The sequence below is a fragment of the Peromyscus leucopus genome, chromosome 8a (genome assembly GCF_004664715.2).
Source record: "Peromyscus leucopus breed LL Stock chromosome 8a, UCI_PerLeu_2.1, whole genome shotgun sequence".
Lineage (NCBI taxonomy): Eukaryota > Metazoa > Chordata > Mammalia > Rodentia > Cricetidae > Peromyscus > Peromyscus leucopus.
This window is the reverse complement of record NC_051085.1, coordinates 498242-642420: the sequence shown is the minus strand read 5'-3', so window position 1 is coordinate 642420 and position 144179 is coordinate 498242. Positions and strand designations below refer to the sequence as shown.

Sequence of the window (144179 nt, the reverse complement as noted above, 5' to 3'; positions counted from 1 at the left end):
GGAGGCCTCTGATTTCTGCTACACTATCTATGTTGGGACTCCTCTTAGATATCCTGTTGTTTCCCTGTGTCATGGAGATCCTGCAGCTTTAGGTCTGCAGGACTCCCCTTCATGTGTTCCCACAGATCACAGATGGTGTGGATGTTGGGGTGGGCCAACTCATAACCTTAGTTCTGGGCCTGGGTAGTTGCAAGGTTGGTCATCCTGCCAACACTCCCCTGTCCTCACAACCAGGGTGAGTTCTCCAGCATTGCCCCAGCTAGATAGATGGTGGGGAGAGTGAGGGAAAGATGTCCTCCCCCATTGCCCTTGCCATCTGTGGTGGGTGAGGGAGCTGACCCTCCCCCTTACCAGCTGCAGCACTCAGGAGAGTGGGCCCTGCACCTCCCCTGGGCAGCACAGCAGAGCTGACCCTGTAGACAGGGGTACGGGGGTGATCTGCCCAGAGAAGGTGAACATGGGAGATCTGGCCCCACACCTCATTTGCCATATGGTGATGTGGGCAGAGGAGAGATGTACTCCCCGTACCACCCCTCACCACCTGTGGTGAGGGGGAGAGATGGCCCCGGAGGTCATAAGACCAGGAGAGCTGTCCCTCACCAGCTGCAACACTCAGGAGAGTGGCCCCTACACCTTGCCTGGGCAACACAGCAGAGATGGCCATGGCGGTCCAGGTTGAGAGAGCCAACCCTGAGCGTGTAAAAGCAGGAGAACTGGCCCCACCACTTGCTCATAACTGCAAGGGGTGAACTAGCTGGGGCCCACAGTGTATCTTGTTTGAAATATTATACCTTAATAAAGTTATCTTTTGAAAAGTAATATAGATAGACATTTACAAATAAATTTCTAAGACTAGCAAGACAATGTTGAAGTTAAGAAACAAATAGCAGTACATACTACAGGAAGATTGGATATTGGAAAATGGGGGGGGGCTTTTTATCATTAGTAGTACCATTATCAGAAACACATCCTGAAATCATTATGCAAATAGAAAAATGTGAACTTCTGTATCAAAAATAAGTGTTATTTACAGGAGCAGAAGAAAATTCCTAAAATAGTCCCAGTGATTCTAAATAATAGAAAATTACTATGGAAATCTCAATGTTTCAGTTCACTAACAAAATCATTTAATGATTATAAACAACTATGAAAACTAACAAAAATGTTATTTTATAGATTTCTGTTTATGTAACTCACATCTGAAATATTTTGTCCATACATAACTAGAATTAAAGGAATACTTGAAAAAGTTGTTACATTTGTAGAAGCATTTATATCATAGGAAGTTTACTTCTGATATGTCCTATCAGGTTTTTCTTAGAAGAAATAACAAAGATATCTTACATGGCCTTTGCTGTAGCAAAAAATCATATGCTGCATGGCCTCTATGATGCACATACAACCAGGAGAGATGTGTTTCAGGTTTAGGATGTGGTTGGTGCACACTCCATGAGTAAGAATATAAGTCGTGATTTTCTCTTCATTAGTCTAAAGTCTATGCAGAATTTCTGTTTCTTCCACTCTAAATTATGTCATTTATTTAACAATTCTATGGGCTTTCTTTGATGGAATAAATTTAAAGCTGAGAAAAAAAATCTTCCCATTCCCATGCGTTAGTAGTCTAAACATGGCATTGCAAAAGTCCCTAATGAGTGGTACAGAGAAGCAATGCACTATGCCATTTTCTGGAACTTGGTCTCTCTTCAAAGTTTGTGAATCTATTGGTAGAATTCACTTCCATGCCATGGCCAGTTCAATCCTGCCTTGATTGAGAATGTAAGCCATACTTTCCCCTTCACATGTCTGAAATCCACACTGAGATCCCTGCTTTCCCAAAGGATGTCACTAGGGTTGCTCTCAATTCCTAGAAGCTGCTTTTGGGGTACATCTCTCTCTCTTGCAAGCCCATGGTTCTGGCTTCCTTGATGTTAGCAGCCTCTCTCCTTCTTCAGGAAGGATCTAGTTCTCCAGTGTCTCTTATATGAACTTTCACTTTTTATTAGTTACTTTTATATCGCTATAACCAAATTTCTGTCCACAGCTACTTAAGGGAGGAAGGAAACATTTAAACTAAGTCAGTCCATCCTGCTAAGAAGGTGTGGCTGGACTGGTTCTGTCAATGGAAGGAACTCTTGCAACAAAGCTGGTTATGTCTTGCTAAGTTGGGAAACAGAGAACTGAAACTGGAGGCAGAAATGGCTGTTATCTTCAAGGCTCGCCACTACCAACCCTACTTATGCTAGTAAAGCTACAGTCCCTAAAGTCCTACAGTCTCCCAAAATAGTACCAGCAGGTGGGAATGAGTGTTCAATCACATGAACTGGAAGGAAGGGCAGGGATCTCACATCCAACCCATTAACACATTTGAATAAAGTGGGCTTACACACGATCACCTGCTTTGTAATAACTCCATCAGTAGGTTTTTATCCTTAATTACATCTGCAAAATCACTTTACTTTTGTCACAATACAATGTGATCACAGGAATGACATCTGTATTAATTATTTTTCTCTCAACATTGTGACAAAACATCTGACCAGATTAACTTAAGGAAAGAAAGGTGTATTTTGGCTTGTGGTTTTCAGACTATTGTGATGGGAAAGGCATGGCAGAGCCCACAGCAGGGTACCATGTGCCAGAGGCTCCTCACATCTTGGCAGATCAGGAGCCAGAGAGATATGGGAAGAAGGAACCAGAGATAATATTTCCTTAACAACCTTCTCTAAGTGACTTACTTCCACTGGCCAGGTCCTACCTCCTAAAGCTTGCATAAGCTTCCAAAACAGCACTGGCAGCTGGGGACCAGATGTTCAGACATATGAGGCTGTAGGGCTTATTTCAAGTTTAAATCACAACAATCACATCATATTCACAGGTCCTTTCCACACTCAAAGGAAGGGAATCATATAAGATATGTGTGCCAGGGGGCAGGAATCTTAGGTGCTTAAAAATCTGCTTGCCATGCCAATAGTATTTTATTTATTTGGTATGAGGAGGAGGGGGCACTCCCAAAAGAGGTTAAATATAACCCTAGATGTATCCACTACAATGTCTGGGAGCTTTGCTTGAAGAAAACTAGAACATGTACAATAAAAAGAACCAATAAATGACAGGAAAAATTGCCTTTGTATGACTATCATACATTAATCCATAAAGCCACTCATACTCACAGATACAGAGAGCCAGCACACAGAACTTAGAATTCCCTTCACTAGAGTGCTCTTCAATTAAGATGAGGTTCATTAAGAGATACTAGCAGAAGTTTCTCTAGCTCCTATTCCATCTCAGACAGAGACATTGCCAATAGATTATGTGGCATTCTTTCTATTTTATTCATGCATTACTAATCCTTCTCAGCACAATTCCTTAGAAGTCCTTAACAATTAGTAAGAGTCACAATATAAAATGAAATTTATTTATCATCTCAAATTAATGTTCTCAGAAAATGCCACTCAAAATCAAACAGCTTATCAGATGTGGTAAATGACTTCAAGGGACTTATATTCTTTTTTTTTAAAATAATTTATTTAACTTTATTTTTTGTGCACTGAGAGTGCCAGGTCCCCTGGAACTGGAGTTATAGACAGTTGTGAGCTGCCATGTGGGTGCTGGGAATTGAACCCAGGTCCTCTGGAAGAGCAGCCAGTGCTCTTAACCTCTGAGCCATTTCTCCAACCCAGGGCTTATATTCTTGTTCTAGAAAAATAATATTCATAGCCCTTGTGGTTTTTCATACAAATGAACATTTATTGACTATCTTGAGGAAATATTTCCTATTATTTAGTGCATTAACTGACTTGACAGACAAAAATAGATGAGGAAAATGATATTGTCTCTTGTTACTAAGAGAGAATTTGAGGCATAGTACCAGGAAGACACATTTATTATCTTCTATACTGGCACCTCTGAATATCCAAAGTGACTTCCTTGGCATGAACCCAATCCTCACAGTAATGTTGCAATATGGGCATTCTTAGACTCTCCTCTTACAGCTGGGAAGCTCAATGTCAAGCAATAAGTGCCATGCCACTTGCCCAAGATTAGTGTTTTCTGCTTAAAATCAGATGCAGTTCCTTGTGGTTAAAGCCACATATACTGTCTGCCATGGAGTCAGACATGAGAAGGTGTTTTAACAGAATTATTCTAGCTGTAAACAGTAGCCAATTCAAACTGGTTTTGAATAATCAAGTATCTGTGTAACAAGCGGTTGTATGTCAATTATATTATCCAAGTCTGAGGTTCTTTCTGTCCATCTGCTTTGCTGTTTTCAGTAACAGTTTCTTTCTAAAATTAGTCTCCTTCGTGATCAAAGGGCAGCTGTCAATAATAAGGTTGTAATTTTTTTTTTCATGAGACAGAAAATCCTTTTTCTATATACATAATAGATTTTTTTCTTTAGTCCTATTGAATTTCTAGGATCACCAGTAGCAGTCACCAGGAAATGTCATGTGAATTGCTAAGTACTCAGGCTCTACTTGCCTGTGTCTGGTATAATATCCCTGTTGTAGTTAGAATGAGAATATCCCCACCCCCATAGGTCCATACGTTTGAATGCTTAGGCCTCAGTTAGTGGAATTGTTTGGAAAGGATTAGGCAGTGCGGCCTAACAGTAAAAGGTGAGTCACTGAGGGTGGGCTTTGAGGTTTCAAAATCCCATGCCAAGCCCAGGGTTTCTTCTGCCTGCTGCCTGTGAATTAGTATGTGAAGCTCTCAGCTATTGCTCCAACCCCATGCCTGTCTGCTTCCAGCTCTGGTGATCTTAACTAACCTGCTAAAACTGTGATCAAGCCCCTAATTAAACACTTTAATTATAAGAAAGCTTTGGTCATGGTGTCTCTTCACAGCAATAGAACAGTAACTAAGACACTTCCACAGCAGACCATCAGATTAGAAGAGGGAAGAACTCAGAATAAAGTAATTTCAACATGGATAAGAGAATGGGAAAACAGGTATCAGGTTGACAATGAAAGTTAACACTTCAGGAGTCTTCAGGAACCTCCACCCAACTCTGCCCCAGTTGCTGGCCAGCAAGGAAAACTCCCTGTGGCCAGGTTCCCACACCAATACCCCTCCATCAGACCCTGCAATCTATAAGACCCAAGTCTTACCCCAATACCCATCTGCCTACAACCCCAATACTCATCTGCCTGCCTGCTACCCCAGTAACTTCCTGAGACAAGGAATCTGCCAACTCCCACTGGACAAAGAATAGCTTCCTGAGACACAGAATTCACCAGCTCTGACTTGACCAAGAGCCCTGATAAGACCAAGAGCAACTCCTTGAGTCACAGAATCAGCTAGCATAGACTGGGCCAAGTGCAGCTCCCTGAGATTCAGAATCTGCTAGCTCCAATTAGACCAAGAGCTAAGATTGGACCCAAAGCAGCCCCCTGAGACACAGACACAACAAGCACAGAGTTGACCAATAGCAGCTTTCTCAGACACAAGCACCTCTTGTACCTATTAGAGGAAGAGATGGGTGGATGTTAATGACAAAATACATACAAGAACATAAAGAGCAATATGGTATCACCAGAACCTAGCCCTTCTGCAACAGTAAGACCTGAACATTACAATGTAGAAGAAGCAGAAGAAAGTGACTTTTAAAATAGCCTCATGAAGATGCCAGAGGCCTTTAAAGAAAAATGAAAAAATTTCCCTTAAAGTAATTGAGGAAAATACAAACAAAAAATTGAAAGATTTCAATAAATCCCTTAAAGAAAGTCAAGAAAACCATGAAAAAGCAATAAAACATGTGAAGGAAACAGTACAAGATCTGAAAATTGAAATATAAACAATGAAGAAGACACAATCAGAGGGAATGCTGGAAAAAGAAAATCTGAGTAAACAAACAGGAAACACAGATGCAAGCATAACCAACAGAATAGAAGAGATGGAAGACAGAATCTCTAGTGTAGAGGATACAATAGAGGAAATAGATTCTTCAGTCAAAGAAAACATCAAAGCCAAAAGAATCATAACACAAAATGCCCAGGAAATCTGGGACACCATGAAAAGGCCAAACCTAAGAATAATAGGGACAGAAGAAGGAGAATACCAACTCATAGGTACAGAAAATATATTCAACAAAATCATGGAAGAAAACTTTCCCAACTTAAAGAAGGAAATACCTATGAAGATACAAGAGGCTTATAAAAAACCAAATAGACTAGGCCCCCCCAAAAAAAGTCCCCTCACCACATAATAATTAAACCAATAAACATACAGAATAAAGAAAGAGTATTAAGAGCAGCTAAGGAAAAAGGCCCAAGTGACCTATAAAGGCATACCCATCAGAATAACACTCAACTTCTCAATGGAGACTTTAAAAGCCAGAAGGTCCTGGACAGATGTAATGCAGACACTAAGAGACCATGGATGCCAGCCTAGACTAACATACCCAGCAAAACTTTCAATCACCATAGATGGAATGAACAAGACATTCCAAGACAAAACTAGATTTAAACAATACCTATCCACAAATCCAGTCCTACAGAAAGCACTAGAAGGAAAATTCCAACCTAAGAAAGTGAGATACACCCATGAAAACACAGGCAATAGATAACCCCACAGCAGTAAATCCCAAAGAAGAGAAATATACACACACTACCACCAAAAGATAAGAGGAATTAACAATCACTGGTCATTAATATCCCTTAATATCAATGGACATAATTCACCTATAAAAAGACACAGGCTAACAGAATGGATATGAAAGCAGGACCCATCTTTCTGCTGCATATAAGAAACATACCTCAACTTCAAAGACAGACACTACCTCAGAGTAAAAGGCTGGGAAAAGTCTTTCCAATCAAATGGACTTAAGAAGGAAGCTGATATAGCTATTCTAATATCTAACAAAATAGACTTCAAACTAAAATCAATCAAGAGAGATGGAGAAGGATATTACATATTCATCAGAGGAAAAATCCACCAAGATGAAGTTTCAATTCTGAACATTTATGCTCCAAATACAAGAGCACCCACATATGTAAAAGAAACATTACTAAAGCTTAAATCACACATCAAACCCCACACACTAATAGGGGGAGACTTCAACACCCCGCTCTTACCAATGGACAGGTCTGCCAGATTGAAACTTAACAGAGAAATAAGGGACCTAACTGATGTTATGACTCAAATGGACTTAATCAATATCTACAGAACATCCCACACTAAGAAGAATATACCTTCTTCTCAGCACCCCATGAAACTTTCTCTAAAATCAACCACATACTCGGTCACAAAGCAAATCTCAACAGATACAAAAAAAAATTGAAATAACTTCCTGTATTCTATCAGACAACCATGGCTTAAAATTAGATTTTAACAACAACAAAAATTCCAGAAAGCCTACAATCTCATGGAAAATGAATAATGCTCAACTGAATCACCAATGGGTCATGAAAGAAATAAAGAGAGAAATTAAAGACTTCCTAGAGATCAATGAAAATGAATGTATTACATACCCAAACTTATGGGACATTATGAAAGCAGTGCTAAGAGGAAAATTCATAGCACTAGATGCCCACATAAAGAAGTTGGAGAAATCTCACACTGGTGACTTAACAGCACACCTGAAAGCTCTAGAACAAGAAGAAACAAAGTCACCCAGGAGGAATAGATGCCAGGAAATAATCAAATGGAGAGCTGAAATCAATAAAATAGAAACAAAGAGAACAATACAAATAATCAATGAAACAAAGAGTTGGTTTTCTGATAAAATCAACAAGATAGACAAGCCCTTATCCAGACTAACCAAAAAGCAGAGAGAAAGCATCCAAATTAACAAAGTCAGAAATGAAAAGGGAGATATAACGACTGACAATGAGGAAATTCAGAGAATCATTAGGTCATACTTCAAAAACCTGTACTCCACAAAATTGGAAAATCTAAAAGAAATGGGCAATTTTCTGGATTGGTACCACATACCAAAGTTAAATCAAGACCAGATAAATAACTTAAATAGACCAATAACCCCTAAGGAAAGAGAAACAGTCATTAAAAGTCTCCCAACCAAAAAAAAAAAAAAAAAAAAAAAAAAAAAAAAAAAAAGCGGGGTCCAGATGATTTCAAGGCAGAATTCTACCAGATTTTCAAAGAAGAGTTAATACCAATACTCTTCAAATTGGTCCACACAATAGAAACAGAAGAGACATTACCAAACTCCTTCTATAAGGCTACATTTACTCTGATTCCCAAGCCACACAAAGATGCAACAAAGAATGAGAACTACAGACCTATCTCCCTCATGAACATTGATGCAAAAATACTCAGTAAAATATTGGCAAACCAACTCCAAGAACACATCAAAAACATTATCCACCATGATCAAGTAGGCTTTATCCCAGAGATGCAAGGATGGTTCAACATACAAAAGTATGTCAATGTAATAACTGAAAGAAAAAAAAAACATGATCATTTCATTAGATGTTGAAAAAGCCTTTGACAAAATCCAAAACCCCTTCATGATAAAGTTCTTGGAGAGATCAGGAATACAGGCAACATACATAAACATAATAAAGGCAATTTACAGCAAGCCAACAGCCAACATCAAAGTAAATGGAGAGAAACTCAAAGCAATTTTACTAAAATCAGGAACAAGACAAGGCTGTCTGCTCTCCCCATATTTATTCAATATAGTACTAGAAGTTCTAGCTAGAGCAATAAGACACAGCAAAAGAAAATCAAGGGGATACAAACTGGAAAGGAAAAAGTCAAACTTTCACTATTTGCAGATGATATGATAGTATACATAAGTGTCCCCAAAAATTCTACCAGGGAACTCCTACAGCTGATAAACATCTTCAGTAATGTGGCAGGATACAAGGTTAACTCAAAAAAAAAAAATCAATAGCCCTCCTACATACAAATGATAAATGGTCTGAGAAAGAAATTAGAGAAACATCATCCCTTACAATAGCCACAAATAATATAAAATAGCTTGGGGTAACTCTAACTAAGCAAGTAAAAGACCTGTGTGATGAGAACTTTAAGTCTCTGAAGAAAGAAATTGAAGAAGATCTCAGAAAATGGAAAGATCTCTCGTGGTCATGGATAGGAAGGATAAACATAGTAAAAATGGCAATCTTACCTAAAGCAATCTAAAGATTCAATACAACCCCCATCAAAATCCCAACATAATTCTTCACAGACCTGGAAAGAACAATACTCAACTTCATTTGGAAAAACAAAAAAAACCCAGAATATCTAAAAGAATCCTGTACAACAAAACCACCTCTGGAGGCATCACCATCCCTGACATCAAGCACTACTATAGAGCTATAGTAATAATAAAAACAGCTTGGTTTTGGCGTAAAAACCAACATGTGGACCAATGGAATCGAATTGAAGACCCTGACATTAACCCACACACCTATGAACCCCTGATTTTGGACAAAGAAGCCAAAACTGTACAATGGAAAAAAAGAAAGCCTCTTCAACAAATGGTGCTGGCATAACAGGATGTCAACATGTAGAAGATTGCAAATAGATCTCTGTCTATCACCACCATACACAAAAGTCAAGTCCAAGTGGATCAAAGACCTCAATATAAAACCAGTTACACTGAACCTGATAGAAGAGAAAGTAGGAAACAGTCTTGAATACATTGGCACAGGAGACTACTTCCTAAATATAATACCAGTAGCACAGACACTGAGAACCACAACTAACAAATGGGACCTCCTGAAACTGAGAAGTTTCTGTAAGGCAAATGACACAGTAAATAAGACAAAATGACAGCCTACAGAATAGGAAAAGATTGACCATCCCCACATCTGACAGAGGGTGGTCTCCAAAATATATAAAGAACTCAAGAAACTAGACATCAAAATAACAAACAATCCAATTGAAAAATGGGCTGTAGAGCTAAACAGAGATTTCTCAAAGGAAGAATTTCAAATGGCCGAAAGATATTTAAGGAATTGTTCAGCATCCTTAATTATCAGGGAGATACAAATCAAAACAACTCTTGAGATACATCTTACACCAGTCAGAATGGCTAAGATCAAAAGCACTGCAGACAGCCTATGTTGGAGAGGATGTGGAGCAAGGGGAACACTCCTCCACTGTTGGTGGGAGTGCAAACTGATACAGTCACTTTGGAAATCAATATGGTGGTTTCTCTGAAAATTGGAAATCAATCTACCTCAAGAACCAGATATACTACTCTTAGGCATATACACAAGGAATACTCAATCATACCACAAGGACACATGCTCAATTATGTTTATAGCAGCATTATTCATAATAGCCAGAACCCAGAAACAACCTAGATGCCCCTCAACTGAAGAATAGATTAAGAAAATGTGATACATATACACAATGGAGTACTACTCAGCAGAGAAAAGCAATGACATCATGAAATTTGCAGGCAAATGGATGAAACTAGAAAATATCATCCTGAGTGAGGTAACCCAGGCCTAAGAAGGACAAACATGGTATGTACCCACTCATAAGTGGATACTAGTTATAAAGCAAAGGGTATTCAGGCAACAAACAACAACTCCAGAGAAGCTAACTAACAAGGAAGACCCAAAGAAGGATGCATGGACCACCCTGGGAAGGGGGAATATATGAGATCTCCATGAGTAAACTGGGGATGAGGGATAGGCAATGGAGGGTAAGGGATAGAGGATGAGAACATAAGGGAACAGAATGGTTGAACTGGAACAGGGAGGGAGGGGAATGCAATGAAAGAGATACCATGATAGACAGACATCATGGGAATAGAGAAAAACCCAGTGGTAGGGAAGTTGCCAAGGATCCCCAAGGAAGACCCTGGCCTGGGATACTAGCAATAGTGGAGAGGGTCCCTGAACTGAACTGGCTTGCCGCATAGAACTAACCGGTGAGTACCCTAACTGTCATCATAGAACTTTTCTCCAATGATTGATGGAAGCAGATGCAGAGATCCACAGCCAAACACCAGACAGAGCTCCAGGAGTCCAATCAAAGAGAGAGAAGAAGGATTCTATAAGCAAGTGCATCAGGATCACGATGGGGAAACATGCAGGGATGACCAAACCAAACTAGAAGGGACTCGTGAAAGTTGGATCAATGGCTGTGGAGCCTACTTGGGACTGGACTAGGCCCTTTGCATGGTGAGACAGTTGTGTAGCTTGATCTGCTTGGGGTGCCCCCTGGCAGTAGGATCAGAATCCATCTCTGGCTCATAAGCAGCCTTTGTGGAGTCCAACACCTATGATGGGACACCTCGTGCAGCCTTGAGGCAGGGTGAAGGGCGTGAACTTGCCTCTACTGAATGTGCCTCCACATGGGAGGCTTTGCCTTCTTGTGGGAGGGAATGAGGGATGGGTTAGGAGGGGAGGCTGGGGGCAAGAGGGGGGGAAGATGGGGATCTTTGGTGTGTAAAATGAGTGAAAAAATTTTCTTAATAAAAAAATAAATACAAAAAAAGAAAGTTAACACTTCAGATAAACACATCTAAATCTATCCTAGTATACATCCAGGGATAGAGCTCCTCTTTACCTAGATCAGGTTGAATCTGTACCCATCAACCTCAAGTACACTGAACCACACAACTTGAAGCAACAACACCAGAAGCTTCCATGAAGGACCCAGATGTTCTAACCACCCTGCCTACAAAATCTGACAACCCCAGAGCCCACAGTACCCCCAAGGCCCCTCGTCGGAGATAGACTCACCTGTTAATTTCTTGTAGCCCTCTGTAAAAAAAAATGACTACAGGTATTTAATTCACAGCTCTTGCCTTAGTTAGGGTTTCTATTGCTGTGAAGAGACACCATGACCATGAAAACTCTTATAAAGGAAAACATTTAATTGGATGGCTCACAGTTTCAGAAGTTTAATCCATTATTATCATGGTGGAATATGGTGGCATGTAGGCAAACATGGTTCTGGAGAAGGAACTGAGAGTTCTATATCTTGATCCACAGGCAAAAGGAAGTAAACTGTCTCACTGGGTTTAACTTGAGCATAGGCAATCTCAAAGCTCACCCTCACAGTGACACATTTTCTCCAACAAGCCCATACCTACTCAAACAATGTCACATACCTCCTAATAGTGCCACTCCTTTTGGGGGCCATTTTCTTTCAAATCATCACAGCTCTGGAAGTCATAAGTCTAAATGAGGGGGCAAGTCCAGGTCAGAGGAGAATCTACCACCTTAGCTTTGCCGGAGACTTCCTGTAGTCCTTGCCTTATAGTTTTTCATTCATTCATTTTGTCACCTTCATTTTTAATCTACTACCCCACCTATTTGTATTATTACCTTTTTATATTAATATGCAAAGTAATAGGTTTCATCATGGCATTCTCATAAATATGTTATTATACTTTGTTCTCACTTGATCTCCTCCCCCACTGCCCTCTCTCCTATGTCCTCTGTTTCTTTTTCTTTCTCTGGTAATTCCAAACATCTACTTTCTTATTCTGTGTATTTGATAATCATCAAAATGTCTCACCTTGCTTTGAGATGTCTTCCTTTCAGTGGCCAGCAGAAGCCTGTGCAGGCTGACCAACCCTGCTGCCATCCTGGCCCAGATCCAGTGCTTTACGCCAGTGCACCCTAAGATCTACTCCACCTATGAGCTGCTAAAGCATGTGGAGGAGCCAGTCCTGTATCCCAGACGTCATCACTGAATAGTGAGAGTTCTAGGTCTGCAGGCCAGCCCCCAGCTAAATGGGTGGGGGCTGGCAGTGGTGCTGCCTGCAGGCTACAAGCACAAAGTTAGAGCCCAGCAAGCTTCAGGGAGGCCAACATCAACAATAGGGATGTATCTGAAACATGGAACCTGTCCCTGAAGGCCCTTCCTAGATGCAAAATCACCCTGACTCTGGTCAACAGCAGGATGTCTGACATGAGTCCCCAGGGTTGTCCAGTATTTATGATATGTCAGAATTCAGAAACTTTTAACGAGACCATTGACTCATTGCATTGAATATTTGCATGTAAAGCTATTTGGGCAATGTGTGTGTGTGTGTGTGTGTGTGTGTGTGTGTGTGTGTGTGTGTGTGTGTAGAGAGAGAGAGAGAGAGAGAGAGAGAGAGAGAGAGAGAGAGGTATATGTGTATACTTTATGACATACTGCAGTTTCCAATGCCACTATGAAGAAGGCTGCAGTGGGTGAGGAAACAAGTCCTTGCTGAGTAGGGCTGACAGAGTGGTGTGCATCACTCTGGAGCTTGTGCAGACTCAGTCCCTGAATACATTTCCCAGCCACATGATCCCCCTGGTTCTGAGCAACAACAAGATGTCAGAAGAACAGTTTATTTTTATTTTCTAGATTGGATCTCCTTTAAAGACTTCTATGGTCTGTGCTGTCCATGAAGGCCACTTTGATGTCTGTGGTCCATTACCACAAGCCCTGTTGAAACATGAGGTTCATGTGGATGTCCATGGTGCATGCTGCTGTCTGAAGCCTTGTTGATGTCTATGGGCCAGGCTGCTGCCATATTGGTATCCTTGACCTGTGTTGCTCCAGAGGCCATGTTGATGTCCTTGGCCTGTGCTGCCACCTAGGACTGTGATGGTCTATGGCCAATGCTGTACCAGAGGGCCCTGTTGATGTGTGTGGTCTGTACTGCCATCAAAGACCATGCTAAGGCTCCTGGCTCATGCATGTTGATGCTGGAAACCATGAGGATGTCCATGATCCATGCTCCCACAAACTGTAAATGGCAAGGAAGCTGTTTTTGCAGTGGCATTGATGTCCACAGTCTCATAGTTGAAAAAGAAGGACATAGAAGGCTTCTGTGACAACTCCTACCCCAATGTCCCCATCCCCCACCTCCCAAAAAGTAACTGCCTAAACAAGAAACCGTGGGAAAGAACTCTGAAAAACTGTGATAAGGATGCTGGAGTACAGCTCTCCACAATTAGGTAAATCAGTTGCATGTGGGATTCTGAGGTTTTGGGGAAAGCCAGATACAAGTTTTGAGCCACAGGGCACAAGCAGCGGGCTGATTCCTACAGATTGTACACTTCTGGAAGAGGAGGTGCCCTGAGCACGGGTGGTGAGTTTCCTAGGCACACCTCTGTTTCCATTCTGTCACTACTTTGTGGCTTCTCCAGCACTCTTCTGCTGGGGTTGGTGATGACATAGCTTTCCCTTGTCCACGTTGACGTGTCTTTTTTCTTGCTTGTGCTTAGGAGGTAACACTGGTAGGATTTTATGGGTATAGCTTCTGATATTCCCAGGAGACACAATTTTACAGCAAACTTCCTGCTCCACTGGCTCTTACAGTCTCCCTGCACCTCCTTTGCAATGATTCCTGAGCCATAGTTTGTATCGTGTATTGTAGATGTATCAGTTAGGACTGGGCTCCACAACTCTGCATTTTGACTGGGTATAGTTTTCTGTAACAGTCTCTGTCTGTTGCAAAAAGAAGTTTTCCTAATAAGGAGTAAAAACTACACTTACCTTTGGGTACAAGGACAAACATTAGAATGTTCCTAGGAATCAAAATAAAAAGAAACCATTATGGGGGTGAGGGAATAGCAGGGCGCAAGTGATCTGGTGGAAAAGATGGGAAAAGAGGAGACTCTAGTTAGTGATGGGGAGGGAAATAATCACAGGAGAGAGGAAGGTAAAATAATAGTAAGACTGTCTCAAAAAGAAATAAGAAATCATACTATTCACTCTTTACCTAAAAATGCCTATAATACTCTTAAGTTGATATATAGATATACATATATGGCTTAAATGAAAAATTTCCATCTGGGATAACAATGCTTCCTCCAATAGCCAAAGACTGTCTAACGAAAACTCCAACATCAGGTATGAAAAGCCCTCCTTTGAGTTTTTGGTCAGGGATATCCAAGAGAGTCCCAAAATATTATAGACAACTGAACTTACCTTCCATTGTTCCACAGAGATAGAAGATTAGTCCCCACTGCTGAAGATGTATTTCAGACACAGGGACCAGAGACCCCTAAGCTGGAATTGACCTAAGTACTAGCTTTCATGGAACCAAAGGAGGGAAGCAACCAAAAGTCCTATCCAGCTATGATGCCTATGAGCTACCATCACCAACATGGCATGATAACCCAAAGGATGTGGTAGTGGCACATATATCCTGTTAGTAACCAAATGTTCTCTAATTAGTCTAAAGACTGGCTCAGCAAGCCTAGCCAATAACCCAGAATTACTGAAATTATTAATTTTTGAGAATCAACAAGTGCCACACTATTAAACCAACATAATCTTTAACTACATGAACCAAGCAAGAACACCACCAATGAATTTTTTAAAAATTAACTGCTTTATGTTTTAGACTAGAACAGTTGTGTACAACACACACACACACACACACACACACACACACACACAAACTCAGAGAGAAAGAGACAAGGTGGCTCTGAAGACTCTAGAAATGTTTAAATACTGTTTAAATGCTCCATGTTTTGTGTGTCTGAAGGAAGGGGATGCATTTTTTTTTTTGTGAGTGCACTTGTACATGTAGATGCATTAGCATATGTGTACTTGTGTGTGTAGAGGCCAGAAGTCATGATTGGGTGTCGATCCTCAGGAGCCATCCACCTTGTTTTTGAGACAAGGTCTCTCACTGGCCTGGAACTCATTGATTAGTCTATGCTAGCTAGCCAAAGAGCCCCAGGGATCTGCCTGTCCCTACCCGCCAGCACCAGATTACAAGTGTCCACCACCATACCTGATTTTGCTTTCTTATAACTGTGAATGTTGACCTTAGCTGCTCCTTGGAAATTTCAAGAACCCCTGGGGTAGGGGTAGGCATTCTTAACCACTTCTATTGACTCCAATGTGCAATCAACATTGAGAGTCCCTGCCTTAGATTGCAGAGGCACTGAAATCCAATGAGAAGAAAATGAGTTCTGTAGTCAGACAAACCAGATCATATTCTTGGCTGCTGTACTTAAATAGAAAAAATCCCCAGTCAGCAACTCTTAAACCATAATAGCTCAGGATCCTGGGAGAATGTTAAAGATACAAAGTCTCAGGCTTCTTCCAGATCTACTGAGTCAGACTTCCAAGACCCAGACCAGCAACTTTCAGGTTTTGAGAAATGTTCCTGGTTACTCTAATGAGAAGAAATTTGAGAATACTCAGCTTACAGTTTTCTTTTCTGAGCCTCACTTGTGGGCTGTTGCATGAATTTTTAAAAGTAATATGTCAAAAGTAGAATATAGTAGGTGATCAACTACTGTCTTTTGACTCAGAGAGTCAAAGTTTTGAAGATATCATAACTTGAAAAATGTAGATGGTTTGGGAGCCCATACTCCAGTGAATGGATTTTAAAAAAACACAATTTTCATTTGATATCTTCAGAAAATACATGTGGTACAGAGAAGTTAGCAAAATATTGTATAATAAAATGTCTTAAACATCTCCTAGATCAGTTTCATAGTGCTTTCCTAGCATGCATGAGACTGGGTTAAATCCCTCACACTAAGGGCAAAAATCCTCCTTTCCTAAATCTATGGCCTCCATATAGGAAGCAAAGCTGACTACTCAGTCCCTGAGTTACCCACATCTGCCATCTATGCTCCTGCCCTGAATCCTTTCTTCTTTCTTTTCACTCTTCACATCTTGAGTACATGCTACCTTTACAGAGTTCTGACCTAGTCTTGTAGAAGTATTTTTCAGTCCTTTTGTACTCCTGCTTGGACAATGAATTTCAATTTAATGAACAAATTCATTATTTTTCTCAATTATGAAGATGAGCAGCATAGTAATATGACTTTAGGTGGTGGAACTCATCAACCTATTCAGATACTTACAGGATATAAGCTTTCCAAAACGCTTACACAATTTTTGAAAAACACAAGCATAATCACATTCTGAACATTGCTGGTTAAGAGCCATGAGCTACAGTGTAAGAGGATGGATCTGTAAAGCAGAAAGAAGTAGGAAAGTACAGTGAGCTGCAGAAACATGCAAATGCACAGCTTCTGTGTTGCCCTGGAGAGTGTCCAGTCCTCAATAAAGGCTGGTTCTTTAATTCTTCTAAAGCTCCTTACCTTCCTCTGGGATCCTAGTAGAACTCCACCACTGAGGTCACAGAACATGTTTTTGTTCCTTGCAACTTGAAAGATAAAATAAACTGATTTTGTGGAGTGAAATTTTTTGGTATTTCTCTGGATTCATTGGCATAATACAGTCATGTCCTCTTTTCACAGAAATGGGTGTTATAGAAATCAAATCTGTCAGTATTGGGGAGACAAGGGTTTAGTTTCCTACAGAACTCTGGTAGCAACTATGGGAAAAGGAGATGAATCTCAAACTAGAAAGAATAACAGGTACTTCTCACTTTCCTTCTCTTCTTCCCTCTGCTTAAATATGTTCTCAGAACAGACTGACACAGTGTTTGCCATAAAGGGACTACTTACAACAAGGTTGTTGTACTAAACTATATACATAGATGCATATAGCAGATTTCTCAGTTCTATTTAGATCACTTTAGATTTTACTTTAAACCACACCAACCACACTATCAAGAATACTGAACTAGGGGGTGTGTATGGCATGCAAGGACCCAAGAATAGATGCCAGGGTCCAGAAGACTTGGAAGGTGAGGATTGATGTCCAATAGTTACAGGTTGAGCATTTCTTTTACAGTGATGCTCACCTTCTGAAATTGTTTCTGGAGGTGAGTCAGCTCTTTTCTGTGAAACCATGTTTAAGATTCCTCTCATTAAGTTTCTGCTCCTAGATGGTGGAAAATCAATAAAAGTTAAAAGATAAATAAAGGCTAAAGTGCTTCTTGTAGCTACAATGTATGTGACTCACATGTATGCTTTTCATCTGTTCCAATGGGTAGTATGTATGTTTGAAGTACATGAAAAATTAATCAGGAAGCAATGAGTCTTACTTTACCAGAAGGAAAACATCACTCTTTATACTGGAACCAGTTTCTGATGTGTAATGTATACATGTTGTTAATTAGGATTTTGTCTAATTGCTAAAAAAAAAAAAAAAAAAAAAAAAAAAAAGAAAAGAAAAAGAAAAAAAAACAAGCAATAACTCTCTTCTCTCTCTCTCTCTCTCTCTCTCTCTCTCTCTCTCTCTCTCTCTCTCTCTCACACACACACACACACACACACACACACACACACACATCACACACCTGCATGTGTTAAGCTTGTGAATGTATTAGTTGCCAACAGTTTTTATTTAAAAGATAGCTGAGTTATCCTGGGACAGGAGCCTTCTGTCACCCTCCACACCTGCATAAAAGTGTTGGGAGAATTTATGAAGCACATGGCCTTGTACTTATTTACTAACACTAACACTATTAACTGTTGAAGCTAGATAAATACCACATGACACAAAGGATAATCAACATTCTGCCAGGGTCTCAGATAAATCCGAGTTTACAAAGATTAAGCAGATACTGAGAAACTCAGCAAGCAAAGACCCTGGGGCCCTAACACTTTCCCAAAAGTCAGAAGTAATGAAAAGTTAAATTAAAAAGCAAGCACAATAGAAATACTTGTAAAACAAAACTTTATAAGTAAGATGTAAATATTTAAAGAATGCATAGCAGTGTTTAATCATCCCTATCTAGATATGGATTTTGTTTCAGAAAATGTAAATTTAAAACCAAACCAGTCTTTAAAATGACATAAAGTTGATTGTTGCAGGTACTGGGTGGGAGGAATAAAATTTAGAAATACTAACCATAAGCTTTGAGAACTAAAAGAAGTCTTTTCAAGTAAAATCAGTTTAAGACCCAAAAACAAAATTTGGAATTCCCTCTTCACAGTTTATGGGAACATCCCCAGCCTGCACTCCCTCCCACCTCTCCACGATCTCCACTCCTAAAAGAAAACTGACACCAACTCAATCCAACTTAGCGTAGTTTTCTTCTCGAATTCATGCAACCAGAAAATCTCAAATAGTACTTTGACCAAAATCTTGTCATGTTTTGATGCATATCAAAGATCTACTTTTAATATCCCAACAATTATTTTTCTAAGAGACTGTTATATGCCAAAACCAGCCCTTGGCGATAGAAACACAAAGACAAAGAGATGCTAAGAACTAGAAAGCCTTCATTAATAGTGTGTTTAATATAGTCTTACTATCTTTACATAGTAACTCACATCATACTAACAAAACTAAATTTTGATCATTCAGCAAAACTGTTGACAAAATTATGCAAATTCAATAGATATTGACATATTATTGAGGAAGTTGATTTTACCTGTAAATAAATACTGCTAAGATGCTTTTTAAAATCTTATTTTTCCACTAATTTACTCTTACACAATTTTGGTCATGCTATCAATGTTTGTTACCTTATAATTTGATAATATCTATTTTTTATAAGATCTATTTTTTAATTCAGTTTCTCTATAAAAGAAACTTCATGTAAATAAAAGTCAAACTCATACATGTTGTTTTTGTACTCTGTTGAATGATACTTATATCTCACCCAGAATGCTTTTATATTTAGTCTTAATTATTAGCTCTGAAGTTGCCTGGGCACATGGAAATATATAGATAACCAGTGCTCCAAATAGAAGATTTTCCTCATAGATCAGAATATAAATATTGACATTCTCAGAGAAATGGAAGAGCCCAAGAGAAAAATGCAAATGAAAGAATTCCAAAGACTTTATGTCTTTAAAATGTTCAGTGCTCTTAATAGCTATGTTAACAGAAATTCTTGTCATATTTTTAGCAGCAGAAAAATATATGCCTGGCTTTAATATTCTTTTATTATTGTATTATTAGAAAACTTTTATTTGTTGGACCATCATTTTACATGAAAACAATTGAGCCATACCAGGGCATTCATTATTTTGCTGGAGGAAAATTCTCCATGGATGCTACCCACATACAAACTGCAATTGCATGTTTAGTTAGCAGGGAAAGCAGAAGAGATGTGATGCTAAGATTTAACTTCCTTTAGAGCCCAAAGAAAGAGGAGGTTTCTGTTGCCTTTATAGCTTGAAAGCAAGTGAAACAAGCTTTTCGCTCTCCAAAGCATTCTTGTTTAAAACACTCTGCAATTTAAATTCACTTCCCAGAATATAAAATCAGATCATTTAAGAGGAGGAAAACGATCCAAGAAAAAAAAGCCATGTGCCATTAATTCAGTTATAAATTATTAGCCAAAAGCAGCTTCTCAGCATTTGTATTTGATGAACAAAAATTGATTGCTTCAAGGGCATTTCAATCCTTTGATGTTCCCATCTTTTAGCTCACCACAAATCTGAATCCTTAACAGAATGATTATAGCATTATAGTAATCCTGAGAGCCAATACTAAAGGATTTGCAAGAGCAATTGAGATCAATAGTTTGAAAAAAGAATGTCTTTTTGAATTGACAGTGCTGTCTCGCCTGATCGTGAACCTGAACAAAATAAACGGAGTCTAAGTACACAAGCAATTGCACAGGCTGAGCTGAGCTGCTACGATGAGCCAGTTTGGAAGCTCTTGAATAGACCTGAGCACTGAATATTTCTAAAGGATTAAACCCAAACTAATGGCAACCCAAAGATATTTTGCAAACAATCAGTCTCCTGCTAAAATAGTTAAGATAATACATTAAGGGTCTTGATTTGGTATTCAAAGGAGTGAGTTCAACCACAGGTTCAAACATTTGCCTTTGCATAGTTTGAGATTATGGAAAATTGGATTAGAGGTAACATTGTCTTAATGGTCATCTTCTTTGGACCACTTTGAAACTGAGAATCCCTACAGCATTCCAGAATGGACTGGAAAGGACCATATCCTTAACATATAACATACTAGAAACCCAATAGCCCAGGAATGTGTAAAGACACAATTGCCCACATCTACAGAATTTCCAAATTGTAACATTATTTGATGCCTCAAAAGACAGAAAAAGACAGCGGATTGTTAAAGACTCCATGAACAATTCAAGGATTAGCATAAAATTATACATGAAGGAGGGTTAGAGAAGCCATACGCTAGCTCACAACAGTGGAGGCATTGTTAGTGAACACAAATGGACTCTAAGAAAGTGTGACGGCATCTTAACATCGCCTAAGGACCTGCATGCTTGAATGTTGATGTATATATTCTCCAGTTCTTTGTTTCCTCAACAAGGGGTCAGCTTCGTCCACTGGAAAAAGAAGTTAGGAGGCTCAGATGGCACACATCTGGAGAACATCCCCTGGAAAAATTGTGAATGGGTAAGTAATCTCTTTCAGAACCAAGACAAGAAGTGGTAATTTATGGTTTAACAGACTGCAAAATCTACCATTAATTCTAACATACAGACTTTAAGCCAAGTGATTGGGAAGAGTTTGCTCTTCAGTAAACAGAAGCAAAACAACAATCGTAAATAACATGAGTTTCACATTGTCATTTGGAGGTGACAGGTTTTTCTATGACAGAACTTGTGTTTCTGGCCACTATACAGGGTACCCTTGCTGGCTTACACTCTGTGAGGGTATAGGTCCCCACATTTCTGGCATCTGAAGAAGTGGTTCAAATTGAAAGTGTTTTAAAGTCAGTCCTTCAGAGCTGAGCTGGACAAACAGGCATTTTATTTGGAGGCTATGCATGAGAACATGGGATCCCTAAAGTTAACCTTTTCCTCAAGCTGTTTAAAATGCTGTGTGGCTGTTCTTGTCTAAATGAATCAAAAGAAGAATAAGCAGGAACTAGCATAAATAATAGCTGCCTTAAAGGGGAGCAGAAAAATTGATAGCTCTACAAATGGTAGCCACCTGTACCAGGAAAACTCAAAGAAAGAGAATAAGGATTTGAAGAGAAAGAATAATTGGAGATGTGACAGCAAAGAATAGAAATCACTCTCCAGAAGGTGCTTAAAAAGCCCTTCTCCTTCATACTTAATCACTGTTCCCTTAAGCCCATAAATTAAAATGCAATGCATATGTTATATGCATTATGAGAACGAGTACTCACATAATCTAAAGCATCTTGACTCTGCCCAGATTGTTTTCATACCAACAGCCTCAATCCTATTAATGATGAAAGAATACCAAACTCTTAAAATGACCTCTTCAGCATCACATTCTACTACTATTGTGTTGAATTGTGGCAATGATGGTCTGGTACCTTCTCATGAGCAAAAGTAATCAATGTCTCACTAAATGTAAAAGAAATTTGTACAAGAATAGAGCATACTTTCGTAACAACTTGGAGACAATTCAGTAATACTTTTATTACACTCAGATAAATGTTTTAAAATATTATATTGTTAGAAGAATAAATATGTAGCTTCCTAGCTAAAATTATTAAAAGAATGAAAAATATAACTCTGACTTTTCCATAATTCAATTATAATCAATATAATTAATAGCAACTTGTCTCTTAGCAAAGGCCAAAGAGAAATAAAGCACTCTAAAAAGCTTGTAAATGTGTTTGGGGTTGTCCATGTGGCTCTTTGCTGTGAGACAATAATATGGTTAGCTCCTCCTCGGATGTAACTTGGAGCTTTGTGGTGATTTGAAAGAAAATGGTCCCCAAAGGGAGTGGCACTATTAGGAGGTGTGGTCTTGTTGGAGGAAGTGTGTCACTGTGGAGGCAGTATTTAAGATCTTATATATGCTCAAGATACTGCTCAGTGTCTCAGATCACTTCTTGTTGCCTTTACAAGATGTAGGCCTCTCAGCTTCTTCTCCAGCACTATGTCTGCCTGCAGGCCACCATGTTGCACCATGGTCATAATATGGACTAAACTTCTGAAAATGTAAGCCATCCCAATTAAATCCTTTTTTCTTTATAAGGGTTGCCATGTTCATAGTGTCTCTTCACAGCAATAGAAACTCTAAGACAAGCTTCTAAAAGCCTTGGAATTTTCTAAATGATGTGGTAGCTTTTGTTACTCATTTTGAGCCTCTTTTGACCATGCCTGAGTTTACACTAATAAGATTACTCCTATGGACCCTAGATGGTCCAAGATAGAGACTGGTCTGGTCACCAGAAAGAGCAAGTCATTAGATGATGGGAAATTTCAAACTCACTTACTACACTCCAGACAGAAGAAGCAGAACTAGAGAGCAAACTCTAAAATCTCTTGGCTCATGAGTAAGATTTGATAAGCAAACACTCTGAGGCACTGGTAATGAAAAGAAAATTTCTCTCATACTTTGCCCTATGCATTTTGTCCATTTGGCTGTTCTTGAGTTCTCTGTTGTAAACTATAGATGTAAATAAAGTATCTTCCTAAGTTCTGTGAGCCACACTAAAAACTGACAGAATTTTAAGCAGAAACTCTCAGAATAGGCAATTGGTCAGAAGTCTGTATATCAGCTTAGTATGTGAAGTGGAAGCAGTCTTGTAAGACTGAGCCCTTTGAGTTGTGTGATTTCATACTAACTCTAGGTAGACCATATCAGCATTGAACTGTACAATACCCTGTTTTTGTCACAGAGAAATGGAGAATGGCTCAGGATAAGAAAACCACACAGATTTTTATCTCAGAAATGATGTGAACAGAAAAACAGTTTTTTCGATGACAGTACAATTATTCCACTGCCATAAACAACAGTAAAAATATTTTAAAATCTGCATATTTCTAAGGCATTTCAACACCATGTACCAGTGAAAGAGCCATACACAAATAGTATGAGAGCAGAGCAAACCTTGGACACCAGAAAATGCCAGCCTTCCCCAGAGACTTCCTTTAAGATAATACACCCACACCATGTTCTATGGGACACTAGCCTAGAAGATGTTCTCCACACACAACACAAAAAAGGTTCTACCATCAATTCTGTTAGAAATAATTATAACCATACACCATTACAAGATCACACTGTGTATTATTGTATAAAGTCTCCACTTAAATGTCTCTTCAATAAGAGAAAGATCTAAATTCTGTTTAAATTGAGTGTTTTACAGCAGATTTGAGTATGAGGCCTCGATATTAATTGGTTAATTTGTTACAGCATTAGTATACTGTAACAAATTCTAAGCAATCCCCCTAGGAAATTTTACTGTGGATGAATTCCTCAGAGATAAAGTGCTAAGACGGACCAAAATAGAGATTCTTTACCTCTCAGGTTCAATTTCAATTTATATCAAAAACATTAAGCACGCTATTTCTCAAGCATGAGTTGGTACAAAGTATTTAAAATATTCAAATAAGCACTGAGACATGAAACAGGCATATTCTAACAATAGGCAGAGAAAGAGAAAAAAAAGGCATCTCTTCATGGAATGGCACCATCCATTCACCCAACAGGGTTGTATCAACAAAAATTTCTGTCTGCTACTTGATCCATTCATTTCTTCCTCTACAGACAAGATTTCTCTACTTTTCTCCATCCATAGTATAATATGGAGGTCTAATGACTCCCAGGTTTACCTGGTTACAAAATACATTTCCAGCCTCAGGCACTATCTTGAGACCTTAGACTCAATGCCAAATTGTTTGGAAAAAGAAAAGTCAGTTGTTTAAAAAAAAAGCCTTGACTGGGGTGGAGTGGGGTGTGTCTCTTCACAGATGTCCACTCAGGTGTAATGGCTGTGATTCAGAAATTTTTCTTCTTCAGAAAACAGGGCAGGCATTACATCCTGTGATGTAGGGGCACTGGCCTTTGCTATTGCTAACACTAATATTGAAAAGTTATGAGCACAATTTTACGGATAGCAAAATTGCAGTGGTCTTTGGGATACTAAGGTGTCACCCAGAGGTGACAGTTACAGTCCCTCACTTTCAGATATCTTTCAGATACTCTTTAACATAATCATAATTGTCAGTTTAAGTTTTTACTAAGTAGCTGGATCCAACAGACCTGGATTCAGTACCCATTTCACTTCCAAGTTACAAATGATGTCAAATGAGGCTTAGAGAAGCAAAGTATACTTTCAAGTACAGCACAGCTAAAAATGGCAAAAACCAGGTTTCAACCAAAGGAAACACATTGGCAGCCATAGTGTGCTCAGTCTGTCTGAACTAGCATTCAGGAAAAAGAGAGAGTGGTGCTGCCTGTTGCCAGATCCTCACATATGGCTGAGAAATTCAAATGAGGTCCATATTTCTTACCTTCCTTGTAAGATAAAGTAAATGTGTTAGACTTTGAAAGTGAAACTTAAGGGGCTGGAGAGATCGCATAGTAAGAAGGCATTCTTGCTCTTTAACCATCAAAGGCCTAGATTTGAATCCTCAGCACCCAGGTGCATGTGCCTATCCCCATAGCACTGGGGGATGGAGACAGGCAGATTCCTAAGGCTGACTGGCCAGCTAAACCTAGCTGAAATGGTGAGCTTTGTTCCAGTGAGAGACCCTGTCTTCAGGCAAAATAGCAGAGAACTAATGAAGAAGATATCCAACATCTTGCTCTAGCCTACACAAACACACACACACACACACACACAAAAAAAAAAAACACACATACACACACATACTTACATAAACACACACACACATAAACACACACATACTTACATAAACACACACACACACACACACACACACACGCACGCACGCACGCACGCACGCGCACACAGACACACAGAGACAGAAGCTATAACTTAATCAGTATGCCAACAAAAGCTACAAAACACAAAATTCAACAATTCAAGGCAAAAAAAGAATGGTCCCTGAAGGCAGCCAAGCACGTGTGCTTTACACCATCTGAGAGACACACTTGATACACAGGTCCTAGGAATTAAATTCTTCTTTGGTTTGTGTAAGTTAAGGAAGAGTTAAAAGAGTTTTTGTCAGAGGAAAAAGCTTTCCAACCAGGTTTTGCTCACTGAAGTTAGGGAACAGTTAATTTTAAAATAAGTGCACTTAAGAACAGCGTTTGATCTGCCAACAAGTAAACCAAGAGTTCAGTAAAATGGAAAAAGTTTTAAAGTCTGGAAGTGATATAAAATTGTCTTGAAAAATCAAACGCTTCAGTTGCGTGATAGTGGCTTAGTTCCAGGTCTGATGTAAGTGCAGGACCAAGAGATTTCCCAAAGTAAGTTTATAAGACATTCTGGTCAGCTCTGATAGGCACCAGCCTTTCAGCATTGAACCATTACCAGTTTCCTCCAGCTTTGGGAGTTTGCATAGTTCCATGATGGTACTAGTGAGCTGCCCTGTGCCTTTCAAAGTCACTGTGGTCATTTCAAGATACACTTCCCCATGACTTGGATGGGGCCTCAAAATGCTCTCAAATCATACATACAGTTTCCAAAGACGTGGTTCTTCTCTTGGATATAGAACCTACTCTATATGGAACTGCAAAGGTCACAAAAGTGTCAAAAATGGGAAACAAGTTCAGAAATTAGGGTAAACTGGAACTGAAAACAAACTCAAAAGAAATCCTGTAGGGCTGAACAGAAGCATTTGGTAGAAGAGAAATCTGAATGTGATTATCATAAGGCTTCCTAAGGGAAGAGGATGCCTGGAATTTGAGGGAGAAGAATGCACAGTGGAAAATCCTAAAATATGTTATTTCTCTCTGAAGTCAGTAAAGGAGCCTTGACATCCTCCTTAGACATCACAACTAACTTTGCCAAAAAGTTCTACTTAGAGATGAGATGAAGAGTGTAAGTCAGAAACCCAAAGTTCATTGAGTAAAAATTATCTATTATTTATTTGTTTATTAGAAATAAAAATGATTAATAGTCCTGACTAACAAAATACTCTGGTTATTATATATGCTGTATGTTACAAGTTTTCAAATATATGAATGAATATTCTTAAACATGAGTTGGCACAAACTGTTTCAAACCTTCACATGCATGCATTATGTGCATTAAATAGACTACATTTTTCTTTCCCTTACTTGTGTGGGAGGCCCCTGAGGATCTCATTCTGTGGCAGGCACAACATCATTTAGCACCATTTATCATTTGGTTGAAGATGTGTGAAATTGCTAGTTAATAGAATTCCCTTTGACAGTCTGTCATATGAAAACCCAGCTTCCATTGTTTGCAATATGTGCTCTCTCTATAAATTAACATATTATGACAGAAGTCCAAACCACAGCTAATATTGCCATTATCATATTATTAGGCAAAGGTCCATTATGTGTTAGGAATTCCATGTGGCAGACCTACACAGATGACACCCACCACACTCCACTTTCTCTCTCTCCCTCCCTCTGTTCCAACAGGTTAAGTTACCTTTAGCACTTTGTCATCTTGCTGCTTTTTAACTTTGCCAGCACTCCTTTTTATGCCTTTCTTATATTCCTATGGCTTGGGGGATATATTTGCTAAGTTAGAATGTGAAAGTAACTCAAGAAAGGAAACTAACAGAATTTGATAGACTAAACATTGTGGAAGAAGGGAGGCTCTAATATCCCATTATCATTCTAAGCAGGCTGTGTAAAACTTTCAAATCGTGAAACTGAACTGGACCTGCCCCTCTCCCCATGCACACACATCCCAAGAGTGCCTCTATCCAGAGGCCTCTACACAGGAAGCTGGCACAGCATCTGGCATTTAATCACCACAGCAGAGAATGTATCTGGACAGGCCTTCTGCTGGCTTCTCCAAATTTTTCTCATGACTGGATGGTTTGATATACATTAACTCATATGGTTTTCTTTGTAGTTGATTTTTGCAGATATTTGGTCTTTTGACACATTTGTGTTACAAAGAAAAACATATGTCCTGGCCAACTATTTCTACAAGTATAGGTTCCAGGGTTTTCGTATCTTTTTGTTTCTAACTTAGCTTTTCTTAAATAAAAATTGGGAAAAAAAACCCTTTTCCTTTTTCCATTTTAAAGATAGTTTTTCTATAAGGGCCATATAACAATCATATTTAAAATTCCCTAAAATCAATGACATTGTGGTAAGTACGTTTTTATTTAGGAAATAAATAATTATTGTCAAGAGAATTAACAAACATTAAGTGTGAAGAAAAAATTCCTATGGAACAACAATGTAGAGGGGTGTGTTTTGTCTATAGAATGGTTATACCTCACCTGGCATTTCTGCCGCTCACGCAGATTCACACAGTCTATCTCTACTACAATGACTGACATCTTTGTATATGGAAGGCCACTTCCTCTGACAACCGGAATTCAGAAAGAAAGGTGAATGATGTGAATGAGCATAATAGAAAAGATAATGCAGATAAATCAAAAAAAACAAATAGGTAACCTGGAAAGGCTGTTTCCAGGCAGAGTTGTCCCAGCCCTTTAGCTTCATCTGATGTGTATTTACATTGTTGTCAGTGATGTAATAATTACCAACTTATCTAAAATATTTTCAGTTATGAAAATTATAGTAGCTGTAACTACTTAATCTCAAGACTTTAAATGACTAAGCTAAAAAGTGACTGAAGCTCACTGCATCCCGTGATTTACTTCTGGAATCCAGTATCATTATTGGTCAAACTCAGTTCCCTGTAGTTACAAAATTAAAGTTCCTGTTTTGATTTCTGGTTTTCAGTATAGTTTCTGTTCACCCCTAAAATCTGCTCTCATTCTTTGGCATGCAGCTCTGCCTAACTTCAAACTAGCTATGAAACACAAAACTTCATCTGTGCTTTGAATCTCTGCCTTCCTCTTCTGGCAGCAGCTAGAGAGAACCCCTGATTTTAAAGGGGTGGTCTGGGTGTGTCCAGACCACTAAACTCTCCATCATGTGAACATCAACTGACTTGTAATTACATCTACAAAATCTCTTTCACAGCAGAATGTGGATTTGTTTGAGTAACTAGTAGATGGAGATTTTAATGTTAGGTCCACATATTCAATTCTGCCTACTGAATGAAGTTTAAAAGCCACCATTTTGTAACACATTAAATCACACCTTGGATCTCTACTCAGGATTTGAAAGTGTTGCTGCCTTGTAAAAGTTGAGACATTTAGTGTTTTTATTAGTAATCCTAAAGTAACTGCTCACACCATTGGTAAAAGGAAAGATATGGTCTCAAAGCTGATTGTATTAGATGAGATTGGAAGCAAACAGTTTTCTGTTTGTTCACCCAAAGACCAGTTCAAATTCTATGAAGAGGTCCACTTTCACAACTCCAGACCTTTCAAAGCAAAACAGGCCTCAGAAATTCCCCAGCACAAACAGATCTACATGAGTACTCAGCCATTTTTTTCCTTCATTTGCTGTTTCTAGTACATATTCCTACTTCCTAAGGTCATCAAACTATTCCATGGAGAGGAAAGCAAAGTGTGAACTAGTTCTCCCTCAGGGATATATGCTTGGTGAGGCTGTGGTTTCCTGCTGTAATAGTCCCTAAGGCCCCTGCGACAATAAGAAGGGTAGAATGCCTGTCTAGATCTTCTAAGGCCTATTGCACAGACCTCATGCTTTCTTACTCCACACCCCTCCTCAAAACACTCCAAAATGAGCCCATTGCTTCTCGCCACCCCTCAACTATATCCCACACATACACTGTGTGAATGATTTTAATTATAAATTTCCAAGCAAATGTAATTAGGCTTTTTCTCCCCAGCACTAAAAATAGAACACTGTTTTTTTTTTTTTTTTTTTTTTTTTTTTGTATACTGAGCAGTTGTTCTACCACTCAACTATATCCCAGCCCTTAGACTTTTAGGGCATGGCCTTGCTGGCCTTGTGGTATTTGCCCTTGTCTTTACCTCTGCCTCCCTAGTGCTGGATTATACATGCGCATCAGCATGCAGAGCAAGATAAATTTTAAAAACAGGAAGCCAGGCAAGATAGAATGCTCTGTCTCATAATACAGGCAAACAATTCATCTTAATTTTTTTATAGAATGTACCATTTACATTATTATATGTCATTGACAAACTCTAGCAGTTCTCTCACACTGAAGTATAGGAGGCAATTTAGAATAGTAGTTTTATACAGATTGGTATGTGGTTATAGGAAGCTTCTGGCCTTGGTTTCTGCAAAATGGTGGTTCAGGTCATCAGCTCTAGAATCTCAACCACATCTCTGACTACTGCAACAATTCAAGCAAGAATCTAGCCTCACATACTTAGTGTGTTTGGTCTGCACAATGCCAGTAACAATGGAACTTAATTCGCAGGCCCATAGTGAGGATCTCAGAACATTGCATGTGAAGCTCCCACCACAGAGTTTTCTACACAGTAAGCATCTGATAATTATTCATCATTTTTATTACATAGAGGGTTAGACTAAAATATCAAAGTGCCTTCCTCCACTAATAGTCTTTGATGAAATTATCATGTCACTATTATTTGTTTCTTAAATCTATTTCAAACATTTAAAAATCTTCAATTTTATTTCAAACATTTTTGTCCAGAGTCTGTAATGTGACTGCCTTTTTGCTATTCTCCAAAGAACAGTCAAATATCTTCTGGATGCTACAACTATTGCTGTCCTTGCTGAGATGCTAAGCAAAACAAAATACCTTGTTCTTGATCCTCTCAGACTGTGAAAGAAAAGAAGAGTGAAAAGGTGTTCATGAGTACTTTTCTGACACCCCTGCTCACTGACAAACCCTGAACTGTAGAGCAGGTAGGTAACACCACAGAGAAAGGAAGACAAGTCACCCTAAGCTGACAGGATAGCAATACAACAATCACCTCAGAAATTCATGCTCATATATACCCTAATTATAGGCACCCCAGTCCCAAATGCCTGGTCTGGCTCCACTTGACAGAGGCTGGGGGGAGCATAATGAGCACCCAGGAGCAAGGAAGGCTGAGTGGCTGCTTCAGTGCCGACTCTGTCCCTTCCCTGAGCCCTAAATGTCAGCAAAACTCCAGCTCACAGGCAAGCTGCAGAGAGGATGTGCTTTCTTGCAGTATAGGATAAATGAATAACTGATGGATGGCAAAAGAGGATATTCAAATGTTCTTGGTCCTTTTTACTTTTCTCAGTTGGTGTTTGCCATGCAAAGGGTGAGAAACTTGTTCTTTTTTTAGTCTGCTGAAGGGTATTAACGTTTTATGGAGAGAAGATGGATTGGTCTTTTTGAAGTGCTTGGTTTGCTATTATTGCTCAAAGAAAGAAATCAGTTCCGCATTAAGCTGAGACTCTCGTGGTATCCTGGGAGGCCAGAGGGATGTCATGTTTCCACTTTCTGAACTCAACACACAGAGAGAGAGAGAGAGAGAGAGAGAGAGAGAGAGAGAGAGAGAGAGAGAGAGAGAGAGAGAGAGAGAGAGAGAGAGAGAGAGAGAGAGAGAGAGAGAGAGACAGAGAGAGACAGAGAGAGAGAGAGAGGCAGACAGAGAGAGAGCGCTAAGAGAAAGTCGTGGGCTTCCTCAGGTCTGCTTAGAGCCACTTGCAAATTAGTTCCTATAATTGGATCAACACTATCCAGCTGTGTTCGTTGCTAAATGGGTAGAGGAAGGAAAGGCCCTTCTGCCCCAGTGGAACTATCAGAGAGTTAGGGGAAACCCTCAATCAGCCTGCGGATTAGACAAATAGTGACATGCTCTCCGAGGCCTCAGAGAGCCTTCAGCTTTTACTTAAGCTTTCCTGGGTGCTGGGTAACGAAAAAATGTGGAGGGCTGCTTCAAACATGCACAGAGACACACAACTTCCACTGGGCTTCCTGGTCATCGTGTCTAAAAACTGGGTGCTTTTTCCTTGCTGTAGCTGAGCAGGCTACCTTCCAACACAACATGTGAACTTTTGAATTTGCCTCATCTATCCCATTCTCTCCCCGAAAGTTCTCTGGCCATCCCCCTAACAGCTCCAGTTTTGATCTTGTCCTTATGGTAGTTTCATGCTTTACATATGCTCCTTGGCCCGCAGTTGTTGTGACAGACAGAATCCCACTGCATTCAGGAAGAAGCCTGCCACTTTATCTATGCCCAGAGCCTTACCCCCCAATTACCTGACATCTTTATTACCCAATGAAAAGTCTGACTCATGACTCAGCCTAATTTTAGTAGTTTACAAGTATTCAAGCTCAGTGTCCCCATCAGTCCAAAAAGGATAGTAACAAGTAGGGGAAGAGCAAATGTTAAAAGTGTCCCACGCCCTGTCCCTTTGTCCATTGAACACTGTGGACTTCATATATGCTGGTAAATTTATCCAGCCAGAATGCTCAGCACAATTAAAGACACTGACCAAATCTTGGCTACCTATTTGGACCTAAACAATCATTAATCCTCCTAAAAGTTCATGGTTTCAGCAAAAGAGACATAAAACAAGTGAAGTTCGAAAATAGTTTAATGACATCATTCTTTCAAATTTCACTCCCTCAAAAAGATTTTATTCACTGGTGACATCTTAGCTAAAACAACAATGTGTCCTTCAGAGGACTCTTGCAGTGAACCTGGAAGAAATAATCTTATACCCCACTGCCATTTTCCCATTTCCCTTTTGTGGGGGTTTGGGTATGAGGCTTCCTCTGGGAAAACAATATATTTCTGTTTCCTCTCTAGGCAACAGAGAAGCATATTTTATAGTGAGCCACAGATGCTAAATTATTTGAATCCTTCTTCAGATCTTGCTAATTTACATTGTCTGTGGCAAATAAAAAGATAAGTACAATCATATTGCAAATCCATCATGCTATGATAAATCTGTAGGCTTCTGTCTCTGTGTCCTCTCCACCTCATGGAATTTATATTGCAGTCATAATAATGTCAGACCTACACTATGAATATCTTCCTGCTAATTATGCCTAGTTTTTAAAACAGTCCCCATTTATGAAGACAGTATTATGGTATTCTTGATTATACCCTAAATAATTCTGCAAGCATAAAACATGCTGAATAATACTGGAATCCCACTAGAGAACTTCAATAAAAATAAAGGTACCACATACATTCCAATGTCATTTTCCTTTTTACAAAAAAAAAAAAAAAAAAAATGCTTCCAATAAAATACAGTGTCCTCCAAACTCTCCTAAACTAACAAACCCACAAATTTCCATTCTTTCAGGGCAACACTAGAAACAGACATTACAGAATTTGGACCAAAGAAAAATGTCAAAATGATATTTCTAATAATTAAAATAGTAGTTACAATAGATGCTGTTTATTGAGTGGTGAGCTTATAGTGTCTCAGGTAATATTCTTCCATTTCTTGATGACATTTTTCATCAACTCTTAAAATAGGTGTACTTTTCCCTATATTAAGGTTGGGGATACTGACTTCAAGAGTTCTAAGTATTTTTGCTGGGCTGGTATGACAAAGTGAATTGAAAAGATCTTGAAATCATATGTACTTAAAGTGTGCAACCTAGTTTCTCAGATACCAAAAGCTTCAAAAACAGAAATGGAAGACAGTCTACCCATCAACTTTCTACTGTACATATGAGCCAGAAAGACCTAATAGGTAAAGTTACATTGGATTTTATAGTCAGAATCCTTATGTTAAGTTCATGATCTAGTCTAGATCAGTTGCTCCGCTCTGAAGAAGCAACAGGAAAGCCACCTGCAAGATCTAATAGAGTTAACCCCAGCCCTTCCTTACCCGGCTCTCAGCCACTAAGGCCACAATATTACTGCTGAAGGGTTTCTTAGAAAGGTAATGGCCCCAAAAAAATTCACCCTCTAAACATAGTCTTTCATGACTAGAGCAACCAATGGGCCACTTTGGTGCCCAAAGTGTTCTTCTGGCATTTTAAAACCTTAATTCAGCTTCCAAAGCTTAACTGACACGCAATTTGACAGAATGTACCACTCTAAAGAACATAGCTGGACCTGTAGCCTATGGAGCATGTGGAATGGAAGATAGGATTGCCACTCCTGTTCAGGACAGTCACCTACAGTAAGACCTGAATATAAATTTTGGCAATCTTATCAGTTGACAGGAATGTCAGTACTGGTATCAAATCAAAGGAAGAGATTCAGTTTTACTCAAGTGAGCCTAAACACATTAAAAATTATGATATACTGCATATGCTAGGGTGTAACTGTTATTTATCATATACTAAAAACAGGAAAATCATATTTCTCTATAATTTAAAATTTTAAATCTGGTGCAGTAAAAAATTGAAAGGCTAATAGCATCATTAAAAACTACATTTAGCCCCACAAAAATAGTCTTAAATCTTACTTGATATAATTAAGTGATCTGGCAACTTCTATATAAAGCAACCTGAAATTGCATGAATAGCCCTTATGTTATCCCACACCCCAGGACATCACCACAAACAAAATCTCACACTTAACAAAAAGAAAATTACTCCATGTGCCTTGGAGGAAATTGGAAACATTAGCACAGATCTGTGCAAATGAATGTTTTTCTGATGAATTATAACTTATTAAATGGGATTTGGTTTGAAATTAATATTACAAGGTTTGGGGTACTCTAATTCTTTAATATTTAAAAGATTTAAATTCATCACAGATTTTATCAGAGAGAAATGAAAGAGAAAATCCAGTCCAACTCATTTCCTCCAATATAGTCCACTTGGACTGGCTGATTTAAAACCACAGATAAAGTCCCCTCTAGTCTCCTCCTCCCTGGAGCCTGAATCCAGAGAGACTCTCTCAATGTATGCTCAGCCACCAGCGACTGCAAGTCACTTAAGTAAACACATGGGCACCTTGGTGAAAGCAATTGCATGGTCTGAATACCATCAACTGACACTTCTAGTCAGTGACCCTCTCAGGTCTCAGAAATGGTCTTTTCAAATTCCGGGTCTTGAGGTATTGATTTCAATCAGCAGCTTTTCCTAAGAGCATCATTTCAAAAATAGCCCTGTCACAATTCTACTATCTCATCTTTGCTTCATCTGGGCTTTGTGTTCCTGTTTGAAACCATTTTGTGAGATGACACCAGAGACTTTTACTGAGGCATTGATTGAGTGTGAATCATACATGAATAATAAAATTTATTCTCCTATATATGAGAAAATGTTCATATTTAAGTTTAGTGGAGGAAGGTTGGAGATTTAACATAGGAAATGTTTTTTTTTTTTTCTCTTACAAAAATACAATGTCAGAATTAGACTACAGTAATAAAACCTGCAAGCTTGCTGCTTACCTGGTGATGGCAAGTCCTGTCAGGTTTATCTCTTTGTGACATATAAATGATGTTTAAGAAGAAAAGCAAAAAAGATGTGTCTGTCTGTCTGTCTGTCTGTCTGTCTTTCTGTCCCTGCCCATGTGCTCTAAGTAAGAAACATAATAATTTCAATATAACTTTTTTCTTATTCGTCATTGTATCTATACCTTTTTCTGAAGCTGTAATTATAAACCACCCAACAAAACTTCATTTGATGACAATGGTGAAAAGCACACTCACAGACTTTTGCCAAGGGATTGCAGAAGTTCAACGTCACCTATTGTCTTACCTATGAAAATTTTTGTATTTCTTTTTTAACAATAATTTTCTGGTAACAGAAAATTCAAACTGTTTTTCTATTTAAAAGAAAGGAGCCAATGTAAATGCTTTCTATATCCTATGAATCTCATAATAAATACTTTATATATTTTCCCTGCTATGTACTGCTTGAAAAGGTAACAATTTACACATAATTAAATGACCTGCTAGTAAAGAACTGAACTTTTTTTTTATTTCCAAGGCAGAGTTTCTCTGTGTATCCCTGACTGTTCAGAAACTCACCCTGTTGACCAGGCTCACCTTGAACCCAGAGATGATTCACCTACTTCCACCTCCCTAGTGCTGGAATTAAAGGCCTGTGCCACTGCCCTAGCTTAACTGTGTAGCTCAAACTGGCCTCTAATTCGTGATCCTCCCACCGCCACCTCCTTCAGCAAATCCTGCCGGTGTGCACCACCACAACTGGCTAAAATGGGTTTTGAACCCAGGTATTTCTTCAGAGCACTAATATAATCACAAATTTAGCATCTACTGTTTCTTGGCATTACCCATGGTGTGAGGCTTTGGTGGCTGAATGATAGGTGTAAGGTTCCTGTCCATATGTCAACAAAAAGAAACTGAGTTACAATGAACAATATAATGGAAAATATAGTTAAGCTTTACGTTGCCAAATGGAGAAATATACATACATATGAATACAAGGAGCTTTGGGCCACAGAGCAAAGATGTTTCAACTTAGGGAAAAAATGTTTCAAATTAAGAAGAAGACACAACTATTCTGAATGCCAAAAGGCATTTCATAAAATTAAGCATTTACCACTAATCTAAAAAAATTTATAATTTGAAAAATATTAAGGAATAAGTTCAAAAATTGTGAAATGAGCACCACTGTTTACAGAAAGAAATCAATAAATGAGTTAAAACTATTAGAAACTATTAGAAATCATAATGCTTTAACAGGTATGATTGGTATAAGTCCATTATGCAAAAAAGAGCACTTTCTGTGTATTATTAGTTCCAAATTAAACAAACAAGCAAACAAACAAAAAACTCGACAGGAAAAGATCTCTGTGATCTTAGTAAATACCTTAGAAGAAATTTAATACTACAGAAACTGGGAAGATGATTTAGCATCTTGTGACTTGATGACTCTGGGTGTTCTTGTCAAGGTCCTGGGTTCAAATCCCAGAACTACATGGCAGCCCATAACCTTCCATAACTCCAGTTCTAGGGGTTCCAACACCCTATTCTGACCTCTGCAAGCATGAGGCTTGTGAGATGCATATGCATACAGCCAGCAAACACTCATACACACAAAATAAAAAAAATTTAAATTTAATTTTAAATACACACACATGAACCAACACAAGAAACCGTATCACCCATCACAAGAGTTTTCTTGAAACTTCCCTCTAAATTCCAATTTATCAGCCCGTAAATCAGTGCAGCTCTCATCCTCCACCAGGGAAGTTTGTGCACTGGATGGTAGTTAACACATATACTCACAACTGGTCCAAGCGCAGAAAACAAGTGCTCAGCTACAAATATGACATCTACATCATACCTCTTCCCAAAGTTCCAGTATCTTAGAAGAGTAGGTAGAAATATTATAAAAGCCAGAGGTCAGAGTCAGACAGTGTCTTTTAAACATGACAGTGCTCTCTGCATTAATGAACTCACAGCAGCTGTGATTACTGGCTACAAAACCTGCACAAAATCAACCCAGTCAGGGAAGGAGCTTATTAGCCTCACCCATAACTAGGGACACCTCTTACCCCTGCTATGGACAGTTGATGGCTTCTAGGGGAAGAAGAGTCACTTTTCTTTAAGGGTGAGAATGACTCCTGGAATGCAGACCACACTCCAGTGGATGTCCTCACACCCAAGAAATGGGATACAATTATATAAAACAGATAAAAGGAATAATGAAACAGTAAGAATTAAATGAGATGAGAGAAGGGAAGGCAGGGTAGAGGAGGGATAGACACTATTAAAGGCTTTTTGAAAAGGACATATGGAAACCTACTACTGTAGAAGCTTCCTAAGATATATATATATATATATATATATATATATATATATATATATATATAGAGAGAGAGAGAGAGAGAGAGAGAGAGATTAAGCTGAGTTACCCTATAACAGGGCAGCAACTCCCCAATAAGATACCACATGGTAGCAAATAAAAACCCCAGTACCACAAATTGGCTACCTCTTCTTGAGTTGTTGATCAATGGTGTCCCATAACCCCAGACATTACAGGCCATTGCTACTGCTCTTGGCTTTCTTCCAGAACTTGGCATTAAAACTCTATTGCTGAAGATACTATGTATTTGAATCATAGAGCCTGGAGATAGGAAGCTTGGGCTGACCTCAATGCTTCATACCTATTTGCTAGATTTTTTGGTGCTGGAAGGTGTTAACAGAAGAGGAAATAATCATCATCTTACTCAGTTATGAACCCTGTGAGCTCCTACAATGACCAGTCTAGCAAAACATGCCCACTGATGCAGCAGTGGCATTAATTAGGAGTACCAACCACTTTCTGATTAGATTTAACTCCTTCTCCATAAGATGGGACTCATACTTGGCACTGTTGTCAATCCAAGAATCTATTGCTACCTAGGTCAGAGGCCCGAGGGGAACCTACTACTATTACTCTACTAAATGGATATTATATTAAACCAACTCCTAATGTCTTATCCTTAAACCTATAGGCACATCTCAATCCTCATTAGAGAAGCTTCCTTTTGAAGTAGATGACAATTAACACACAGACCCAAAACTATTCAACATGCAGAGAATAAGAAAATGGCGATATTTTATTTGTGCTGAAATGTGGTGATATTTATTTGTGCCTTAATAAATAAAGCTTGCCTAGAGATCAGAGGAAATAGCAAGCCATTTTAAATAAACAAAGAAGTTGGGCAATGGTAGCACACGCCTTTAATCCTATCACTTAGCAGGCAGGATCTCTGCATATTCAAGGCCACACTGGAAATAGAGCCAGGTGTGGTGGCACACAACTTAATTTCTACATTAACCATAGACGTCTGGAGGTCTGTACAGACAGACAGAAAGTGACAGAGCTGTGTAGGAAGAGGAAGTAATGCAGCTGGACAGAGAGCAAATCAGACGGCAGAACAGCAAGGCATACAGACGTGGGTAGACAGGAAGTAACTCACATTTGAAAGCTGCGGAGTTGGTGAGGTAAGGTTGGCTGGTGGCTTTCCCTATTTCCCTGATCTCTCTAAGTCTTTCACCCCTATATTTGGCTCTGTGTTTTTTATTTAATAAGACCATTTAGAAATTCATCTACACTGCACAATGCTTACCCCTAAATAGGACATCTATATTATTCTTCCTCCAAAACCCTGGGGAATCGTCTAGGAATATCAGGCAGAAAGATTGTAAAAGTCAGAGGTTATGGCTGACTACAACAAAGTGATGTTTTCTGGACACAGCAGAGCAGTTGCACTCAGTGATGGTGGCACATGTACAAGACCTGAGCAAGCTCAAGTCAGACAAACCCTTAGCATGAAGTGAGGAGTTGGTCACAAATTCCCACCTCTAGCTGAGGAGCTATAGTCAACTGACAGCAGCTAGGAGAGAGAGAAGGGGAGGGGGTTTCCTTGAAAACGTAGCCCCTTGTACTATACATGGCCACTATGCAGTAGGATGACCCCACATCCAAGAGTATGCGAGCAGCACAAATTGGACTTGATTTTTTTAATTAAAGGGGGAGATGGACCTGGAAGAAGTTGGTGAAGGGGTTGAATGGGATCCGAACATACTGTATGAAATTTTCAAAGAAAAAGAAATTATTTAAAAAAAAAAAAAAAAAAAAAAAACATGAAGTGACAGGAGGTAGGAAGGTTCAGGTGGACCTGAAAGGAGTTAGAGGGAGGAATAAGGAAGCATGATCAAAATACATTGAAATTCTCAAATTAGTAATAAAATTTTGAAAGACAGAGTATTTTAAACTATAGAAAATAAAAAAAAGTAATAAAATTAAGGCAACCTATCAAAAAAGAATTTGTCACAGATGGAAAACAATCTATTTGCTAAGATATTTGTTACACACATGTGAAAAATAAAAAGATAAATTAATTAAAAGTGGAAAAAAAGTAGCTACCTAAACAAAATGACTTAATAAATAAGTAAATTATGGCACTTCTACCTTACCAAGCAACTTAAAGAAAACTAAGCAGGGATGTAGAAACAAGAAGCAGTGAAACCCTGATACAACGTTAAATGAAAATAAGAAGGGCTCTAAAATTTGTATACATTCCTTTTTATTTCAATAAAGATATATGTATTATATCACTTTTTATTGTTCTTGTGCCAGGTGGTGGTGGCACATACTTTTAATCCCAGCACTCGGGAGGCAGAGGCAGGCAGATCTCTGTGAGTTCGAGGCCAGCCTGGTCTACAGAGTGAGATCCAGGACAGGCTCCAAAGCTACAGAGAAACCCTGTCTCAAAAATATTTTAAAAAAAATTGTTCTTGCAATTTATCTTGTTTGTTTGTTTTTGCCATGTTGGAGATTAAACTCAGGGTCTTACACATGCTGGGCAAGCACCCTACCCAGCCTGTATCTGTAACCTAAGGTTTTAAGAATCTCACAATTCACAGCATACTTACCAAATATTTTAACAGAAATATGAAATATATATAATATAAAGTCTATGAAACATATAGTGTGACGACTCAAAAGGAAATAGAAAATTTTCTCGGGTTAACTTAGACATTTTTATGGGAACTGTGTGCCTTGCAGACAGCAGAGTTTTCCCTTCAAAGAATGGTCATGAATCATTGCAAACAGGGAATAGACTGTACAAAGATGGGTTTGGCAGATTACAGAGCTCACGTATGGCACAGGGACAGTGTGTCCAGACAGACAAGTGGAGGCAAGTCCAGAGGAGCCTCAAACTAGCAGTGCCTCCATCTCTATGTGTTGAGACAATTAGCATAAGTCACCAACTCTTTTTCATAGCATTTTAAGCAAAATAATTACATAAATTCTTTAGGAAGAGTACCCTGTTAATAGTGTTGGAGATGCCAGGCAGAGTAGGTAATTGGAGGAAGAAAATTAGAGGGAAAAGGAAAGAAAGTGGAATTTGTAGTTTTAGCTGATAAAATTATAGAAATTTGGGAAAATTTGTTTTTAAATTATTTTTAAAAGCTCTATCAAGTAATACACCTTATAGAAATACAGGATGTATATCAAAAATTCTGATGTTTGTGAGAAAAATTACAGAAAAGGGATATCAGATGGGAGAAGAGATGTTCGAATTCACAAAAAGTCAGGCACTGCAAAAATATCACATGCATCATGTCCTTTATTATACAAATAGCAGGTGAAATCATTAACATGGGCTAGTAACAGAATAGCTACTATTTGGGCCTTAAAATCAGAAGGTTGAAAACAGCTCCAACATTCTTCTCACATACACACAATCCATACACACAAATAAAGACATAATGTTGCTTTACACTTCTTGTCTTCCTAAAATAATTTGGTATCACAATATTTTTAAAACAAATTTAAATCCAAGTAGTTTGAGTGTTGTTCTGTATTTGCCTTATTATTATCAACAAAGTTGGTGGTTTTTATATAAGCACATATCTAATAAAATAATGTTTTAAAAAATTGTAGCTTAGAAAATTGAAAGAATGTGTAAAAACATAAATAGAGAATATAATGTGTCATACTAAAACAAACTTTGTTAGTAATAGGAAAGAGTTATAGGATGACAACCAGTCTATTTTGGATATTTTTAAATTTTATAAATAATGAGATGCTAAATTATTTTAGGAAGATAAGAGCTGTAAAGCGTGGAGAATCCTAAGGGAATCATGTTGCTCTTGGAATTTAAAAGGACTGATCAAAGGTTGAATCTAGAAGCTCACCAACGAGCTTCAGTGGCTGAAGACTGACCAGACCAGTCTAGCCAAATTGATGAACTTTTCATGTCATTTGAAACTCTGTCTCAAAAGAACGAAGTGGAGAGCTCCTGAGGAGGAACAAAACCCATAGTTAACTTCTGTCTTACACACACACACACACACACACACACACACACACACACACACAGAGAAAGAGGGAGGGGAGGGGAGGGGAAGGGGGAGGGAGGGAGAAAGAGCTCAAAGAGAAGCACCAGGACTTTATGCCATAAGGAGAACTGTAGCCAGAAGTTTTTCTGTGTCCATTCGGTTCCTGTGGCCTCACGGTCCCGCTGCTGCTCAGACCCAGATGAACACACAGAGGCTTATATTAATTATGAACTGTATGGCCTATTGGCTCAGCTTCTCCCTAGCTAGATCTTACATCTTAAATTAAAAACATTTCTATAAATCTATACTTTACCATGTGGCTTGTGGCTTACAGGTATCTTTACATCTTGCTTCTCCTGGCAGCCGGCTCACAGCATCTGCCTTGTCTCTCCTTTCTCTTTCTGTTTGGATTTCCCACCTGCCTCTAAGCTGCCTTGTCATAGGCCAAACAGCTTTATTTATCAACCAATCAGAGCAACACATATTCACAGCATATAGAAAGACATCCATAGCACTTCTCCTTTTCTTTTGTTTTTAAGAAGATTTTAACTTTAACATAGTAAAATTACATGTAATAGAACAGTTATCAAGCAAGAATCACAGTTACAATCATACCACAAGAGCACTTGCTCAGCTATGTTCATATCAGCATTGTTTGTAATAGCCAAAACCTGGAAACAACCTAGATGCCCTTCAACTGAAGAATGGATAAAGAAATTGTGGCACATATACACAATGGAATACTACTCAGCAGAGAAAAACAATGACATCATACGGTTTGCAGACAAATGGATCGATCTAGAAAAAATCATCCTGAGTGAGGTGACCCAGACTCAGAAAGACAAATATGGTATGTACCCACTCATAGGAAGATACTAGATGTGGAACAAGGATGACTGAACTGCTACTCACATCACCAGTGAGGCTACCTGGAAAACGGGACCCCAAAAAAGACATGGAGAAATGGATGAGATCTACATGAACAGCCTGGTCATGAGTGGGAACAATGAAGAGCGACGGTCGAGGGAAAGAGAGTGGGAGATCCTAGCTGGATCAAGAAAAGAGAGGGAGAACAACGAATAGGAGACCATGGTAAATGAAGACCACATGAGAAGGGAGGAAGCAGAGAGCTAGGGAGGCCCACGGAGATCCACAAAGATACCGCCAGAAAAGACTGCTGGCAATGGACGAGAGACGGCAGGAACTGACCTACCCCGGTGATGGGATGACCAGACACCCTGTTAGTTGTGCCATAAACCCCATCCAAGGAAGGTCTGAGGAATCTGGATGCAGACATCCATGGCTGGGCCCCTGGTGGAGCACTGGGAGTCTAATTAGTGAGAAAGAAGAGGGTTTATATGAGCGAGAATTGTTGAAGCCAGGGTTGGATAAAGCACAGGGACAAATAGCCAAACGAATGGAAGCACAGGATCTATGAACCAAAGGCTGAGGGGCCCCCAACTGCATCAGGCCCCTGAACGGGTGAGACAGTCATTTGGCTTGATCTGTTTGGGAGGCAGCCGTGTGTTGGTGCCGGGTCCTGGGCTTGTTGCATGAGTTGGCTGTTTGAATCCTGGGACATATGCAGGGACACTTGGCTCGGTCTGGGAGGGGGGACTGGTCCTGGCTGGACTGAGTCTACCAGGTCGATCCCGGTCCTCAGGGGAGACCTTGATCTGGAGGAGGTGGGAATGGGGGGTGGGATGGGGGGAGGGGGAGGGGGGCGAGAGTGGGAGAACAGGGGAATCTGTGGCTATTATGTTGAACTAAATGATGTTGTAAAATAAATTTACTTAAAATAAAATAAAAAAAAAAAAAAGAATCACAGTTACAATATGTAGTCTGTTAGTATTTGGCAAAAATTAAATAAAATATTTTATCACCTTATATTTATGAGTTTAAAATTTTATATCTAATTTATCTTTTATCATAACCAAGGAAAATTATAGCTATCTAGTCTTTAACTACATCAAAGACCCCGGAAGGATATAATATTACCTAAGTAAACAGGAAAAGCATTGTAATCAACTTCCAAAAATCTAGAATGACAGAGACAGCTCTCTGCCTGGACAGTCATCCAAAGTTCCTCTGTAGTGTTGGAGCATCCATCTTTAGCCCTTAGGCCTAGTCTCAGTCACTTTTCTGTGTCCTGGAGAATATCTTGCAGTTTCCTCTGAGAAGCAGGAACATGAAGGACCATCTCGTCTCTTTTTTGGGAGGGTGTGGGGTGTGTGTGTGTGTGTGTGTGTGTGTGTGTGTGTGTGTGTGTGTGTGTGTGTGTGTGTGCTGGAGGTGGAACCCAGAACCTTCTGCATGGTAGGCAGGTATTATGTACAGATATCCCCAGTCCTATAAGATCCTAAACAAGGGGTTAGAGAGTTTCATGCTTGATCTGAATGCCCTTTTTTTTTCAGTTGTCCATCAACATATGCATGAATAAATAATGAATGAAATTATGATGTTGTATGGCAGTTTTTTTCAAGGTTAAAAACTTTCATCTTGGAGAAAACTCTTTAAGACATAGGGTAGGAAAAGGGAAGGGAAACAACAGGCTATTTTAGGACAGAATGTTTATCAGAAAGTGAAACAAAGGATGTTCTAAGGGGAGGTGAAACAAAATAGCTTCAGGAAGTCACTGAAACTGACCAGATTCACCAGTCCCTTTCTTCCACAAGAGTGTATGAGCCTAGCTGCCTGGGAGACTCAGAAACTAGCTAAGCTGCCTGGAAGATGTTAAGACCAATTGAGCCACCAGGAAAGGACACTTCAGCCTGCTGAGCTGCCCCCAGGCTGTGCAGTGTGCTACAGGTTTCCAGCTTTGGTAAACTGTCACCCATGTTTTGGGTGTACTTTGGTGATATATCTGTCTTTGAGTCATTTCTGCTCTTGTAAGTAATCCCTCACTCAGATTCCTATAAGTAACCCCAACAAGACTCATTGGTTCACCAAGTTGGACTTTGGTGATATCCATATTTTTGTCTATTGCCAGTTCTGTATCTGTAAACGGTTGTTCAGGTCTCCTCAGGAATAGTGTCACATAGGTACTGACACACAGTGGAGTTTTATTCAGCAATAAAGAGGAACGAATTATTTACAGAAGAATGGATTGCATGTTTTCTTCCACATGCTGAATTTAGAAGGAAAATAAAGTACATAAGAAACCACTTGGGATATGAAAGGCAATAAGGGGGACAGGGAGTAAGATAAAAGTGAATGTTATCAGAGTACATTATATGCATCTATGAAAAAGTCACATTGAAACTTTGTTCAATTAAAATATACTCCAATAAAGATAATTGAAACAGGAAATCAGATTAGGCATAATTCATATTATGGAAAAGACACCAAAAATTATTATGAATTAGATTACAAGTTATTTTTAATTTGGTCAATGTGAGGATAGCATGATGTATGTATGTGTATGTATATACATGGAAAAGAATAAAAAAATGCAGCAATGCAATAAGACACAAAATCTCTAAAGAAGGATAGATAGCCAGAAAGCTATCTAAAGGAATGGGAAGGGGGTGGCAAAATTGTCCAGTATGTAAAGGTACTTGCGACCTAGCCTGATGACCTAATTTCAATGTTCAGAAATCACATAGTGAAAGGAGAGAACTGACTTCTGAAAGTTGTCCTATGACCTCCACATGTGTGCTGTGGTGCATGCATAGACATGCACATGCATAGACATGCACACACACAATAAATAAATAGATAAATAAATAAATGTTAAAGGGGACTTGGGGTATGGATGGAGTAACAGAATTCTTATGACTTTTTTATTTTTCTTTTTTATGATGCCGTCTTATATTTTGCTAACATTTAGCAATATACTAGTAGTATCTATGAAAGGGAAACAAATTCCAAAAGTAAAGTCTACATTTTACTTTAAAAAAAAACATATTTGGAGGTGATATCATAACTAAGTCAGTAAAGTGGTTGCTGAAAAGCAAGAAGACTGGAGTTCATGGATTCCCCAGATTCCATGTAAAAACTATTTGTGGCATAAGGCTCCTGTGACTGTGACCCCAGCAGTTGGCAAGGAAGAGCCTAGAATCCCTGCACTCACAGGCCAGTCAATCTGTGAGCTCCAGGTTTAGTGAGAGACACAGTCTCAAAAATTAAGATGGTTAGCAATCTTGGACATATACCCAAAGGACGCTCAATCATACCACAAGGACACTTGCTCAACTGTGTTCATGGAGGCTTTATTCATAATAGCCAGAACCTGGAAACAACCTAGATGTCCCGCTGAATGTCCTTCAGTCCCCAACAGAAGAATGGATAAAGAAAATGTGGTACATGTACACAATGGAATATTACTCAGCTGTTAAAAACAATGACATCATGAAATCCAAAGGCAAATGGATGGAACTAGAAAAAAAAAACATCCTGAGTGAGGTAACCCAGAACCAGAAAGACAAACAAGGCATGTACTTACTCACTTATAAGTGGATTTTAGCTATACAGTAAAGGATAACCATGCTACAATCCACACCCAGAGAGGCTAGGTAACAAGGAGGGCCCAAGGGGGACACTCTGATCTTCCTGGGAAGGGGAAATAGAAAAGATTTCATTGGTGGACTGGGAGCGAGTAGGGATGGGTTACATGAGTGTTCGGGTGGAGGTTGGGTGGGGATCAGAGTATTCAAAGCCAACTGGAAGAAGGGGGCATTTGGGGGTCAGGTAGAAATCTGGTGCAAAGGAAACTCCCAGGAATCTACAATGATGACCCCAGCTACAACTCCTAGCAATTGCAGATAATGTAGCCTGAGCTGGCCATCTCCTGTGATCATGCAAGACTTCCAGTGAAGGGACTGAAACACCAATCCAGCCACATAACCTTCGTTCTGCCTATGGGATGTACTGGAGTAAGGGTGGTGCAGAGATTGTGGGAGTGGCCAACCAATAACTGGTCCAGCCTGAGACCCATGCCATGAGAGTGAGCCTACCCCTGACACTGCCTGGAGTGCCAAGACCCAGACTGTATGGACCAGTATGCTGTACTCATAGATTGGTGCCTAGCCCAATTGCCATCAGAGAGACTTCATCCAGCAATTAATGGGAACAGATGCAGACCTACAGCCAAACATTAGGCTGAGCTAGAGGAATCCTGCAGAAGAGAGGGAGGAAGGACTGTAGGGGCCAGAGGTGTCAATATCATCACAAGAAAACCCACAGAATCAACTAACCTGGGCTCATAGAGGCTCACAGAGACCGAATTGGCATCCAGGGAGTCTACATGGGACTGATCTAGATCCTCCACATATATGTGACAGTTGTGTAGCTTGGTCTTCTTGTGGGACGCCTAACAGTGGGCACGGGAGCTGTCTCTTACTCCTTTACTGGCTTTTGGGATCTATCTCTCATACTGGTTAGCTTTGTCCAACCTTAATACAAGGCAAGGTGTTTAGTCTTACTGCAACTTGAATGCCATATTTTATGAATATCCATGGGAAGCCTGCACTTTTCTGAATAGAAACAGAGAAGGAGTAGATGGGGAGGGCGGAGGGAAAGTGGGAAGAGGGACTGCTAGGAGATGAGGGAGGGGAAACTGTGGTTGGGATGTAAAATAAACAGATAAAATAAGGTAGACAACAAGTGAAGAAGACGCTCAGTGTCGACTTCTGAACTCCACACACGTATACACATGCACCCATACACACATACAGGAGCATATACACACAAATAATACAAAATAAAGTAAAGAGACAATTTTGATCTATTTTAGTTTAATGTAAGAAAACCATTAATGTTAATTATATAGGAAATGTAGGCATTTAAACAAGGAACAGGTATGATCAGCAGATGTCTGCAAGCAGTATATAAATAAGCCTACTGGAAAAAATCTTTTTTCCTGTCCACCCCCAAAAAAATCTTAGCAATGGGTAATTTTTAACTATATGACAAAATTGCAAGTATATATGAAAAATTGTGCCTCTGACCTTTTAAATTAAAAAAGCAGGTTTTAGCATGGCATCATGAACAAGACCTGTCTAACCTGACTAATGGAGCATGTGATTAACACAGAACAAAAAAATGGAAATTAGAGATGTGGAAAAGCATAGAATAGTAAGCCTTGTAACTGCCTGGATTATTTCTTCTCACATTAGATCCTAATTACCCATTTCCATGTGAACTCTGCTCTTACCCATAAGACTCTTTTGGTTATTTTTTTAAGGATATATACCAAACAAAACTACCAGAATAGTTCTCACCAGAAACCAAGAAGAGATCCTTATTGCTCTGTAGGTACTACCAAGATGCCCTTTAAGGTTTGATAGATGGCATTCAAGCCAGATTCATAGGAATTACTCCCTACACAGGAATCTGGCCTGAGGAGAGCTAAGATAGCAGAGATAATTTACAAACCCTCAAATCAGGGCTATTTTACATATCTTCTACTCTGACACACATTCCATTTGGGAATATAGCACATAAGTTATAACACATAACTATCGAGAAGGCCAAGAAAGAACTATTAGAAGTTTACCATAACAGACTAGATGGACCTGGAAGAGTGCCCAGGTTCTTAACACCACTGGCTGCAATAATTACCACAGCAGCCACAGGCTGATCTCAGCAGATGCTCACCACTGCTCAAAGACACCTTATAGGAACTGTCAGTGCTTGTCGGTCAGCCTTCCTCTAGGCAGCATACAGGCAGTTTCTAGCCCTACTGAGAACATATGTAATGTGATAGCTGCAACAGCCACTGCTGTATCTACAGAATACCCTTAAAGCCAAGTGCCTGGTGCTGGGGGATGGGTCATTTGGAAAACGCTTGTCATATAAGCATGAGGACCTGAATTTGACCCTCAGCATCCACATAAAAGCCAGGAATGCTGGTGTTCATTTGTATGCCCTTCATTTGGGAAGGTGGAGACAGGAGAATCTCTGGAACTTTCTAGTCTGCCTAATGACAAAGCTAAAAAACTAAGAGACCTTGACAAGAATAAGGTGGATGGCTCCTGAAAAATGACTCCCAACATTGTCCTCTGGACAAAAGATGTGCTCACAGACACATAATGAGTGTGTATGTGCACACATACAGAGAGACAGAGATAGAGAGACCTATGAGCAATGCATCTGTTGCACACCTATCCTAGTTCTTGAATTAGTGAGCTTTGGTTAGATTTTTAAAGACTTTTAAAATTATTTTCAATTATACATTTGCATGTGTGTCAGTATTGAGGTTTGGGTACATGAGTGCAAGTGTCTGCGGACTTAGAGGGCATTAGATGCCCTGGAGATGGAGTTGCAAGCAGGTGTGAGCTGTACTGAGGTACCGTGACCTGAATTCAGGTCCTCTACAAGAGAAGCAATTTAAACCAGGAGGTGGTGGCGCATGCCTTTAATCCCAGCACTCGGGAGGCAGAGGCGGAGGCAGGCGGATCTCTGTGAGTTTGAGGGAAGCCTGGGCTACAGAGTGAGATCCAGGAAAGGTGCCAAGCTATACAGAGAAGCAGTTTAACCACTGAGCCATTTCTCTTTTGTTGGATTCTCATCTCAAGAAAAATGAAAGCTTTCCATGAAACAAAGCAGAATCTTTAGTGACTATCATGAAAGGTTATGCTTGAGTTCATAATCTGAAAATGTATATTCCTAATTACTACCTAAATTAATTATATTTTGTTAATTGAAATTATTTCTAAGAACACAGGCAAATACCAGGGACAGGAAATACGGTTCCGTGGCACAGTGCTTGCTGAGCACACACAAAGCTCCACCCAGTATGACGATTTCTTTAAAATTAAATATCATAGGAAACCTGTGTGAACAACTCAACTACAGGCATATTGAACTCCAGATATCAGAGCAGAAAGGTAGAATTGTGTTCAAGGGGACCACGGGGTTAGCCTGGTTCTCTTAAAGCTAGTATTCTTGCATCAGTGAAACTGGAGAACAGCAACTCCAGCATAAAGAAAATGCCAGGGGGGCTGCTGGACTGATTTGTTTTATGCAAGTACCATTTAGACAACACTTTCATTCCCTGTCTGTAGTATTATGATTATTATTATATAAGGAAAGCAAAACAAATCAAGGTAATGTTCTAAACCAAATGTGGGAGGTTCAAATTTCATCTCTACCCTCTCTTTGTGACTGAACAACTTAAGGATTCTGAATCTCAGTCCTTCAATTCTAAAATGGGGAGCACAGGAAACTACCTCTCTGGTAGGAAGTAATCTCTAATTCTTTTATAATGATCTGAGTTTGGTTTATGACTGACACATGATGGCTCTTTTTAAAGAGAGTTTTATTTGGAATGAAAATATAGAGTCATCTCTTCCTCTTCCTCTGGAGAGGGGGCAAAGGGTAGGGGGGAGATGTTTACTTAAAATACACAAGAGCTTGCCTTGCTGTGAAAACCTTCCTTGGTAACAATGACAAAAGCTAGATGGTAGTTCCAATCTAGACCCTAGGATAGGGCGGGAAATATTCCATTTTATGATTATTTAAAGAATTTGTATCTTCTTCAAAGCACATGAGGTCTAACATGGGGTCTAACAAAACAGAGCCCTTGTGGAGTAATTTCTGCATGTGCACAAACTTCTGCTCTTGGGTCTCTGTGCATGATGTGTTTGTAGAGAGTTGAGCAACATAACTCAATCAAGAGCTAAAATGGCTGTCTGTAGAGCGCCAGCCTGGCTGACAAATGTGCTTTGTCCGGTAAACATTCTTCTTTGAATGAATGATTCAGACTCAAACTGCATGTTGGTAACTATATTTTAAACCAAAAATTCCTCACATAATAAATACATTTTATGGACATTAACTTCAATTTTACTTCAGAAAGCTATTTACAATATAAATAATTATAAATGGAAACACTTTGCAAGATATCATTGACATAGCTATTATTTTCTACTTTACATTCCAAAGTAAAAGTTCAAATTACAAGTTTATACTACAATGTCACTAAAAACTATACATTGCAAGAGGGTATTTTGAACCAGTATCTTCTCTCACAAATATAATCCTTTTTATAGCATGTCAGTCAAAAAACAAGCATAAAATATTTTATCTTTCTTGAAGTGCCTCTTGTTTCTTTTCTTTTTTTTGAAATCTATTCCTTTGAAAAGAAGTTACAATTATTGGAAAAATTTGTGCATGCCAATTTCATTTCTTTTGAAATATAAACACATCTTAATTATTGGGTAGAAATTTAATATGATCTGGTGTGTCTAAGATTATCATACCTCTTTCCTTGTTTATGAAGGCAAAGTTTACACAGCAAATCCCAGTAAATAAAACTACAATGATTAGCTTAAAATTATGAATTAGAATTTCTTGTATGAATCATCATACATTCACATTGGAGATAGCACATTTATAAATTCTCAAAGTAATATAAAAGTCATTGTGTGTGTGTGTGTGTGTGTGTGTGTGTGTGTGTGTGTGTGTGTGGTATTTTCTGCACAGTGCACAGTCTTAGAGAAGGAACGCTGAACAAATGTCTATATGGAATTGAGTGTCATCTTACCTTTTGAATGTAAGCACTACCCGTACAACCTTTGTGCACAAGAAATAAACACTACTCAAAACTTTCCCCCAAGAACATTTCCTATTTATGATACACTTGCATGTATCCACAGCTGTTCTGTCACTCAATTAAAATGTAGAATGTCTTATCCACCATATATTTTCACAGTAAGAGCTAGCCAACAGATTTTTACCTACAGTGAAATCCTTACTCACAAAAACCTGACATTTACATGAATGCTCAGTTACTAATTTGGAGGACTTACGTTCTTTGTTAAGTCATTCAGAAAATTGGATATGTGTCTACATCTATCATTTGAGTGAACTAAGAAGCCAAAGCCAGACATTCGATTTTTTTTTTTAAACAAGAAGGACTGTACCACAGTGTAAGCTATTCCAGGCAAGATAAGTGATTCCCAGTCAAGTCTTCAGCTTTCACTCTGTCACTCTCAATTACTGCTAGCACTAATACATCATATAAATAGCTTAGTGATTAACTGGTTCTGAGAGAGAGAGAAACAGACAGAGAGATACTGAGCAAAAGACAGAGTTATGAAACAGCAAGTCTGTATTCAGAGTGTTTCCAGCTATATTATCATGTGATCTAGATCTTGTGGGGGGCTTTCATTTTATTTAAAAATATCTATTCATACTTTCCAAATAATCTCATATTAGAATTAAAGTCCACATAAAAAAGAAATGGAAATGGAACATATTATCCTTTTAAGGAGATATCATTCAAGCTTATTTTAAGTGGGATTCTCTGCCCAAAGGCAGCATGTGGCAGCAGGGTGCAGACGTTAAGAATAGTATTTGCTGGGAATACTCCAGCCCTATAAACTAGAATCAGAAAATAATAAGTAGTTTTCTGTATGAACACTGAAGAAATTGTTTATTACATCCTGTCTGGTTTTGAATGTCCTATCAGTTTTGACATAGTGTCTTATACAGGCAAGTACAATTTAGAAATGCTGTCACATTAGATTTTGCATGTGATGTCAAAAGATTTGTGGAGCCAGAGCATACATAAATGTCTGATCTACATTGTCTCTGACCTTAAAAATACATCCAAAAAGAATATATCAACCTTATGTTCTCAATAATAATTTTAACAGAATTTTCACAAGGAAGATTGGGGAAATAGATATTTCATTGGTCATACACAGTTTTAAATTTTATCTTGGTAAAAAAAGTAAATGGGCATCAGAGATAGTCTTACTATTTCCAGATAAATTTGGCTTTTTAGAAACTGATGAATTGTGCATGTTGTAGTGATATAAATGGATGTAACATTTTTATGAATTCCCAAAGTGATAGAAGGGAACAAGCTTCTCAGGCTTTCAATTTTTTAGCAAAGATGGGAAAAATCAAGGATTAAAAATAAAACTAATTTAAGTTTAATTTTAATTGCTTGTTACTGGGAATGTGTTTATTTTACATCCCATATTTTTAAGACAGATAATAATTCTTTATGAGCAAATATGTTCCTGGAGAGAACAAAATAATGTAAATTACAAATACATTTTATGTATCTATATGAACAGTAAGAAGTCACCTAGTTGTAAAAGGTCAAATAATTTTGAGTCATTTAAATAATCATGCCATTCTGCAAAACAATGTAAGATATATATATTGTGAGTCTATGAGGCATTATATGCAATATTATAAAATTGCCACTGCAAAATTGACATTTGTTTAATTAAATAAATGGCTAATGTATTTTAAATGGGTCAATCTACCAAGTTTGTTAACCAAAATATAATTTAGAAGATTCTGTCTTTTTTTGAAAAATATTTGTTCTGGCATTCTGGGGAGCATTGCTCTTCCTTATGAGGCTTTGTCTGTGGAGTCCACAATTTATTTTTGTATGTTATCCTCCACATCAAAAACTCCACTGGAATTCCTTTAGTGACAATCTTCTCTTTAGTGTTAGTTCAAATTCCTAGGTTCTTCTTTCTATTTGTTACAGAAGGTACCTCTGATACCCACCAATAGAACTTACTTGTATAAATTTTCTGCCCAAAATACATATTTATCAAATATTTGTGTCTTGTCTACAGAATTCTGCAAAACCATCACCACTCTGAAAACATTTCTCATGTTGAAATTTTATCCAAATCATCTGTCCTGTGTGTTTCTCAGAAATAATTTTCTCAAAATTACTGAATATTTCTCTTATGGAGTTCAAATTTTAGTTTTCATTGTCCTTTCAGCATTTTTGAAAGTATATTTAAGTACATACGCTATTTTCTCACTGACTTGCACCTGTCTTCATTTTCATTGATAATATTATTCTGTTATACTGCAGTAGTTAATTTTTTGTAGCCTCATGTACAAACAACCCAATATTCAACTCTAAGTTTCCTGTCATACAGACTGTCACCAAATGACTGTGTTGAGTGATGAAAATACAGTATGAATCCCTGAGTGTCCAATACCATGTAATGTTTTCATACTCATCAAGTCCTTCCAGTACATTCTCCCCCTTAAATATGGCAAAAGTAACAGGCATGGGAATCCCGAAAAAATATTATGCATGTAACTTTTCTAACCAAACATGTCATTTTTCTTTGAATAGTAGAGAATAGTGCATTAAGTAAATCTTACTTTTTTTTCTTCCACTTCATAAATTTCTGCCATCTACATTTGGCTGTATCTAAGAGAGAATTGACTATAACTCCTCCTGCCTGAAAGAGACCACACATTGCCTAAGTAACAAAGTATCTAGACCTCTGAATGTATGGAAAATCCAGAACTACCAGTCTTAAAAACTCATAGCAGAGTTTTAACTGTTTACAAGTTTACTTCCATTGCACCAATGAATCACAGAACCATAGACAAGAGCTGCCTTTCAGACCAGAAAACTGGGATGCAGGGACTGTGAGTGATGTATCTATGATCCCAAAATTAAGTGACAGGAAAGAGCATAATGGAAACCCAGAGATCTTAGCATCTAGTTTACTGAACTATTTACATGGACATAGGAGCAAGTATGTTGTTTTCAGTGTCTACAAACAGCAAAGAAAGTCAACATTTTTCATGTGAATTTCCCATGCACCTTTGGAAGCACTTGTCTATCTGCCTAAGCTTTTATCTTAGACTCTCTCTCAAGAGGCTTTTCACATATGACACACTGTCATATCTGTGTTTTCAAAAGTTTTTAAACACTTATCCTGTTGTCTTGTAGTACTTTACAGAGCTTCCTTAGTTACTTTTGCACTTATCAGCATTTTGTCTGGGTAAACTGGTTTAAATTTCTTATTTAAGTGTTTTTGTACACTAGCCCCCAAAATGTTGTTTACCTGTTTCAGTCTCAAAAGTTATTTGAGATTTAGTATCATTCTACACTGCTTTGCCCTTTCCTTCACTAAACCACTTACAATTGAGTAGGCTATGTTTTTTACATGTCTCCCAACATTTCAATGCTGTGGCTTAGAAAGATCCTTACTGTTGTGTCAATCCAATCCTGGTCCATGTCTAACTCAAAAATAAGGTGGAAAATTACTGCTTCCTGATTGCTTGTAATGGATACCAGGTGAAAACACACTTGTGTACTGTAACTAGCACCATTTCTCTAATGAACCAAATGGGTGGAGTAGTTTAAAACCATGAAGAAGAAGAAACAAGTTTACAAGACATACCCTTCTCTTCTTTAGTTATTTTGAGAACTGGTGTTTCCTTAAGAAGCTTTATGTGACAGGTAAGGAAAAGTACCCATTTTGTGTATTTATGCATGTGAAGTATACATAGCAGTTTGTAAGTAGCATAAGGTCTATGTGTATGAATTCTATTAGATTGTCACGACACAATGTTTTCATTCATCAGCCCTTCCAAGTAGCATATATGCTTAATTTGTATTAGTATTTCTCAATTCAAATATATCTATTATGGTTCTGCTATAATATGTGGGCAATTTCTATATTCATTTTAGCTCAATTATCTGTGTATAACCCTGAATGTTGGTACTGTTTTTGTTTTGTATCCCCCCACCCCCACCACAGGAACTCATGTCAAATAGCCAGAAACTTTAATTTAGACTTTCTAACAATCCGTGGTATAGTAAATGCTGCTAATGGGGTATTAAACTATAAATGTGTTTCAGAGACCCTTGAAAAAACAAAATATCTTAGAAAAACATCAGCTTCCATTGGTTATTATAACAGATGTTCCCTTGTGTCCTTGTGCTGGGTCTGGTTGCATCCTCAGGTGGGAAGTTACATCAAAGTGTGAGCCATTGCAGCCCAAGGAATAGTTTCTAATAGTTTCACTGTCATATAAATGCTCCAGGGCATATCCAGTTAATGTATAGGCATGCTTATCAAAATACTGCCGGTGGGAGCCAAAGCAGTTTGGAGAAATGGCAGGATGCTCTCCTGTTGTCTGATGAGGAGACATATCTGAATGTAGGTAGTCTTTAGCCAAGATCAAACTGGACTTTGTAATGCGATCAGAACTGGGACTACTTATCCGAGACAGTGCAGTGGGGCTGTTGTCATAGTCATTGTCATGAGGGCTGAGCATCTTTCCCTCTCTCTGCTGGACATGGTCACATGGTGAAGTGCTGGCAAGAGCAGAGCTGTGGCAGACTTCCCCTGCTGGTGGGGCCTGTTGATAGTTTGCAAAACAGATGGAGTGTTTTTTCCCAGCTCCATTAATGGACACCAGTTGGTCTGGAGGAGCTTTCCTTAGCTGTAATCTATTCTCCTCCTCTTTAATCATCTGCTGCGTGGCTCTTATGAGAGTTTCAATTTTGCTAGGTTCATGTGGGCTGTTTTGATACTGTTCGGTGCGGTATCGGTCACCTGATTCACTGGCTGACCCAGGGTCTGGAGAGCTGACCACGCTATCTTCATCCCAGTGACCTCGACCTACATCATAAAAATTAAAAAGTAGATAATGTCAAAGTTCACACACACACAAGTGCATTTCTTTCCTAGAAAAAAAAAACTTACATCTTTCATTTTAATGCAATATTGGAAATAAAAACAGGCCTATATGACAGAATATTGACATTTGTACAAGAATTCAGATATATGTTGGATTCATATGTAATCAATGGGTTTCAATTGCAGATAACATTTATAAAATGCTTCTTAGAAGATAAACTTCATTCATGAGTTGTGAATGTCAATTAGTAAAACAGCAAAGTACATTCATATTTCCCTATGCATGTATGTTATTGGACATACACATCTACAAATAATATGAGGAAGGTGAATACAATTTGTTTTTATTATTAGAATGTTTTCAGTTGCATTTAAAGAAGACAATTGTACAAGCTGAACTATTATATTTTTTAAAAAGTCATTGAAAATTTTTAATAATTCTTGGTTTATTTTAAATGAGATTACACTAAAGCTCTAATGTTAGCTTTTTTAAAAAATTGGGAGTTGGTACAAATGCTTGTATATGGGTGTGTGGATGGATAGATGATATAGCTATAGAGATATGTTGTCATAACTAAAAGTATAAATACTTTGTTACCAACAGTAGGGTAAACATATTAGCTTCGGATGTAACAATGGAAACTTTGGTTATTTCTAAAACAGAACTCCTATTATTATTGAAACAAAGTCTTGAATAAATAAATATTGACATTTTTAATAACAACTTGTTCTTAACCAAGGTGGCAGATCTAACACCGAAGAGTAATGTATTCAAAATATATTTCAGAAACTGAATTATTCTCGGTCTGAAAAAATACAAAGTGTAAAACTAAAAGAAAGCAGAGACATAGGAACCATGGAAACTGCTTAATTTTGCAGAAGAGTCCTATATCACACAGACCGTTGCTCCTTTCCTCTTTTCTTGTTTTATTTCTAACATTTTCTTCCAGCCATATAGGTTAAGCCATATAGGTTTGCTTCTCACCTTTATCTAGCAAAAAATTACCATTACCAGACTACCAAAATGTTCCTTGTTTCTTAACAGGTTGTTTACTCAAAAGAAAAGCAGAAAAATAAAATGCAACAATGGAAAGAAGTTAAAATTGCTCATGGAAGTGTCTGCCAGGGGACATCGTGATGAGGACATGATCTAGCACATTTCTCACGCTAAGAGCAGGGAGAAAATTAACAGGGCCTTTATAATGTCACTGACTTTTAATAAAATAGGGAAATTATCAAAGACATGCCTAGAGCTATACTTAGAATGATCAGGATAGACTCCTAACTCATTTTTTAAGAAGTAATTACTAAACTAATTTACTTTGTAATATACAGAATAATTTAGTTTGAAGAAAGTATTACCCATTATCAAAGTTTTAACACTAGTCCATTTCTCTGGGCTGGTAAAGCTGTGTAACTATCCCAAGGTGAAAATCCAGATGGTTTCTCCTTTTTTTTTTTGTTTTGTTTTGTTTTGTTTTGTTTTTTCGAGACAGGATTTTTCTGTGTAACAGCCCTGGCTGTCCTGGAACTTGCTCCATAGACCAGGCTGGCCTCAAACTCACAGAGATCTGCCTGCCTCTGCCTCCCCAGTGCTAGAATTAAAGGCGTGCACCACCACTGCCCTCTCCACCTTTTTAAAGGTAGTATTTTGCTTGTCATGGTGATGGGAGGCAGTACTGGGACTTGATTCCCAGAGAAGCTATACACGTCTGCACAAAGCCATAGTCCACTAAGCAAAGACTGCCCTGTCCAACACAGCAACAATGCCCTTGCTGATAGACAGCTGCTGAGAGGATACCTAGGAGAAGACACTGAAAACTCTAAATACAGCTGCAAATTCAACAGATTTATAAACTGTTGATGTTTAATTTCTATTCTTTATGGTTTTTAAAATGAGAAATTTTTTTCTCATCTGTCATAAATATGCTAACACTACCAAAATAAATACACTTAAGCTGCATGGACTTAGTTCTTAAAATGCCACTGGTGTGGGTTTCTGTAAATCAAAGGCAGAAAATCACTGGGGTCAGTCTCTCCAGTGCACAGCCTCCTGCTGGGGACCTGGTACCCCTCAAGCTCTTACCATGGATTCTGTGGACAGAGGTGATGTGCGGCATGCTGTTCTCATAGGTTTCTCTGCTCTCCGGGGAAACCTTGGTAAGCGGCAAGGCTGCTCGAGAGCCCCACCAGGGATCTCTCCCAGTTGGTGGTGCTCCTAAGAAGTACCTGCCTGCCTCGCAGCGGCCCCCCTCACAGGCTTGAGTGTGGAAGTGCCTGTCATCCACCAGCCTGGAGTGGTCCAGGGCAAAGCCATAGCAGAGAGAGCTGCGATCTGGGAACTGCCTGTAAGCACATGACACTTCGTGCTGAGAAACAGGCCTCTCTGCGTCCAGGAGCTGTGGGGAGGCAGTATCAGTCAGGGGACTTCCACCCCACTGGCTGTCATGGTCAGACTCCGATCTTTCAGTGTGGAATCCCGAATACTGAAACCAAAGGGGACAATATCAATAATAAATAGATTACATTTTTTTAAACCTTTATCCTGCAATTATTGAAGGTCACGTAGGCCTGAGGCAGTCAAAGACTCACTGTATCACTAAGGTACCCATTAACTTTGAACAATTTAATTAGCTAATACCCATACAGAAAATACTCCTGGCTGTTGAAAGAGATAAAAAATAATAGCAAACATCGAAGTCCTAGGCACTAAATGGAGTGAATTACCCCAGCTAGTTCTAATAACCCTTCAATGTAATATCAATGTCCTCAGTGATGTCGATAAGGATGGCAAGGCACAGAGTAAAATAATTGGCCAAGACCACAAGGGAGGACTGAATAACAAAACCAAGACTCAAAGCCAAATTCTTAACCACCACCCAAATGAACTTCCCTAAATAAGAGTCCAAGAAATTTTCTTATCTTATATCAGTTTGCTTTTCATGTTTTTTTTAATAAGATTAAAAACTACAGCTTAAGGTACCAAGGTCCTGAGCTTTAATCATTTTGTTAAATTCTATTTGTTTAATTATTTATTTTTTATTGTGTATGGGGGGATGTGTGAGTATATGGATGTGAGTGTGAGTGCCCACATAGGCCAGAGGCTTTGAATCCCCTGCAACTGGAATTACAGGTGGTTGTTAGCCATCTAACATGGGTATTGGAGATGAAACTTCAGTCAGCAAGAGTAATATCAGCTCTTGACCAATGAGCCCTCTCTCCACCCTGAACAATTTTGCTAAACCATTAACTCTGTGAAAGTTGTGCCATATACATTGTGAGTATATAACAGAATAGCTACCAAATGCTTTCCTAACTCAAATGTAACTTTCAAAGTCTTGCTCCCATGTAAACCTTGTTCATAGATAGGCTTCTGAAGTTCAGTTACACACAGGATCACATGGGAGGAACACAGGTCATCTATCTTTGTTGGAATTCTGCTGCTCATCTTCTCCAAACTATATCATTGGATATTGAAACAAAATGTAAAACTCGAGCCAGCAGGATGACTCAGTGAGTAAAATCATTTGCTGCCTAGAACTGAATTCAGTCCCCAAATTTCATAGCAGAAAAAGAAAGACAACTCCCACGTGTTATCCTTCTAACCTCCACATGTTCATGGTGGTACACATACAGTGTAGCTAATGCACATCCACATTCACACATGCGTATTACACCTATACACATAAGTGCACAAAAACATGCGTGCAACAATAAAAATTTGAATGTAAAAAATAAATAATATAAAATGTTTCACAACCTCCCAAGGAATGTGCTCAGTATCAGAGTCCCCCTAAGCCACTAAAATTGGTACAAGAAGGTACTCTGAATACCACCAGAAGAGAAAGTTAATCATCTACCCACATCAGCCACAACTCCTGGAACATACAACAGTGACCTGCATACAAGATAGGCTGGTACAATAGTAGTACAAAAGTGTTACAAAAGTTGTAGGAGTAACCAACCACTCTTTGATTGAATTTAAGGCCCATTCTATGAGCTGGAACCCAGACCTGACACTGATGGGGTAGTTAAGAACTTGAGACTGCATAGGCCCAGGTCAAAGGGAAAACCAAGAACTATGATTTTGCAACCATAACAAGAAACACAATAAGAAAGTGATTCCTGATGACATTCTGCTATATCCATAGATCAATGTCACACTCAGCCATCATCAAAGAAGCTTCTTTCAGTAGATGGGAACTAACACAGAGACACAGAACTGGACAATGTGTAGAGAGTAAGAGACTTTGGAGCACTCAATCCAAAATGGGATGTCTTTATTAAACCATTCCCCTCAAGGATCAGGTGTCTATGACTGGACTGCTACTCACATCACCAGGGAGGCTACCTGGAAAACAGGACCCCAAGAAAGACACGAGGATCGGCCAATGACGGAGAAATGGCTGAGATCTACATGAACAACTTGGGCATGAGTGGGAGTAATGAAGGGCGAGGGTCGAGGGAAAGAGAGCCTGTGGGAGCGGGAGATCCCAGCTGGATCAAGAACAGAAAGGGAGAACAAGGAATAGGAGACCATGGTAAATGAAGACCACATGAGAAAAGGAAGAAACAAAGTGCTAGAGAGGCCCACAGAAATCCACAAAGATACCCCCACAGTAGACTGCTGGCAATGGTCGAGAGACAGCCGGAACTGACATACTCTGGTGATGGGATGGCCAAACACCCTAATAGTTGTGCCAGAAACCCCATCCAACGACTGACGGATCTGGATGCAGAGATCCACGGCTAGACCCCAGGTGGAGCTCTGGGAGTCTAATTAGTGAGAAAGAGGAGGGTTTATATGAGCGAGAATTGTTGAAGCCAAGGTTGGATAAAGCACAGGGACAAATAGCCAAATGAATGGAAACACATGAACTATGAACCAAAGGCTGAGGGGCCCCCAACTGGATCAGGCCCTCTGACTAGGTGAGACAGTTGATTGGCTTGATCTGTTTGGGAGGCATCTAGGCAGTGGTACCAGGTCCTGGGCTCATTGCATGAGTTGGCTGTTTGAAACCTGGGACTTATGCAGGAACGCTTGGCTCAGTCTGGGAGGAGGGGACTGGACCTGCCTGGACTGAGTCTACCAGGTTGATCTCAGTCCTCAGGGGAGGCTTTACCCTGGAGAAAGTGGGAATGGGGGATAGGTTGGGGGAAAGGGGAGGAGGCAGGAGGGGGAGAACAAGGGAATCTATGGCTAATATGTAGAACTGAATGGTATTGTAAAATAAAATAAAAGGAAAAGAAAAGAAAGGAGAGAGCTAGGGAGATGGCTCAGTAGATAAAGTGCTTGTCATACAAGGATGAGGACCTGAGCTAGGATTCTCCAGAACTCATGTAACTAGACATGCAGCCGTATGTATCTGATATCTCAACACACAGAAGCAAACACAACTCTGTCTCAAACATGGTAGGTGCAATGTGTGACCCAACAGCCAAGACTGTCCCCTTAACCTACATGTATATCTGCACATACACCTAACCACACACACATGCACACACACACACACACACACATACACACACACACACACACACACACACACACACACACACACACCATACACAAACAAAAGGAGAATAGAAAGAGATAAGAGAAAACACAAACCAATGTTGAAAGCAAGTCCACGACACGTTTTCTCTCTTAGCCTACCTACTACATGACGGGGTAGGGAATCTGGGCTCTACTACCTTTGTCACTAGTTGGTTGAACAAATCACATGTGCTGGGCCTTTCACAGAACAAAGCAAAGACTCGACCTTCTACCAGGCCTACCCTGAGCTTGACTCTTCCCACTTGAATACAAGTAGGCAACTCTACCCATGGTGCTTGGGAAGAGAGATGAGGCACCCAGGTTCTTATCAAGCAACCAAAAACTATGTTAATAGATGTCACACTCAGGACAAACCTAAATGCAAATTCCAGGTTCAAAATTCTTCCCATGACCATTCTTAAATTATTATTTCAATTATTTTCCAAATACACATAAGAGCTATCCACATTTTCCATTAACAACAACAGAAAAAAAGTCCAACTTAATCTCCTTGCAGGACTGTAGATGGAAGACACCAAAGTACCCCCAGTTCTAATTCCTACATCACAACTGCCACCTGCCACAAGCCTTTTCTCCTAGTCATGCCAGCCTCTTTCCACAAGACAGCAAGTTCTCTTTCAGCAAAGCAAGTTTAACACATCCTGGTCTAGCTGAGTGGGGAACTGAATTTGTGTTTTCTTCAGCAATGCTTGCCTCAGAGAAGCTCAGCTATCTGTACTGTTCCAAGCAGGGAGTTGTCCATGCATCACTTGTTTTTAAAAAAGTATAAACTAGAACTATTTTTGAAGTGCTCCAGTCAAGATTTCTGAGCCCTGTTGAGTGGAAGAGGCTTTCCCTGAGTGTATATTGGAAAGTAATATCACAGCAGAGAATAGTCTATGAATTGCTCATGAAGAGAATCCAACAGGAGGCAACCTGGGCATACATGAGGTACATATTTCAATAGCACTGGAAAAGAATCTGAAGGAAGCCTCTTGTCAATAGCCTGGAAACCAAAACAATAAAGACACTACCCTGAGACATTGAATCAGGCAGAGGAGGGTGGCTGATCACTCAGACTATGAACTTAAACAGTTTTGACACTACAGATGGAGTCTAGATATAAATGTTTGCTTTTTAAGGAAAATGTGTGAACTTATACCAGCACACAAAAATAAAGCTCTGATCCATAGTTACTCCTCTTCTTTTTTCTGGTTTAGGTTAGCTTTTATGTGTGTATGTGCTGTTTTGTTTTGCTTTGCTTTGCTTTGTTTTTTTTTGTTTTGTTTTGTTTTGTTTTGTGAGATAGAGTCTCACTGTATAGCCTGAATTGTCCTAGAAGTTACTGTATAAATCAGGCTGGTCTTGAATTCATATAGATCCATTTGCCTCTACCTCCCTAGTGCTAGGATTAATGGCTTGCACTACCATCCCTAACCACACTTACTTCTTAAAATGAATTGTACTGGATATAAACATTGTTGTGAATACTAAAACCTCGTTGTTTGATATGAAATATTTTTTAACTTTTTGAACTATTTTTATTTTTTTAGATTACTACAATTACATCATTTTCCCTTCCCACCTCCACCTTGATCTGGACTATTTTTCTTTAATTAACCTGCTGGTTTCATGTAATGCTATTTGTATGTGTATGAATTTGTTGCTGACCACTTGCATTGGTGATTTGAAATATTTCAAGTCAAATATTTGGGGAAAGACAGAAAAGGATGTAGAGAATGACTGCAGTGAGTTCTGGGTACAGAGAGTGCTGTAGAAGAAAGCTTCTGGTCTGCCTCAGTTCTGCTTTTCCATTTCTATCTCCTTACATTTACAAGGTCTTGGGCAGATGATTTAATTTCTTTTAACAAGAAAAAGGACCTGATAGCAGTATTCTACCAAAGGCTAAATCAGAGTCGCCTCACTTAATGGAAGAGGCATTTGGTAGAGAAGACAGACTTATTTCCTCACTCATTCCTACTGTAACTTCCAGGGTAACCTTGGCCAAATGACTTCTTCTTCTCTAGCCTCTTCTGTAAAATGATACATTGCATTACATGAGGTTTTCTCTGATGTTTCTTTCAATTGTATTATTTTACATATACAAAAGTTAATTTGGTGTCCTCTCTACTGTTGAAACATACTTTCTACATCTATCCCTATATTTAATTCATTTAAAGAAGATAATTACTAGATAGGATATTCAGATGGAAAACAATCATATGAAACTATGTTCAACAACATTAGTGACTAGGCAGATGTGAGTTAAAACCACAGTGATTTATCATAGTATGTCCATCAAGTTGGCTAAAATTGCAATAACATAACACCATATGCTGGTAAAGATGAAAGGAAACAAGGTCAAACATGCCATGCTAATGGGAATGTTAAAGGAGATAGCCACTCTGAAAAAACAGTTTTTAAAGCTTTATAAAAACCTAAATGTACAATTACCATATGCAGTCTGGGCCTTCCCCTCCCCCACAATGTGAAAACTATATTCATATGAAAGCCTGCACACGAACATCTACAGTCCACACCCAATTTCCAAGCTCTCTCTCATCATTCTCTTCTATTTAAAATTATTTTTAAATGAATAGAACTTACCATGTTACCAAATTTTAAGTGAATACTTTAGGTGAATTTTCACAATGCTGTGTCGGTAGCACCATCCCTGGACTGGTCATGCTGGAAAGCTGGCCTCCTTAGCCACCAAGTGATAAATCAGCCTTCCTTCTTCCCACCAGCCCTTGGCAACTGACATTCTACTTTCTACCTTCATGAGCTCGACAGTTATAGGTATCTCAAACATGTCTTTTTCTAACTGGCTTATTTGACTTTATGCCCTCAGGTTTATCCATAATGTAGAATACATCACATTTTAAGCTGTGTAATGGTTGATTGTTTGCTTATATGATATGTTTTACCAATCCATTCCTGTACTGAGGGCTTGGCCCGTTCCCATTTTTTTATAAGCTGTTATAATAAACATATGTATACAGAGATCTCCGATTAGGGCCCAATAACTCCTATATAGACCTCACTTCAGTTGGGGGTAGGACAAAAGTGGAACTACCGGACTATATGAAAATTCTACTTCTCATTTTTCAAGAAATTGTCATACTAAATTTCCAAAGCAACCACAGAAATTATGCATTCCTGCCAACACCACAAACCCCAAAGTAATAACATCTCTGTACACTCAACACTTGCTACCTCCTCTGTGTGCGTGTGTGCATATGTATGTGTATATACATGTACACATGCACACTCATGTGTTGATTGTAGCCATTGTAATGAATGTGTGAGGCAGTATTTTATTGAGGTTTTCATTAACATTTCTGTAAGATCAGTGATCTTGAAAATTTCCATGAAAGTATAGGTCACTGTATCTCTTTTTTGAAGAACTATTATTAAAATCCTTTGTCTATTTATATGATGGTTTGGTTTTTCTTTTGGAGTTTCTATACCAGCTTTGTTTCTCTTTCTTTATTTTTTTTCAGAATGCTAGACAATCATTTTGTGATTGAGCTGTATCAATAATCTAGCCCTAATTTAATAGTCAAAAACTAGAAACAAAGTAGTGATCCTTCAGACTATAGATAGCTAAGTAAAATGTAGTGTATCTCTACCATGAAACATTATTCAGCAATAAAAGATAATGAAGTATTAATACATACAACAACATAGATTTCCAAAGAGTTATGCTTAGGACAGAGAAGATTGTATAATTCCAACTATATACCATTATTTGGTATTATTTTGTTTTCTCAGAACTGGAGATTGAACCCAGGGTTGTTTACATGCCAGGAGCTATATCTCCAGCCCTTCTATTGCTCTTTTTTTAAAAAAAGACAAGTTCTCATCATGTTGCCTGGTTTGGTCTTGAGCTCACTTTCTAGACTAGGTAGGTCCTGACCTTACAATTCTCCTGTTTCAGCTTCCTGAACTCCTGAGGTTATAGGTCTGAGGCAATAAATACAGCAATATAACATTATTGATGACATGATTAAAAATAGATATAGAAATCTATAGGTGCTTGTTAGGGTTCAAGAACAAAACCAGGTACAGAAGAAAAATTGCTATGACTATTAAATGGAAACTTCTAAGATCCTTGTGGAGTAAAATTTTCTCTGCCTTGACAATAACAATGCAATATCATGGTTATGATAATGTACTGCAATTTAGTGAGAGTGTATCATTATATGTTGTTCAGATCTTAGATGGTCTTTTAATAAGAAACCCATAGCCAGATATCAGGGTGAAAGTTGAAAGATCAAGGAAGCAGAAAAGCCAGCCACTAATTCTTACTTCTACGAAATCCTCAGCCTAAAGAGAGTGAGTTTCTGTTTCCTCATACCTTATATACCTTTCTCTGCCCTGCCATATTACTTCCTGGGATTAAAGGTGTGTGAGCTTCCCAAGCAAAGGCATGAGATTTCAAGTACTGGGATTAAAGGTGTGTGCCACCACTGCCTGGCTCTGTTTCTCTCCTATACTGGATCAATCTCTTGTAGCCCAGTGTGGCCTTAAACTCACAGAGATCCAGACAGATCTCTGCCTACTGAGTAATAGGATTAAAGGTGTGTGCCACCACTGCCTGACCTCTATGTCTAATCTAGTGGCTGGCTCTGTCATGTGATCCTCAGGCAAGTTTATTAGGATATACAATATATCATCACCACAATTATAAATATGTGTGATAATTCTACTAAAATCATACATAAATTTACAATTTTATCAGTTACATGCTTCAATTTCATATGAACTTATATTTGTATCAAAATTAAATTTTGATTACAGTAGCAATAACATAAATCAGTAAAATGTAAATAAATATGCCACAGGGCATTCAATAACCATAATGTAAAATAATATGACAGTGTTATCTACAGATTAATGCAATCCCCATCAAAATACCAACACAATTCTTCACAGACCTGGTAAGAACAATACTCAACTTCATATGGAAAAACAAAAAACCCAGGATAGCCAAAAGAATCCTGTACAATAAAACAACCTCTGGAGACATTACAATCCCTAACCTCAAGCTCTACTATAGAGCTACAGTAATAAAAACAGCTTGGTACTGGCATAAAAACCGACATGTGGACCAATGGAATTGAATTGAAGACCCTGACATTAATCCGGACACCTATGAACATATAATTTTTGACAAAAAAAAAGCCAAAACTGTACAATGAAAAAAAAAAGCATCTTCAACAAATGGTGCTGGCATACCTAGATGTCAACATGTAGAAGGCTCCAAATATATCCATGCCTGTCACCATGCACAAAACTTAAGTTGAAGTGGATCAAAGACCTCAACATAAATCCAGTTACTCTGAACCAGATAGAAGAGAAAGTAGGAAGTAGTCTTGAAGGCATTAGCATAGAAGATTACTTCCTAAATATAACACCAGTAGCACAGACACTGAAAGACATAAATCAATCAATCAGGACCTCTTGAAACTGAGAAGCTTTTGTAGGGCAAAGGACATGGTCAAACAAGACAAAGCGACAACCTACAGAATGGGAAAAGATCTTCACCAACCCCACAACTGACAGAGGGCTGATGTCAAGAATATATAAAGAACTCAAGAAATTAGACATCAAAATGCCCAACAGTCCAATTAAGAAATGGGCTGTAGAGCTAAACAGAGAATCCTCAACAGAGGAAGCACAAATGGCTGAAAGACATTTAAGGAATTATTCTACATCCTTAATCATCGGTGAAATGCAAATCAAAATGACTCTGAGATACCACCTCACACCCATCAGAATGGCTAAGATAAAAAACACTGAAGACAGCTTATGCTGGAGAGCATGTGGAGCAAGGGGAACTCTCCTCCTCAGCAGAGAAAAACAATGACATCATGAGGTTTGCAGACAAATGGATGGATCTAGAAAAAATCATCCTGAGTGAGGTAACCCAGACTCAGAAAGACAAACATGGTATGTACTCACTCATAGGAGGATACTAGATGTAAAACAAAGGATGACTAGACTGCTACTCACAACTCCAGGGAGGCTACCTAGAAAACAGGACCCTAAGAAAGACACAGGGATCCCCCAGTGACAGAGAAATGGATAAGATCTACATGAGCAAACTGGACGTGAGGGGGAGGGGTAATAAAGGGCAAGGATCGAGGGAAAAAGAGTTTAGGGGAGTGGGAGATACCAGCTGGGTCAAAATCAGAGAGGGAGAACAAGGAAAAAGAGACTATGGTAAATGAAGACCACATGAGAATAGGAAGAAGCAAAGTGCTAGAGAGGTACACAGAAATCCACAAAGATACCCCCACAATAGACTACTGGCAATGGTCGAGAGAAAGCCTGAACTGACCTACTCTGGTGATAGGATGGCTAAACACCCTAATTGTCATGCTAGAACTTTCATCTAATGACTGATGGAAGTGGATGCAGAGATCCACAGCCAGGCCCCAGGTGGAGTTCCAGGAGTCCAATCGGCGAGAAAGAGGAGGAATTGTATGATTGAGAATTGTTGAGACCATGATTGGAAAAAGCACAGGGACAAATAGTCAAACTAGTGGAAACACATGAACTATGAACCAATAGCTGAAAAGTCCCCAACTGGATCAGACCCTCTGGATAAGTGAGACAATTGATCAGCTTGGACTGTTTGGGAGACACCCAGGCACTGGGACCGGGACCTGTCCTCAGTGCATGAGCTGGCTGTTAGGAACCTGGGGCTTATACAGGGACACTTTGCTCAGTCTGGGAGGAGGGGACTGGACCTGCCTCGACCGAATCTACCAGGTTGAGCTGAATCCTCAGGGGAGTCCTTGCCCTGGAGGAGATAGGAATGGGGGGGAGGGGTTGGAGGGAGGACGGACGGGAGGAGGGAGGACAGGGGAATCCGTGGCTGATATATAAAATTAAATTAAATTATAAAATTAAAAAATAAATAAGTAAGTAAAATATATAGGTTGGTTTAAAAATATGACAGTGTTGAGGAAAAATATATCAATGAAGACAATAAGTATAAATCAGCTTAAATTATAAATAAGAAGAAACAAGATGTTTAAACTGATTCACAAAACAAAATATCAGTCTATCATGATAATAGACAATATTTCAGGTGCTTGGAGCATAATGCCTCTTGTACAAATGTGAGAATCTGAATTCAAATCCTCAGAACCTATATAAAAGCTGGTCCTGGTTTTATGTGCCTGTTAACCCAGGGTTATGGGGGAAGAGACAGCAGGGTCACTGAGACTTGTTGGCCATCAGCCTAGCTCCAGTTTCAGTGAGTATAAGGGAATAAGAAAGAGTAACAAAACAGTACACCAAACATACCACTGACTTTTATATGGGCATATGCATCCACACTTACATACACATGTGTCACACACCATGTACACCTCATTTACAGACAAAGAGTAGAAAAGAGATTGTGTTTCAAAGTCTAAAAGTAAAGAGGTACAACACAAACAAGGCCAATGTAGACAAAAGTCAGGAGCTGAGATCTTAATAATGTAGAAATTGGCTTATCAACACGGGGGCATGTAGGCAGACATGGTGCTGGAGAAGCAGCTGAGAATCCTACGTCTTGATACACAGGCAACAGGAAGTGGTCTGAACTAGGCATAGCTTGAGTTTAGCAGACCTCAAAGCTCTCCCCAACACTGACACACTTTATCCAACAAGGCCACCCTATTTCAACAAGGCCACACCTCCTAATAATGCCACTCCCTATGAACTTATGGGAGCTAATTATATTCAAACTACCACATGAGTTCTATCCATATGAAGCAGAAACCAGAGATGTGAGAAGAAACTCAGAGATGTGTTTCATACTGTGAAAACAACACACAACTCTCAATATAAGACAAATACTTTTAATACATTTTAAAACATGAGGAAGACTCGTGTTTTAACTAAACTAAATTGTGTTTTAATTAAACACAAAACTAGACAGATTAAAGTACATAGCTGTGTATCAAACACAATGTTATAACTACAACTGTATTTGTAAAACATTAGAAATCATCTAAATGTTCAAACACAAAATATTAGTTAAATAAACAGTATGTATACCCAATGAAGAGGCATAACAAAGGAAAACATGGGAGAGAGAATTAAGAATCTACTATATACATATATACATATATGTATTATATATAATGCTACCTTTCATGCAAAAATATGAGAAGTAAAAGATGTTTATTTTCTAATTTTTGCATAAAAAACACAAGATGTATCAACTAAAGAGTAAGCAAATTGGTTTCTACCAGGGGGAAGGAGAAGGGGTAACAAGAAGGGAAATAGGAAGCTGTCCCCAACACTATCTGCTGAAATGGCCTAGAAGCGCTAATATATCCCAGGGAATAATCACACTAAGTATATGTATTTCTGTTTCTAAATACCATTTTCCTCTAAAAGGAACAGAACTCCTTGGAGAAATCACTCTTGCTAGGACTAGGGCAGGTAGGAAGGGAGTTTGAAATATCTTGGAGAGCCAGAAAGTAAGAAAGTGCTCAAAAAAAATAAAATAAAATGATGGAGATGTGTCAAAAAGACATAAGGGCCAGCCTTAAGGAATTCCCACTGGCAAAATAGAGAAAACTTAAAGGCAAATAAAGGCAGTATCAGAAGATTTCAGTCCAACAAACACAGAAACATCAATGAGCGTATGCCAATCAGTCACGTGTGGAAGGAGTGTTTGGGTTAGAAAAAAAAAAACCTGCAACCAACCTAACAAAGAGTTATTTAAACATAAATGATCACAGAGGAATCAAGGAAAGAGTTTATGAGGAATAAACTAGTTTTAGGGTTTCAAGAATCTAACTGCTTTTCATTTGAAAAAGATAAGAAGTGGTTACTTGGTAGAGAAAGCAGGTGATAAACACTGACATCGCAAAACAGCTTAGATAGATGTCAGGGCCTTTAGATGAACATACTCTGTCCATAGCACTTATGGGAGTGCTCCAGAGGTAGCAGGTAATTGAACTGAACCATGGAGACGCAACACAAACTCAAAACATAGATAAAACTGGGCTTTATTCTCCAAAACTGACAGAGACGTGGAAAAAAGGTAGCCAAGACAAGGAGCAATTCAAATGAAGGAAGACTATAATATGCAACAACTATGTGCAATATAAACCCTGGATGGAAATGTGTACTGCAGGAAAACTGCAGATACTGTGACAAAGAACACTGCCTTGTGTTACATCTGTAATGTGAGGCCAAATATTTTACTAATGTGAGTTTCCTCAGACTGATAACTGTGCTGAGGTTGTCTAAGAAAGTATCCACATCTTGATGAAATACACAAATACTAAGGTTTAGGTAGGGTGTGATCATGTATGTATCTACTCCCAAATGGTCCAGAAAAAGAAACGACAGAAGAGAAAAAATGAGAGAGAAATCATGATAGAGCAAACTTGAGGAGACAGTTAAGCACTGGGAATGTAAACTTAGTGTGGGTGGATATACTGCAATAACACTGTAGATTTTCCTTTAAATATTTAATAATTTGAAAATAAATATTTGAAAATCAATTTGAAATAAAGCCCTTTGTAAAAAACACATTTTTCTTGAGTAGAAACTTTCTCTAACAAAGCTTAAACTTAAATATTCAAATATCTTCATTTTCATAACTATGATCTTTAATCATAAAAAGACAATTCAAGCTTGTCAGTTGGGAATTTGAATAGAAACAAGGGTTGATATACCAGTGTGATGTGACTTGTATAAGAGATCTCTCTTCCTGAGTGTTGGTTTTCCCGTGTGGAGAAAAGGAACAGACTGCTTCATATGACTGCCTTTAACTACAGCACTCAGGAGGGAGAGGCAGGAAAATCTCTGTAAGTTCCATGTCAGCCTGGTCTACATAGTGAATTTCAGTTCAGCTAGGGCTAAGACAAACCTCAAAATGCAAGCGTATTATAGACATGTACTTGCCATGTAAAGGTCATTAGTTAGTCACTTTCACTTAGGTAGATAGGAAGAGTTACCATAAAACCATTCTGTAAAATTATTTGTCCTTTAGAATGCACTATTTTCATTGTACTAAGAACATTACAAACATATAAGAAATTAAAATATGCATTCCCAACTGCAACAGGAAATTAGGCTACTACGCAATCCCCATACACAAAGTCTTCCTACAAATACTCCAACTTTTCTTGCCACAATGTACTTTGCTTACACACTGATAAAAGCCTAGAGACACATACCAAGGATATAGAAGGGACATAGCAGGTGGAGTAGTTTGAATGAGAGTGGCCTCATAGGCTCATATATTTATATACTTAGTTCCCAGTTGATGAGCTGTCAGGGTAGGATTAGGAGGTGTGGCCTTGTTGGAGTGGCTGCGGCCTTGTTGGAGAAAGTGCGTCACTAGGGGTGGGTTTTGAGGTTTCAAAAGCCCACCCAGTCAGACAGAATCTCTCTCTCTCTCTCTCTCTCTCTCTCTCTCTCTCTCTCTCTCTCTCTCTCTCTCTCCCTCCCTCCCTCCCTCCCTCCCTCCCTCCCTCCCTCCCTCCCTCTCTCTCTCTCTCTCTCTCTCTCTCTCTCTCTCTCTCTCTCTCTCTCTCTCTCTTTCTGCCTGATGCCTGTAGCTAAGGATATAAAGCTCCCAGATGTTTCTCCAGCACCATGCCTGCCTGTGTACTGCCATATTCCCTGCCATGATAATAATGGACTTAGCCTCTGAAACTGTAAGCCAGTCCCCAATTAAATGCTTTCTTTTATAAGAGTTGCCTTGGTCATGGTGTGTCTTCACAATAGTAGAACAATGACTAACACAGCAGGGACAGAGAATCATCCATGGAGTCACATACTAGCTTGTTGATGGTTCCCCTCACCATTCTTGGCATCTATACTATCCAGTAAAGGCATGATATATGAGCTGCTGGGTATCTACAGCTCTTCTTTGAAAAGTTTTACTATGTCCTCCTATAACATAAATCTGACAAACTAAATGACTGAATTTCCTATTTTAATTAGTTTACATCCATCAAAGAAAGTTCACTGAGAATTAATTTTGGGTTAATTTTACTGGAATTTCTATTTTCATTTCTTAGAAAACATGTTGTCAGTCTAGGTACACTACACCTTAATTAACCCGACTTTTCATTTTAATTTTCAAAAATTAAAGCATTCATGTTTTCACATTTTAAAACAAATCAGATGAAGAATGAATGCCCTTGTTCTCTTAAAACAGGAAACCATATGCCACCACAAGCTCCCCTTTGGGATTCTGCTCATGAATCATTCCTTCTAGAAGAAACTGTTCTTACAAGGTTAAAGGTCTCAGCCATCAGTTAAGTCTTGTGTGCATCCAGTGTAAACTATTTACAATGCAGCCTGCCAGCTGATAAGAAAAATTGAGTAACACTCCCCTTTTCAAGGTGTTCACGTTAGTTTGTATACAATGATGCACAGACAATAGCTTTAACATGGACTAAAACAATAAGCACTCAAATAGGGATTTAAAAGGAGTTGAAAGAAGGAAAATATGAGTTTCCTCTTCAATACTTGGAGTTGCTGTAATAGGTGCACTTTGACTGATTTAGAATTATGTACTCTGATTTACATGTGTTAATTGATGCTATTACAAAAGTTACCCTTAGGAAACAGTTGATATCTGTCCAGCACTTCGTTAAGATTCCACAGACACAGTTTTATTAGATGTTAACATCTTAAAGGTTAATATTATTAACCTATTTACAGTCATAAAAAATATGACTTGAAAAATACTAAACATGTGCCCAAAGTGACATGATTATGAAACTTAAGAGGGAAGGGGCAATTACACAACACTCTATCTTTCCACTACCCCGCTTAAATTTAGATATATGCAAATAAAAAAAGGAAAGAGCAACGAAGTCCTGCCTCTAATGTTTATACAGAGAGGGCTATTTCCAACTGGGACAACCTAGTAAGCCACCTTCATACTCCTTGGGTAGTGTCCTACAATTGCTAAAGCAGTCTTCTCACACAGTTACACCCGTAGATTCTCCCTTTTGTGCTAACAGTGCTAGAATGCAGTCTGCCTCAACAGCATGTTCCAGACAGGTGTTCTGCATTCGTCTGGATGTGGCAGCAACAATCTAACTCAGGAAAAATGCCAGATGTTCCAACAATAGCAGTAACAGTTATCTATTTTTATTCTGGCAGCTCATTGCAGTTTTATCATTTTTAGCTGTAAAACGTATTAAGAGACCCTCTGATGGTGAAGTCCTGTTTTCCATGAAAAACTTTCACTCTATCAAGCTTGAGCAGCTTTCCTCTTGATTTGTGTCTGAACCATGAGAAAAAACATCACAGATGCAGACTGTATTATACTGCGAACATATGCATGCTTTTAAATCACTTTTATCTTACTTTTGCTAATGTAACCCTGAAACATAAAATATGTTCTTTTTTTTTCATTCACTGTATGGGAAGAACAGATGGTGAAAGAGTTAGATTAAAGTGGTACAGCATGTCCATTAGAATAAGCCCACTGCTTGGGATGCTCCCCTCAGCCAGGAGCCCTGTTTACTGTAAGGAATGCCTGTGGCTTATACACATTGGAAATGGCCAGAGGTTTTCCCCAGGGGTGAACAACAAAATTAATGGCAGAATCAAATAATTTTTAAAATGAAAATAACACAAGGTACTAATTTGAGGATGACTGAACTCACGTGCCTATGATCACATAACTGAGCAACAGACAAATAATAGAGTTCTTTTCTAACTTGAAAGAATTTAGGGCTCTGAAAACTGCAACTGGAGAAGAATACTAAGTGCACATTATTTTCTGCACTCCTCATCACCTTCTAGAGAAAGCTTGCTGCCACTGCTTTAACTATAACTTACTGTAATAAGAATTAACAGCAAGAAGAACTCTGCGTGAAACTACACACTGAGAAAGGCTAAGTGCAATGTGATTGCTGTATGAATGTCACTAATATTTCATTGCTATATGAATGTCACTAATATTAGCATTGGGAAAGAACACTCTGAGAAATTATTTAGCTTATCATATGGTTCCAAAGAGTTTTTAAAATATTTTTTTGAAAAATAATAGGAAACATTCTTCCTCCTCCCCCTCCTCCTCCTTCATCCTTCCTCCCTCTCTCTCTCCTTTTCTAGTGTTTAATCCTAGGTATGGAATCCACGTCCTTGCTCATGCTAGGAGAAGCATTCTGCCACTCAGATGTGTATCACCAGTTCAGAGAAAATATTTTAAAGGAAAAGGGGTATTAGTCTTGAATTTGAAAGTAAATAATCCCAGTTACATTACAAGTGATTGGAAAGCAGATACTATAACAAAATTCAAGTATTATAAACTAAATGTTTGGGTTATTTCTTCCTTATTTTAGAGAATGGTACAACTATTAACTTCACAAAATCAATATTTAGAAATGGTCTAAGAAAACTTTCACTTATTATTTATTTAATTATTTGATCCCTTTATGGTATAATCTGTTATTTATTATAATTTTTAAAAGCTTCAATTCACATTTTAGTTATGTTCAGCTCAAAAACTATTCTGGCAGTAAGTCTTTCATACCTGGAATTCTGTGATACAGCTCATAAAATAGAAATGGCAAATTTTTATAATATGCCTTAACTACAGTTTGAAATATCATAGAACTCTTTTTTATTAAAAATAATATTTTTCATACAACATATTCTGATTACAGTTTCTCCTCCCCCAGCTCACCTCAGATCCTCCCTACCTCCCCACCCACCCCTCTCTCATTAGGAAACAAACAGGCATCTAGAAAGAAATAAAATAAAAACAAAGAAACCAGAATAGGACAAAAGAAACAAACAAAAAAGTTAGAAAAGGTATAAGAGCACCTACAGATGCCAAAACACACACTCACACTCATCACTTCTCTTCTTATACTCCTATAGACAAAAACTGTTCCTGGGGTTTTTTTTTTGTTTTTTTTTGTTTGTTTGTTTGTTTTGTTTTTTGTTTTTTTTTTTGTTTTTTTTTTGTTCCTGGGTTTTATTTATTCATTTTCTTCATAGAAAAGCAACCATAGTAGACAACTCATCAGCTGTTAAACTGACATACATCTGTAAATGAGTCAGCATGCCAGAACAGGGGCTAAGTTTCCTCTAGTGTCGTTCCATAAAGCATCTCCCATCAGGTTCCATATGGACAGAGCTGTTCCTAAACATGACATCCACAATCCATCCCTTTTGCAAATTCAAAGGAGAGTTCCTATGGACTTGTATAAGCATTTCCATTACACAGAGAATTTTAAACAGATAGGAATAAACATGGAATAAATGTTTAAAGTCTTTAAATCATAGAAACCCCAACTGTAATGATCAGGGATACACTAATTTGCTCTGATAATGTGAAGTAGCTCCAGCCCAATGAGTAAATCCTGGGTTTCCAGAATGACTAGCATTAATTTGAATGATAATTAAGGAGGTAAAGGGCATTGACAGCCCAATAGCACTGTGTACTGACTCTCCGATCTTCCACATGTAGGTGGCAGATCAGTTGGGTTCAGATGTATACAGGCCCAAGCTACTCTTGGCTGTGTTCTGTGACATGTCATCCACAATCAATTTATGCTGATGTATTGGTAAACATATTAATAACTTCTGCACACTACAAAATTTATCATATTTCTGACTTTGTGAAAAGAAATAGAAACTTAAAGACCCTCTCCTGAGTCAACTCATTCTACATTGTAGACTAAACAGGACAGGTCCACAGTTCCTTCTTCTAAGTATAGAAAACTCAAATAGTATAGATGAGGTAGCAAATACATTGAACCTTTCTACATCTTAGTTGAGCATCATATATTTAAGGTATATAATAGGGTAAGTTAATATTATAAAATTATTACCATTAGCAAGTTTGTTAACATATCCACCTTTGGATAATTATTTGAATCTTGTATGAAAATTTTAAATTTCTTTCATCAGATTTCAAGCACACATTATAGTGTTGTTAACTACAATCATCATATTTAAGATTAGGCTCCCAGACATATCCATCTTAAAACTGAAAGTTATACTCTGACTAACACTCCCCACCCTGAGTATCTGGCAACTACCATTCTACTCCAATAACTGAGACTAGTCTAGATACATACAAGTGAAAACATACAGTATTTTCCATTGTCTGCTGTATTTCATAGGTGGAAAGATTTCCTTCTTTTTACATTACATGATAATGGATTACGTATAATTTTTTGGGCTGTTCATACATCAGTAGACACAGGTCAATTCCATTTCTTCACTATTGTAAATAATGCTTCATTACAGTTGATACAGTGATTTACTTTTCCATACATAGACACCAGGAAATGGGTTTGCTGGATGATGTGGTGGCTCCAGTTTTAATTTTTTTTTTTAAGGAACTCCTATGCTGTCTTCTAGAATAGCTTCATTAATTTGCGTTCTTCTGGAGACACACAAGGTATTTTGCTTTGCATCACATCTTCAACATTTCCTATCACTTCTCCTACAAACCTTATAGTGTCTGGTCTTAAGTCAAATAATCAGTATCAAGATATTCTTGTATTTGGTAGAAGACAGATCTAATGCATTGTTTGAAATCCAAATCAAAAATTGGATATCCAAATCCGGTTTTCCAAACACTCTTTGCTCACTCTTGTGTACTAGTCAAATATTAGTTGATCAGGTAGGCAGGAATTTATTTCTAGACTCTGTCTTATACTGATACAATATTTTGATTACTGGAGCTTTGTAATATAGTTTGAAATCAGAAAGCATGATGCCTCCAGCTTGCTCTTCTTTCTCTGTGTGATGCTCAATCTCTAGTGATTTCAGGATTTTTGTAGATCAGCACATAAATTTTCCCTCTTCATGTCTTCTCTTTCGACTTCTTTATTCATATGTATTAATTGCACAACATAATGGGTTTCATTATGATACTTTCATACATGCACTTTGATTATATCCAAGAAAAGCTTTCAGCTTTTCTCTATGTTAGCTATGGTTTTATCAAGTTTGTTGTCTTTATTATATTGAAGCACATTTGTTCCAGAACCAGTTTATAGAGTTTTTTTATTAAATCATGCTGAATTTTGTCAAATCATCTCTCTGCCTTTAGTTTGATAATCATATAAATTCTAAACTCCACTGTGGTGTATCACATTCACTGATTTGTCCCACCTGTTCGTGTCTGATTCTTTTAACGTGCTTATCAACTTAGTCTGTTAGGGGAGCTGAAAAGCCTGCTTCTCTGTTCACAATACTGTCTTCTCTTCTTGGGGTGTCCTTTTCTGGCTGTAGTATAGGTAAGAATCTGGCCTTAAGTTAGTTTGAGAACTTGTCTTCAATTTTTTTAGAGAACTTTAAAAAGAGCCACCTATAATTCTTCTGTAAATGTTTGATAGAATTTAGTAGAGAAGCCATGGGATCACAAACTTGTCTTTCTGGGGGTTTTTTTTTTTTTTTTTGGGCGGGGGGATTGTTGTTGTTTGGGTTTTTATTGTTGTTGTTTTGTGTGTGTGCTCTTTGTGTGAATGCCACTTGAGGGCCCACAGAGACCAGTAGAGGGCATTGGATCCCCTGAAGCTGCAGTTATAGGTAGTTGTGAGTCACCAGCTCTGAGTGCTGGGAACCAAACTCTAGTCTTTTAGAAGAAGAATAAGTGTTCTCAACTGCTGTTCTGTCTCTCTACCCCTTTGAGACAGAGAGAGAGAGAGAGAGAGAGAGAGAGAGAGAGAGAGAGAGAGAGAGAGAGAGAGAGAGAGAGAACACAAAGTTAGTTGGTAGGGAGGTACAGAAGATCTGGGAGGAGTTGGGGGAAGAATATGATCAAAATATCAAAGTACATTGTATGAAAAAAATTAAGCCAATAAATAAAAATAAAAGTAAAAGATTTAACTACAGTTTTCCATGTTTCATTTACTTGTAATCTTCACTTTCTTCATCCTTCTATGAACTTCATCTTTAGGCTTAAGTTAAATTGAAACCATCCTTTCTGTTTCTGCCCGGGGCTACACTCCAGATGCCCATTCTTCTCACAGAACTCTTCATCGCTATAAGCCTTCTCTTAGCATTTTCTTTATCTGGTGTGGCTTGCCCAGTCTTGTTTTTCATCTGTCTCAGGATTTTTGTTACGCTTTGTTTCCCTTTGATTCATTAGCTGCTCAGGAATAAGTTATTTAATTTCTATATATTTGTGAATTTCTCAATTTTCTTTCTGTTATTGACTTTTGGTTTTGTATCATTGTGCTCAGAAAATATACTTGATATGATTCCAAACTTCTTGAATGTATTAAGGGAAGAGTAGGCAGAAGCCAATACTCCTGAACATACTGTCTTCCTCTCTGCCAAACAGTTGCCAAGGGAATGAGAAGACAGAAGCTGTGGCCTTGAGAACCCGTGACTGGCCACATCTTCTAATTCCTCTCTAACAGGCTAGTTGTTTTTTTTTCTCCCTCATCTGCATGATGGTCATAGTTCCTAAAGCATTCATCTTCTGAAATTTATGCCTGCTTTAGGTGTTCTTAAGTAAATGAAGAACTTAACTGAAAACAAAGCAGGAACCCAAAGTCTCGCTATACTGAACAAAATATTTTCTAAAATAATACTCAGAAGTTCATATATGGAAATAATCTAAAAGGGTCAAAATTGTTTTAATAATCTCCTGATATTTGAAGATATGTCCTAAATTTATATGTGGCCTAACCCCAGTAATATGAACTAGCCTGCATAGTATAAGACTTTCTGGGAAGATGATTTCATTTTTATAAAAAAAATTAGTATTTTTCAAAATTAGTCAAGAATTCCATGTTTTCATGCTATATATAAAACATCAAATGAAAGATAGCTATATAGTAATGATAAAAGTACTTTGTGTAATGGAATTACTTTCTTGAAAAATTATTGGTACTTTTTTTTTCTGTAACTTAAAATGTCAGGTTCCCAGTACGGTAAGTCACCAGTGTATAGTTGAGGCCTGAAAAAAACCTTTTCCAAGAGAATTTCTACCTTCACCCAAAGGAATCCAGACTGCTAGCCATGAAAATTAAGAGGGTTCTGTGAGATTGTTTGAAGGAACAGATGCCAAATAAAACTCGCAAGTGTTACAGTGTATCTGAAGCAAGTGATTAAATACTTTCAGATTTCAGAAGTTTCCACAGTGTAACACATACATCTTTGGAGGGATGACACATGTGTTGGTTACTACTGATTAGAGAGAAGATGAGAGAAGAGTGAGATGATGCAATAAACTCAACTGGCATGAACTAACTGTATTAAACACAACTATAAACATACTAATGTAAAAAGTTTAAAAGGAAACTCTGAAGTCAGGAGGCATTTACTCGTGATTGACATAAGTTAACCATTGCAAGATAACTTTCAACTGGTATTAGAGTAGTCAGGCCTAGTTACAAAAAATATGTGGAAAACATAGTAGCAATCTATAACACTTAAGTTCTGAAAAATAAATTCTATAAACTCAGTAGCTCCAGTTCCTTTGAACTACGAAAACTGCATGCATAAAATAAATAACAATAGACTACTGCAGCACTGTGACAGGATTGCAGCCCTGACACTGTGTGAGGAATGAAAAAAAATTAACCACAATGTTTTCTATCGCAGTTTTTCTATAACCATTCAAAACAATTCTATTTTGACCTTTCCCAACTCAAGTAATGCACAGAGGTTCAAGGGCGATCCAGTCATTCATTAAGCAACCATAATGTAATCAAGTCTAAAATTATTCCCAAGGGTTTCTAATACCAGAGAAGGATCTGAAGATTCATCTACTCCTGCACCCAAACTAGAGGCTGGGAATGAATTATAATTTGTGCATATCTTGAATGTTCATAGAACAGTACATAAATAATTCAAAAAAGCAAGGTTGCTGTTTGCCATTCATTAGATATCTGCTAGAAATTTTTAATGTGCCTAATATACATCAATAAAAGGGAGTAACAAATAATATTGAATCATTAAACTACCATTACTTTGTAGGCTACATTTTGCTATGAAATTTGCCTTCTGAAACATCAAATGAGAACTTGCAGATAGGAATAACAAAGAGAAAAGAATACTTTGAAAATGAGCATGTGGTGCTTTTATTTGCAAGTTCTTTACGATGAAGTTTTAATGAAAAGTATAAATAAAAATTACCCCCAAAATGGGCAGAGGTATCTTATATGTAATTCAAGCCATAGTCTCATTATCATTATTCATCTACTCATCATCTCATTATCATGTATTCACATGGAGGAATTCAATATGTTTGATTTGAAAAACTGAAAACAAGCTGTAGAAGTATAATCTCAAAATAGTGATATAAAATATAACCAAAATATATCTATAACAAAAAGGGGTACAGAAGCCCAGGATAAAGAAATTTAACCATTCTTTCTTTATTTTTAACAGGTCTTTATAAACTCACATCAGAACTATATGAATTACTCCCCTGAATAATTTTCCTTGCTTTGCCTTATCAGTATTCTTACACCCTACCCAAAAAACTTTACTTATTTTCCACAAAAAAATTAGTATATATTGGCACCAATCTATTTTTCAACCATCACTCACTCATTCAGAAACACCAACCTTCCCCCACTCCATCTCTAGACCCAGTCACACTGATAACATGCTCTTGCATTTCTCAGTCTTGGTTTTCCTGACTTTTTCACTTTGATATACATGATCCTACCCCAAAGTTAGATCACCCACACGATTCAGACACAATTCACAAAGCCCTGTATACATATCATTTCTCATTACATTTCTTTCTCTATAGTATAATTTACTACTTTAATGTTACTGAAAATTTTAAGAATATTTCTTATACCACTTGTTTATATTTTACCCAGTCTGTATCCTCAGATCTCACAATGATCACTGTAGCATCTTTCTGAAACAGATCTTCAGCTCACACATGCTGAGTTGAAAACTTATGAGAACAATGCCATGTGGGGGCGGGGGTGTAAAGAGATGACTAAGGAGTTAAGAGACCTGGCTGCTCTTCTGAAACACCAGGGTTCAATTCCCAGCACCCACATGAGGCTAACAACTGTCTTTAACTCCAGTTCCAGAGGATCTGCTGCCCTTTGCTGGCATCCATTGAGCACTGAATACATGGCATGCAAATGTACATGCTGGCAAAACACCAGTACACATAAAATAAAAATAAATAAATCTGAAAAAAATTTAAAAAAGAACTATGCTGCATAAAATTTGAAGACTAGCTATTCCTAAAGAATAATGTGAACCAAAAATTTTTGAAGAGCTTTTTTTTTTACTTTAAAATTTCTGAAGATTTAAATATATCTAAGATGGACAGATTTTGAAGTTGTTCTCTTCCAGCAGAAACTATGAGTTTGCCTTAGTTGTCACACTTTTCCAATGATACTTCTCCAAGGATACTCTCACACCAAATGTCTGTTCACCTGCCATTCTGTACCACTGGCTCCTTGTAAGCAGAAAACTTATGTCTCCTTCCTGGCATGTGTGTGCTAGTACCCATACAGTGAAAACTTAAATAATGATTTATCTATCACCTTGGTTATCTAAAATAAACAAAATTAAGAATAACCTTTAGTAGGCCCATAAATGTTAGGTAAACTTAATTTATAGTCAACTGTGCTGCTTAAAGGAGGCATACAGCCAATATTCTAAGAGCTTGATTTCCAAGTATTAACATAAAAATGAATACACAAGAGAAATCCTATGTAAACAATATGTGTTTGGGTTTTGCTTTGTTTATACTTGTGATTTTAAACATTACAAAACATAATAGAAGAGCTTACAATTCTAAAGAAAACAATAAAGAGGAATTTTCTACTTTCCACTTTTATTTTTTAAACTACACAATATGTTTAACTTTCAAATCAATTCCTCATCAGCTAAACACACACAAGAAGTCATCTAATGGGACATCATCTACTGTTAGAGTGAACTGATAGAAACTTTAGACACTAAGACAGACGCAACAGGAAGCAGGAAGGAAACAGATCATGCAATGAAGTTTAAGAGGTTCAATAAGAGGAGTATGCGTGTGTGTGAGTATGCGTGTATGTGTGTGTACATGCGTGTGTGCGTGTGTGTGCACGTGAGTACTCACATGTGTGTGCCTGCACGCATGCATGTGTATGTGTACCCACATGTGTACATGTTAATTCCTATATAACAAAGAACAAACTCCTTCTTAATTTAGTATTTCCCAATTTAAATCCTTCTTTCATCTGTGCATGTTCAACATTCATTTATTTTTGAGGAAAGGACTACTCAGAGGCATAATCCATTCCTAAAAGGAAGCAATAAAACTCACTTCCCAAAGCACCAGATGGTAATATAAAAAGCTCCTCACAGACTCTCTAGAGAAAGGAGCAGCTCCCGTTGGCGGTACTCAGCTATCCTGGAAGAAGTTGTGCACTGAAAAGCATGTAGGCCTTACCCACCCCCTTTTGTCAGAGTAAAGAAATCTTCTATGAAAAATTTCAAGCCATGTGACTTAAGCATCTTGGTGGCAGAAGTCACTATCTTCTTATCTTCATTATCTAGACACTAAAATAATTTAACAAATAGTAGCTTTTTTATGACAACCGAGTCAATGAAAAACATTTCTTCAAATAGTTCACACTTATACATTTGACAAAATAACAGCTCTGAAAAGAACAAAAATAATCATTTCTGTATCTCGAGACTGGTATTTTTAATAATAATAGTAATAATAATAAGCAGTAAAAAATAGTGCCTCAGAAAGATCACTGGTTTTCTGTTGGCCCAAGAATAATCTGCTGAGTTACCCACAGTGAGCTGCAAGTAGTCTGGCAGTCTCTCTCCAGAAGAGGATGGAGGCAAAGTGGGCACAGGATACAGGGAGTGGGGAAGCCTCAGTCCTGTGCTACCTCCTCCAGGCAGGAAGCTGCACAGACACATCTTGCCAAAAATCTAGTTTCTATTTCTCACACACTGGTCACAAAAATATTATTTTCCCTCCAAAAACCATTTCTCATAAATGTATGCTTCACTATTTTGGGGTACCTCCTCTGGGTGTCATCATCTCATTGTTAAGGAGTTTCCTCCCTGTCATCTGGAGGGTTCTGTCTCTCCCAGTTCCCCCATATGCAGTCTGTGGGCAAATTTCATGCTGAAGCTATGCTTCATTCTTAATTTTAACCTCCTGTCTTTCTCTTTTAAAGTTCCCATTTTAATTTAACTTTTCTGTTGAGGCCTTATTTCCTATGTTTTATTGTGCTTACTAAATCTTCCAAGCTAATTATTGTTGGGAGTTAGAGAGAGCAAGAAGTAGAATCAATAAAAATATCAAAGAAATTGTGATGATGAAAACTAACCTCCCATGAACACATCAAACAACAAAATCAATTCACAACTCCTCTTAACACTTTTTTATCTATCAAAAACATATAATAATTAGATTTCATACTTCTTCAACTTCAAGATCAAATTAAGTCAAAAAGAAAAAGAAAAGAAAGTTGTGAAACACCCATGTACTTACCTGGGGATATGGGGAGGTCCTGGATTTTGACTTGGCGCTGGAGAGCCGAGACTTAGCCCCCTTCCTGTTGTCAGTGATGGTGGGTGTGGAGCTGCTGGTATAGGAGAAGGTGGGCTTAGAGGCTGAGATCTGGTCCAGGGAGAGCTGCAGCCCTTTGTATTCTGTGTCCCTGCAGGGGTGAAGAACAAAGTCTTAGTCAGCCACCACAGGGAATAGAGTCATGCAAATCATCGGAAGAGACAGTGCTCCATATATAAAAAGAAAGCAAAAGTTAGTCATCAAACTGCTTTGCCCCAAACAGCTGGGTTATCCCAGAAAAGCCTCACATTCAACAAATGTGTGTGAATGTGGCTGCCTTCCATTGATTTTATTAAATAGAAGATAAACCTCTCTTTTAATTACTCAGATAAGTACTTTTAATAAAAAACCTAAACAGTAACCTTTCTAGTAGCCCAAGAGAAATCTGCTGAGTTACCCCAGTGAACTTCGGGAAGTCCTGCAGCCCTTCTCCTTTAAAGGATGGGAGTTAAGTGGTAGAGTGAGTTTTCATGCCATGGATGGTACAATATGAATTATTAAGCCTACCCTAAAGTTTTTCATGTGAGTGAACTCAACAGACAACCAATGCTACCAGATCAACAACAATACTCTTGTGATAAACTTTCTAAACATTCTTATAGCTAGCTAGCTTCAAATTAGCTAAAAATCCCTTTCAACAGGGTAAGTCAGTCCTCTCAGAGTACATTTTACCACCAGACTTTTTCCATTTCTTCATTATCTAATAAACATTTGTTGTGCTCCTGATACATAAGAGAATGAAGACGATGACTATAATGTGTAGTAGACTATAATCTATTCAGGAGAAAGACAATATACATACTGACTGCAGGTTGCTATAAAGAGATCAAGGAGCTAATGTTATGAAATCCACTTGGTTCTGACCATAGGTGCAACCCCAAGACATTTCAGACATCACCAGATATCACTTGAAACTTCTAATTTTCTTCAGAGAGTATCAACCCTTCCCTCTAGTCTCGCAAAATAATTTTTTCAAATAGTCTTCTTTATCACCACTTGTTGGAGAAATTTCTTAAGAATTCCAGAACTCATTGGAATGTGCCAAGGTAACTGACTGATTCTTTTTACTCTCTAGAACACTGTGAACTATATATTGCATCATATTTTGCTGCTTTGTACTAGAGGTTTAAAAAAAGTCTTAAGTCTAATTTGCAATCCCCTCTAGAACACTTATGAAGCATTCATACAGGCATTTTGTGCAAATCTACCAGCTTCTATTTTTTTTATCTTACTTTTACTTTCTTCATTTATCCTATGATCATTTTCCCTCTCTAGAAGACTAGCAAAATCAGGCAAATGGGAAAATATAATTAATTACTTCAAAATTACTATGAGAGATTTTTTAAGTGTTCTTACTATAAAAAACAAACATTATAAGTATGTGAGCTAGTGTATAAACTGCATATGCTTAATTTAGTCACTACACAATGTATACCTATATCAAGAACCCCAGTACATGCTATAAATACATGCAATTTACTTATCAACTCAAAAAGGCAAAGGCATAATTCTGACCAGGAGTCTTTCAAGTGAATAGGAATGGAAACCCGATGAACCAGTTTCAGTGTTATCGCTGGCATGCAATGGCACAGATCAGCAAACTACAATAGCATCTGTTAGACTGAAAATCTTTCTTTTTTACTTAGACAAAAAAAAAGGGGGGGAAACATTGCAGAATATTCCTTTACACTGTGTGAAGATGTGTCACTGTGATTGGTTTAATAAAGAGTTGAATAACCAATAGCTAGGCAAGAAGAGGTCAGGTGGGACTCCTGGGGACAGAGAGGTCTCGGGGAAGAAGAAAAGCGGGGTTGCCAGCCAGATGCAGAGAAAGCAGGACATGAAAGAAGAGAGGTAAAAGCAATAGCATACAGACAAATAGAAATGAGTTAATTTAAGTTATAAGAGATAGTTAGAAACAAGCCTTAGCTAAGGCCAAGCTTTCATAACTGATAATAAGGCTGGCAGTCCAAAAAAATCCTGCTACATTTTGTGTCCAATATGGGGGCTCAAATGTCTAAACATAGGGCTTGAGAAAGCTAAGAAAAGTTCCAGATAAGGATCTGGATGTGGCTTTCTAGTCTTGCAGTCTCTCAGGTGGGCCGGTACACACAGGTGTCACTACTGCTGCTGCTAGAGCCAGCCACCAGCACCATGTGCTAGGCTGAGCCATGTGGCATTTGACATAGCAGTTTAAGATTGGTCTCAAGTGGTCAGAGAATGCAGCAGGTGGGAAAAAATCTCTATAGAGGTTACAGTATGTTTTTAAAATGTGTGTAGGCTTAGAAAAGAAAAGGAAATGGGTATAAACAGTCATAGAAAAAAGTAGTTTATAAGTGATAAGATAAAGTCTTTAAAGAGAGAATAAAATAATATAAAAAGGATAAGCCATGTAAAAATAGAAAACACACAGAGTCTGGATCTTATATGGTATCCTGTTGACTTTGAATTTTTTGATTGCTCATAAGTGAATGACAGCTGCTAAGAGACATGGGTTTTAAGAGCAACTGCTAAATTAAACCAGCCTAGATACTTTAGTAATGCCTTAACTTTAAAAAGGAAGTCAGAAAATGTATTACTTTAGGAAAGAGATTATACTTTTGTTTCCACAGAAAACGAAAAGCTGTGGATTCATTCAAGGTTGGTAGAGATCAGGTTTGTTCAGGGGAGATGCCCTGAAAATCTTGACTACAGACAAAGAAATAAACATAGAAAAACTGGTCCAGCCTCATGGACTACTCCATCCAAGACTACAGATAAGCCTTGTACTTTCCCATTGCACAGAGACTGGACAACAAATGTTATGGCTATTTTTTTTCAGGGCTTAACCATTATCTCAATTTTCTCAGGTCCTCTAAAGATACCATCATCCCAGACAATAGAAAGCAGTCTAGAGAACACAGAGGTGAGGTGGATGATTTTTTGGCATTCAGTGAGTTATAGATGTTTGTCATCATTTAGGTGGTTGTTTACAAGTTGTTATTGGCAATGATCAGAAAACAAAAACTAAGAAAAGGAAGTTAGATTCAGGGATCTCTTTCTGCAGGGAAAAAGGAGGATATACTATAGAAATGATGGGATAAAAGGGTGAATTGCTGGGTCTACTTTTAAACAACAACTAGTCTCAAATATTTTACATTGGTATGGATTTTTCTATATTGGTACAAATTTAAGATTATTTTTGTTATACTGTGTATGTGTTTCTATTCTTGTTTAAGGTATTGTACCTATGCAGCTCATTTCATTGAAAAAGATAATGTTAAAGTTTTAGTCCTTGAAAGCTGTTTAGGAAAATAAAAAACAGGTTAATAGTATGTTATTATAACAATCAAACGTATAGTCATGTTAGGTATGTTTTCAAGGTCTTACAGAGCTATTTTTTAGACAGATAGATGATCTTCAAACACTTCAAAGACATACAGAATATGGTATTTAAAATGTTTCAATGACATAAGGCTTTCCAAGACAGTGAGACATGTCTGCTCCTGACAGCACTAATCTACTTCAAAAAAGTATGATGGACATTTAAGAACCTTCATATAGAGTTTACTTGTCTCAAAGTTAGCTACCAGAAAAAGAAACTGCCCTTGCCTTAACTGCTGAAAGTACACTGTCCAAATTACAAGCAGGACACAAAAGAAAGTGACTGTCGAACTTTGCCAAGACAGGGTAGGACAGTCTTTAAAAAATCCTGCTTCACAGAAAAGTCTGTCAGATATTCTTTTTTTTGTTGTTCTTTTTGTTTTGTTTTTCAAGACAGGGTTTCTCTGTGTAGTTTTGGTGCCTATCATGGATCTCGTTCTGTAAACCATGCTGGCCTCGAACTCACAGAGATCCGCCTGGCTCTGCCTCCCGAGTGCTGGCATTAAAGGCATGTGCCACCACAGCCCAGCTCTGTCAGATATTCTAAGCCCACTCTAAGCTGAAGATGGATGCCCCAACATTACAGAGGAACCTTGGGGTGACTGTTCAGGCAACCAGATATCTTAGTTTGGGAAGTTGCTTGCTCTGCACTTCCTGTTTACTCAGGTAATATTATATCCTTCTCAGGTCTCTGATGGGGCTGAGGATTAGATAGTTAAAAATTATAGTTACAGTTTGCCTAAGTTATGATAGAAATTGAATTGGGTACAAAACTTTGGACTCACCAAGAAAAGATAGATAACAGCATTTTCTCTGAATTTGCCAAATACTAATGGACTGGACATTGTGAATGTATTTCTTACTTGATAATTATTTTTATTGTATATAGTTTTGCATTGTTAGAGTCAAAACCCTTTCCTTTTTATTTAGACAAAAAGGGGGAAATGCTGAGAGACATTTGATGGCACTGTGTAAACATATGTCACTGTGATTGGTTTAATAAAATTTAAACGGCTAATAGCTAGGAAGGAGGTATAGCCAGGACTTCTGGACAGAGGAAGCTCTAAGAATAAGAAAGGTGGGGTCACCAGCCAGATATGGAGGAAACAGGATGGGCAAAATGGTAATAAGCATGTGGAAGAATATAAATTTAAAAATGTGTGTTAAGGTATAAGAGCTAGTTAGAAGCAAGCCTAAGCTAAGGCTCAGCTTTCATAATTAGTAGTAAGTCTCTGTGTTAATTTTGGGATTGATCATTCAAAAAAGTCTGCTACAAGCATCTTCATCTACAAGCTCCACATCTGTGGAGCCACATAACATTGGATTGAGAATATTTTTAATTACATATGTCCTGAACCATATACAGGCTTTTTTCCCCCATTGTTTTAAGAATTATAAGTACCTAGAAAACATTAAAGCATATAGGGAGGTGTATGTAGATTATATTCAAATACTACATTTGATATAGGGGACTTCACAGATTTCGGTATCTTTAGGAAAATTCTGGAACCAACACCCTTTGAAATCTGACAATGACTGTTCAAATCATTTAATGAGAGCAAAAATATTCTTCTATAAGAACAACAAAGATTTTAAAAGAAGTCATACATACACCTTGTCTTCTAAACTCAGGAAATCTGATCATATTACTAATGTATTGCTCTAATGCCCTCCTTCTGAAGACAGTGGAGAAATTGGTAGTCCTTCAGCCAGAAATGTAATGTGTTCCACAATACAACTTCTGATTTGTTGTTTTTCCAATATATCAAAGTTCTCCTTCTTTAGCCCCTCACTTTATCCAAACAGTAACCCCTAAACTAAGCTTTTGGTTTCTGGGCATTCTCTTTCCCCCAACATCTTACATTCCATTTGTCCTTTGTCAGAAGGCTCTTCCTGCTTTCTGAGATCCTTCAGTTTATACATACTGAGTGTCTCTGCTGGAGGGATCTGTTCTAGAGGGTGTGTAGGGATCAATGAACAAAAGTCCTCTATATCTCAGGAAGGAGGCACCAGGACTGATCCTGAGTGAAGTACAGAGGAGATGAGGAAAATTTCCCTACTCTAACATTTCTTTTCAAATGATTATGATTTCCCCCAGTAAATTCTAAAGTTCTAGAAGACATAAGCAAAGAGATATTTTGTTGTATTTTGAAGGCAAATGCACAGTATATCACATAAATGGAAGAGAAAGACAAGGACACAACTTTAAAATACTTTTTTGTAGCAGGAATCTTAAAAGTTCTTATTAATAAAATCAAACCTGAGGCGAGTTATTGGGGGGTCCATGCTGGTAGATCAGAGAGACAGAACAAGCCACAGCTATCTCACCTCGCCGGATCCTCAGCTGGTCTTGTCTCCTCAGACTGGAGGCCTCTGAGTCCTCATCGGGAATGGGTCTCAGCTGAATTACTGCTCAAAAGCCTAAAGGCTTAACCAGCCAAAATCCTCTAGTTTCTGGTCCTCATGCCTTATATATCTTTCTGCTTTCTACCACCACTCCCTGGGATTAAAGGCTGGCTTTCTGGGATTAAAGGCGTGTGTCACCATGCTTGGCTATTTCCAATGTGGCCTTGAACTCACAGAGATCCAGAGGGATTTCTAGCTCTGGAATGCTAGGATTAAAGGTGTGAGTGCCACCATTTTCTAGCCTTTCTATCTATCTAGTAGCTGTCTGTTCTCTGACCCCAGATAAATTTATTAGAGTACACAATATTTTGGGGAACACAATACCACCACACTTTTTCCTCACCCAATGAACACTAATAACTTAAAACCAGTAGATTTTCTCAATGGGAAAATGATCCTGAAGGGTTATGAGCTGTGTGACCTGGCTTCCTTTAGAAAACAGAAAGCCAAGCGTGTTGGACTCTGACAGGAGATAGAGCTTCTACTTTTGACCACTCTACCAAATGCACTTACGTCCACAGAAAACAGAAGATCCATTCAGTACCTGCCATTAGCACATGCAAAAATTACTCACCATTGCTAATGTGGCCTATTTCTATACAAGAAATTTATATCTATTCATTTTTCTTTTCTACACTCTCAGATCCCAGAAGGTCCATATCTGCATTATCTAGTTCTTTCTGAATAAGGGAACTCTTGCAAATTCATCCTACCCTACCAATGATAACCTGATAGTAAAATCAGATAAAGACACAGCAACAACACAAAAAGAAAACTGCATACCACTGTTCCTGATGAATATATACCTAAAAATCCTCAAAGAAATACCAACAACCCAATCTAACAGCACAAAAGATCACACATACGGGCAGGCAAGACAGTGTGGCATGTGAAGATACCTGCCACTCAAGCCTAATGAACTGAGTTCAACCCCAGATCCCACGTAAAGGTGCAAGTGGGGAACTAAGTCCAAAAAGTTGTCCTCTGGCCTCCATACATGTGTTTTGGCACATATGCTCCCACACAATGATAATTTAAAAATAAGAAGAAAGATTAAACCAGGCATGGTATCATATGCCTTTAATCCCATCAGAAGGGCAGATGGATCTCTGTGAATCCAAGGCCAGATTAATCTACATAGGAGGTTCCAGTATAGGCAGGGCAACATAAAAGAGAGACATTATCTCAAAAAACACAAAAAGAAAAAATATTAAACACCATAATCTGTATTCTAAAAATGCAGAGATAGTTTAGCATATGTAAATCAATAAATTTAATTCATCCCAGCCAAAAAATAAAAGACAAAAGCCATATAATCACCTGAATAGAAGCAGAAAAATAATTTGAAGACATTAAACACCATTTTATTATATAAACTTTCAACTTATTAAGAACATTCCTCAACACTATAAAAACTGTATATAAAAACTCACAGTCAAACCATACTTCTGGGAGGAAAGCTGAAGGCATTTTCCCTAAGATCTAAAGAAAGAAAAAGGATATTTACTTAGGGGCTCTATTGCTGTAATAAAACACCAAAAGCAACTTGGAGGTATGAAGGGCTTATTTCAGCTAACAATTCTACATTACAGCCTGTCATCAAAGGAACTCAGGCCAGGAACTCAAGGCAAGAACTGATACAGAAGCCATGGAGTAACACCGCTTACTGGCTTGCTCCTCACAGCTTGCTCAGCTTGCTGCTTATACAACCCAGGACCACCTGGCCAGGGATGGTACAGCCTACAATGGGCTGGTCCCTCTCACATCAATTATTAATCAAGAAAATGCCTCATAGGTTTGCCTACAGGCCAATCTTAGGAAGGATTTCCTCAGTTTATGTTCCCTCTTCTTGAATGACCCTAGCTGTGTCAAGCTGACATGGGACTGGGGGAAAGGACAATGTCCTCTTCCAATACTCTTATTTAACAGAATACTGGAAATATCAGCCAGAGCAAGAAGGCAAGGGAATGAAAGAAGACATACAAGTAGGGAGGGGAAACTCAAATTATCCCAGTTTGCAGACCACATGAAATGTGAAGGCTCCCTGGAAAAACTGATAGAAAGGTAAATAGATGCAGTAAGGTTATATGATTAAAAATCAAAGTTATAGTTTAAATGTAGAATTTATAGCATAGGCTCATGTGTTTGAACAGCTGGTCTCCCAATGATGATACTGTTTTGGAGATTGTTGAACCTTTTGAACTAGGGCCTAACCAGAAAAACTGTGTCACAGAAGATGGGCCTTGAAAGTGATGTCTAGCTTCTGATTCTGGCCTGAGTTTTCTGTTTCCTGATCTACCAGTAAGCAAGAAGTTACCACTTCATATACCTACCACTAGAGACAAAGACAATCTAGCTACCATGCCTTCCTATCACAGTAGACTGCTTCCCTAAACCTAAACAAAGACAATCCAGCTACCATGCCTTCCCATCACAGCAGACTGCTCCCCTAAACCTAAAGCCAAACTCACTTTTCTCCCTTAAATTACTTCCATCAGATTTGGCAAAAGACAAGAAAATAACACAACCAATATCTAACTGGGGCATTGTATCTTGTGCCTGTAATCCCTGTACTTAGGATGAAGCAGGAGGACTCCATGAGTTAAAGACTAGCCTAGGCTACAAGATAAGGCACTGTCTTAAAAAATAAAATAAAATTTGCATTTTATATACAAAGAGTTAATTGTCGAAAAAGAGATCAAATAAAGCAACCCTATCGACAAGAGATATTTTTAAGTAAAATGTTTAAGAGTAAACTTAACCAGAGAAGTGAAAGTACTCTGCAATAAACATTACAAAGCATTAAACAAACAGATTGAAAAAGACACAAAACCTGAAAAGAATTCCTGATGCTTACCAATTGCATTAATTAATACTGTATAATGTCCACACTACCTAAAGCAATTTAGAGATTTTGTGTAATACCACCAAAAATACGATTAGCAGGCTGGGAGTATAAATCAAGGATAGGGCTGGAGAGATGACTCAGCCATTAAAGGCTAGGCTTACAGCCAAAAATATAAATCAAGGATAGATCACTCACTATACACGGGAGAGGAACAGGATTCAGTCTCTATCACCTAAACAGAAAAAAAAAAAAAAAAAAGGCTATTCTTGAGACAAATACAAAAAAATCCTAAAATTCACATAAGTGCACTACACAAAGAGAAAAAATAGTCTTTAGCACAAAGAACAAAGCTGAATGTATCAAAATACCTCATCTCTAAAATACTACACCACCCCTAACCAAGAAGCAACTGGCAATCAATACCTGCTGGGAGAGGGAAAAATCTGTTTTCTCCAATGGAGTGATACTAGATATATCAGCCACACCCTAGGACAGGCCTCCTGCTCAGTTATCGCTAACCGAGACAAAATGAACTCCATGTGTGCTTTTTGTTGTGGTGGTGGAGGTGTTTTGGTGGCTTTGCCTTTTTTATTTTGTTTTCTCAGTTTTTGTTTTTTGAGGATTTTTCAACAGGAAAAGACATGAAGTTGAGTGGGAAAGGAGATGAGGCTGATCTGGAAGAACTTGGGAGAGGAGAAAGAATATAATCAAAAAACATCATATGAAAAATTTTTAAAGCAATAAAAGATAAAGTTCTTTATACCTGAAAAGTCTACTGCAAGTCTATGCTAGCCAAAAATCATGGTACTGGGATAAAAACACGGGCATAGGCCAACAGGACATAATAGCCAGACCACAAAAGCATAGGAACATACAATGGGGGACAACGTTTAACACTTCAGTGAACAGCAAAGGGAAAGCAGGGCATCTATATGCAGAAGACTGAAAATTCCTTCTCTCACTATATAAAAAAATCAACTCAAGATGGATCAAAAACTTAAATGGAAGGCCGAAACTATGAGATAACTGGAAGAAAATATAGAAGAAACACCTTAAGACATCATGATAGACAATGGTGTTTTGTTTTGTTTTTATAAGATCTCAAGGGCATGGTAAACAAAAGCAAAAATTGAAAAATGGGACCATATCAACCTAAAAAGCTTCTGCCAGCAAAATGAACCTACCAAATAAAAGCAAATTTTTTCTAATCATTCAGCTGACAGGTGATTACTATCTGGAATATATGAAGAACTCAAAAACCTTAATGACAGAAACTCCCAAATATAACAATTTAAAAATGGACAAGTGGTCTCAATAAAGAGGTCTCAAAAGAACTAGAAATAATCAACAAGCACACAAGAAAAAAACTCAATATCACTATCTATCAGGGACATTTTAAAATCATTAAGATCACAATAATTCTCACTTTTGTCAGAATTATTAAAAACAAAACAACAAAAACAGAAAATACTACTAGAAGTGCAGAGAAATGTGAACTGTTGCACACCACACTGTGAATGAAAATGCAAATTAGTGAACATTATGATGGCTTCTTTATAATACATTATAATATAGCTATCATACTTCTAAATAAAAGTCAAAAAGAAATGAAAGCAGTGTATAAAAATAAGTAGCTGAATTCCTACACTTATGGCTCACTAATCACAGTAATAGATTCAACTGGAGTTCATGCGCCGATGAGCACATGAAGAAAATCAATATATATATCTCTCTCTCTCTCCTTCCTCCTTCCCTCCCTACATACACACACAAGTATCATTTTGCCATAATAAAGAATGAAATCCTGTAATTTGAAGCAACATGGATGGAACAGAAAGACACTCTGTTAAGTGAAAATTCGAGATGGTGGGGCCAGGGATGAAGCTTAATGAGTAGAGTGCTTGCCTGGTAGGCACGAGGAGGTCCTGGTTGGATCCCTGTTACCATGTAAACTAACCGTAATAGCACATATCTGTGATTCCAGCACTTCGAAGGGAGAAGCAGGAGAATCAGTTTAACATCACTCTTGGGTACATGTCAAGTTTGAGGCCATCCTAGGCTATACAAGAGCCTACCATTAAAAAAAAGATCCAGACAGAGAAAGACTAATACCACATGTTCTCAAAGTAGACAGGCCAGTACTTGAGTCTAGGAAGCGGGGAGGGATGGGGAAAGGGAAGCTGGAAGTTTTGTATCAAATAAGTCCTAGTGTTTCATAGCACAGGAGGGTAACTAATATTTGTAGCCTAATTTGTAGCCTATTATTTAGTTATAAAGAACTAGAAGAAAAATGATCAAAATCTCCAAAATTACGAAAAAAGAAAAGATAAAGGTTTTAGCTAATATACCACTGCACATAGCATTCATGTGTTGAAATATAAGGATGTACCCCATAAATGTATATAATTATCATATAATACATGGGAAAATTAAGATATTTTTAAATTCTTTCTAAAACTTTTGCATAACTCTTTTGTTTGTATGTTTGCTTGCTTGTTTTGAGATAGGGTCTCACTATGTAGCTCTGGTTGTCCTGGAACTCACTCTGTAGACAGGGCTATTCTCAAACTCACAGAGATCTGTCTCCAAAGTGCTGGGATTAAATTCATGCAACACCACACCTGGCTTGTATAGCTTTCAATAATAGAAATACTACAAATTAAATAATTCTGAATAACATTTTAAATCTAATATACAGTTCGAAATTGTGCCCAATCACATAATTGTCAAATGTAAGAATTATATAAATACTCTTGATGATTTAATGATCCTCAACAACAACAAGAAAATTTAAATAACCACCCCAGGGGCTGAAGGGATGGCTCAGGAGTTTAAAGCCAGAAAATCCAGGTTTGGTTCCCAGCACTGACATGTTAGCTCACAACTGTCTCTAGTTCCACAGGATCTGATGCCCTCTTCTGGCCTCTGTAGACACCAGGCGTGTATGTGGTATACAAATGTACATGAAGCAAACACTCTTACACATAAAATAAAAAATTATTTTTAATTTTCTAAATTGCTGAAGTTCCACAGATGAGCACAACATCAAGTAGATTAATGTGAAGCCAACCCTGTCTTTTACTAACAACCTGTCATCTAGGCTTCCATTTCTGGTCTGTGATTCACAAAGACATAGTAAGGCTTACAGGGAATCATGCATGAGAACTCAGCAGCACCGTGCCTGGGACAGCAAATACTCAGTCAACAGTGTTATCTCCTAGCTTCTCACTCCACCACCTCATTTTAAATGCCCTTCATTGTAAATACTATGAAGTATTTTTTTTTTTTTTTTTGAAAGAGAGAAACAACATAAACATGGTGGGTAGGGAGACAGGGAGGATCAGGTAGCAGTTGGGGAAGAAGGAAAACATAATCAGAACAGATTGTATGGAAAAATGTTTTAATTCTAAAAAAATAAATAAACACTCCTTACATTGTATTTCTTTTCTTTTCATCCCAAATGCATTTTAATTTGGTCTGTTACATTTCAGATTTTAAGCTCTAGTGCATGTGGTCAAAATAATAAGATAAGTTCTTTATTGCTAAGTAAGCACATGGAATCGTTAGAGCAACACAGTCATGCAGTGTAACTCAGCCTTCCTTTTTCTCTATTCAAAACTCCAACGGCTCCATAGATCTGTTAGGATGAAAAGCGTAATAGAGAAAAATACCCACTTAAAGACATTTCAAGCAGTTGATGTGCTGCCAAGAGTAGCTCTGAGTAGCAGATTTGGGAAGAACAAAGCATTTGTTTTACTTTTAGACTTCTATTAAATTGAGCATTTCATTTATATCGCTTAAAGGGCTAGATGCTTATGGGGATTACAAGTTTCATTTCCCTCCTCCAATCTTGGACACCAGGAGAAGTCTGGCTCTACTTCTCTCCTTGTCCTTCAGTGAAGCAATTCTGGTACCACACATGTACTCAAGACTACATATATGCTTAGTGAAGCCATTTATTTAACACTTCCCTCCTGGTGTAAGGCAAAAATATATTCAGCTTCCACAGACATTAGATTCCAAAAAGTTGGTTGGGAACATGAGTTAGGTGATTTTTAACAACAATGAAAAAGACATGGTCTTGTTCTTCAAGCTTTCTTGAGATATGATATATATTCAGGCCTCCACAATTTATCTTTTTAAGGGCAGCTCATACTGGCCTCCAGACATGATTGGCATATTGAATGGAGAACTACTGGTATATAGTATTTGATATATTCTTCAAAAGGTTATTAAGAATGATTTACACTTGGTTTTCTCTCCTTTTAATTATTTGTACAAGAGCTGCAGACATTGGGTACCTCTCACTCTGAAAGCAATGAGAGATGAGTAACATGCAGTCCCTTGGACTTGTCGGTGTCAATCTCATCCATATTTGCAGACCCAATAATCATCTTATTCCATTACAAACAGTCAAAAATCACCCATTTTTCAGAATTAGCCATCCATTTTACTGTATACTTTATAATAGCCATGTACATTTGGAATAACTCAAATTTCAAAAGGAAAAAAAATTGGGCCACATTCACTTCACTGGCCTTCCTCAGCCTTTCTTTAACAATGCACCACAACCATTCATGAAGTCAATGCCAACTTGTCATGTGAAAAGCTCACTGTGACACCCTTGTAAAGCTAATGAAAGTAACTTTCCACCTCAGCGATATACATTAGCGTCATCTCTATCACTGCAACCAGGGAACAGTGCTTAAGATTCACAACCTTGCAATTTGTGCACAAAGAAGCAAGCAACATCATTCCTCAGGTTGTTACAAAAAGTGTTTCTCCCCAACACCACACTGTATTCTATTTTCTTTTTAGAAAACTGAACTTTTGTTTATGATATAACAATTTTGGATCTGCATGTCATCCTGGAGCTTCTTTGGATACATTATGCTTCATGACAATTCTTAAAAGATGTTGCCAGATTTCCTAGCTGAACTATTTTTTTAAACAGCTGAAATTGATCAAATTATCCAGGCAAAACGTGGAAACAAAGACACACAACTGATTTGGCTCCAAAGGCACTGATTGAAATAAGCAGAGGATTGCATTAAAGCATGATCAGATTAAGTGGGGATGAACGTGCCTACACTAAACTTTTTAACTGGATTCCAGAGTCACTCTCACACACAGTGCATGATCTTCTTTGTATTCTGGCAGAGTTGCTGCCGCGCCACCAGTAAGTCTTGGCAGCAGAGAGCCCTGCTTTACGTTTCATATTCAGGCTCCTATGGAGCCCAGCAGAAAGAGATGATAAGGAGGATTCTGTACTGAGAGTCTCACAGATGAAGACAGTCTGGTGAAAATTAGGCTAAGGCACCTTTGGAAATGAAATCATCTCATACAAATAAGTAGATTCTTGTTTGTACCATAGTCGTTCCCCCAAAACTCTTTGCTTTTATAAACAGTACCTTTACCTAAAAACCATCTTTCTCCACCACTTTGAATGAGTTTCTGTGAGACCTTTTTAAATTTCCAGATTATAATTGATAATGACTCTGATATACTATGAGATCATAAGTCAAAGAGTCAACTTTTATTTTACTGTTGTAGTAAATTCAGTTATTTTATGAAATTGTAATTCAAGCATATATAATATTTAGGAAAACTAGAATACTAAAGTCATTTCATCCTAAACTACTTTTCCTAACTACCGAAGTTATATGGAAGAAGATAAGAGGAATAACATTTTAAATCCCAAGAGAAATAAATTTACAGTCTGTTAATGACTGCAATATCTCCACAATGAAAAGTTGTAAAAGGATGCACAAAGTGTTTAGGAATATTCCAGAGGTTTAGTCTCATGAATAATAATCTATATACATTAAAAAGCAGGCAACAGAAGATAATTTTGCTTTTAATTTGTCAGAGATATTTTTAATGGAAGTCCTAATGGCATACACTGGAGGAAACAGACACTCACATTGCTACTGCTAAAAGAGTAGAGCAGTCACAGCTGTCAGGTCTTGAGGATGCTCATACTCTTAAGTCCAACCATTTCACCTCTAGCAACATAGATGTGTTCTTAGAAAATAGAAAATAATTTTATGAAAATAACCAGAAATAATTATCAAATATCTATATACAAAGATGTTTATTGGCATAATTTCTTATATTCAGTTAGAAGTATGAAATAAACAAATATAAAGGAATTACTAAGTTATGGCATATCCTTGTGATAAAATTTTATATAGCTGGAATCCTTTGATGCCAATGATGTGAAAAATACAATAAACTGATTTTTTTTTTCTTTTTAGGCTAACAAGTACTATATATGTATAATGACAGGCAGTGAACTAAAGTGTTAAGTGTAGATATCTAGAAAACAGACAAAAATGTTTTTTATCATTTCATAGTTCTCTGTACTATCATTTCTCTATAATGAGCATATTGGGCTTTTAAAATCAAAACAAATGTATCTTTAAAAAAAACACTAATTGAGGCAAATTTCAAGTACTCCTACCATACACGGAGTAGTTCCCCAACTTCTATTTCCAAGATTTTCTATTTGTGCATATTACATACAAAAGATAAAGCACTACTGAATTCTTTTTCATAATTTTAACATCATAGTAATACTATTTACGATTTTTAAGTGTTTAAACAAACATATGTTTTCTTAGTGCATAGACATTTTACTGTGTTCTGATCTATTTTTTACCTTTGTCACCTTACGTAATTATGTGCCTCTGAAGGTTTTCCTGTGAACTATTTCAATGCTCAAATGAAGTGAACTAATTTGGGGGCATGTTTCTTGCTATAAGGAATTTTTAATTTTTATGTTCAGAAAAGCATTCCCTATTTTGATGCTAGAGTTTTAAGTATAGTTCATCCTTTAAGTATAAAGTTCATCCTTTAGGTTTAAGACCCAAACTGTGTTGATCTTATAACTTTTGTGTTTCTTATTTTCTTAGAAGACAGGAGGATTTTGGTTATTATAAGGCAGATCAAAAAAAGATTAAACACAAAATTCCATTTCAAAAATGGAATACATTAAAACTAGATAATCTTCCTTTTAACTTCCTAAATTGCTAATTTATTTGTTGTTTGTTTGCTTTGTTTCTTGTTTCTTCATTTTGTTTTTAAAGACAATGTGTTGTTAACACAGTTTGTCTTCAACTCACTATGCAGCTGAGGATGATCTTGAACTTCTGATCCTCCTGCCTCTGCCTTCTCAGTGCTGGGATTACAGACATGTACCACTATGCTTGGCTTATGTGGTGTTAGAGATCAAAGCCAACTCTTGGCTCTAGAATAAATTACATCTTATTCCCTTTGAGAGGAGAGTTATTTTGTTTGAGTTGACAATTGCCTTGCATTTGGCTTAGTCTCTATTCCCATAGGAACCTTCTCTCACCTAGTTCTTCTGATCCTCAGCAAAACTGATTTCTAAACCCTAAAAGTATCCCCTAGCAGAGTACATAAAAATAGCACAACAATTTTTGGCTCCAGAAACAGGAAAAAATTTTTTTAGTCAAAAGACCATAATCATCTCACTACACTGGGAAACTTGATTCCATATTAAACACTATGGGCTCCCCAAATTCTACCCCAGAACCTAAGTAAGGAAACTCCAGAAGCCAAATGATTCACACTGTTGGAAAGTTCTCCCTGCTCTACACATCACAAAGCTTGCATTTGTGTATCACAGCCACATAAAGGCTCAGACTTTGAACTCTCCAGGAAAAGACAGCAGAAATGATGGCATGATGCAATGTGCTAGGATGCACAAGTCGTTGTTTGTTTAACTTAAATATTTTAAAGTATGTCCTGTAACATTTATTCTTGATTAACCCTCTTCTGGATAGTTAATCATTAATGATTTCTTTACAGTTGCTGTGCAAACAGTTCACTCCTGCCGATGACATATCAAATCTCAGGGACATGTTCTTTAATTGGATTCATTTATTTCTAATCTCCTTAAGCCCTTACTACTGTAATGCTTGACTAAATATACATTAAACTCCATTATTTAAACAGCTAAAATAAATTTGAGATGCATTTTATGAATAAAAATTCATAATTCATCAAATGTGTGCCTCAGGAATCATTTTAAATTGTCTGACCAGGATCTTGTTAAAGAAAGGTTTCAATGATTGGTAGAGAATTTGGGATACCCACAGAAATGACTAATTTTCATTTTGTCTAGTTGAAGTCAGCCATTATAATACTATACAAAGTACACGGTCATCAATGGATAAATAGGTAGCTGACTATTGTTATAATTTACAAGATTTGGGAGACTTCCCACGACAGTGACTCAGAAGTCATTTACTGACAAACATTAAAATACATTTATTTCTTTAGCCTTAGATATTTGGTCCAGAAAGAGATGATAGTGCATTTCCTATCTGTTAACTTTCTTTGATCCAACTCGTGCTCCACCTCTGAACACAGTAGCCCCCACACTTTCAGCACACCTCAGAAAGCATCTAATCAGTTTGTTAAAACACAGCCTGCTGGACTCTACCCTTTTCCATCTATTAGCAGGTCTAGGATGCAGTCCAGAAATGTACATTTTGACTTCTTCTCCAGTGGTGCTGATGCTGGAAATGGGGACATACTTTGAAAAACAGAGCAGTTGTTATCTGGAATGAAATTATCAATGCGATCATGTGAAAGGGGTGTACAGAAAGATGGAAAACAAGTGGCCAAGAAAGCAGCTCTCACTGAGATACTTTCTCAGAACCTGGCTGCTTGTTTCCTAGCAAGCTGCTGTTCTGCAAACTGCCGAGCTACAGCTCAGTCCCCAAGGAGCGTCTCTCCTCTCGTCACTGGTGATCCTGTTCCACTCTGCTGACCTTACATTCCATACTCAGTGATCTCCATTCACTATCTAAGACCTTTCCACTTTACCAGAACTGAAGTCCAATATGTGACTTTTCCAGGCATCAAACCCTAACACACAACTCTGTTTGCTGCCACTGCCTGCAAAACTTCTTTGTCCCACATCATCCACATCGCTCAGGCTAAAACTCTAGGCATTTTTGATTCCTCTCATTTTCTCACACCATATCTAATATTTCTGCAAGCTGCCTCTGGTCTACCTATAACAGACACTCTGAAACATGACTGGATGAAAGCCTGGAGTTTCTACTGTCATCTTGTATTACACCATAGCCCTACCAGATAGCCCGGCATGCAGCAGACACTGGGAAAATATTCGCTGAGTATTCACACCATTCCCAGCTTGCTTTAGACAGAACTTAAATCTAAAACATCCCTTACGATCCCCTTAATTATCACAACAGAAGTTAAGCAGATTCTTATGACAGAAATTTGTTTATAATAAAAGTCCTATTGAGTCAACTGAGAAGACACACAAACAGAAAAGAAATTAAATTGTAAAATGCCTGTGTTGTCTCTAATATTTCCCCATTTTCAATTAGCTTTGACAATAGAACACTACACCACACTCTGCTAGTGCTTTACATGCTCTAATTGGAGGAGGGGAATCAGCTCCCACTCCGCCCTTACCTTTGTGTACCTCATTCTTCCAGCATTCCTGACCCCCATGGGGTCCAGAACCCAAATATAACACAACACAATCAGTGCTTCACTTTGGCCGAGCTGCAGCATGATCTCCACAGTGAAGCTAAATACTGTGACTCCTAATAGCTTGGAAAATTAAAATGCAGAACTCTGAGTTCAATTTCATTATATCTGGAGGGGAAAAGGTAGTTTTTTTACCTGCCACATATTTGGACAGAAATAACAACCACATAGAGAGCTGAAGAAAGTAAATTTTCTGGGTTTTTACCCTTCAGTCACCAGAACACCTTATAGTCTCCAGAAACATGTAAAGTAAAATGGTGAATGGACAGCAAGCCTGAAACCCCTAAGAATACCAAAGCCACAGATTCTACTTCTGCAGTGGTTAGGAGACATATGAGAGCCATATTCTAAGGATACATTACCAGAGAATGAGGCTGTCGATGAAATGTAAAAAGTGGCAAGGGACTTGGGTTAAAAAGTACAAACACTGAGAGAATCCTACCTTAATGGATACCGTTATGATATCCAGTTCAATATAATGAGGTTATTTCCAAGATCTAGCTAGCAGCCTGTATTAGCACAGCTTTGCTGATGTGGATACAACAAATTCTGTTTGAACAAGAAATCCCTGAGAAAGAAAGATCCTTTGCCTGGCTCTATCCACTTTACAATCAATCACAGGAAAAAATATCCTTCTGGTGAAGACAGCAGCTCCCATTTGAATCCTGATAAAATACTAGATGTTCTAAACAAAATGATGTTCAACGAGAAACATTTATCAACTGCTATTTTTTGAAAAATCATTACTTTTGATGCTTAAATTGGTAAAGGGGGTGATGGGATTGGGTATGAGGCATGAGACTATTGCATGGGAGCTGACTAAATCCAGATGCATACAATTATATCGGAATAACTCACTCTGTGAAGACCTCAAATTAAAAGAAGGAATAACTCTATAGATCTTGGCAAAACATCTGCAAGATGTCACCAGTTACTTCATAAAATGCCAGTGTTGGGCATTTACATGTAGAGTAGCTACTTCATTTTGCTCACCCTAATACATCGGCATTTTATGAAGAGCATACCAAAAATGCCATCCAGTGCAGTCCAGGATCTGGGTCAGTATACTGCTTACACATTGACTGAGTCACCTGTCCACACTGAGCCCTTGCATCAACCATTACAATATGATCCCATCTTTCTCCTCAACTTGCCCAAGCAGCATAGTTAACAGAGCAATTCTCAGAGACACCAGCAGTGCCTAGGAAACATCCCTTATAAAGAAAATCATTTTTAAATTATTACTGAAACCAGACAGGCATGATGGTGCATGCTTTAATCCCAGCACTCTGGAGGCAGAGGCAGCTGGATCTCTGGGCTATGTATAGAGACTCTGTCAAAAAGAAAACAGAGGAAATTACGGAAACCTAAAGTTATGACAGTATTCTGAAAATGCAATAAATCTACAAAGGTAGTCTAGAGTGATTTTCAATGTAAAAATTCATTGTGATTAAATAATTCTATTAGGTATCAACCACAAAATAGTGAAATTTCATTTAAAACAAAAGAAAAAAATTGTCCTAACATCAGTCCAGAAGGACAAAAATCAACTCAGGTACAGCTGAGTAAGGAGATACAAAGGCCCATGTGGGAATTAGAATTGTAGCCAGGGTGTCAGTTGTATTGGATTCTTCCCTCACCCCACCCCTTTCTCTCTCTCTCTCTCTCTCTCTCTCTCTCTCTCTCTCTCTCTCTCTCTCTCTCTCACACACACACACACACACACACACACACACACACACACACACACACACAGTTGGGGGCAGGGAACACTCCAAATAAGCCCAGCTCCTAGCACTCCCTCCCCTCCCTTCCCACCTCCTGGCCAGGGAGGACTCTGACCAGGAAGGAACTACACTGGGCTGTGGCACTTTGGCTCTCTCTTTCTTATGTAGATAAAAGCACTATCCTTGAGGAAAGCCTTTTCTTCATCAGCAGGCCTAAAGGGAAGTTGTACTTAACACTTTTTTCATTCCCACTCCCGACCCCCAAAGACATTTGTCACTCATTTTGATGTCCTTCAGACTCGGTGTGGCACCTGTCATATACCAGGTACCCAGCAAATCTTCTGTAATATTTTATAATTTAAATCATTTATAAAGACTCCTAAAAACTGAAGGACCTAACAACGCATCAAAATGACTACTGATTTGTTATTCTTAAGCAAACTTCAGCCTTCCTAAAACTTACACTTTTCTTCTTTCAAAGCTCAAAGACTCATGTATATTTGTTTGGGGCTCATTGGTATGCTAAAAGATACTTTTTATTTCATTAAAATAAACACCCTATTAATAGACATTTTCTCAATGTTATTTTGAATTGAGCATAATGCTAATACACTCACACATTATTTCATTTAATATTCAGAATGATTCTAGAAGGTAAAGTGCCCACATTTTACATATTAAAGCAACTTGCCTGGTCACAGAGCTGGGAATAATCAGTATAGACACTTGGCTACTCTACTGTCTTGAATGATAGTAATACTGAAAGCTCATTTTATAATACATTTTTCAAATGCCTTGTCAGGAATTTCCAGGGTTTGAGGTATCCTAATAAGAAGCCTACTGGTTAGATTGCACCATAGTGTCATAAGAACAGATTGGAGAGGCAAATGCAGCCTTTTGGCCCGGCAAATTCATATTAAGTCCCACACTGACTTTGCACTTACTTCCCTGTCCCAATACAAATCTCACACTTTCTTTCTCAAAATCACTTTCAATATAAAACCACTATATATGGTAGTACTACACATTCTTTTCAATAATATTTAAATTCAATTTAGAATACTGATATCTCAAACTTTCAAAACTATGTTCTGTGCATAGGTACAAAAATTATTATTAAATTCATGTTGAATGCATACCACTAATAATTTGTAGAAAACAAGATCCTTGAGAAGAATAACTTCTAATGTGGATAGCTAAAGGCCCAGCCAGCTCCAGCAAAATAGTTCAGAGAGAAGGGCAGAAATGCTTACTTTCATCAGTAGCAGAAAAGAGCCATGCCGCAAATGGACACAACTCACTAGCCCATATCAAAAGATCCTAACCCTGTTTCGAAGGATCCCAACGCTGTTTCCAACCCTTTAAATCCTATCCCTTTCCCTGGAACTTCAACATCACCTTGAATTCTGTGCCTTCAGCAAACAACAAGTGTTCCTAGCTCCATTTCAAACTGGGCCAACGCGACTTCTCAGGTTCGGTGGGTCTCTTCGGTTTGGCTAAGTCAGCTATAGACTGCTTGAGCTTGCCTGATGCCCAGAACATACACAGGTGATGTAAAACACCGAGGTCAAAAGGCCCCACTGAATACCATCAAAAAGGCAAATGTTTCATGTTGTACACACTTGAAAATATAGTTACTAACAGCAGTGAGCTACAGTTACTAAAAAGGCACTGGTTCCAATTAAATGAGAAACATAGTAAAAAGCTTGACTCCTTTACATGTTCCTTCTCTCTGGGAAAGTAACTTCTGCCAGGTGCTCTCAGCCATCCTAGCACAGAGTAAGCCCTGAGTAAACCCTGGCTACCCTCCCACCCAGCAGATATCTGTCCTGTTCATGATGGCAACAGCAACAACCGCTGAGCCAAAATGAACCATAAAAACCACACACGGGGCACAGCCTTCATATTATAGAGTTAAGGAACTGTGTAGAAAGAAGAAGTTTATAAATACCCAAATTTTTTGTGGATTTATGGACTTAAAAATTCAAGACCCAGTAAAACCCCAAACACTATCAGTGTCCTACGCAAAATAAGCCTCTTCTCAACCCTCTGGGCTTTGCCATCACCATAGACAATCCTTTTCTTTCCAGATCCTTAGAACTTGGAATGCCCAGAACACAGGAAAGGAAGAATAGTGTCCTTCAACCAAGACAAAAGGTGCAGGTTCTTGATTACAGGTCTTCATCAGAAATTTCCACATTTCATTTAAGCCCCAGCCAAGTCATCTTTGTATAACGGCGTAAACACACAGCACTGTAACTCAGTGAATTTTCTATCACTACCTGCTCATCTGGAAAGACAAGCATCAAAACCCAATGGGCATAAAGCACAGAGAGAAACACGAAGAAGAGCAGTAGCAGCTTTTTAGTAAATTATTAAGGTACACAGTGCCACACACACTGAAGGTTGAACCTAGAGCTTCAGGCATACTAGGCAAGCACTTTACTTCCAGGCTGTATTTTATTTTGATATAAGATTGCACTAAATTGCCACGGCTAAACTTGAATTTACCCTGTAGCCCAGACAGGCCTGGAACTCGTGATGTTCCTGCCTGAGCTTCTGGGATAGCTATGACTGCAGGTTTATATCACCAGGTCCAGCTACAGACTCAGAGCTTATACCAAATATAACAGTATTCCCGAAAACAAGACCGTAAGGAAACAAAAGCACACTTTCCTATAATTGAAATAAAGCTCCTTTTGAATTTTGAACCACTTTTGCATGTCTCAGCCTCCAAATAAGGCAATGACACATGCTTTCCTATTATATGACTCAAAGACCAGAACCCTTTCCCACCAACAAGAAAGCCAGAGAAGAGGTGAGGCTGCTCACACCTGAGGATAACCAAGCAGTCATCACCCGGAAAGGAAGGGGCGGTCTGTGAGTCTATATTCTTTAGGTCACAGCAGCAATAAAGGGGGAAGTGGAGTCCAGAAGGGAAGGAGCAACCAGGCAGTTCCCAGCGATCAGACACTAGCACAGTAGCAAAAGGAATGAGTGGACGTTCCCAACACTCAAGTACAACCACAAGGGACACCTGCTATCATTGAACCATTTCTCTCAAAGGAAGAAATGGAAGCACACATAGTCAGTCTTGAAATACTCCACTACCGCAAAAGATAACTTGTGTCAAATCTGATAAACAGGATTACTTACATTAGCAAATCACTAACATCTGATTTAACATGTTTTACAAGAACATAAAATGTTAAACCTGGTAGCAGAAATGAAATGAGTAATAACAACAACATATCTGTAATCTAGAGAGATGCAAGAAATTATAAAAAAAAAATGTATAACCTACATTACTATTATAGTAATATTAAAAATATCCTTAATAAGACTTGGGGGGAAATTCTATGCTGTTAATTAAATATCACTGATAAGATGCCATCACTATGCTTTAGGAACAAAAATGTTAATATCTGAATGCACAGTTCTGAAGCTGCAATGTCAAGGCAGCTTTTTAATCTTCCACCATGAACTCACATTAAAGCCCACTCTGAAGTTGGATGGGCTGACCACTATAGGCCTTCCTCACTTAAACTCAACTCTGCCCCTCTGACTTTTCCTCCCCTACACCAGCTGCACTCTCACCCTCATACAGAGAAAGGCAAGATGCTGTCATTGACACAGAGCCTTTAATTCTAGCTTCTGGTCATAAAAGGAATGAGGACAGATTAGTCTATGGGCATAAAGTTATAGCTAGATAGGAAGAATAAATTCTGATGCTCAATTACATGATAGGGTAGTCACAGTTAACAATATAACTTATATTTCAAAAACTCTTTAAGGTATGATTTTAATGGTGTCACCACAAAGAAAAAGTGAATATTTGAGGTGATAGATAGCTCATCTATCTGAGAACCCTGCAAGATATAATAATGATGGGCCTAACAAGATATTCCAACTGGTGCAATTGTGGTACAAATGTTATGGGAATATCCAACCACTTTCTAATTGAATCTACAGTCTACTCCAACAGATGGAACTCATATCTTCATTTTTATTGAAGCCAAGAATCTATGGTAAGGTAAGTCATAGACCATAGGGGAAAACCTAGTACTCTTTTTTTTTTTTTTTTTTTTTTTTTGGTTTTTCAAGACAGGGTTTCTCTGTGCAGCTTTGCGCCTTTCCTGGGACTCACTTGGTAGCCCAGGCTGGCCTCGAACTTACAGAGATCTGCCTGCCTCTGCCTCCCGAGTGCTGGGATTAAAGGCGTGCGCCACCACCGCCCGGCGAAAACCTAGTACTCTTATTCTACTAAATGGACATAATATTAAAATGACTTCTAATGACTTACTGCTATACCCACAAATCAGAACATCTTTCAACCCTTAACTGAGAAGTTTGTTCTTGCAGGAGATGGCTATTGACACAGAAATCCTAAGACTATGGAGCATTTAGCCCTAAATGGGACATAGATATCACACCCTTCTATGAAAATAGTACAAAAAGATTGTTGAGAGCCAGAGATGATGAATAACTTCAAGGAAACTGTATTTTCAGACACAATCAGACAGTTCCACATATAAGCTCATGGCGGTTGAGACAGCACACACAAGAACTGCACAAGCTCAAGCCAGATACAATCTCAGCGTGAGTGAAGGGAGGTAGGCATGGAATCCCACCACTAGATTAGAAACTATTGGCATTTGATAGGAAATGCTGCTGGGAAAAGGACACTTTTCTTTAAGAGTGTGACAGTTGAGCAACACAAATTGGGCTGAATGGTTTTTTTTGTTTTTTTGTTTTTTTGTTTTTAACAAAACAAAACAAAAAACCCCCGGACTTTGGGTGGATAGGAAAATCAAGGGAGAGAAGGTAGACTTGGGAGGAGTTGGGAGATGGGGATGAATATAACCAAAGAAATTCGCAAAGAACGAGTGCTTTTATTTTCTTTTTCTTTTTTCCTTTTTCTTTCTTTCTTAATTCCTGGTTTTTGAGGGCTGGGGTAATGGCACAGCTCTTCTTCCAGAGGAACTGGGTTTGGTTTCCAGCCTCACATAGCCGCTCAGAACCAGCTGTAACTAGTCCCAGGGGAAAACAATGCCCTCTTCTGGCCGTCACAGGTACTGCATACTGTATGCACATGGTCCATGATAATAAAATAATAATCATAATAACAATTTTAAAAATTAAAACTTAATCCCTGATTCTATCACTTATCCTATGTGAGTTCCAGTTTCCTCACTCAGCAAATGAGAACTTAGATATCTGATCCTACCACTACACAGAACATTCAAGAAACAAACCCAACAACTAAGACATACTTTGAAAGAAATGTGTGTTCAGAGTTTGTTACTTCAGAGAACACTAAATTTTCAAGTTTAAAAAAGATGAATTCAAATAAAATATGACTAGGAGCATGTTTACATTCCAGCATTCATAAAGTTTAAGTAGAATTGTAGTTTGAGGGCTACTCAGTAAGACTTTTTCAAAGGGAAAAAAAAAAGATATCTGGGTGTGGTGCACACCTTTAATCCCAGCACTCAGGAGGCAAAGGCAGGTGGATCTCTGAGTTCAAAGTTAGCCTCAACTACAGAGCAAGTTCCAGGACAGCCAGGGCTACACAGAGAAACCTTGTTTTGAAAAAACAAACAAAATAATAATTTTAATTAAGATATAATAGAAAATGTTATGAAGACCAAGATTAAAATGATTATTAGTGCTGCGTACATAAAAGGGAGACTGAACCTCACAGCTCTGATGCTTTCTTAGGTCTTTTTTTTTTAATAGAGTATTTTGGTAGTTATAAATTACTATTAATACCAGTGTGCCTTCAATCTGTTTCTATAATTATTAAGATACATAAAAGATCATCTGTGGATAATGTTGATGTTCAATATTATTGTGGTAGATATTAAATACAATTAAGGATGGGCTCTATTATATGGGTATATATTGTGCATGGTTACTATTTTTGAGCCATCAAAAAGATTAAATCTACACAAGTACTCCACCGATCTGAGGCATAAGAGGGAACTATTTGATATTTACTGTAGGTCAGGAAGTCAGCAGGGCCTTCTTTTATCTGACATCATGTGCAACAAAAAAGAGGAATGATTTTGATGATTACATATTATTCACCAAGTTTTAAAATGTATTGCTTAAATCTTATTAGCAATAGAAATATCACTGGTCCTTAAATAAATTTTAAAAATTTAAATATTAACCCTGAAATTATTTGGCACCATTAACCTATCTGAAAGAAGAAATGAATTTGAGAGTGTTTTAACATTCATTGGTTAAAGTAAGAATATATAAAGTTTTCTACTCACCAAATATGCTAACATTTTAAAATCTTTTTAATTATGAAAAGTATGAGGCTTCTCACAATATTTAACTGAGAACCATGTGCAAACAAGAATGAGAAGCTTGGGGTCTGTGTTAATTACAATGCGAAGCACATTTTTCTCTGATGTTAAGTATTTCTCCTTCGGCATTGGCCAACTTTTCTACAAAATCACGGAAATATTTAGTAGATAGCCACAAATCTGGATTGGCTCTGTTTGTTGTTTTTAGTAACATAGAAATTGAAGTCTTTACACAGAAAACCACTTCCTTCTATATGATCTATAAATCACCCTCCAATACCACTTGAGATTTTCACTAAAAACGGTGTTTTAAATTCTAAATTCAGTAAACAAGCAGAGGCAAACTCGTTACCAGAAAAAAAAAAGCTGAAAATATTAATCTGTCAGACCATTCAAAATCTAATTTTTCTTTTCTTTTCCAAGCACAATATCACAATAGTATTAGTCTATAATTCTTATTAAAAATCAAGTTTAAAATATGACACCCTTTAGGGCTATAGAGGCCATTACAAAATACTGCAAATACTGTCTCTCAGCCTTGCTAAAGTCACCCATCAATGAACACGATAAATAGTAGTAGACTGATTTTAATGGCACATATAAACTAATGTTAATCTATACCTTCACTAACATCTATAGGCAGTAATTCAGAATACTATAAATGTGCCATCACGTACAGTAGCTAGGCAGGACATGTAAGGATGCAATAACTACAATGTCCATAACTTTATTTGAAATTATTTGTAGGAAATATACACATAAAATCAACCACATACAATCATAGAGGGGCATAAAAGAAATGTGGGAAATGTCAACAGTGTACTATTCTTTCAACATATAGGTCTAAAAAAATGTTGATATTTTAAACAATAGTTGGACTCCATTGATTTATCTTAAAAGTAGAAGAGTATTTCTTAATTTTAAAATATACACTGTCTATAATCATAAGGAGAACCAGTATTTTCCATTTTCTGTTAAATTACTTTTCATAGTTTATTGGGTGTTTCACATTTTCAATTTTCTTCGCATTAAATACTAATGTTTTCCATCTGAACTAGCTATGAATAATTACTACTACCAATTAAACTGAAGTACATATGAGTTCCAGACTCAAGTCTTCAGACAGTGTGCTTTCCTTTTGTATTTTACACTCCCAGGCCTCTCTCCAGCAGTCACTGTGGTTAGTTACTTTCTCAATTTATCTGTCCTCTTAATACTAAAGACAGGGTGTCTCTCACATTAGCACACATTTTAAAGCCTGTGAGCACTCGCTGTATAAGGAAACTCTCTTTGATTATGCATGTCTTAGAGAAAATCATAAACTAGTCATGTTTTTGTTTTATTGTGGTGGTGATGTTACAGAAACACAGTAGGTCTTACATTGCACCACAGACACCAGAGAAGCTAAGATTCTTTATGCTATGGTGTCTTTGCATTTTTCTCTCCAGATTTGCAAAATTCGGTGTTCATATTGAAGCCGGTAAAGAACATCACTTGTCCTAAAACCATCCTACTTTCCCTACATGCACTATTGCAGCTAATTATTAAAGCAAGGTTCATTGGTGCTTTTATTAGATAATAATTACTGATTTTTTTTCCTAAGTGTATTTTAACAATACGTTTGCCATCAGAAAATTAGAAAAATAAACTTTTTATAAACATAGCTTCTACCAAAACATCACACTCTCATTTGATGATTGATTACTTAAAATGTTTCCTCCACTTTCATGTCATGAAAATCACTTCAAAGTGTACAATATATAAAAGTTTACATTTGGAAAACATCTGGTCTCTCAGGTTATTTGGGAGCTTGCTTAGTATGTAAGGGCACTGTTGAGGTGATGTGTTTGGAAAGGATTCACTTACCACTCTTTGGCTGCATGAAGAAGTAGCCCCAAAACAAATGCAGTTATTCACTACTACCATAGAGAATCAATAGCCATGTATTTAATTTGCTAAGACAATGTAAATTAGTAACTTCCAGCCAGATGTGTGATATACACATCAAACAAATGGCAACCTGTTCATTATGGAAATCCTGTCAACACACACTAAACCAACTGATGACATTTCATCTGAAGCAGTTTCCACATTTGCAGTTATAAAAATTGTTCTGAGAATTTTTATACAAAGAATTGGAGCACAGACTCATAAAAAGGGTAACCAATGTCAGCTTTCCATTTTGTGTGCCTGTGCATACATGCTTCTTTCTGTGTGTGTGATTCTGTTTTCAGTTGAGGTACAAAACGTTCAGTAAATGCTACTTTTCCTTCCTTATATCATGTATTTTCTACCATCACTTCCTTTTTAATCAGATGTAAAGTTAAGGGTCTAATTCTACAGCTCTCAAGAAGTGTGTAAAGAAAAGTGCAGACAGCAGAAGGGAAAAGAACACTTGCCCACTGGAAAAACAAAACAGAATGTTTCAAAATGACTCCAAACAAATTAAGCTTACCCATTGGGAGGTCGAGCTTTCATTCAGATCATTTGTAGGGGTCTGTGTGGCTATATACCCTGTTGTTTGATAAAGAATGATTACTAACTACAGGCACCATCAGAGAACAGAGGTTATATAAAATGCTTGTTTTGGCTCAGACACACAAAGCACCTTCCTTAACAATGTTCCTTTCTTTTCCATGGTAAGCAGACATAATTTTTCTCTCTTTAATGCTTCTACTTCATGGGTTTATTTTATGAATTATGCCTTGCCAATTTCTCATGTTTATTTTAATAATATGAAAGACCGTGCCCATTAGATAGATGGATTGTTGCATGATACCCAAAATAATGGTATGTGGTATGTTTTTACTCTGTATTAAAATACACTACCTCCTTGCTATTACAAAAATCAAATCTTTCTTTTAATATGGTTTACTAAAAAGTGAGCAATTAAAATATTCTTAATAACCACCTATTATTTTTAATCAAGCAATCCTTACTCAAATTTATTTTCTGAATCTACCGAATTTTCTTATTAAACAAAGCACTGAATGTTACTACTAAGCATATTTCCAGCTACTACATTTTTTATTTGACAACTTAAAGCAATGTGGGATGAATCCAAACCTCATCTTATATTTTATACTCCATTCCAAAGAGCATCTTTTAACCAACTTCCTAATGTCAACATAGCATTTCTGCTAAGTATCTAGTGTGTCAATACTTCCAAAGTAAAGAATTTCTAAGGTCCCCTAAAATCACAAGTTTTCAACCCCTTAAAAGAATGATAAATGAACACACAAAAGATTTCTTTATAAAGACTTCAACCCTAAGCAACTTGACTTTCACAAACACTGCACAGAATATGCTCCTTCAGCAGGCACATACTAGACCGTGTCATCGGCTGCAAGGTATATTTCTGGAAAGAACAAGATTCCAAGGCAGCAGCTGCCGCGTCTGTCACGCCCCACAGATCCAGAAGATATTTCAATCTAGCACCCACAAATTCGTGTAGCCTAACCCACAGCCTTTGCTTTCTAGGGGTTAACGTTAGACTCTCCTGGTCACTCAGGTCCCTTTTTTGGTTCAAGGGGGTGGGGTGGGGAATGCTCTTTCAGAATTCTAACTTTGATTGGAGACTCTGTTTGAAATTAAGAACTTCAAACCCGAGATCTGAAAAAGTGAAACAGATGTCCAGTTTGTTAATAGTAAATGGCTCGTGCGTCGGATCCTTCTCTCTCTCTCTCTCTCTCTCTCTCTCTCATTAAATTTTATTTAATACAGGATTCTTTTGAATAGTTAAGAGAGAAAAGAGTGCAAATATGAACAGTATTGGGAAAACTCCTAAATCTTTTCCTAGAAAACGACGAAGGGAGCCTTCAAAGTCCTCGACCCGCATCAAAAGGCCTCTCCTGGGAGACCTGAGCCTGACCGAGCACACAAAACACAGGCCCTCAGTTGGAGAAGGTTGTCTCAGGCTGGCACTCAGGCACTCACGTGAGGACGTAGTTGACGCTGACGATGCAGTGCGGCCTCGAGGAGCGGCTGTTGTGAACGATGGTGGCATAACTCTGTACCCAGACCCAGCCGCCGTGCTTCGCCAAGAACCTGTAGTACTTGGTGGTCACCTGCCCCTTCACCAGCACTAGAAAGAGAGGCAGATGGTAGTGAACCAGCCTGTACTAGACAGGTCCAAGTGCCGGGTGGTTTGAGTGCAAAGCTCCCCAATGCTGTAACAAAGGCGCCAGTGCAGGTGGGAGAGGTGGCAGGCAAATTCCCAATCAATTGATTGCTGGTTAAACTGAACTGCGGCCCCGAGCCCCACTAATAGATATCCATTATATGCTAATAGTTGGTATGGTTCCTCCTGGGGCCCGCTGTCTTCCACACTAGCAATGAGGAAAACACTAAAAGTTAATGGTTTCCCACTTTCCCAGACTAGCTTTTTCTACTGCATAAGGAAAAGTCCAGCTCTAAATCCTCAATCCTGGGAGATTAAGCTCATATCAAAAGCAGGGTGAGTTTATGTGCGTGAGGAAAGCAGCCTAGGTTGTTTAAACAGTTCTTTAGTGATGTTTACAGGTGAAGAATGAAACCCCACTGGGGGAGCGCCCCTCCCAGCTCCATTAAAGTCCGAGATACCAGACTGGGTCGCTGCAGCAGTCCCTTTCCGAGTCTCCCGTACTACTACCACCCCTACCTCTCTAGGGAGAACCCCCAGCAATCTGCTTGGACTTCAGGCCTCCAGCTCTGCCACTCCCTTGAGAGTAGGGTGGGGCCTTACGTAAGTGATGTGCGCAGCGTAGGTGGAAGGTGTCGCAGCCATGCACGTGATGGTACAGGGTCTTCTCAATCAAGTCCTGAGGTTCATACCCAGTCAGCTCCGCCACCCTGGGGAAAAAAATCCCCTAGGGATAAATGCAGGACTTTTCATCACCCCTTACCTGGGTTCCTGGCCCCATTTCTCAAAACCTGGTCAGATGCCCCACCTGCAAAATGGGCTAGTAAAGTCAAGGGAAGGTTCTCCCTCTCTAAACACTGTCATTCTTTAGAGTCCCTTTCTTGACTGCCCACCCACCTGGAGTCCAGGAAAATAAGCTTCATGTCCAGACTGGCTCGGAACATGAACATGTTGCTGTGCAGTTTGATTTCTGTGACAGCGCTCGGAGGCAGGGAGTGACCCACGGCCACCAAGCCCACATTCTGGTAACACCCGTCGAAGGGCGACATATCCAGGCTGTACTGGCGGATCTTCAGGTAGCCGCTACAGTGAATGACCTGTGTGGGAGGGGGAGGGGCGAGACTCAGCAGAGGTCAGGAAGAGCTCCCTAAAGGATGCAGAGGAGTTGAAACATGTTAAGATTCTACTTGGCCTCAAATCATAAGGTGCCCCCAAAAGAGTGACGGAGCTTGTAAAACAGAAAATGAAGAGAGAGATGTAAACGGCTTTTTGTAAACCAAATCCTACCACAGATGAATTGGGGCAGGGATCCTGCTCTCCAATGATATTAGCATTCAACTAGAGAACCCCAGCTTGCAGCTAAGGCTTTGGTCCTTAACTCACTGAGAGCCAAATGACTGGGGGTTCAAAAGCTTTACAGTTCCAAAGGCTCCTCTTTAAAAACAGCCCATTGTCCTGGCTTAGTCTTTTAAATGGCCCCCAGGTGCCCACAAAGTTTAATGACCTTTCAGGGCTGCACTACAAATGTGGTTCACAAGTGTGGTTCCTGGGGCAGGAACCCACCTCCCTTACCCCCAGAAGCCTCAAGCCCTGCCTGGCCACCCTTGGAGTGGACTTTCCAGCTCAACCACACACCTTGTAGCCACCGCAGGTGAGGCCAGCATTCCGCTTGGCCAAAACACACTTCATCCTCAGAAAGAAGGAACGTTCGATCTCATACTCTGTGAGAAAGAAGAGGAGGAAGGCTCAGGACCAGAGACAGACAGCCAAAAGAAGCAGTGTCCCAGCCGAGATGAACTGGGGGAAGCCCCCAAGCTGACGGGCACGAGCAGGTGCTGAAGGCCTGTCTAACTTACCCTGTACAAAGTGTGAGTGGTAGGGCTGGTGTGCTGTGAGCACCGCTGTCATCTCATCGTGGTCAGCCGGGTGGATGTATTCATAGATGCTGTTCCCAGTCAGCTCCACCTGTAAAGAGGAGGGATCACCATCTCTGCGGTTGTACAATGCCCCCAGAAGAAGCTGAGAACTTGCATCAGGGCATCTGTAGGGCCATAAAGATGGAATAGGTTCTGCTGCTTGCTACCTGGTCCATCTTATCTAACTCTCAGCTTCCTTACCTGTAAAATAATCATAAATATCAGTAGCAGTGAGAACAATGATAGTCCACAGTCACACCCCTTGTAAGGCTTGTAAAACAACATAAACTCCTCCCACTATGTCTGGCTCATGGTAAGAATTCTAAAAAGTAGCAGTTGTTTAAGCCTGCAGTAGAAGCTAAAGGAGGTGGGAAATCCAGGTGGGGGTGACTGAGTCCCCCATCACATGAGAGGCTTTCAGTGCCCAAATGCAGATGTAAAATGATTGGGAAGCCCTCCCCACAATTCCAGCTGTGAACATTGCAGGCTGGAAGGATGAACCACTCACCTACCTGAGAAAGGCCCAGGTGAACCGAAGCTGTCTCTGAAATGTACATGATCTTTCCATCTGGGGCCACCACGAAGATGAAGCCATCCAGAGTCTGGGGAGGCAGAAACAGAGTGAGAGATCTGAAGGAATGAAGCGAGCAAGCGGAACAGAAGTTAGACACAGTCAGTGCAGAAAGATGGAGCTGCGACAGAGGCCCAGAAACAAGACACAGAACAGCCACAAGGATCTCCTGTTTCGAACTTCCCGGGCCTGTAAGCGTGCAGCACATTGACAGGTCAGAGTGAGGCTATAGACAAGCTAGTGTCCTACAAAGACTCAAGATCCATTGGGAAGAAAGATCTGTGGCACACAAAAGTTCTGGGTGTGGGAGACGGATCACAGCCTTCAACAGGAACAGGAAACAGGTTAGGCCCTGAGGATAGTGGTTCCAGTAAGAACCTGTGTCAATATTGAAGGGTTCCATGGTGACAGTGATCAACAGTGAAGAGAGTAATAGCTGGGCTTGAAAAATATCCAGTACAGCAGACACTGGTTGACTTGGGAGAACTGGCAATTTGAGGTTATAGACAGAAGGAAGCTGGCCAAGACTCTGAAAGAGTCAGGAGAGGGGGATTTAGGAGATGAGAGGCTCTGCTCAGCAGCCAGTCTGTAAAGTAGTGACACTGTATGTGTGTGTATGTTTACACTGATGCATCAAGCTGGCAGGCTCTTTGTAAAGAAACTTCTTAGACTTTCCCTGTCCCTTCATCTCTGTGAATGAGGCAGTGGAGACCTACAATAAACCAAACTGCTCTTAAGGAGCTCAGAGGGACAACTAGCCTGAAGATGAATGTGTTGACCACACAATGAAGTAGATAGAGCTGAACAGACAAGAGACCCAGAAACTATGCATTACAGAGGCCTTGAAGAACTTGAGTTCAGTAGACCCCTGAAGAGGAAGTAGCAAGGACTGAAGAGAAGATCATCTCAAGCAGAAGAAATGATGTAATAAAGTCAGAGACTGGGGGAGGGCTGGGCTGATGTGTGAAGAGCTGGTGAAGCTGGTATGAGATAGGGCTACATAATTACATACTCAGTGGATTTTTAGAGTTTGGAATGTCAATTTGAGGACCCTGCAATTGCCCTGGCACGCATTGTGATTCTAACAGAATCTAAGCAAGAGAATAACATGTTTTTATGTGTTCCTTTTTCCTGGCAGAATTATCTACAGAAGTCTGGATGAGGAGCCCATATAGCTTCAGGCCTGAATTCACATCTAGGAAAGGGGAGAGTCTAATTTAAGGATGGCACTGAATGCAAATTTTATATTAATTGGTGGCAGAGAGAGAAAGTAAGGTTGACTTCCTGACTTCAGAAAGAAGATTATGCAGAAGGCAGCACCATTAACTAAGGCTGAAAACTTGGAGAAATTGAGATTTTGTTGTGAGCCTGTGTCTTCTCTCCACCTGGAAACCCAGATGTTATGTAAGCAGAAGTCTAAGAAGGGAGATAATGCAGTCTTGTCTTAAATGTGTTGCATTTCTAGTTGGCAGTAGGACACAAAAGTTGGGATACCAGCTGGAGTTACAGGACTAAACAGTTCAGGAGACAAGTGCTGGTTTACGACTTGCAGGAGTCTTTGGAGCTGTGAGAGGAGAAAGGAGTTAAGACTTTTCCAAATGGCATCACAGGCATTGGCATGGCATTTTAAAAAAGAGACAGGCAGAAGAGAAGACAAATGGAGCAGATTGTTGTTGTTGAAACACAGGAAAGAAGAGGGTCACCTCCTCCTTTGCCCAAATGACGCTTTTTCCGCCAAGTCCTCTCTAATTGGGCCCATTCCAATTTAGAGAGGAGGCCTCCTCTTTCCCGTTCTGGCGTTTCTCTGTAATACCCACACCACCAGAAACACCAAAGCACTCCTAAGAATGAAACAGGGCTTTTCCTGTGGCATACCACTCATCTTCCAGTGCCTGTTAGTTGAATGTGCTCAGTTAAGTCCTTGATAACAGATGTGTGGCGACGGGAGGAAAATCAGACTGCAGGGAAGTGGGAGCCAATGGAGAGGAGAGTGAAGAACCCCCTGAACTTCAGAGTGTTAAAGAAGAACTGTCAGAAGCCTAGTGAAGAGTGGAAAGAAACCCAAGAAAAGTATAAAGGGAAAAGCTGTTCGGGTTTTGTTTTCCTGCTCATATTGCTAGGAAAAAAATATATAGGAACAAGGAGAGCTGGCATGGGAGAGCTGGTACTGAGGGCTATGGGCTTTTCTAGATGAATTCAAAGTGGAGGCCAGATCAGTGGGGAAATACCCAAGTCCTTTTGTTAGGAAAACTAAAACCTATTTGGTCTCTAGGACGGTGAAGGGAAGTGAAGGACTCAGCCATTGCTGGCTGCTTCACTAGACTTCTCAGGTTCCAGGCTACCACTCTAGGAGACCCCAGTGGACCTGAATAACAATAGAGGGTGCAGGGTGGGGGACAAGTGTCACACTGAAAAATGCCACTGGGAGCATTATTATTTAAAATATTTGCTCTGCGACTTAAGCCACCAACAGGCAGTTAAAAACCCTCTGCACTGCAAATAACAAGGTGATGGCCACCTCACATTGTTTAAACTCATCATTGGGGGTGCATATGTGTGGTGTTGCTGGATTTGTACAGAGCCTGGGCTAGCCTGAAGTGAGGGGCACTGGCAAAAGGAGTATGCCTGGGAACTGCCGGGAAGAGACGAAATGAGTTGCAGACGCAGCTGGATTCGGAATGCGCCAGCTTAAAGCACCGAGGGCATTTACAGCAGATTCCGGTTATTTCCTTTGCAAATTCTTCATTTCAGATGCTTCTTCAGTCCTGCCTCCCAGGCCTGGCGCAGCACATTTCAGTTTCCTTAGCCGAAAAGCGACAAACGGAATCCCCTCCCTTGGACGGAGCCCTGCTGGGGCCTTGGCAGGCTGATTTGCAACCTTAGAGTCTTGGTTGTCACTTTGCTTCCCCTGCAGCCTCCCAGGCACCACTGGCCCATCCTCACCCAGCTAGATGAAGAACTCAGATTTAAGGAGAGATGTCGTGATCTCCCTTTCCCTTTTTTTTCCCCCTGAGAAAACAAAAGCCCGGGTGGTGCCCAGGCGATCGGGAATCTTGTGCCTGTACCTGGAGTAGATGAGAGCCGAGTTCTCGACCAACGTTGTCCAAGGGGCTGGTTCGACTGGTGTGGCCCCACGCCTCGCCAAGCCCTGTGGAGACACACAACCTTCAGCACAAGAACCAGGGCCCTGCTGGCAGTCGGGGGCTAGAGTGCGAATACGTTTCTCTCACTCCGGGAGCCGGAGCAGGGCGGGTTACACTCGCCCCATTTGGGATCCGATCCGCCGGAGTGGGAGACGGGGTCAGCTTGCAGCTTCTGTCCTGCAGGAGTTCTAGTGGCCTCAGCCCTGGACAGTCCCAGTGCTATCTTCGGAGTGGGTTCCTGTTCTGTTTAGCTGGTGGGAAGAGTATTTTTCGTCCCAAGTTTTCATCGTCCTGATAAGCAGCCCGAGAGAGCCTTCACACTTTGCCAATGCAATTGCCACCCAAAGAAACCAGAGGCCACAGACCACATAGGCTCAGTCCCAGGTGGCCTTTCTGATTGGCTGCCGGGCTTTCTGGACGCTGGTTTCCTTCAGCCTGACCTGAATATTCTTGGAGAAAGCCCTAATTTTGGTTGATTTCCAGCTTCCCTCTGCCTCATCCTTGGCACCCCATTACCCCCCCACACACACCGCGCGAGCGCGCGCGGCCCCAAAAAACCACCAGCAATTTTTTTGGAGTCGGTTACTCTGAGGTGCCAGCTGTTGGACACGATTTTCTCTCTATTCTGGACTTAGAATCGGTTTCCATCAATTAACAAAGACAGGCAGCTCCTTCCCTTAGTTTTAGCACGTTAACCTTTCAAGCCTTTGGCACAAACTTTTTCTGAATATGCTTTAAGAAATATACATATAAGAATCCCCATTTTAATATAAATATAAATCAATATGGTCTACTACCTGTATCAAGAATGAAATAAAAATAACCAAAAAAAGTGCATAGGCATGTTCAACTATTTATGGGTGTCTTTTAAATGTTGCTGATAAAATTATTTCAATAGTTAAATCCTTTCACATCACTAACAAGATTTAACCGTTTTCTTTTTTAAGGTGATCTATTTCGTTAGTGACAAATACTTTGAAACGTACACCGAGACAAACACGCTCGAATTGTAGTATAGAAAGGGAAAGAGTTTTTCACAATAAAACATCCGGTTAGACTTTTTTGAAGGCATTAGCTAGGACCTGCTTCCTAAGCAAGTGATCAAAACCCTGACAACGAGTAACGGTAAGCGCCCCTCAGGCTCAAATGGGGTCTTTCTGGGTGTTTGCACACCTAAATAAATCTAACGATTTCCGCACTGCTCTGCAAATACTGCGGCTCCACTCCTGCGACCGCCTCCCTCCGTTAATAGTGCAGCGTGATCCTTCCTGACGCTCCAGCACGTCTCAGATTCCCTCCCCGGGTGACTCCGTGATCCTAGTCCCAGTCATCCTCGTGGACCAGTACGGAAGGGCCTGGTCACAGCCACCCATACAAACCCCTTCGGTTTGCCTCCCCCTCCCCTCTCCTTCTCTCGAGTTTTGCGCACTTAAAGGAGTTGGCCACCCTTAGGAAAAGAGAAAAGTCCTTCCTTGCTCGGAGTACCGAGGACTTGGGCGGCGTCGACCTTGGGCCCCGAAAACCCCTGGAAACCAGAAGCTTCGTGGGATCAGGGGGCAGGACATTCCCGCCGGTCCTCTGGTGGGCTGCGGCTGCGGCTGTCTGAGACCAGCTCTCGCAGCCCCACAAGCTAGCAAAACTTGCGTTTTCGGCAAACAAACGTCTTTAATGGAAAAATTTGAGGGTCGCCTGGAACCGCCTGGTACTCTAAAGACCTGAAAAAAAATCACCAGGTGGGGTCGCGGGGTTGTCGGGGGCGTGTAAAAAGATCTTGCCTCAGAACTCTTGGCGCCTGTTTTGCTCTGTCGGGTTGTGCCCTCATTAGCATGCGCCTACAAGGGAAAATAAGACTTGCCCACAGGTTAATAATCAGCCCGAGCGGGTGCGGGTGCGGGTGCGAGCTAACAGAGTCCCTCCCCCCTCTGCGCTCCCCCGACGCGCACACCTGGGAGGAAAGTTGGTTTCACAGAGGCTGCGTTCTCTTTTTGTCGGCCGAGCAAACCTGTCACACGGTAGAGGCTGGGTTAATGTTTTATGAAGAACTGACTGCCCTGATCTACCAGGGGATCTCACCAAGGAAGGAGCTCACCCTCCAAAGTGTGGAGGACACTTCCTTCAACTACTTCCAGGTTCCCAATCCCCGAAGTCTTAAAGTGCTGTCACGGACCCTCTCACCTCTTTCTTCGGTGAAGCTCCCCAGCACCAGGTTTCAGTTGGAAGGGGGTAGCTGAGATTTCGTTTCTGCACTTGACCTACCGCAGAAAATTCGCAAATCCTTTGATTGTCTGTTTAAAATGAGGAGGAACCAGCTCTCTTTGCGGCGGGATTACAGTGAGAACAAGATCTAAAGATTCCCTTGTAACTCGGTGAGGCTGAGGGAACAGGGTTTTGCAAAGGAGAAAAGGCGCTCTGTGAGGGAGGCGATAACTAAATCAGGTTTCAGACAAAAGGATTTTCCCCAGCTAAAGTGGCTGAAGACAAAGGAAAACATAATCTATTTTGGAAGATTTCCAAGATATGCCACATTAACCTCAGCAGATAAATTTTGCTTCTCTCAGTCCTCTCTCTTCCCTTAAAGTCTGGTTTATCGTATTTACATAAGTAGCATTAGAAGGGATGTTTCTATTATGAATCTAAAGGGCTAGCTCACATTTCATGTGAAAACCCGAGCAAGTTAGACTGTTGCTTTACCCTTGGTGCGCGGTTGAGCCATTTCCATTTAAATACCCCCTGACCCAAGGATTACCTCAATGGACTGACTGCGCGGGTTTTGTAATTTCCTGAAAATGAGATTTCGATTTATAAAACAAGAAACCAATTAGTAACCAAATGAGGCGAAGTAGATCCACTAAAATTGACCTAATCCCACAGGCACCATTTAGGCCCGTTCTTGGTGAATGAATGATGAGCCCCAGTCTAGCGCGCGCTCAAAGCATCATCCAGCTGTGTTATTGCAAGCAGCAAAAATAAATTGATCGGGCTTTTCCTTCGAATGAATTTCATGCCCTTGACAAAATACAGATTACAGGCCAGGCACCATTACCGCCTTTGCTAGCCGGAAAGAGAAGAGCTTGTTGTAGTGGCCCCTTCTTTCTTTCCTCCGTCATCAACAGGGCAACTCCATAGAAATGTACGCACACACACACACACACACACACACACACACACACACACACACACACACAAAATGCCTAGAATGCCTTTGAGGCAAGAGGGAGGTGTCCCATGACCCGTCTACCACTGGGGACGGGGGTGAGTTCTTGCATATTCCTCCTAACTTCAGGTCCCCAGAGGCTGGTAGGTGCTACTTGGGAGGAGTGTGTGACAAAGAAAGCCAAACCCCCAAATCCTACGTCTTCTTCCCTGCGGGACTAGGGCGCCCTGGCTGAAAGACTGCCCCGGCTTTCACTCCGGGTTCTGGCTCGGCGCCCTTAGGCTGCGGAGCTCTCTGGGGGAAGAGAGGGTTGCCGAATGGGTGCTCCGGGCAGAACCAGCTCCTGGGGCAGTCCCAGGGCAAAGCACTTTATCCAACGCCAGAGCGCACCAGTGTCTCCACGAGCGCTAGGAATCGACCCTGGCCACTGCAGGAGAGTGGGCTCTGGGAGGCTGAGGAGACCCACCTCGGCGAGGCCTGTCCCGAACGGCTGCGCGGACCCACAGCGGGTGCCCTCCCTGGAGTGCTCGCCTCTCCGGGACCAGAGCCACGGTGGTGTGTGTGTGTGTGTGTGTGTGTGTGTGTGTGTGTGTGTGTGTGTGTGTGTGTGGTTCGCAGCCCAAGGCCGCAGGTCACTCACGAGTCGCGTTTCTTAAGCTTCATCCCGCCCCGGAGTTCACGCTTCCGGTGGAGGAACAGCGGCTGCCAACCAGGCTGAGTAACTTGGACCGCACCCGCTGCGCGTCACTGAACACTACAAGAACTTGGGGGCAGCAGGGTTTCCCCAGGTCTAGCTTAAAACCCGAGACCAGTGTCCTGCAAGTAGGCTGAAGGTGTCGAGCGCAATGGTCCAGGGCTGAAGTCTTCGGAAATGCCCGGGGCTTGGCAATGTCACCTCCGTACAAAGACCCTCGCCTCCGCAGCGGGGTGGCTCCGCACCCTACCGATCCAGCCCATCCGCGAACGGGGCAGGATCCAATCTCCCCTGAGCTTTTAACCACTTTCAGGGCTGGCATCAGCGGCTGGGCATAACAAAGGGTGTGTCACACTCTGGTGTCTAGCAAAGCCTGTCCCAAAGGTAGAGGTAGAGACTTCTCCGTGGACCTAAGTAAGACCCGGTTGGTTTGGAAACTGTGCCCAGACTAAAAGGGGAGATGCCACAAAATATATACTACGCGGACCCAGTGGGCTGCGCGCTTTCTGCAGTGGAAAAAGCGCAGTAGGGTCTCGGATAAAAAGCGACCAGGGGTCTGAACAGAACCACCAGTGTCAAATCTGTCAGCATTTCAAAATTGCGAAAGAAGTTTGCTCTACTCTTCCCATTCCGTCAGCACCTTCTGAATAGCTAAACAATTGGCAGTCCAAGATACTGGCAATATGTGCCCCACCCGAACAAACCATCGATGTTGTTACTGTTGATCTCCCTTTCTTCAGAAATACTGACTGACAAGGGAATACCGCAAGAATCCAGGAGTTTGCATTCGAAGCTTGCATCTGACTGTAAAAATTCAAAGCTACCAAGATTTCCCAGAACTGAACCCCCTCCCCCAAAATAAAATCTATCCTTATATATTTAAGGATATAGCTTTTAGATGGATGGTTGCGTCTGGTTTGAAAGCATCCCACCATTGCTTAAGGCATTGTTCGTTTTTAATTTCCCTTAAAAATTATTTTTTTGTTGATCAAATCTACAAGTTCCAGTCATAAATCTGCCTTGCACACAGTTTAATTCTGCACTCACTTAAAACAACATTAAAAGTGGAATTAAGCAGAGAAAGCCAGACTTGAGCGTAAACTGTGCTTAAAGGGGCTTTAAATGAGAAAAACTTGTGTAAGAAAATAAACATGGAAACCCAATGCTCAATCACTTCCCTGAGCAGCAAGAAAAACAGCCTTAAATCATAGATCCACGTGAGAAACTGGGATCTTTTTATTCTTTAGTTTTTTGACTCAAAAATACAATGATTAAAGATTTCAGGATTTTTTGAGGAATATTGTAGGTCTTGAGAATTTTGTCCCTATGCATTTAGTAATTTCAACTCTGATTATTTATATTTTTCATGAACATATTGACAATGAATTGTAGTGATATTACCAAGATTATAAACAGAGATTTGAAACCATATCTGATTTTTCAGTTTATTCTGCATGACACTATGCCTCTGGCCAAAATTACTTTAGAGCTGGGTAACAAATATGTACTTCTTTTAGAGCTGATTTTGTCCTGTTTCGCATATAAATAAAATCATGTTGTTGTTATTTTAATGCCTTTCTAATATTTATTTTTATTTTATGTGCACTGGTGTTTTGCCTGCATGTATGTCTATATGAGGGTGTCAGACCTTGGAGTTACAGACAGTTGTGAGCTGCCACGTGGGTGCTGAGAATTGAACCCGGGTCCTTTGGAAGAGCAGCCAGTGCTCTTAACCACAGAGCCCTCTCTCTAGCCCCTTGTTTTAATACCTTAATACCATCTTTCTGTATTTGATAACACCAAGGATTTATACATGTCTACATTCCTCAATTTCTCTTTTTTGAGACTGTTTTAGAATGGGATGTGATTAGTCAGAAGATATTCACTTTCAGTGCTCTCCCAGGACCCTTCCTTGATCTTCCTTTTTTCTTATTAAATCTCGAATGCTGATCCAGTGCTTGTTTCTCCCCCTTCTTCCTCTTCTTCTACCTTCACCTCCACCTCTCTTCCGGATTACAGGTGTGCACCACCACGCCCAGTTTAATGCTAATGCTTAGTGATTCCTGCATCATTACCTCCTCCTCACTCCCTCATTTAACACTCAACTGTTCAGTGTGACCCACTCAGAATAAACAAATCAGTGCTGAAACATGGACCCAGACAAAGGCTACTATACTGATAAGGGGGTAAATGTACAGGAAATGACCTGTTTTCTCTATCCCCCCTCTCTTTTTTTCAGATGAGTGTGGAACATATTTTGTTTTTTAGCTTACCGTAATATAACCTTCGTACAATACACAGTACCATAAGTGAAAGGTGATATGGAAATACAAGTTTTACGACGTTGTTATGCCTGTAGCCATGCCATCAGATTTGTAATCATTTGAGATTAGACAACCTATAAAAACCCATGCTAAATGTGATAGGATATTCACCATGATAAAATAACCATTCTTATTCTTAAAATAAAACTTTATTGAAGACCTACTGTGTAGCAGGAACGCTTCAAGATGTTTAAAGTAACTTCAAATTCTATTTAGCACCACTAAAAAGATTAGAGCGATATAAAGTGTTCAGTTTCCCCAATGCTTAGATTGAACCCTAAGGAAAGGCCAATCTCAAATTTGGCACCCCCTGCAGGTAGTGCCTGGTTCTGCGGCTTGTCGCTATTTTGCTTCTTTGAAAACAGCTGAGTTTTTTAATTGTTTGTTCTTGTTTTCTTTACTACCTTAAGGGGCTGTATTTCGCTTTGGGGTTTTTGAAGCTCAAGCAACCTCAAAATTAAAACCTCATCCCTTGGTGCCAGCTGTTCTGATGATCCTGGCTAACTCATCGGGTGGAGGCTGCGGGTGAGTTATGAACTCCACAGAAGCTGGAGAAATAAATGATGTGCCCAGAGTTCACACATCGTCCATCCCCTCCTCCTCATAAACTCACACTCACCCGTAGCAGAAGAGAGGGGAGGTGGGAGGGGCCGGGTTCAGGAAGAGGGGGCTGTAGAAAGCACAATTGTAGGTTAAAGTAGTCAAGGGGCCTGGCCACCGAGAGGACCTCAATGGGAAATCTTTCCTGGCACTCTGTTAAAAATAACGAGAATTTACTTGGGGTCCTTCTATTTCTTTATAATGCAATTTTTAATTTTTTAAGCGTTAGAACCATCAGAAGAAAGCTCCCTCTTTTAAAATACAAAAATAAAACAGAAAATAACCAGCCGGGTCCTCTCTGAGCTACCACCACGGTCTGCACCAAGCAGAATAAGGTCTCTGGCCTGTGGGTTCCCGGGTTCTGTTGAGTGACTGCTGGGGAAGTCGGCCCTCTATTCTTCTCCCGCGGTTATTCGCTGCCCCACAAGCAGCACCATATGCTGCTTCTGATCAAACAGCCAGCGACATCGGCACCAATAATTGACGAGACCCACTAGAAATCACGCAGAAAGGGAGCCCACTGAGACCACAGTAGCTGACAAATCACTGCTAATAATCCTGTTAGGAACAGTGCAGCCAGCCGAGTTTGAAATAGCTTTATTTTTATAAAGTAGGCGCTGACAGTATAAAAGACAAAGAGATCTCTTTTTTAGGCAGAAGGCTGTGTGGCACAATGGTGATTTTCCCATCGCAACTCAGCACAATTGGGATGTGAAATGTCATTTTTTTTTAGTGTATATGTCCTTTCTCCGTTCTTCTTGAAAAATAAACCCAAAAACTTTCTAGGTATTCTAACCTGTGATTTCTCTCCTCCCTGGATTTCAGAGTGAAAAGAGATGTTCAAAGAATCAACTATATAACACCACTAATAGGGTTGGGGGTGGAAACCAACTACTCAGAAGGTTGTGTGGTGGCCCTGACTAATTCCCAGTGTTTCTGCAAGCTTTTAAACAAAGATCAAGTGAAGTGAACTTCATCCCCTAGCAATAACTACTCCCTCATCAAAAACAACACCCAGCAAACACCTAAAACCAACAAACATGTCAGAAAGTTCTCATTTGTAAATAAACACGGATCTTTCTCTAGAAGTTTTGTTTGTCTAGTAATCAGTCTTTTACATTCTCAAAACTTCCTCCCCTAACAAAATATTTTTCTATTCTATTTGTTATTTGGATGTGAGTAAAGACGGGCAAATGGGAGATTAAATGTCCCTTCCCCAGTGAGTATTACCTTTTCCTAGTAAGTAGAGATGATTTCACACATGATCATGTTCTGTGAAGGCTGCTTTGCCTTCTCACAATGAATCTTGGTCACTGAAATTTCAATTTGAAATCATACCTAATGCTCTGTTATTCTAACTTCTAGGCTGTGCAAGACTTTGTTTGGATTCTTTTGCTAGCCCAACACTGAGGATACATTTCTGCATTTCTTGAATCTGCTTTTCTTGAATCTTGTTTGGTAAACATCTTATATACTCAGAACCAATTTACTATACACAGCCAAGAGACTGATAGAGTCAGGACATTCTGTCCGTGTACAAGCCCCGCTTCTTGCAGAATTGTGGTCCTTTTGAGAAATTATTATCTGGCTCACCTAGTTCCATGTATATAGAGCTAATCTATACCTAGAAAAGAAAGGAAGGAAGGAAGGAAGGAAGGAAGGAAGGAAGAAAGAAAGAAAGAAAGAAAGAAAGAAAGAAAGAAAGAAAGAAGGAAGGAAGGAAGGAAGGAAGGAAGGAAGGAAGGAAAGAAGGAAAGAAGGAAAGAAGGAAAGCAAAGAAAAAAGCAAATGGGCAGTACTCTTGCTTTCTACTGCATGTATTTCTGATAAGAGGAATAAAAAGGAAAGTCATGTTTGGATTAACAGTGCTTTCAACTGAGCCAAGTATCTGAAGTGTTGACAAAAGCGCTACTGGGCTTCTTCCCAACCAAACATATCGGGTGGGGTGGAGAGAGACGTATGGGAGGTAGACAGGGACTGAAAAGGGCGAGACGAGGCGTTTGGCGCTGACTGTTCAAATAGCTTGGTTAAGTTTCCCTTTGTAGAGAACACAACCCGCGAGGGCGAACACTAGGACATTTCTGTGCTGGCTAGGTAGGCTTACCCCTTCTTTGAAATTCAATCTAGGCACAGCCGCTTACCTTCTGGGAAGACCACTCTCATTTTGAGATAGCTGGTCGTGAGTCTGATTATGGATGCTTTGTCCAGCTGCGAGGTGATGGCTGAGGGTAAAGGCAGTAATTTAGCCAGTTCATAAAATTCACTGTTTTCTTTCTCCCTCCTCGTCCGGGCAGCATTTTTAGACTTTTCTTTCATCGTGTCTCGGGCTCCCTTTCTTCTTACAACGTAAACTCCACAGACTCATCCAAAACCAAAAGTTATCTTTCAATTAGCAATCACACTCACATAACTTGGATGAAGAGGCTAAACTCTGCTCAGGGAGACCGGAATGGTGGCAGGAACTGGACAGTGCAGCAAACAAAATACCTTCTTGAAGTCGTGAGAGGTAAGTATAAGAAAGTTGCTGGTCCACAGCAAATCCCGGCAATCCTACGGAGCTCTAAGTAGAAAATGCTGGCAGGACTCCTGAAGAGGCAGCCTTTTCATCGGTTCTGTGGTGAGAACCCCTGTCCTTGGAAAATCGACATAATAATACCCGACGTTTGCTTTTCGTTCCCTTTGGAGCTGGAGACAGTTCGGAGGCGTTTTGTGGAGAACAGGAATCCCAGGTAACTAACTTCTTTCAGATCACTACGAAAACAAGAACACCAGAGCGTAAGAGATCTTTGGCTTGGCTAGACTCACACCCACTGCAATTCCTCAAAACGTCCCCAAAGGGCCTCTGCGCCCACGCTCTGCCTGTCGCTACCCAGGGTATTTAAGACCTGGAGACCGCCCGCAAGTCACGCTTGCGGTGTCCCGGACGTAGCCCCGACGGCTAAATGCAGGTCTGCAGAGCCCTCGGCCGGCCGCGCGCCCCAAGCCCAGCTCCCGGGCCGCCGAAGCGGGGTTCCGCCGCGCAGAATTCCTCCACTGCCCGCCACCCCGGGCCGCCTCTGCCGCGCGGGGCTCACGTCTGAGGCGTTCCTCGAGCAGTGCGGCTTACGCACAAGCCCCGGGGGACTCCCGCAGTCACACTCCGGCCACTGCCGAGCAGGGTTAACAGGTGGCACGCGCGACAGCCCCTTGCGGGCATCGCTCTTGGCGCTCTCGGCGCCTCGAGCTTCACTTACCCTACGTCCTTGCGCGCCGCGGAGGCTCCCGAGGCTCCCGCCCCCTAACTGCGCTCATGCCTGCGCGCCGGCTGAGTCTCGGCTCCAACCTCCCTGCTGTCACCCGCAGCCCGCAGAGTGCGCCTGAGCAGCCTTCCCGGGGACATGAATGGGGGAGGGGGAGGTAGCAGGAGGAGGAGGACACGGGCTCGGGACGGGCGAGGTGCTTTCCGAGTCCTCCTCCTCCGTCGTGCTTAGGAGCCGGTACTGTTCCTAATTGGGAGCCAAAAGCGCCCCCCTGTAACTTCTTTATAGCTTACCGGGTTTAGCTTCAACTTCGCTCCCAGGCTCCCTTTCTCCCGCCCTTCTCCAATGCCACTCTCAAGCCTTCCTTCTTCCTATTGGTCAGGCGCGCCCCAAGGCGCGGCGCTCATTGGCCAATCGGGCTGAGTGACTCGAGTGCTCCCCGCGCCACCCCCGACGCGTCTGGGCTCGCGGCTCGGGTCCTACGACGCTCCTGGCAGCTCCGCTCCTAATGAGCCCCGGGCACGGGGTCGCCGCTGCCCCGCTGCCGCCGCAGCTCCCAACCCCGAGGCCTTCCGGGTACCGTGCGCCACTCGCGCTCCCTGGACTAGGGTGTCTGCGCACAGCACGCGGCCTTGCCGGGGCTGGGAGCGTTCCGAGGCGGCTGTCTGGCCCGGGCTCCGGGTAGGGAGGCGACAGTAACCCAGAAGGTGGCCAGGATTTGCCCACGGCAGAGCCCCAAGTGCCAGCAGGATACGGTGCGGGAGACCGACGCTGGACGTTTTTACCCTGACAGCACTGCGGCAGAATTCACTGCAAGATGAAATAAATACCTGCCTTTCATTCCAAAAAGGGGCCTCTTTTTCGAAATGATTCGCGTTTGTGGCTGATGCGGTGGGCAGCTCTACTGGGCAGTTTCCTATGGGAAGCAGAGAGTGGGCTGTCGGGAAAAGGAGGTGATATTTGAGGCCAGAATGCTGGAACGACTGACGTACAGATAGACGTCTCACAGCGCTGTTATCTAAACCGTTGGGCAACTCTGCGGGTTTTATTTCAAGAAACAAAAGACAAATCTGAATATTCCTTCTAGAGTGGGCACAGTCTGAGTGAACGTGAAAGGTATTCATTTCCCACGAGTTCTCAAACGAACTTACAAGATCTGTTTCTGAAAAAAACAAAACAAAACAAAAAACTGTAGTTTAGAGACCCTCCAGTTCTAAGCGCCTTCTCTTTTGGTCATCTCAAAAAAAGACAACAGATCTCAATGAAAAAAAGAAAAAAAAAAAAAGCTGTTTCCCTTAAGACAAGGCAGCTCACAGACACCATCCTAGGTTTCGCAAGCCTTAGAAGTCAGCAGCTCAGTGGGAACCGTGGCCTCTGTTCCTCTTTGTGCCTCTGAGAAAAATAAATTCTCTGAAGAGAGGAGTCGTGAGAGTCACCTTTAAAAGTGTTCGTTGAAAAATAAGAGATCTGCCATCTCCTTGTCTCCCAATGGCAATAAGCTCCTAGGACAATGTGTGGAGAATAATTACACATTTGAGCGACACCTGAAAAAAATGTGAACGATTTGGAGAGAAAGAAAAAGAACTAAACTGAGACTTTGTAGGTGTTTCAAAACTGGAACCAGCTAACAGGGCTATAATCCAGAAGGAGGAGTCATTTCCTCTGTGGCTGTGGCCACTCAGAGGCCCGAATCTGGGTGGGTTCAGACCATCGTCCATCTAAAGAAACACTGTCAATGGGAAATGAGCAGAGAGGTAGAGGTGTCCTGTGGCTCTCATGCAAGATTCCATTAAGACGAGATGTCAAGTTCCTTGCTGTATGGTGTGTGTGTGTGTGTGTGTGTGTGTGTGTGTGTGTGTGTGTGTGTGAAAAACCTTTGGTGACTTCCTTTTCCACTAACCTGCACAGAACTCAGGATGAGACCAGCCACCAAACTAAGCAGCGGGTTTTCTGCTCTGACTGTGTTCTGGACAAGATTTGTGCAGCCGGCCTTTGCTTCACACCCCATCTCTACTTCAAACGAAGCGCAGGCTGTGGAAGTGCCTCTCTGGGGTCTGAAACCCGAACCCACCCTCTGTGGGGGTTGACGGAGGAGTCTGCGGAGGCCTTTGAAGAGGAACTTAGTATTTTGCCTTAGGGGAAAGAGGGGCAAAATGAGATTGCGAGTCTTGACGGCAAAACAAGTGTACTGAGGATGCGGTCAAGTCCCTCCAAGGTCCCCCAGAAGCTCAGATGTCCACTAAGCCAGGAGATCTCTTTTAATATAGTCAATGCCCGACCCAGAGGTGACCGCCCCTCGCTAAGTCTTCAGCACACAACTATCAGAGCTTCGTTTACCGAAAGACTGAATTAGCCAGGCAACGTACCACCTGTTTTTCTAATCTTTGAGCTGGAACTGGCCTCCTTGGCTCCCACGCCAGGCACCTGGACCCCGCCCGCTGACAGCGAGGGACACCAGCTGGGAGCCCCAACCTCAGGTGTCACCCACGTGCTTGCGCTCGCCTCCAGGGTGGGAAATTTTAAACAAGTTTCCTGAGTCTGAGGGCTAACTCTATCCACTTATTTCCCAACGCAAGAAGGAAGAGACCCGCGGATGCATGATCCACTGCTGCCAAGCACAGGTCTGTGCTGTCTAGTCGCTTTCCGAAGCACTGAGATTTTAGGAGCAGGATCCCCAAACCAAAACGTACTAACTCCCTCCTTCCCTTTCTCAGTAGGACTAACAGCCAGGCGGAGTGACCACAGCATTCTTCTAGGAGTCCCTCTCCGCAAGGGCATCCGGAAGCTGGCCAGCGGGAGCCCTTGGTGGCGTGGCGGGCTCTCTGGCTTCGTCTGCAGACCCCAGGGGGCTGTGGTCGCGCGGGCACAGCAGGTTCCCCGAGTGGATTCGGGAACTGGCGGAGCCTGTGCTGCCAACCTAGTCGGCATAGCCGGGGCGGGGCCTCGACCGGGAGGACGGGCTGACCTTTCTCGATCTCAGATAAAGTCCAAGCTAGAGACGCTCGCTCGAGCTGAGGTTGTACACGAACAAGTGAACGCTGAAGGGAATCCCAGGACAATTTGCCGATCTGGGTTTCAGCGCAGCAGCCCCAGCATGCATTGTGGTGCTGACCCCTGAGCGGGCACAGACTTCTCTCGTGCCTCCTTTAAGCCTTCATGCCATTTACAATCATCTGCACATCCTAGATCTACATCCTAAGGACTCCTGTCAGGCTGCCAAAGATACGCATGCACTTCTCAGGTGTACAAAGAACATACAAAAGGATTATAATTAATGGCAAGATCAGGATGAAAGGTATAATCGATACAAACCTTGAAGATGGCCGCGTTAAGCAACTAAATATGTTCTATGCGGTGCTTAACTCTCTACCACGGAACAATTTAGAAAAATATTAAGGTATTCAGAAATGGTTACATTTTTTCTTCTACAAACACATGCTGATTTTAATCCTATCTTGGATTTACAGGTAGATTTTGAAGTTGCTGTGATATTGAAGGACTCTTTGCCCCTCTTATAGGGTGAGCCTGCCATAAAAAACAAGAAACCTCCAAAAACAGTGTCAAAATTAATATTTTAGAAATTACAATAAATGTTTCTTCTCTAATCAGGAATCTCTGAAAGTGGGTAGGGAGGGTGGGAAGGAGAGGCAGAGAAAGGTAGAGAGATAGACAGCTTTCTGAGTTGTTACCCAGGTATCTACCTTAATTGACCTTCGAATCATCAGAAAAATATTTGCTTCAGTGGCTACACATTGGGGAAAATACCAACTCGAAATACAAGAATGATGAATGCAAGTAAGGATTTTATATCGTTTCTCTGAACACTTTGGACATTTTCCACCCACATTTTGAAACTGTAGTCTAAAATACAACCTTGAACTGGCTGCTTACTAGTGAGTGCTGCTTCTGTTGTTCATCGTTGTATAGACAGGCACAACTTTTACGCTTTAAAACAAAACATTTGTTAAAAAGCTATGGCTGCAAAGAAAAGGGATTGTGCGCGTTCTGAAGCTGTACGCTGATGGGAGCCTACTGCTCAGAGAGTGGGCACGTTCCACATTGCCTCTTCCCAGAAACTGAGTTAGGAATGATGCGTACCTAATTCAGCGGGACACTGGGGAGCAAGAGAAGTGGTTACTAATGGCTTCTTAACTGTGAGATCTCTAGATAAGTTGGTTGAGACAAGCCAGTGATTTCGGGCAGGGAGGGACTGAGCTAAGCCAGCGGCCTGGGAAAAGGTGAAGGGTCCCAGGTTGGGCATCTCCAGTACTCTAATCTCTCAGGGCTTTGGGGCTCTTTCCGTTAGCCTTCTGGAGGGTTTTCTCCTTCCCCAAGCCCGTTGTTTTTCTTCCAGCTGCTAGTGCCAGTCCACCCCAAACTATATTGCCAGCCTCGCCGGGAACACTTTAAGAAGTGTAGGTAAGGGTGTAGTGGATCCCTTCAAATAAGTAAGCCGCCTGCCTACTTCCAGACCCAGCCAATTGTCTGGGTAACTTGTGGCAGAGCTGGGGGCAGAAGGAAGTGTTTAAGCGTGGTCCTTTAACCCCACACTGATATAAGAATCTGAAATCCTGTGGCAGGCAGCAGAATACAACCCCCTGCAAGTCTGATAGCCAGAAAAAAAACTGGGTAATGACTTCAGCTAGAGCCACCGGCTCCATCCCTGGCACTTAGGGCTTCTGGGACCACTCTGGATACTAGGAGACTGTCACTAACTCAGGGACCTCAAATAGCTGTTGCCTTAGTCCCCTAGGGAACCTACCTGACTGCTAACCTAGGTCTAGGGACTGCCTTCCGGTCTCTGACCTGGGAGTGCCATCGCTGGGAGTCTCCATGCAGGTTGATTCAAATATTGAATGCCAAGACCACTTCCATCATCACCGTCACTTACCAAGTGCACTGCTGTGACCAGAACTACGTTTGGAAACTCCTTGAGAAGCCTTAAGGGGTTGAGGTTTCCAGTGATGATCCTGCTATTGAGGGGTAAATGAGCATAAAGTGATATGGCTGTCTAGGCCCATGAGCAAGGAGAGGTTCTCTGCAGCTCATGTTCTCACTGCCATTTGCCTGCTGCTTCCTCAGAAAGGAGGACAGCCCCAAAACAAGGGTAAAGAAGTACCAAGCCATCCACTCAGATTACTTTTTTCTCCTTCCTTCCTCCTTTCTTCCCTCTCTCCCTCCCTCCTGCCCTCCTTCCTTCCTTCCTTCCTGACAAGGTCTTATTATGTAGCACCAGCTGGCCTGGAATTTACTGTGTGGATTTCAAACTCACAGACACCACCTGCCTCTGCTTCCTCAGTGAAGGAATTAAAGGCTGCGCCACCACCCTAGCTCAGACAACTCTTCTGTGGGGACTTTGGCCTCAGGAAAACAGAGCTGTGCTCAAGGCATCATCAGAATGCTCGGGGGTTCAGGATTCTCAGCTATGCTACAAGGAAGACAGAGAGTTTGGGACAGGCCATGTAAAAAACACACAATAGCAGATGGGCATTGATTTTCCTCGTTTCTTTTCTCGTTTATTTCCTGTGTATGGGTGGGCGGATACATATGTGGAGGTCAGAGGGAGCTTATGGAAGTAAGTTCTTCCTTTCCACCCTGTGGGGCCTGTGATTGAACTCAGATCTGCAGGCCCGGCAGCTGGCACCTTTGGTCACTATCCAGCAATTTCAGCTGTTTATTTGTTCGCCCAGTACTGGGCATCGAACCCAGATCCTCATGCATTCAAAGCTAGCACTCTACCAACTGAGCTACATCTCCAGTGCCTTCCCTATGGTTTAAAGAAAGATAAACAGTGAAGTGTTCCAGGTGTGCATCTATGATGCTAGAGGCAGGAAAGTGTCAAGAGAGGAAGAGGCCCTGCCGTGATGCATCGGCTTTACACCTTCCCTGGAAGAGCTGTTGGCCCTCCTCTCACATCACATTGTGACATCTGAACTAAACTGGCCTGTGGGTATTTTTGTAATATTTTCATGAGTCCCTTCTTCCTTAAGGAAACATCAAAAATTATATTTTACACTGAATGGTAGTAGCATACACCTTTAATCCCAGCACTTAGGAGGCAGAGTCAGGCAGATCTCTAAGTTTCAGTCCATGAGTTCCAGGACAACCAGGATTATACAGAGAAGCCCTCTTTTGAAAGACAAGAAATAAAAAATAAATAAAATAAAATAAAAATTACATTTTACAATTTCATCAATACAAAAAGATAGGTACAATTTAGGGTAGATTCATTATCATATAATCACTATTATTCTGTTTATTTTTCCCTCTGATTGTAAAAGAAGTGACAGTTAACATATGTGGCTGCTGAGCCTCTTTAGGAGACCTCTAGAGAGGTTTTGGAAAAGGTTATTTGTTCAAAAGTCAGAGCTTCACTACTGGGATGTTGCTAGGCCCTCAGGCAGACTTCAGGTTGGCTCATAAAGAAGTACATTATGTGCATGCCTTGGCAACTGGTCTGAGCCAATTTCCTCAACCCTATGAGCCTGTCCTACTACACTGGGATAGAACCTGTCCACTCCTCAGTGCTCCTCCTGTAATGTCCTTCCACCCTAAAGCTGAGTGGAAAATCCAGACACACCTGGCCTACCTGGAAATTCAGATTATTAGATGCCATTTAAAGCAAATGCATTTGGACTGTCAGCCTGTGTTTGCTGCTGTATAGCTGCTTAGCCCTTAGTGTTGGGGTTTCCTTATGCATATTCAAGCAAACATTATGATTGATTTTATACATTGTTCTGCACCTTAAATTTTCACTTTATGACAGTATTCAGACAGCTTCCCCATTCTTTCTTTTTTAAAACATCCATATAGCACTCATTTTAAGGATATGTAATAGTAAAAATTATTTTACCTGTCACTCACTGAGGGCATTCATATTTGTTTTCTCTGGTTGTTATCACAATGTTGCCATGAGCAGCACTGTGCCCATGTCATTTACCTATCTACAGATTCTTAAAAGCAGAGTGGCTGGGTCAAAGGGCACATGGACGTGTACCTGTGTTCAGTGTTGTTAACTTGCTCTCCAGGAAAGCTGTCCTAACTGACATTCCCACAAGCAATGAGTAAAAGTGGAACAATCTTGTAATAAGCCATACTTTAACTCTTTCCTATCTGGCAGGTAAAAAGTATCAGTTAGTATTGTTAAAGAGATTCATTCTAAGAGCTCTTTCTATTCGTCTCCTGTGAGCTGTCAACTCCAAAACATTGGAGGATAGAGGCTTCTTGGTTCTCAGGTGGACCATAATCCCTTAGGTAAGAAAAAAAAAGATGGGACCCAGCTTTATATTGAGATAAGAGTGTGCAAACCTATAGAACTAACCATCACTGGTGACACTGCCGAGTAGAAACAGGTTCACAATTCAGGAGTCAGCTATCCACACTTTCTTTTCTTTTGTTTTAAATAGAACACACTTCACATTGTCTAATGCAAAACACAGAGTGAGTTAAATATGCAAACATAATCCCAATGTTTCTCCATCCAGCAGATCTTCTGACTAATTATAACCAATTATATTATACATATGTTAACATACTTTCTAATTTCTGAATTCTGTGTGTTTTGAAATTCAGTTGTCCCAAGTTGACATTTGATCAACCTATTTCTGTATTTTACTTGCAACCACATGGGGACTTTATCACAAAAACAACTCAAGGATTAGCATATGCCACACTATTACTTCTCATGATTGGAATGAATAACATGGAGGAAACAAGGGGATAACTTCATCCTAACAAGCAGTTTTGCTGGAAGAAAAGCCATAATGGCTTGGTTAAGAATCTAAATAAAAAACGATACATAGGAGAGAAGAAAAGACAGCACAGGCACTGTAAGTGTGCAGCCTATCAAGGCTTAGATCTGCTTTTGTATTTTCTCCTCTCCTGGAGATCCAATAATTTGTTTGCAATGGTAAATATCATACCATAAGCCATCATGTGTTCTCCTTAAATAATCCATAGCCACAGGGAAAACAAATTGATAGTAAACCAGACAGCAATAAAATGCATTAAAAATCTCTACTAGCTCTTCTTAAAATTTTTAATTGCTTGTTCCTTTGGGGGATGTAAGTACAGTAGAGTTATAATCCATTTCCTTATAGATACTGAACAGCACTCTTTCTCCTTCCCATCCTGACCCCTCCCATCAGAAAGACATGATAATGAGAAACTATTCCAGCAGGAGGAGCTGGTTTAGACACAAATGGATTCCATGGCAACTCCTGACTCCACATGACTTCTAATAACTGGCATTTCAGTTGAAAATTGACTGTCTGATATTCTGCCCAACACTGGTGCTTTATGTGGGGTTTTCCCTAGTTTACATCTCAGGAAGAGAGTGTTAATCTCCAGTTTCATGGATAAGCAGCTACAGCAGGGATATGTCACCACCTGTAACCACGAGGCAGCCAGTGATTTGTCAAGTATTTCTGGCCCAATTTTCAGACTAGCTGACAGAGACAAACACTGAATGAGAAATGCTCAAAGATGGTACCACATTGTGTAGAAAATCTGGGGGGCATGTCCCACTGCAAAATGACAGAGAGTCAAATGTTCTCATTCAACTGCAGTCCATGCATCAACCAGGCTCCTGACAGCAGGTTTTGGTGTTAGGATGCTAGTGACAGATCACTGCATTGGAGTAGAAAACCTGTGTAAGACATGAGTAGCCAACACTCCTCTTTCCAATTAAAGAGGGGAAAAAAAAAACCTGTCTGATGTTGTGCTAAAACGGAGGGATATTCTGGTTTCCCATGAGTATTAACAACACTGGCATGATGGTGAAGAAACCTGTTTCAGGACAGGGTTATAAGACCTCATGTCTAACTGTTTTGTAATTTTTTTTATTGTGTCCTAGGTGGGTGGGTAGGTGATCTGTATCTCAAATAAGTCAAGCAACTGCTCTTGAATATATTGGCAAGGTGATGATGGAATTATATGCAGTGGTAAAGACCAGCCAAGTCTGTATTCCTGGTCCATTTCCAGAGCTCCCAGGTCCCACTGGGAAGGCTGTACCTCTTCTGCAGGCAAACGCTGACATTTGGCTCTGTCTTAGTTCTGCATTCTACTCAGAGCGTGCATCTTTCCCTAATTTGTGTGAAGGCACTGTCTGGTTTAGCACCAGCCCTCCCAATGTCTCCTGCCTTGTATAGCCAAGGCTGTGTGCTGCTTTGGGAGAAATCACGCAGGAGTTTCAGTGGTGAATGGGTCATCAAGAGGGTTTTATTCCGAGCAACTGAAAGAATAGAAATGACATAGCAAGTTGTGAGGGCACATTCCAAAGAGAATGGGGAAAAGAAAGTGCACGTTACAACAGAGGAACAGAGACAAGTACGTGGTGTGGGGAGCACTCACAAGAGTGTCTTATCAGGGGCTGTATGTGGTGTGGGGAGCACTCACAAGAGTGCCTTATCAGGAGCTGTATGTGGTGTGGGGAGCACTCACAAGAGTGTCTTATCAGGGGCTGTATGTGGTCGGGGAGCACTCACAAGAGTGTCTTATCAGGAGCGGTATGTGGTGTGGGGAGCACTCACAAGAGTGTCTTATCAGGAGCTGTATGTGGTGTGGGGAGCACTCACAAGAGTGTCTTATCAGGAGCTGTATGTGGTACGGGGAGCACTCACAAGAGTGCCTTATCAGGAGCTGTATGTGGTGTGGGGAGCACTCACAAGAGTGTCTTATCAGGGGCTGTATGTGGTGTGGGGAGCACTCACAAGAGTGTCTTATCAGGGGCTGTATGTGGTGTGGGGAGCACTCACAAGAGTGTCTTATCAGGGGCTGTATGTGGTATGGGGAGCACTGACAAGAGTGTCTTATCAGGAGCTGTATGTGGTGTGGGGAGCACTCACAAGAGTGTCTTATCAGGGACTGTACATCATCATGTGTAAAACGGTTTGAAAATAGATTGACCAAATTCAGAGGAAAATGCTTTCAAAATAACTGAGTATGTTTATTTTGAAAATGCTATTAATAGTTATGTACTTCCAAAAAGTAACTTTAAAAAGTCTCTCTAGCTTTGACTACTTTGAAATTTGATGTCAAGTACAAACTAGTGTTGACTTGTAATTAGCAATGTTCCTCAATGATCACCAACACTATTGGTTATAAGGAACTTTCACATCTTTTCATAACAAGCTGAACCTGGCCAGTGAGACTGAGTGTGGAGCACTCAGGGAAAGAGGGCTTACTTATCACGACCGCATTTCCATATGGAACTGAGGTTTCACATGGAGAAAAGGAGATAGGTGACATTTCCCTTCTTTCCTAAATGGGAAGTCTAGAGGACAGAGATCTAGTGGGCTTCTTAGGAAAAAAAAAAAAAAAAACACATAGACAAATAGTCACACTATTCCTAGGCAGAATATTTGAAATAATTAGTCAAATATTCCTAGATAGCCTCTTAAACATTGAGGAAGACCAAGTGAAAAGAAACAAGATGAGTTAAAAATAGAGTAACTAAGGGCAAACATCCCAATTAAAGTCAAGGAAGCAGAAACATTTATGTCTGAAGGAGGCACTGACTTCTTCCTAAAGCTTTCTTCTTAACTTTCATTTTGAAATAATCACAGATTTGTAGGAAGTTATGGAGTGCCTTTCATCTAGCCTGCTTCAGTGCTAACCTCTTTTATAACCTTAGTTAGTGCAAGTTGACACTGCTACAATTCACAGCCTTACTCAGCTTCCTCCAGTTATACTAGCACTTATGTGTGTGCATGAAGTGTGTGTGTGTGTGTGTTTTGTGTGTGTATCCCATGCAGTTTTACCACATGTGGCTTCCTCATATTACTTCTTTTTGGTTACATCTGTACCTGACCTTATTTCTAATCCCAGTAGCCTTACTTTGAAACTTATTTTTTAAGTTACAGGACATCTCCCACAAAGAGAATGTGACTGTGTCAACACCATAAATTTGTGAACATGAACGCTGTGAATTTGTTTTCATAAACGCAACAGTGAAAGCAGTAGAACGTCAATTCAATAGTAATTTATCCAGCATCTCCCACGTATTAGATCCTGCTCTGGGTACCTGGAATTATTCAATAAACAAAACAGTAAAGCCTATTGATATAACAATTAAATCCCAATGTAGGGAGCAAGGGCTGTGGGAAGAAATAAAGAAGAATAAGGTGAGGTTGCAGTATTAGAAGAGTAGATTTAGTAAAAGGGTACAATTTGAACCAACTTGAAGGAGGTAAAGGAGTTAGTCAAGAGTATATCAATATAATGGGAATATCTGGACCCAAGGTCCTAATGTGTATGTATAATGGTATCTGGGGTATCCATGAATTAGCAAGAAGTTGGGTGCCTGGACCAGAGAGGAGAGCAGAGGTAGTAAATACAGAAGAAGAGGCAGGAAATAGTGTGTGCGTGTGCGTGTGCATGTGCGTGTGCATGTGCGTGTGCGTGTGCGCGTGTGCGTGTGCGCATGTGCGTGTGCGTGCGTGCGTGCATGCGTGCGTGCGTGTGTGTGTGTGTGTGCGCGCGTGTGCGTGCGCGCGTGTGCGTGTGCGCGTGTGCGTGCGTGCGTGCGTGCGTGCGTGCGTGTGTGTGTGTGTATGGCGGGGGAGAATCACCACATAGGACCCTAGAAACCATAGTAAGATTTCACTCAGAGATGAATAAGGACAGTTTGCAGGATCTCGAGCAGAAGGTTGGAAAGATCTCACTTGCTTTTAACACTCAAGGTCTCTATGGTTCTTGTGTTGAGAGTAGTTTGAAGGGAAGTGAGATTGGAGGTGTCCACTCCAAGGAAGACCAGAGCTTCCACCTGGAGGAACAGTGGCAGTGTTGAAAAGTGGGTAGAGTCAGGGCATGCTTGACAGGCTATCCAACAGGGATTTGTGATGAACTATATAGACTTGGTGTGAAGGAGAAGGAAGTGAAAACATGGAATAAAAGTAGCCTAGTGGAAAGTGGAAAGCAAGAGAGGAACGGAGAGAGCATCAACTAAAAAAAGACAGGTTTGGCCTTTGTAGCAAATAATTTAACAATAGTCATTAAAGTTTAAATGGAATATATGCTTTGGTCCAGCAAATGTTCTAAAAATGTATTCTCTAGTAACACACACAGGTGCAGCAGTATAATCAGATCCTGATCTTCTTGTCTCTGAGTCCCAAGCACTGAGATCATAGGCATGTGTCAGTCACCACACCTAGCTGCAACGCTGTTTTAATGAAACACATTGTTTCATTAAAGCAAAGTTGTGATATTTAAAAAATTAAAGTAAGGTGGAAGGAGTAGTTTTCTTGATAGTAAGATAAATTATTTTCTGTCTTGCTAAGAGGATCCAGGAGGTCCTGTCCCTCACTTTGGGAAACATGTGCCCTCTGGTTAGGAAATGAGTGTGGTTGGCTCAGGTAAGGACAGGTCTTAGCCCACTGAGACCATTCTACTCTGAAAGGACCAGCTCGTCTCTAAGAGTGGCACTCCTCCAACAAATTTCATAGTCTTACTCACAGGTTGTGGGTCCCTTTGTCCCTTTTTCTGACTTTCATAGCAGAGACAAGCTTCATAGCACTGCTTGACTGCCCTTATCCTGTTATTTTTGACCTGTTGTGGTCTTCTCATCTGTAGCTATTGTCAGCAAGGGCTTGCACTGGATGTGCTTGCAGGTGCAAGAACTCAGGCTGTCTGGGCTCTCAGGGTAAGAGTATGTCTTTCCCATTCCAAGCCAGGGCATGCTGTTTTGTAGGAACTCTGAAAAATTTATTCTGAATGAATACATTTGGGTAATTCCATAAGGTCATTTTGCAGAAGAATCTAATCAACTTATAAATTATTATGTGCTTTTTTCCTATTTTAAGTTCATGTGAGAAAATTTCCCCCCATATTCATTTAGGTTTCTCCTTTTCTTTCTTAAAATTTCCCTTTCATCTCCGTCCCCAGTGGCATGTTAGCAAAGGCACTCAAGGACAGAGTGCCAACAGTGCACGCCTGCCACCTATAGGTGGGCACTTTTATTACAAGGTTTCCCCCATGGCAAAATAGGCAAAATATATACATACATGTATACACATGTACATCCCTCCTTATAACTAAACAAACAAGTGAAAAACCAAATGGCTTTCTACATGTTTGTCATCTTTATTCTCCTGAGAACTGCACAAACTGGGATTTTAGGCAATAATTCTTTTGTTACCACAAACCAGATTAACTTTTATGATATGAAAATTATTTTAAATAGTTTATTATAGTTTCTTATTTAACCAAAGTATTTGAACTTTATAATACAAAGATCTATTTATTTATAAAGTAAACCGTGTTCTTTACTACTCTGCATGAATCTGTATGGACATGCTGCCTTTTACAAACCTAAATGATGCTGATCAGTGGAGGAAAAGAACACAGGTATTGTTTTATATCCGAGCTTGGTTATCTTGACCTGACCTCTTAATAGACAGCTTCTCATCTATTGTGAGTTCTTTGCAGCTTTAATATACTAGAATCTATGGGCAAAAACACAGTGTTATCTACCATATCAAAGACTGCACTACCAGGGCTGGAGAGATGGCTCAGTGATTAAGAGCACTGGCTGCTCTCACAGAGGATCTTAGTTCAATTTCCAGCACCTACATGGCAGCTTACAACTGTCTGTAACTCCAGTTCCAGGGGATCCAATACCTCTCACAGCCATACATGCAAGCAAAACACCAATGCACATAAAAATTAAAAATAAATAAGTTATACATGTAAAGACTGTACTACCTATCATGCCCTGGGCTAAACACAATCTCATTTGATCTTCTTGACAAAGCTATGAACTAGGTACCACTATTATAGATAGGAACAGTAGAAATGTGTGTGTGTGTGTGGTGTGTGTGTGTGTGTGTGAGAGAGAGAGAGAGAGAGAGAGAGAGAGAGAGAGAGAGAGAGAGAGAGAGAGAGAGAGAGAGAATCTTGCCTCAAGTTATAAGGACCAGAGTTTGGCCAAGGACAATCTATCAAGCCTGTTGTGCTTTTACCCACTGTGATGTAAATCCCAATAAGTGTTGTCTCTTTTATTTTAGAGTCATTTATTCTATTGTCCATTTACAAGTGTTTTGCCTGCATGTATGTGCACCACATCCATGCCTGTTGCCCTTAGGGTCCAGAAGAGGGTATTGGGTCCCCTGGAAGTGGTGTTACAGATAGTTGTGATTCCCCCTCTTCCTGTTAGGAATCTGAAAGGGCAACACATGCTCTAAACCATTGAGCCATCTCTCCAACCCTGTTGTCCCTTTTCTTACAGTCCCATTGGATGCAGATATAATAAGAATGCTGCCATTACTATTGATTTAGACATAACAGAGTAGTTCAATCTGGTAGGCTGATATGGATCAAAGAAGGAAATTGACCTTATTCATGCTTGGGGATATCCAATAAGCAAGCTGTTCATTTTTTGTTTTATTGTTTTTCTTTTTGTTTTGCCAGGATTGGAACTCAGGGTCTTGCATACTCTATCACAGAGCTATGTCTCTAGCTCCAACTAATACTTTATATTATCAATACCCAATGTTTATTGACCATTTAATTCTTCATCTAGAAAGAAATAAAAGACATGGGTTCTATAAGGTAGCATGTGTTGTGTAGTAGAGTGGTAGCGATTACTGAGGGAAAGCTGAAGTAGGAGAAGCATGGATTCAAGGCCAGCCTGGC

General features: G+C 39.8%; 1 protein-coding gene across 1 annotated transcript; it reads right to left on the bottom strand.

Moving 5' to 3' along the window:
• Nucleotides 1-49802: 49802 nt before the first annotated feature.
• On the bottom strand, nucleotides 49803-129791 carry Sim1 (SIM bHLH transcription factor 1). Its single transcript, XM_028860263.2, has 12 exons — nucleotides 129543-129791; nucleotides 128451-129060; nucleotides 119460-119542; nucleotides 116336-116425; nucleotides 115764-115872; nucleotides 115543-115628; nucleotides 114805-115004; nucleotides 114511-114617; nucleotides 113724-113871; nucleotides 83494-83662; nucleotides 57594-57993; nucleotides 49803-55489 (listed from the first exon to the last, which is right to left on the bottom strand). The coding sequence occupies exons 2-12, from the start codon at nucleotides 128623-128625 to the stop codon at nucleotides 54759-54761; spliced, it is 2298 nt and encodes a 765-aa protein (XP_028716096.1). The 5' UTR covers nucleotides 128626-129060; nucleotides 129543-129791; the 3' UTR covers nucleotides 49803-54758.
• Between the last annotated feature and the right edge of the window lie 14388 nt (nucleotides 129792-144179).

Coding starts and splice junctions, on each gene's coding strand:
- Sim1 (XM_028860263.2), bottom strand. CDS start 128,625: ATGAAAGAAAAGTCTAAAAATGCTGCCCGGACGAGGAGGGAGAAAGAA. Junction 116,426..119,459: donor TCGGCTCTCATCTACTCCAG/GTACAGGCACAA, acceptor CTGCCTCCCCAG/ACTCTGGATGGCTTCATCTT. Junction 55,490..57,593: donor CTCTGTCCACAGAATCCATG/GTAAGAGCTTGA, acceptor TTTATGATGTAG/GTCGAGGTCACTGGGATGAA.